This window comes from Pimephales promelas, chromosome 6, assembly GCF_988280905.1.
Source record: "Pimephales promelas chromosome 6, fPimPro1.hap1.1, whole genome shotgun sequence".
In the NCBI taxonomy this organism is placed as follows: domain Eukaryota; kingdom Metazoa; phylum Chordata; class Actinopteri; order Cypriniformes; family Leuciscidae; genus Pimephales; species Pimephales promelas.
Genome location: NC_142774.1, coordinates 23,932,584 through 24,074,409, shown reverse-complemented (window position 1 = coordinate 24,074,409; position 141,826 = coordinate 23,932,584). Strand labels below are relative to the sequence as shown.

Below are 141,826 nucleotides of genomic sequence, written 5' to 3'. Positions count from 1 at the left end.
TTATTTTAAATTAACTAGCTCTAGCCACGAGAACAGCCTTAGCTGCTGATATGCCAATTAATCTTTAACTATATTTTCCTACAATCCTATTTTCCAGAATTAACTGATAGGCATAACTTAAGTTATTCTGCCTCTAAGTTTTGGCAATGCGGAAAAGCTCATAACGGATCCATTGATCCAGATCATTTAATCTGTAACTTCGTTGTGAATTTAGAAAGCTTTTTAGAATTTCTCTATTAGCAAATACTCTATTTCCAAAATGTCTAAACTTATTAGAATAATTTTTAATTTAAATGTAATATGTTTGGGTCATATTGTCCTTGGTCTAGGTTTTAACTCTGTGGTCTACATAATTTGTTTTAATACGTTGAAGACCTCTCTCAACAAAACAAAATCCATATTTCATTTCTGGAAGCCGGGCTAAATAAGCAAGCACTGTTACTGTATTCCTAGAATAGACTAGACCCGCAGTCACCTCTCAGATATCAAATACAGACATTAGACAATACATGAACGGAACATTTCAGTAATCACACTTAATCACACAACTTCTTTAACTAATAATAATTCATACTTAAATATTTTTCCCAAAATCAATTCCCTTTTAAAAGTTTGTCTTTCTCTGTTTAAACAATTGGAAACACCTAAAATTAATGTAGTCATTAATTCATCACTATAAACTGTAAACCAGTATCACTATAAAGTTAACCAATTATCTACTCAGTCCTTGTCTAGCAAAGTAACTTATCACCTATTCTCTCTCATTAGAGATCGACTATTACAATTTTATTTTTATTTTTTTTAGCATCTATGATATCTGTCTTAGACTTGTTAAAACTTTTTTTTTTGAAAGTTTCTTCAATAATAGTCCCTAAATTATTTATTATTTTTACAGTAATGAATAGTTAGAGTCCCTATACTCTACGGAAATAAGAAATTTTCTTCTTCTCAATTTACGTGTACCTGAAATTAGGGATGCAAAATATATTGACCACATCAATATCGGGCGATAAATGGTCTTTTTTTTAATTTATTTATTCTTTCTTTATTTTTTTTTATGTTATCGTTATCGATTCAATAGGAAATTTGGGCCGATATATCAGAGCTGATAGACATATAGATTATTTACTTCAGTTGAGAGATGCGCGTGGTTTGCCATGATGGTTCTGAATAATAAAAAACACGCCCGCAAAAGAATGATGTGAATTCTTGTTCGCCAGTGTTTAAGTGCGACAAGCACGTTGTGGAAAAAACACATCTATGGACTTAAGCCTTCATGACATGCACAGTTAAGTTCTCTTAAGCATTAGCATCATTCTTTGCCATTCTGGCGATCATATTTTTCTTTAGCATGCGCAGCTCAAACTGCAATGCACATTTATAACTATAATTGAGACTGTAATATACATGCCATTATAATTAGAACACTATTGTAGCCATTTGTTTATGCATACATGTTGTCAAAGTTTATCAAACTTTTAATTTAGATTTATCAGCCAATATATCAGTTATCGGTTTTCAAATGTAAAGAATTTTCGGTTATCGGTATCGGCCAAAATGTTCATATCGGTGCATTCCTACCTGAAATTATTTCAAATTAATCCGTAATTAATCAAATCATGAGATCTATCTCAAAACTCAGTCATACAGTTTGATTGAACCAAAATAAAAAATCAATAAACATCACACAAATAAACTTAAACCATTAGTTGGTCCACGTCTTTCTCCAGGTGTGTTAATCATCCCGTTGCACCATTGACATTCCATCTTCACCAGAATGGTTCTTTGCGAACCGTAGTAAGGTCTTTCCCTCGACGGCAAGGGAGGTACGTTACTAGCACGTCCTTTTTATCCCCCACTTGAGGCTGTGTTGTCGGCGTTTTGGTGTGGGGTTGCTCAGGGCTGGTTGGTGTAGGCTAGTTTAAGGTGAGATGCTTGGATGGAGGTGTCACGCTCTCCAACCTTACTGATTGTTGCAAGATTCCTCTTCAGATCACAACCGCACCCACTGGACCCTATTTGTGGAGTGAACCATTTACTTTCTGCTTTCACCTGTGAATGGAGACCTTAACTATTTTTGTTAGTGACAACATATATTAACTCATCTGCTTGTCTGGCCGGTCTTCCTTTTCTGATGAGACCTGTCAAATTTCATGTTAAACAGTAACAAGACAATATTTATACATTTGGAACAGAATCAGTTCTGCTCGATGAGATCCATCATGACATCCTGTAAAAGGAAAAAATAAGTATGGGGAGGACAGGGTAAGATTGCTCTCTGCCTTCCCAAAGTTATACTTTGCATGTGTGACACTGTTTCTTTCTGCCACTTCAATAACTCAAACACTCAGTTAGCCAAAAACATCCATGGCCGTTAATTTATTGGCCATATTTTATTTTCACCCTGTGAGGTCATATTTTAACCTGTAGTCATATTTTAAACCTGTGGGCCCACTTAATAAATTTAAACACAGGTGTTTTGATTGATATTTAATTGTCTTGGTGTCTCTCAGAATACCTTATCTCACACATTCACATTCATACACTTTCACACACACCCCACTCTGGCCAGAGAATCATACCTTTTTGTCTGCCTTAGCAGTTTATGAACTGAATGGGGAATATATGGGCTATCATGCGGTGGAATACCACCAAATCCGAACGGTAACAACTTTTACGACGGAAGCTACTGAACGTAGACACACTGTGGCATTCCCCTTGCGACAGTGTCTAAACGTTAGGCTATCAATTGTCCGATGAGGTCGCCATGAGGCCAAGTTTACACCTTAAAAACTAGCGGTATCAAATTTAATCATTTCAATGATGCATTGCTATGCAAATGAGGACAATTCAGTATCTGTTCAGTAATAGATCATAACCAATTATAATGTACTGACGCTTTTCTGACGTCATTTGTTGCATATGTGCTTTGTACCAGATAGGCAAACACACACATCACTTTTTGAAACCTGAAAAATTGAAAATTAAAGAAGCAGTGCATCATAATACATTGTGATATCGAATTGAACTAAAATCGATTACATGATAACCGTAATCAAACCGAACCCTGAGAACAATGTAGGTTCACACCCCTACTGAAAACCTAACTTTTCAAAATCAAATAGATTAAACACTTAAAAATAATAACCATACAGAGTTGCAGTTAAGAGAACCAGTTCTAATTTCTCAAATGCAATTTGTCATTGATTCAGGGCTGCACGATTAATCGAATTTTAATCACGATTTTGGCTTCCCACGATCAAATTCACGTGATCGAGCGATATTTAAAATGTGTCATCCATTCCGCTCCATATCCACAAGTTTCCGAGGGCCGCTCCTGTAAAAAATAAAGTGGGTGAAACTTCCGGTACGGCGGCGGAAGTAGCATTCCAATGGTATTTTGTGTGTTAGTTAGCGAAGAGGCTAGCTGTTTTTCGGATAATTATTTTACTATTTAAAGACGCAGATCTTTATGAGAGATGTCGTTACGGAGCTCAGGGACAACATGTGCTGTTCGCTACTGATGTTACACCTAAACTCAGGATCAAAGAGTGAGTTGACAGAATACCAAATGTGCCAGTTAATGTATTCAAGTAGCACATTCATTTATAGTTTTGAATAAACTCCAAAGCACAATGACTAAGTGTGTATTTTTTATTTTAATTGTTTGTCAGCTCACATAACTGTCTGTCACCATGCCTTGATGAGTATTGATTATTAATAATGTTATTATAATACTCCCAATCAACTACTGCGGAGGGTAAAGGTACTGTTATTTCACCCTTTTTAATTTCGTTGAGGTTGTGTTCCCACATCGTTAGCTAGTTTGGATCGCTATAACTTGAATGACTGTCAACTGTTGAATGAACGAGTGTTAAGAATGTCAAGTCGCGCTTTGTTTGCTTCGAACCGGAAGACGCGCCCACTTTTGACGCAAGGCCTCATGGGGCGTAGGAAACTTGTGGATATCAAAGGTTTTTTTCTTTTTTTTCCACGTCCTCCAGTGCGCAAGAGAGAAGTGTGTCTGCGCGCGAGCTACAGTGAACAAGGGAGACCGAGTGTGTGAGCATTAGTAAATCGGTCTATACATACTAGTAATATATAATTACTATATGAGAGGCATGTAAGTTCGATTAATGGACTCCAATAATCAGTAGGCTAATACAAACATGTTGTTTTGAACTATTGTTTATTAAACAGAAATAATTCGATTAAATAGATTAAATGTATGCAGTAAGACTTCACAACTAATCACTAACACTGTACCACAACATTTTCCATTTTTAAGTGTCAATAACAATGACTCATCCATTAAACGAACTTTCATGCATAGTTCTGCCTTGACATGTTCTCATTTGGTTACAGTCTGTTATGGAATATATATATTTTTTTTTTTTACTGATTGTATATTTTTCTCGTTTTATTTTTATTTTTATTTTTTTTTTAAATATAAAATAGTGCCCTGTTGAAGTTCTGCTACATTTTATTTATTGTTTTCTTTATTTGAATTTATTCTTTAAAGAGATGCACTGAATCTTGGTGAATGAGAGCACCTGTTTTATTTTAATGCACATAGTTGTACATTAGCATGTAGCACAATATGGATGTGAAAGCAGTTATAATTAGCCTATGTTGACAATAACATTTCTTTTGGTTAAAATTAACAAATAATCGTGATAAATAATCGTGATCAAAATAATCGTGATTATCATTGTGGCCCAAATCGTGCAGCCCTACATTGATTGCAATATTTCAATTTTCAAGAACTTTCTTGTTGTTGCTCATAACCTATTTAAAAAAAAAAAAATCTGGAGATCTTCTCACAATCTCGGATCCATGGACAAATATAAAACATTTATATCTCGTACCCTTTTGGTGATGACAGCATGTGGTTTCAAAAGGTTAAAATTAGATTCATTGTTTTTATTGAATCCAGAAAATTACCTTTAAATGAACTGGAGTGACCAATTATTTTTGCTTTTCTAACCATTATGTTTCTTTGGGACACTTTGTGCCCTATATTTCCTTTTCCAGAGAATTCTGAATAATCTAAAATCTATTCTCAACAAAATACATGCTTTTATCTCTATTAAATCCAGCCCCAGTGTTTTAACCTGATTGGTGAGTCAAACTCTCACTATTGCTATTCAGTTTTTGAACTTCCTGTATTAGGGCAGCTGGACTGGTCCCTATTGGAAGCAGATTCAAAGTGTTAGTTTAAGAAATATGAAGAATTGCTGAAACCAGTGGATAATTAAAGACAATAATCAAGTTAATATGATAATTAACTAAATTTGAAACCGTTCTCTGTAGTGATCAAAAATACAGCACCTGGCAGTGAGTGGATGGAAGTCTTTATTTTCTGTGTGGATTGTCGTTCAGTTGACTTGTTGATGTTGATACGTTTGATCATCAGGCTGCAATGAGACTCTCTGTCTGGCTTTTTGATCCACCCTGGCACACAATTCCATAATGCATGACACAAAATTGTCTTTAGGAAAAGTCACTGTCACCTCAAGTGAACTGTCCACTTCCTCTTTCTGGAGCTGGGGAGCTGAGGGCACCACTTCCTCTTTCTCTATCTCCAGTCATCCAACCTTTCGAGGTGTCTGAAACTCTGAACACTCAGAGAACTGCAAAACTCAAATTAAACTCATAGTTTAATAACTAAAAAATCTCATCTGGTTATCAACAGCATTTCCTCATTTTATTAAAAAGCATTCTTCATTGCGGGGAAAAAGCAAGCATTTCTTCTTTGCAAAGACGCAGGAAAAAAAACAAACAAACTCTAATAATAAAACAGTTTAACATCCCTTCTTCGTCTTTTTTTTTTAAATAAAATGATTGTAAGATAAATGTTATGTGCTTGTTCAAATCACAATTTATATTTTAACTGGTCACCCCACCTCATTCTCATACTATGCATAATGCACTTAGAATCTCTGAAATGGATACATTTAATTTCCACACACTGTCTTCCAGGGATAACAGGATACAAATTCTAGACACCAGATAGAAAGTATAATATTTAAACGCATGCAGTTAATATATATTTATATAGTACTATTTATTCATCACTTTAAGAACACCTAGGTTTTACATCTCATATACATAAATAAATCAAAGTTTAAAATATAAAAGTTTCTTTATGATTCAAAATGTCCCAATTCCTTCAGAATGCATATTTATATTTTTTATGTGTTATAATTTTAACAATTTTTGCCTTTTTTAATTTATCTATTGATCTTGTTTCAACATTTCTAATTTCTAATTTTCTCTCTTATTATCCAATCATAATTAAATTATTTCGAACAAAAAACAAGTTGCAGTATCATTTATCTCTTTATCTTTCTTTATATACAATCAGAATTAAAGTCTCTTTCAAACAAAAAGCAAGTTTAATTTGGCTACTCCAGCATCTCGGGGTATTTTCCCTCCCAAATCTGATTTCTAGCATGACAAGTTGCTATTTGCGGGAAGCATTGACATTGACAGCTTTCTGGAAGCACTCTCAAACACAACAAATAAAATACTCAACAAATATCAATTTGAATTGAATTTAACCAAAATCATTGCTCTTAATAGCTAAGTTAAAAACACAATTTATATCCTAAATCTTTTAAAATGTGATCACCAGTTTTCAAAATTTCACTTAACAGAAAAGCCAAATTTCAGTTAAATCTTTTAATTAATTTAATTAATTTAGAAGCATTTTTAAAACGAAAAGTGCTGAGGTCCGTCATCCTACCTTAATTTAGTTCTTTTAGCCCGACTGGAATATGTCCCTCTGTCGAACAGGGTTCTGCAGTCCGGCAGAGTGAAGACAACCTCATGCATGGACATGACAGTTACATGGTTCCTCGTCCCTGTCCATCCGACAGAGGGAGATTCCGAGGACTCCTGGCTGGCTCGCCAAAATTGTAATGGATTTTTTCCCTGAACCTGACTACTCTACAATAATACTCACTCTAGTTGGCCAAGTCTTATACTTTTACCTCAGCGCGTCTACAGTCGACGTCCTGCTGAGCTATAAACCTACCCTATACCCTAGCGCGTCTACAGTCGACGACCTGCTAGGTACTAATCCTATAACCCAGCGCGTCTACAGTCGACGTCCTGCTGGGTACTAATCCTATAACCCTGCCGCGTCTACAGTCGACGTCCTGACAGGTACTAATAATTCTAACTTACTTGTTCTTGCTGCGCAGCTTAAATAACAGACAGACTCCAGCAAATGTCCTTTCAATGCTTTTAATTACGGCCAGGAGAGTTCTCGAGCAATACTCAGAGAACTTCCCAAATAAAAACAAGGCCGGTGGATCTCAGACAAATTCCATTGAGAATCCCCCTGAAAACACTGATACAACAGTTTTTATACCAGATGGAGGTATGCCATAATGACATTAATTTCATTGGTTCTTCATAGGTACACTGTTTTGTTACTGGGTAGAGGAGACTTTGTTTTAATGTTTCTAACTTAGTCATCTGTCTAGTTGCATTTCCCATATTTGTTATTTATACTCAGTCAGGTGTTTGACACGCATACATTCATCTGAAGTGCAGAATGCCTTAGTACATTGTCTCAGATACTCAGCTGGTTATATGAGGTCAAATGTCAAAACATGGTTAGCTTAATATTCAGTTTAAAATTTTCCACCACATAACACAGCATCAAAATGGCGATCACGGTTTACATACAACGTGCTAACAATCGTTCACAAATGTGGTTGTAAAGAAAAATACATTAATAAAATAACTAAAGCAGATTTCTGATTTATATTTCACTTATATCAACTTTTCATGAACATTTCACCCAGATGAAATAAAAGTGTAACTCACCAAGACCAGATGAACTTGAACATATAATCTGTTTTAGGTCTGAAGAACTGTTACAATGCCATCCTTTTCTCACCCCTCTCGCAAAAATGAATTCTTATTACCGATCTGTGTTTCTTCAGTAAACATCCTTGATATGTGAACGCGCTATGCGTTAACAGGTTGCTTCTCCGCAACTGCGTCACACATTATAAAATCAATTTAACAGTCTTTCACATCAAATTCTCCTCTTGCACTACATCGTCTCTGAAACAGTATAACTTCAATACTAATCAATTTTTCTCAGATTAATAAATCAAATACTCAAATTTCTCTGGAGAGATCTGAAACACGTCTGCTCTCGTTTGCTCTGCCGATTCAAAAGAGTGCGAGCTCCTACCGCGTGCGAAATCCGGAACACAAAAATGCGCTACACAACATTCTCAATTCTCATTGGTCGATCCCTCCAAACAAAAATTATTTTAATCGGCTGTTTTAAAACACACAAAAATAGTAAAATGAAAATAAATAAAATGTTCTGCTTATTCATGTGCTTTTTATTTAACTTTTGTAACCTGGGTTACACAAAGCCTCCGTGGAGATGACATATAATGCAGTGACTGAACGTGAGCTAATCTGTAGTAAAGTAAACATTGCATTGACGCTTTTTTCTTCGGAGCCTCACAGTGAACTGCTGTTGCTGAAGTTGGGGAGAGAAAAGGTTTCTTACGAGTCTTTGGGAAGAGAAGAAGGTCCTCTCGGGTGCTGGTGTGACGGCGCAGCAGTAATCATCGTTTCTCCCGGGAAAATCTGGTTGAGTACAGCACACGGGCCTCTCGTGCTTGGGCTTAACGCACGCTGTGGCAGCGTTTGTGGATGAGTCATGTTCTCATTGCGGGAATATGACTCGCAATGCTGCGCTTGAGACTGAGAACCTAAAAGGACCAGTCCCTTCAGAGAATCCCCGATCTAGTTTGTCTGCTGGTTCAGTTCAGCAGGCAGCTACTTCGGTGATTCCTGTTGGTGAGTGGATGAGGGTTAGGAGTGGGAATCTCTAGGCACCTCACGATTCGATTACGATTCAGAGGGCTTGCTATTCGATGCTAAATCAATTATCTGAATCTTTTTTTTGTGTGTGTGTGACTAAATACTTTGCTTTAAAAGTACAAAGTAATGACCCATGAAGAATTAATGTAAAATGTATTTCATTAACATTGCAAAGAACCAACAGGAAAATAAATGTGTGCCTGAACTAGCAGCATATTTATATAACAACGACCAGTACAACCGAGTGTTTTTCCTCCTCTGGCTGGAAACGTGTCATATGGCTTCTCATATTTGTTGTGTTTCCGAAATATTTTAGTTTTATTCTACAAAGCTTACAACTAGTGTTGCTCTTGTCCAGCTCCTTTCCAGCTTTTTTTCTTCTGTTGAAAATAAAAGTTATTTTGAATAATGTGTTAACTGAACAGTTGCTGGTCCCCAGTGTAGGCCTATAGGTTTTTTTTTCTCTCTTTTGGAAGTTGATTGGGACCAACAACTAACCACATTCAAAAAAGAAAATCTTCTTTTGTGTTCAGCAAAAGAAAGAAATTAATACAGGTTTGGAACAACATTAGAATGAGTAAATAATGACAGATTTTTTTTTTTTTGTGAACTATCCCTTTAAGGACGAGCGGCAGTAGTATTTACTCCTGTCGCTTTTAGACCAGCACACGACGTGTTTAATATAGACGCATATTACACCAGATTTTCTCTCAAATGTTTGCTTTCACTTTAGACATAGCCAACTCTGTTAATGTAAATATTGTGTGTATTTAACAGTATTAGCATAATAAGACACGAAAGATAACTTAGTCCAGCATTCAGGCGCTGTGTACAGTTAAGACAGAGGCGACTGAACTGATAGAATGCACTGTAACACGATACTACGGTATTTCTTCAAAAGCAGATCGTGGAGATATTTTAATCGTCCACGGTCAAAAATCATGATATCGCACACCCCTCCACACGTTAGCTTTTAACGAGGAGGGTGTATGGATTCGGCGCTCAGTCATCGCGTCTGCGTCTCTGTTATGTTCACGTCACAGACGGTCCGGCCATTGCACTTCCGCTCTTCAGAGTTCCGTCTTTCGCGTTCCGTCAATATTACGTTATTATAAATATATATATATATAAAAAAAAATTTTTTTTGAAAATCGATTTTTGACATTTGTGAATCGATTCAGAATCGTCCAAGTCCGCATCGCGATGCATCTAAGAATCGATTTTTTCCCCCACCCCTAAGGGTTACCGTGAAGAATGTTTTGACTGGTGAAAGACCCTATCGGGCTTCTCACACCTCTACTAGCTCCTTGCCATTGACGCTTCCGGTGGAGTGGTCGGAGCCCCTTCGGGCGGTTCCGGTTGTTTCCTTCGAAGCACCGCCTGAGGATCAGATGTCAATCGCAGCATCGGAGGGAGAGCAGTCATCATCTGGTGATGAGTCGGCGGGACTACCTCCTTCGGGTGTGGTGGTTCCGGCTGAGCCGGACCAGGAGATGGCTGTTATGCTCGAACGGGTGGCCGCGAATGTCGGGCTTGTGTAGAACCCTCCACCTGGTCCCGAACCTTCGCGGCTGGATGATTGGTCTCTTGGAGCTGGCCGTGTTGCCCCACGGCCTGCTTCAGTACCGTTCTTCCCGGAAGGAGCTGAGGAAGTCTTGGCTGGCCCCTCTGGCAGCCAGTCGTAGGCAATCTTGAGTTCTCCGCTGCCCAGGAACAGTTGGAGGTGATACGGTACGTCATGCACAGTTAATAGGCTGCTGCGGGCCTGTCTGCTATTTCCGTTGAGCCTCCGGCTGCCCCCTGTCACCGAGGCCATCTTCCGACACCAGCTCCCCCTCCAGCATAGCAATCCAACCCTGGAGGGTGGAAGTCTGGTTGTAGGTTGACGGCCCAGTCCGCTCAGATGCCCTGGCCCATTCCCTTAAGAGGAAGGGAGGGAAGCGCTCCTGCACACCTCCTTCCCCCGGGGGAGGGCCGGGCGTAAATTTTTTTGGCTGTTCCGCTGCTGACCACTGGTCAGTGGTACCCAAAATATCTACAGGGGAGCAGTTTCCTCCTTCTTCAGGTCATCCTTGGTCGAGACTGATGAGCACACATTCTCCTCCACTCAAGAGAGTCAGAACGGCAGTGGATGCTGTCTCCGAGCAGCTCTCGTTCCCCTTTTCCCAGTCTCCAGATAGCAGCGACGCTTCCTTGGTTGCGTTGCTCCTGCCGGCGGCTGGGTCCAGAGGGGCAGAGACCAGCTCACGAGGAGGCAGGGCCTTGTGCCTCGTCTCTCCCCCTCCCCTCGCCATGGGACAGCCCGCAGCAGAAAGCAGGACTTGGTTCACAGAATTCATGCTCCTTGCGACAGCCCCTCCTTGGCCGATTTCTCTGAGGAAGGACCTCCTTTCTCAGAGATGGGGCACTCTATGGCACCCACTTCACAACCTCTGGAAACTCCATGTCTGGTCCCTGGACAGGACTCGGAGGTTCTAGGTGATCTACCAAAGGCAGTGGTAAACACCATCACTTCTGGGGAAGCATGACCTGGTCATCAGATTCCTTAAGGGTGCTAGGAGGTTAAATCTACCTCGGGTTCTGCACTCTTTACCTTCTTGGGACCTAGCTCTGGTACTGAGAGCTCTCCAAAGCCTTCCCTTTGAGCCTTTGCTGACAGTGGAGCTGAATATCCTGTCCATTAAGACAGTATTCCTGTTGGCATTGGCCTCTTTTAAGAGGGTCGGGGATCTGCAGGCTTTTTCGGTCGACGAATCGTGCCTAGAGTTCAGGCCAGGCCTTTCTCGGGTGATATTGAGACCTCGGCCCGGATATGTGCCCAAGGTTCCTACCACTCCCTTCATGGATCAAGCGCTGCCCCAGGAGGAGGCAGACCCAACCCTAGATTTTCTCTGTCCTGTCCGCGCCCTGCGGGTTTACATTGACAGAACGCAAAGCTTCAGGACCTCAGACCAGCTCTTTGTCTGTTACGGAAGCTAGCAAAAGGGGACAGCTGTCTCCAAGCAGAGGTTAGCTCACTGGTTAGTGGATGCTATTACCCGAGTGTATGAAGCTATGGGTGAGCCTTGTCCTCCCAGGTTGCGCGCTCACTCTACTAGAGGTGTTGCCGCCTCCTGGGCTTTGGCTCAAGGCGCCTCGCTGGCAGACATTTGTAGAGCTGCGGGCACACGTTCACTAGATTCTATGAACTATGTGTGGAACCCATTTCCTCCCAAGTATTCGCTATGGCCAGTGGTGCGAGGAAATAGGTTGTGTCGGCTTGCTATGCCACTCCATGCCTCAGCCAGATACGTGTGTCTTTTTGCTCCGTTGGCACCCTACGCTGGTTAGCTTCGTGAGTTCCTCCATCACCCCTCCGGTGCCAGGTGTGGCAACCCGCCTGCGCTAGGTCTATTACCTCTAAAGGAGTGGTTGTGTAGACTGGGTGTTATGTCCAGTGGCCTCTTCGGTGACCCATTATGCCACGTACAGTCCAGCCGTGTCTTCCCCTTGATAGACTCGTTCTGTCTTCCCTGTTGAGTACGCTCCCACTCCCCTTGGATTGGGACTACCTCAGGGACTGCCATATGTTTCACTACCCCCCTGGGCTAATACATATGTGTATTCCAGGCCTTCATCAGGCGTCTGGTTTCCGCAGCATTCCCTTCCCTTTTCACAGGTTAGGGCACGCTTTCTCGGTTTTATCCAATGTCCATTGAATGGGTCTTGCGGAACAGCAGTGTGACTTCCTAGCTAGCTCCCACAATTTGTGAAACTCTGGGCAGTGGAAGGGGCAAGCACCATTGTGTTTTGTTAGGGATTTCAATTCGTCAGGGAACTTCCCGACGACACCTTGGAGTTCCCAGGACGAAAGGGAACATATCGTTAACCTATGTAACCCTCGTTCCCTGAGTACAGGGAACGGTGACGTGTCATCCCTTCGCCATGTTGCTGTACCTAGGCGGAGGTCTGGACTCTACTCGGCTCCTCAGCGAAAAGCGTCAATGTAATGTTTACGTCCGCTTTTTATATCCATGCTAGTAGGCGGCTCGAGGAATGCAAATCTTGCATGCCAATATTTATATTTATATTGTTTTTAATTCTCTCAAAGGCAATAGGATCCCTCAATTCGTCAGGGAACTCCCTAATGACACGTCTCCATTCCCTGTTCTCAGGGAACGTGGGTTACATACGTAACCGAGACGTTAACAGCAGGTGTTCATCACTAATGCTCAATCATCACTTAATTAATAACTTAATTTATTGAATGCAATGTATATCTTTTTTTAGTGAACTCATAACTATTGGTTTTTACAATTAAATGAATTAAGGTAATCTGTGTTTTCAAATTTAATGAGTTATCTTAACTTATTGGATTTGACTTTGTGTGTGATACTGTGAGCTAGCAAGCTCTCTGAGTTAATTTAAAGTTAAGAAATGTCCTTATTTTAGTGGATTTGATTAAAATAAGTTCAGAGAACTCATAACTCTTTTTATCAAATTAATTAAATAGAGGTAATCTGCGTCCTCAAAATAAATGAGCTACTTGAACTTGTTGGGTTTTACAGTACTGGTTAGATCACACTGTAAACCCCAACAAGTTTAAGTAGCTCATTTATTTTAAAGTAAAATCTAAGCAGTCTGTAGCCATATATTTTTTTATTTTTCATATATTATGTTGTATTTTATTTTATTTATTCGTGTTTCATGCATGTATAGGCTATTAGTTTAATTTTGTAAGCACTCTAGTATTTGCTAATAACAAGTGAGTATTAACAAAAAAATTAATAAAAAAAAAAAAAACAATTTGCTGGTTAAAATTAGCACAACGTGTTCTGTCCTATATTCACCCAGCCCATGGGCTAAAAAGAATTTGTGTTTTTCTTAAAGGGCACCTATTATGGAAAATTCACTTTTACATGGTGTTTGAACATAAATGTGTTTTGGCAGTGTGTGAGCAAAACCACCCTAGAATGATAAAAATCCACCCAGTGGTTTTTTTACAATCTCAATAAATTATCTGCACCGTCTCAGAACGAGCTGTTCTAAGATTCAGCTCTTTGTGACGTAGAATTGAGCAAGGGGTTTGATTGACAGTGTGGTTGTGGCATAGACCCCGCCCTCGGTGATCTGTACACATCAGGCGTTTCTCAATGTCAAGGAAGGATCCTCAGAAGCCAGAATTTCGAGGATGCTACGTCATCGACGTCCGTCGAAGGACTGTTCCAATGTCGAGGATCCTCAGAATTTCAACCAAGGACTGAGTCCTTCGTTCTGAAAATATCCCATACACAGGAAAGGATGCATATGTGTAGCCTTCGCGCTCTTGAATCACCCACAATCCTATGCGCAGCTTTGCTATCTTGTTCAAAAACTAAAAAATGTCGACCGTTAGCGGAGTCGGAGTGATAACGGCAATCTGCTTTCAAATGTAAGCAAGTATAATTTCAGTTTAGCCATTTATTTAATGTTTGTTAAACTATTTAACATTTCGGCTCAAATTTGCTGAAGGGTTTTTAAAGCTGTTCCCTTTTACTGGTGATTAACTTTTTAATTTTTACTTCATATAACGTTATAGCCTTTTTTGTTGGTCACATATTTTACAATTGCATATGTTTTAAGAGCTAGATCATGTTGGAGGTAGTTCTGTTCACTCCGGTAATATAATCGTTTTTGAATGAATAAACTCATTTTTAAATCAATATTTTGTGTCAAATTATTGATTTATTTGGTAGGTAGCCATGTTAAGTGGGAAAATGTATAGCGAGGCGGCAGGGCCGTATTAAGAGCTCACTGGGCCCCGGGGCTATGAGTTACTGCAGGGCCCCCTTTAGGTCACCAACTACATGAGCTAAATGTTATATTATTATACGAGTCATATACGATATACAATATTATTATTTATCCATCTATGATATACTTCACAGTTAAGTTATGTTACTTTTAACACGATTTTTTTATCATATCAAAATGTATTGACTGAAATTTCATAATTATTGTGACCAATTTCAATATCACCAAAAAATAATAGTAGCTTAAGAAAATAATCTCAAGCTTACTGATGACAAGAGTCACAAATTAAAATTGAACAAAGGCACAATAAATCGACCTATGAAAAACTTAAAGCACTGAATAATAGCCTATTATATTATATAAAGTAATCATATACAATACATGATTTTCACTATAAATTCAACATTCATTCTTGTTAATTTTGCAAAAGTAATTCAGTCAAATGCAGTAAATTACTTTCTTTCTGATGTTTGATTAACATTATTGACACACATGGCGACAGCAGCTTTATTAGCAGCGTCTGTCACTTTGAGACCTCAGACAGAGTCGGATTCAAGTGCGCTGTGCAAAACCGTCTCAAGTTCACCACAGTCTATGGTTCACCTTGGTCTCAAAACCAGCATTTACAAAATGAATTCTCCCGCTGCTCACTGTGCCTGAGCAGTTTGAAATAATTTGTATCCAAACCACAACGTTTAAAAACGCGTTTAAATGATAAACTTACATCATGAAGGCGCAGCAAAATTTAAATATTTCTACCGGATATATTATCGCCAGTCCTTTAGGCGAATATAGAGTTTAATCAAACACAAAAAGCAAAATTATACATCCATCAAGTTAATATTCAAACTTACCGAAAGTTTGTGGGGTCGATGATGACGCTGTGTTTTAAGAATAGACTAGATTAGAATGAAGAGAAGAGTAAAGGCGATTTATTGGTTGATGTATAGCCTATTCTAATAAGGCGCAGCCGCGCAGGCAGCAATCAGATAGGCCTACGTGCAGCAGTGTCGGTCGTTCACAAATAGAATAAATATATTTGTCATATCAAATTAAAACCTGAGTTTCAATTTACCATGCCCTGCTCAGAGCCGTTGGCCCTGCATGCCTATGGGGGTTTGAATGACAAGTGGCCTGGCCAATCATAACGCCGAATACGCAACTTTGTCCGACAACAAAGCTGTCAGTCGGTGGACATGAACTTGAAAACGGTAATGTTTAAATTACTTAAATGACAATATTTGAAAGTTGAGACTTTGTTTCATATCAACAGTAAGCTGCTCTGAACTCTCTCTCGTAATCACTCGGTGTAACGTTAGTCTTTGTCCCGCGAAGTATTTTTCACTGCGTGAGTGCATGAGAACATGATGTGCGTGACTCGCGAGAGCCGCCTGGCTCGTGGCCCGTCCGTCACATAGTACCTAAAAAAGGCGGGTCTTTGCGAACGTCTCTATTAATGATAATGATTCCATGATAATGCATGGAATATAAGGCAAAGTGCAACTAAATAACAGTAAAGGCTTTGGTAATCAGATGGCTTGCAGTATCTGCTCCACAGCCAATCACGGGCCCCCTCCTTGCTTGGGCCCCGGGGCTTAAGCCCCGCCTAGCCCTATGGTTAATGCGGCCGTGCGAGGCGGTTGTTACAGCGAATACAACCCCTTCAGGCTGATCAAGACCCCTCTGCTTTAGAGTTTGCGGGGTTGTATTCACTATAACAACCGCCTGGTTATACATTATCCCTTTATTTATTTATTTCTATGAGGACTGACAAGACAAAATAAGGACTGTCAAGTGTATTTAAACAGTGCAGTACACCAGCACTGTGATTTTTGCAGCGCCGAAGCGGACCTTTCACTGATGTAATGACGCAATTACGTGCACTTGCTAGCCTGTTCCATTTACATTTTCTCCGAATGCTAAAGAGGACCCTTGCCTAGCCTCTGAAGGAAATGACTTGGAAGGACCCGTCCTGCCAAGGAATTATCCTTGACATTGAGAAACACCTACCATCCTCCACTGTTTCAACGACAGCCGGTAATGTCTCTTGGAAACATAACTAAGTGTTCTGTCGTGGACTCGTGGGTATCCTGTTGTTGTGGCTTAAAAGTTAATCCTCAAGTGTGGATCGTCGTCTACTGTTTGCGATCCAACGTCACTTCTAGTAACAGTAAGCGTATTTTACGATTTTTGAGCAAATAGCTGATAAGTTAGTCATTTCAGTCTGTCAGCCAATTCAACAACAAATGCATCTAAAGTTGTTGTCGTCGTATGATGTCTGTGTATATAATTTAAACCTTGTTTACGTATAGTGTGTAACCACACGTTTATAAATATATATATATCTTTTAAATATATTGTATTAAAAACTGCATATATGTTCTTGTTCTGTAAGTTAGCTATCTTCTCACATTTGCCACAGAAGCACCTGTATGACAAGTAAACATGACGCCACAGGTCCCTCGCATAAATGTAATTTCGCTTTTACGTAGCAAACTTTATCTCAGAATGTGTATGTAGTTTCAAAAAAATGCGCCTGCGTGAGTGTTTGTGTGTGTCTGTGTGTGTGTGTTCCACATCCATAATTGCAAATGGTACGCGATTACAACTCTATAAGTACATGTATCAAATAACCATACCGAGACGTACTGGTCCATTCTCATTTGTGTTTATTCTGCCGGAGTCTCTTCGTACTATTTATATATTCAGATTCAAACGTACGCTGAATGACATTCAAAACAGCGGGTCTCTCAGCCCATCTGCTTAGAGTGACTGTCGATAGGTATCAAGTTACGTCCTCATCCAAAGGCAGGGCGGGGATATGCAGCTCATTTGCATTTAAGGTGGTATAGCCTACCTCCAAAACAGCTAATTTTTAAACAGGCCCCAAAATTACATTTTTTTCAAATGGTTATAATAAATTAACTATGGGGTATTTTGAGCTGAAACTTCATTCATGAAAATACATTCTGGGGACACCCGAGACCAATATTACATCTTGTAAAAAGGGGCATAATAGGTGCCCTTTAAACAAGTGTTTTTAGAGTGTTAAAATATTTATTTTCACATTGTCACGATTCCTGTCTTGTGTTTTCCTTGTGGACTTTAGTTATTTCCTGTTTCTGTGCCATGTTTTGTAGTCCTTTGTAGTTTTTCTTGTTTATAAGTTTCCCCAGGTGTTCTGATTTACCACGCCCCCTTGTTCCCTCGTTTAGCTTGTTTGTCTGTGTATTTAAACCCCTGTGTTTCAGTTGTTGGGTGTCGGTCGATGTTTCACTGTAGTTCTGAGTCTAGTTCTGAGTCTAGTTCTGAGTCTAGTTCTGAGTCTAGTTCTGAGTCTAGTTCTGAGTCTAGTTCTGAGTTCTTGTTTCTAAGTTTCTTTGGTTTCCGTTAGTGATGGCAAAATGAGGCTTCCTGAACCACTGAGACCTCGCAGCCCATTGCTTCACTCAAAGGTTCATTACTCGAAGCTTCATTCAGTATTGCTCACTAGTGACACCTAGCTACTGTGCAAAGAAATAGCAAACAAATTATTTAATTCTGAAGCGATGACCTGAGCAGACTTATGATGTCCATATACCCCCCCTGTCCCGTTTTATTTTATTTTTTCTTCTCACTGTTAATGTCTGTAACCTTTCATTTGCAATAATACAAATACATGAGCAGACATTTGTCCATTGCCTGGGAATAAAATAAAATATGTATATTCTGTCTGAACTTACTTCTCCAGAGACAACTCTCTCTCTCTCTCTCTCTCTCTCTCTCTCTCTCTCTCTCTCTCTCTCTCTCTCTCTCTCTCTCACACACACACACACACACAGAGTTAATTAATTATTCATAAATTATTTGGATAGTGACAGTATGAACAATAAAAGTTACACTGTTGAGTGCAGTGCTTATGGTGGAGGGAGTGTAATAAAGTAAAGTGCAACAGAAAAGTGTGGTGTGGTAAAGGTTAAGAATTGTTTCTGGTGATTTTGTGTATTGAACTGTTACTATTTTTGTGCTGTGTTGTGCTTATGGGACTGGGGACGTAGAGGACCGAAGGAAGGATTAGAAATTATTTTTATTGAGGAACAGAATTTTTTCAAGTGTGTTCAGGCTTAGACATTAAATATTATACAGCCATATAGTGAGGATTATTAGCTATATCAAGACAGTAAAATAATAATAAGCTCTTTCTTGCTGGCTCCATTATAAGAAAAAAGGATTAGGTCACAAAAAGCAAACAATTCCAAAAGGGCAATCCAAATCAAAAACCAGTCCAAATCCAAAGCAATCAAAATAATCTTATCTAATTAATATAACAATACTATAATATAGCTATAATTAATACTAACAATAAACTATAACTAATCTAACCTAATAATGTAATAATATAAAGCCCTAACACATATATTGCACAATAACGACGATGAAACATCTCTCTAACTCTGACTCCCTGGCGCTACTTCAACTGATTCAATTACTCCTGACAACACCCACAAGGTGGCGCGAGATTCGAACAAACGACACTCAGACCGAACCGATGACATTTTCACACAAACCGAGGCCTCGTTTGTCATCAGTCACGTGATTTTCACGTTAACAACACAAGCCTCGAATCGTGGCTTCATCTGGCACGCCCCTTTTTGCTCGACACAAGCTCCGACGCCTCGCTTCAAATGTCACATCACTAGTTTCCGTGGATTTCCCTTTTGTTTGTCTATTATCTTTATTAAACCATTGTGCTGGCATTTGGATTCCTCCTTGCCTCATCTTTACAGATCGACCGACCTAACATGAATTCAGCAGCACTAAAGGGGAAACTCCAGTCATGTCGTCCTCGCATGATCCTCATTCCAAGGATGGCCACCGCTGAGCCGGTGTGTCTGGACAAGATGGCCGCCGTCGAGACCGATCTGCCGGAACTTATCCCAGCCGAGCCTGCGCTCCACGTCAGCCCTGCCGAGCCTGAGCTCCACGTCAGCCCTGCCGAGCCTGCGCTCACCGTCAGCCCTGCCGAGCCAGAGACCGTCCAGGCCAAGCCCGAGACCGTCCAGCCCAAACCAGAGACCGTCCAGCCCGAGACCGTCCAGCCCGAGACCGTCCAGCGAGAGACGGTCCACGCCCTGTCTGCCCCTAATCTGGGGACTCAACCCAAATATTTTTTTTTTGGGGGGGGGCCCAGTGTCCCAGCCGCCCGAAGGGTCCTCACCGCCGTGGCCGCCGGAAGGGTCCTCACCGCCGTGGCCGCCCGAAGGATCCTCACCGCCGTGGCCGCCCGAGGGGTCTTCACCGCCGTGGCCGCCCGAGGCCGCCCGAGACCGCCCGAGACCGCCGTGGTCGCCCGAGGAGCCTTCTCCGCCTTGGTCGTCTGCTCAGCCGGCTCCGCACATGGACCTGGCCCTCCATCCCGCCCCCAGATCCGCCTCTGCTCCACCTCCCACCTGGACAGTTTTTTTTTTTGTTTTTTTTTTGAGCGTCTAGAATCCGCTCCTTAGGTGGGGGGCTATGTCACGATTCCTGTCTTGTGTTTTCCTTGTCTTGTGTGGACTTTAGTTATTTCCTGTTTCTGTGCCATGTTTTGTAGTCCTTTGTAGTTTTTCTTGTTTATAAGTTTTCCCAGGTGTTCTGATTTACCACGCCCCCTTGTTCCCTCGTTTAGCTTGTTTGTCTGTGTATTTAAACCCCTGTGTTTCAGTTGTTGGGTGTCGGTCGATGTTTCACTGTAGCGTTGTTTCTAGTTCTGAGTCTAGTTCTGAGTCTAGTTCTGAGTCTAGTTCTGAGTTCTTGTTTCTGAGTTCTTGTTTCTGAGTTCTTGTTTCTGAGTTCTTGTTTCTGAGTTACTGTTTCTAAGTTTCTTTGGTTTCCGTGGATTTCCCTTTTGTTTGTCTATTATCTTTATTAAACCATTGTGCTGGCATTTGGATTCCTCCTTGCCTCATCGTTACACACATATGTTAAATGTTTTACACTTAATACACATAATGTTGAAATTGTCATTTTATGTACTTTCTTATCAAGTTGCTATGAAAGTTTTTACACCAGTGCATGGGGCCAATTTTCATGATCTCGCCTAGATCCCCACAACCCCATGGGGCGGCACTGCATGTGTTGTATGTGTGTGTGTGTGCGCGTGTGTACAAACAAATGCAATGTCCTCATAATTATAGGAATACCCCTTGCTTATGTGTGTGTGTGTGTGTTAGTCAACACCCTCGTAATCCTTTTATAATAGTTTCATGCTTGAAAAATCTCCTAATTATCATACCAAAGAACTTGCGCCCTAAGAAAAGCTTCAGACAACAATGCTCATGAGTGCTTGAGAACAAATGTCTTCATGCTGCTGTCATGCCATTCTGGACTCTTTACAAATGCAAATAGAATATGTGAATATGTGATTCTTTTAGATCTGTCGAATCCCACTATTTAAAAACTCATGAGCACGTGAATGGCATGTGAATCACGGGAGAGAATGAATTATATTTCTTAAAGGGATACTCCACCATTTTTGGGGGGAGTATCCCTTTAATACTTCAGAGGTTTAGCGGACTGCTTTGTTTGTCATTGGTCATTCAACTATTAAACTAAACTGTCAACTCAATTTTTTAAATAGAATAGTTGATTTAGGATTTAACATTAACGACACTTTAAAAATATATAAATGTTAATAATGACATCCTTTCTCTTTGAACACTGAAGTGATTACACTGCTGTCAACTGATTGTGGTTCATAGAGACAATCTTTTTCTCCTTAAAGTCCCTGTAAAGGCAATTCTACAAAAAAGTTCTAAACACATTATAAATGTTACATATCGTCGCTGCCCGATGAAACTCACGTATGTCCAAAACGGTTACTTTTCAGGAAGTGAAAAAAACATGTAATTTCAAAAGCAGCTGAACGCAGTGTTGTCATGCTTGGCACAACATCTTTAAATGTAACCATATTCTTGCCAGTGTCATGATATAATCCATATTTGACCCAAAATCGAGTTTAAATGGACATACGTGCATATTGTATAGTAACGGTGGTCGATACGCGTTCTTCCGATCATTAATTAGAATGACCAAATCGCGTTTCATATTGACAGATGAATAGGCTACGCTCAGTTTATTAAATGTCTCTTGCAAACTATGAAGAGACAATGAATCAGACACTGACATGGCGATGTTAGACTGATACATTTACACAATCCTACCGTAATTCTGTCGGATATGAGCTATTACAGATATGAGCTGCATTTTATCATCAGCTAATTTCAAAATCAAAGACATACATCAATAAGAGCTCGGCAACAGCCTGCCCTGGTAAGATCACTTCGTTTCTTTACTTGAAGATGATTGTGTGTGTGTGAGATGATTGTGTGATTGTGAAGATGATTGCGTCTGTGACTTACTTTCAATTTTGACGCTCAGCTGCACATCTGCGGTGATGCGTGTCGCAGTAGCGCCGTCATCTGACTATAACGTGTCATATAGCCTATAACACGCTCTCACTCGTTTATTTTTTTTAGCACTTTTGGGAGGAGTAAAATATAGGCCTACATATGTGGTTTCAACAACCAGATTGCGTTTACACCTAGTAAAGATCCGAACACAATGCGAGCCAGACTACATCCAGATGGTCAGGCAGATCCGATCACAATTCGATCACAACGTATTTATACCTTGCATTAACCTGCCTTTTTTATTATCCGGATAACTTATCTGGATACAGATCGCATTTTAATACCAGGCGTAGGGGTCTCAGAGACGAGAACGGCGAGAAACTTCACGAGACCGGCGAGATGCCTCCACAGGGCGGGGAGATACCGTACTGTCTATGGGAGATACGCTGTGTGATTGACAGCTTTGACAGCAAATGGAAATACGTGGAAATCAGATGACATGATTTCACAACTTTTCATTGGTCATTTAGATAATGTGAAGCATGCTATCTGTCAAAAAATCTCAAAATCGGCAAAATGGACATACGTGGTTTTCATTGGACAGCGACGATATGTAATGCTAAAACATATTACAAAGACTGTGAACTGTGAAGTACTGAAATGTGCAGTTAGACCGTTAAACAGTTTTTCACCATTGCAATTTTATGGATTGTTTGGGCGGGGCTAAAACAGGGCTCGATGACGCACTGGAGCCCATGAGCTCCTGGACACACCTCTATTTGAAGACGCACAGAGTCTGATCTCTCCCCCTAACACACAATAACACTCCCCGACAGCGGCGGTGCCAGGGGGGGTCTTGGGGGGTCTTAAGACCCTCCCAAAAAACGCTGTGACCCCCCATTCGACCCCCCACCCACTTCCTGATTAAAAAATATATTTATGCAGGATAAAGATTTAAAAATGTTTCTCTTCAAACTAGGCAGAACAATAATCATAAATAATTTATTCGACATATAAAAAATATAAACACAAGAATCAATGCCACGCCCCATGAACGTCGCTGCTACACCTTGCGTCATTGTGTTCAAGGCGCTACCGCGAGCCCGCGCGAGCTGCAACGAAGCTAAAAATGGATCGCTTTATATCATACCTAAAAAAATGAGAGCTGACGGAAATTATAGCAATAGGAGTGAAAATATACCTGTTGCCGTGGAGGGCGAGGCCTGCTTGATGGAGACGGGAGGAGAGAAGAAGACACAGGAGGGGAGTGGAGACTTAAAAGGGTTAGTTCGGTATTTAGATCGTTTATTTAGGTATTTAGATCTTGTTTTTTAGATCGTTGCTGATGAAATAGAATACAAAATCATAATAAAATCGCTGTAAAAGATGCTTTCCATGGTTTTATCGTAGTTTTGTCCCAAGTCAAGTCAATGTAGTTGTACAAAAACTATGATAAAACCTTTTGGAAAGCATGTTTTGCAGCGATTTTTGCGTGAGAATTTCAGTGAACACCCCAGACCACTCGGTGAGTTTCATGCCTTTGTAAACGAAAGTTTTATGCGTTTTATGAATGATTGTTCAAGTGCTAACACAAGTTCTCGGGACAACAGTAGCTAATTTGACCAAATTTCAATCTTAACCGTTCTATTTCATCAGAAACTATCTTAAAACAGGGCTTTAAGTGTAAAATACCGAATAACTAACCCTTTAAGAGCAGCAGAGAAGAGGACATGAGGAGACTGGACAAAAGAGCTGTCAATATTGGTTAGTAAAGTAATTGAGGTGAATCTCTTCATATTGTATTGCTGTTTTTATCATAAATACTATCCTATTCATGTGTTGCAGTAAATAACACATGTGGAGACTGAAGAGAGCAGAGAAAATGCCAGGAGGAGACTGGACTATAGATGAGCAGAGAAGATGCCAGGGTCCAATTGGACAGAAGTAGGGCAATCAAAAGGTGGTGAGAGTATGAGAATAGATACTATTTTGTGTTTTGTTCATTGTTGTGCTTGAAATAAACTGCATCTTTTTAATGAACATTTTCTCTGTTGCTTTATTCATCCATGTTCGTATTTATCAACCCCCAGCCACCACTACTGACTCCCTCTGAAATTACAACCAATCATCACATTTTGTAAATATGTTTTCTGTAATGGGTGTGGTGTGGCTATGGCAATTAAAGTTCGAGCATATTGTTTGCAAACTGAAATTAATTAAAAATAAAGTTATAGTTGATATGCTGTGTTGTTTTTGTTGTTAAGTAGCAGTAATATGCAGTTATTAGCCGTGTCAAATGTATTTTTTTGTTGGTTTTCATGAGACCCCCCCTTGAAATGACCAGGACCCCCCATTGCCCCCCCAATCAAAATTGTCTGGAGCCGCCACTGCTCCCCGAGAACATTCATTCACCGCTCAATCGCGACACGAGTGACTAGCAGTACAATTCAAGTTACTACAGCTACAGTTTTCTAGCTAGCTATGCCTTCAACACAGAAATGCATTGGCTACTACCTGGATGCGATCATGCACAAAACAGATCGGTATCTTTATTTAAATTCCCTAAAAACGATTATATCAAGAAGAGGTTTTTAGAGAGCCAACCTTGATGAAGAACCTATGTGAAGAACTGAGGATCGCCGCCAACACCCGCCTCTGTAGTGATCATTTTACACGGGATCGTTTTATAAACTTTCCTCAGAGACAACTGGGATTCACTGATAATCCACTGTTACTGGTGAACGGTGCCGAAACAACTATCTCCCGCCTCAGCGTTCATTCTCCCGTCCCGAAAGCAGTATCAGTTAATATCACCGTCGACAGCTTTCCTGGGAGTGGGCGTGGTTTCCACCCAGCCAGCGGACACACCCCCAGCGTCTGAGAACATAATAAATAATTCATTACATTTATATAGCGCTTTTCTGGAAACTTAAAGCGCTTCACATAGAGAGGGGAATCTCCTCAACCACCACTGTGCAGCATCCACCTGGATGATGCGACGGCAGCCATATTGCGCCAGAACGCTCACCACACACCAGATTACTGGTGGAGAGGAGACAGTGATGAAGCCAATTGGTCTATATGGGGATGATTAGGAGGCCATGATGGACAGAGGCCACTGGGCAAATTTGGCCAGGATGCCGGGGTTACACCCCTACTCTTTCGAAAGACATCCTGGGATTTTTTATGACCACAGAGAGTCATAAAACATAAAACAGAGATAACTGCTCATTTTTTCATGATTTTGGCTGGGTGGCTAATAACACATTTTTCTGTGGTGTGACAAACTCAGAACACATACTTAATTTTGACTTTACAGGGACTTTAAAAAAAAGTTGTTAGCAAAAAGGTGTTAGCAAAAAGTTTAGAAATAGCCTATTGACCTAGCTAGCAAAATACCTTTGTTTGTGGGAAGCAGGGTTTTCATGACCTTTGAGAGTAGGCTACTCAAAAAAAAAAAAAATCTTGGTTGTTTTAACCCATGGTAAAATATGGACTAACCCAACCTTGGTTTAAAATTTTAATTACATTTTTAAACCCAAAGTTTGGGTTTGACCATATTTGACCCAAACATGGGTTCGAACAAACCAGCATTTTTTAGAGTGTGCTGCTTAATATACTGCATGTTAAATCGAATACTTATGATAATAATGCACTTCTTTCATTAGATGCTGAAAAGGTGTTTCACAGGTGTTGAACTTTGTGAACTTTTGTCTGTTGAACATAAAAGGAGATAAGATATTCTGAGAAATGTGTCATTGTTGTTTTCCCATTTCAATGGTAACAATGTGCACAAATGGTTTGGTTACTAACATTTTTCAAAATATCTTCTATGTTCATCAGAAGAAAGAGACACTTGAGGCAGATTAAATGATGATATTTGTTTTATTTTTGCGTGAACTAACCCGTTAACCTTTTCCTGGATTTTTGGAAGGCATTTTACTGGGTCATGTATCGACCTGCAATCTCTATGGGAACTAAAACTATTAAAGTTAATTTATTTGACGAGAAATAATTTATTGTAGTGTGGAAATCAGCAGTGATGACATAACACACTTTTAATATAGGCACTTTTTTGTATCTCTAAACTTGACACCATTAACACAAAATAAATTGATAACAAAACAAAACAAAAAATTCTGCTGCTTAATCTTACAGATGGGCCTAATACAAATCAACTTAGGAAATTTAATGTAGGCTATCTGTATCATACTTGCTCAGTTTATAAAAGCAAAACTAAACCATTCATTTTACATGCTATTTTGTAGTTACTGTATTTTAGTATGTTATGTGTTCTCTGATAGCGGACTCATTGCAAACTTTGCATAGTCATTTAAAAAAAAAAGTAATATATGCAGGACAATTGTAGAATAATTTCATTTATCACTAGTGAACATGACTGAAATTAAATATTTTGCAACATTCAAAGTCATCATCAAGTCAGTAATTTAACCATCTGATCTATCACTGATATGTATGGTAAAGTTTCACAGTCAATATAATCCACGTAATGACCATGAAGGATTGTTGTTAATTCTTTGTGGGCTGCGTTAAGCCCAGACAAAACTTTGCACAAGGTTTTTACAGAAACGGTGATGAGTTGAACACTGTTCTGATGATGCAAGAGTTGCAACTATGGCAGCTGAGAAGGCCATTCTTTGTGTCATTTGTGAAGAATTGTCGGAGCCTCATGAAGTCGGTATAAATGTGTTTAATACTCTCTATGTTACTGACTCTATTTGTAGTTTTAATAAACTGTATTTTCTTTCTCACTTTTAGGAAAAGCACTTAATTTATTTCTATACCAAATGTCATACACTTACAATGAAGCTAAAAATATAAACAACTACATTATTATGTTGATATCCGATATTTTTACAATAAAACTAATGAAAAACATGTCTTCTAATATCCTCAGGTGTTGCGTCTACCGATCTGCATTGAAAACATTTGTAAATTATTTTCCTTAAAGGGTAACTAAACCCTAAACCAACTTTGTATAGTTAATGATCTGTAAGAATGGGTCTTCATGCTGATCATTGACTCAAGTAACTTTTTTGACATTTGGGTATAAAGTGTTTTAATTCTACAATATATGGTGTAAAAACATCTTAGTGATGCCCTCTTCAGTTTGAACAGTGGCTACTGCAGTTGAATTTTCCTATTGGATGTTTACGGTTCTTCGTGACATAGACATGAGAGCTGACATAAGCAGATTCCAGCTCACCACGCCCTTGGTGTGAGGTACAACGCCCTCTGCAGTTTAGAAACCATTTTGTTTAGTCAAACAGCAAGAGTTGTCTCAGTCAAGAGTTGGAATTACGAGTATTGAAAACCATCAGGATATTGTAGCTTCTATTTAGCATAGCATTTATATAGTTATTTAGATTATTTTGTGTAGCCTAGTTAGTTAGTAGCATATTACAGTTAGGATAGCTTCAAGTTAGTACAGTGGTCAGGATGGTAATGGAATAGAGGTGGACATGGGCTTCTCCACGCAGCTCCGCAGTGCCAAACACTGCTCCTCCTGCATGGACTCCACCACCACAGCAGCGTCTTGATGTGATCATGTATATTTTAATCACAATTTATGGTTTATGGCAAATGCGTCGGCGCATTTTGCTGGATTTTTTCACATAGTGGCAAAATATCAATATGAATATATGCCTGCCTACAGAGAGTGCATGCTATTGACATAAACTTGACAAAATTCATCAGATGCCGGTCGTGATGCGGGAGTCAAGACCGCTTGAATTGATTTGGCCCTGTGTCCACAGACAATTCACCCTTCTCCACTTCAGGTGAAGGTGGGGGAGAAAAGTCCTCGACTTCAAATGATCACTCTGTTGCAAAGCTACTTGCATGCATTTTGGAGTGTGACAGCAGCTGTCACTGCGGGTCTCAGGTGCACGCCCGCTCAGCCCCGCCCTCGGTTCGTCTCCTCTATCTCCGCCGGTGTTACGATGCAGGAGGAGGCAGACAAGGGGTTGGATCCAAATGCAGTGATTTATTAATAACAGTGAAAACTAAAAGAACAAAATACAAACAAAGGAAATACCCGCGATGGGGAAACAAACCGCAAACACGGAAAACATCAAAGGCAGCACAGGCAGGATAAACATGAGGAAGAGCACGGAGACAGGCGTCCACAAACATCAACGATCGACAAGCGAATGGAGAACAAACGGTTTAAATACACTGGAGACATGATGATGACAAACTACAATCAGGTGAGCACAATGACACAGGGCTGGCAGTGATGAGTGCTGGGGATCATGGGAAATGTAGTTCTAACACGAAGACAGTGAAACACGGGGCGGACAACAAGGGATCATTACAGCCGGGGTCTGCCCATTTTTTTAAGCATTTTTCAAAAATTGCCAGTGGGTGGAGTCAGACTCTGACCAGGGGTTTAGTTACCCTTTAAGGGATTAATTATCAGTATAACCTGACGAAAATGTATTTATTCAAGGTTGGATACATTATTATATTGTATCTGCAAAAGCATTGTAAACTTTTGTAAAGATAAATTTAGCCATTAACGTTTAAATGCATCATTATTTTCAAATTGCAGACACATGAGGAGAGTCTTCGCATGAAAGACCCACGACTGGCAGATGAACGTGCGACAACATTTCTCTCCGAAACGGTAAGAAATTAAATTAGATTGAATGGAGGATTTTAACTGTGACGAGATGATTGACAGGTCAGTTTACGGTGATTGGATGCACGCGACTGGGCTGTCTGTTAAAGATCACGAAGTAGAATGTCCCAAAGCTTGCCTATTCTTTTGCTACACACTTAAAAGTATTTACTTTTTTTCACAAAAGGAGTACATACTTTTAGGGCGTAGTATAAGTAGGCGAATTGGGACGCAGCAATGGTTTTGAACTTGAACGTGCCTCGGGGGATATTTTTCTTGTTTGGTAGGTGTGTCAGAACTGCAGTACAATCCGCAACAACATGAACATAAAGGACGCGGTATTAAAGTGAACTTCAATGGGTTTAAACCCCTTTATCACAACCACCGGACTCATGCGTCCTCCATGTCCGTAGTTGTTTAACACTTTTCACTCGTGATTATAGTTCTAACCGAATCCTCGTCCAACGCGCAATGGGTTGTGGGTAATTATCAGCCGTTAGAGTGTGCATCGATCTGCACTTCGGATTCTGACCGGATTCTGATAGTAGACCATCCGGGTCTCTTTGGAACACTCATACTACGACAACATACTACGATTTGGGACGTATTAATTCTATTTTCTAATACTATTTAGGACGGATAGTATGCAAATTGGAACGCAGCACATGTTCAAAACGGTGTGCAACGTTTTGCTATGGTTTCCGGGTTGAACGTCATGTTTCCTGGAAATGGCGAGCAACAGGGTTTGAGATCCGTTGGCCATTAAACCACAGATTGGAGATTTAAACAACCACATTCTCACCTGAAACACTCTTAAAATTACATTTCATGACACAATAACAGTATTTTGATATTCCGTGGATTTTCTCCTCTGCTATTGACGCTTACTGGTTGGTGCGAGATGCATTCTGGGATACCTGGCAATCTCAAATCCACACAAGTCACCTCTCGATGCATCCTCGGTAAACGGGGCGGTTCAAGAACACATCCGGGGATTTGAACTTGACTTTGGTAGATGTGAACTTTGAATTGGAACATACTTGGGCAGTGACTAATGGCGTACAGACAAGCGCTGTGTCCCAATGTGAAGGCTGCATCCTCCGAAGTCTGTATGTGAAGGCCGATTGCACCACAGCCGCACGACGAAGGCTGTCCCAATTCAAAGGCTGCACCCTCCGAAGGTTGCATTTGAAGGCCGATTGCGTCACCTCAGCACGATGAAGGCTGTCCCATTTCAGTTATGCAACATCCGAAGGCCGTATTCGAAGGCTGGTTGCGTCATTGCGCCGCGACGAAGGCAATCCTGATTCAAAAGCGACGCCAAATGCACCCTTGATTTCACCATGAAAGAGAGGATACATAAATGAATCCTAACTGATCCTACATGGTCTATTCTACCCCATAAGTCATTGCGCTGGTGACAACGTCTCAGGTTACAACTGTAACCTATGTTCCCTGAGAACAGGGAACGAGACAATACGTCGAATGACGCAATGGGGGGAACGCCTCAGGCGTGACAGGTGTCTGAAATCAAATATCAACTCACAGTAATCAGGTTGACCGGCGACAGCCCGTGCATCATCAGCTTGAATGATGAGCGCGTCAATCTGGATGTATAAGAAGGGCGCCTTGAAACCATGACAACATCCTATCGTCTGAAGGGACTGTTGCAGGCAGGCCCCGAGGCATGGCAACGAGACGTATTGTCTCGTTCCCTGTTCTCAGGGAACATAGGTTACAGTTGTAACCTGAGACGTTCCCTTTCGAAGGGAACTCAACAATACGTCGAATGACGCAATGGGGAACGAAATACCCACACCGCCATGCTGAGGGGAGTGCATGCCGAAAAGGCAGTGACAACTGTCAGAACCAGTAATTCCAAGGAACACTGAAACCACTCACCCTATGTTACATCGGGCTGTCAGTGACAGCACTCCCTACCGGTCATAGCCCAAGCTAATGAACCAAGAAAAACCAGAACGTAATAACGTGGGTAAATCAGGGCCAGCTCAAAGGCTTTAGGACCACAACTTCAAAATAGAAGGGGTCCCTTCTAGGGAGTGTGGCTAGGGGGCCAAAGGGACCCCCAGCCAGTCACTATTCAGGAGAACACTCCTCCTGAAATGCCCCCAGGCTGGCCTGGTGATCTGTACTAAGACACACAGTCTGGCCATAGCCTGTCCGTCCAAGACAGAGCCTCTGGAAATTGCCTAGAAAAGGCATCCAAAAACTGAAGGCCCGCAAAGCTGGCAGAAACCATCGAGTTTCGGATCACAGAGACGGGATCCTCCGGAGAGTGTGACTCAACCTCAAAACAACGGGAATCGTACACTCAATCCACGAGTTTCCACCCAGTGCTCGCTTTTGAGCACTGAGGAAGTAAGAGAGGGATCAAAATCAGGAAGGTCAAAGAGACTTAAGACCTGATGACCCCATGTGTGGGGAGCTCCGATACATGAGGGCTCATGTCAGGAAGGCCGTACATTGTGCGGCCTGAAACCCAACGACCACAGCATGTGGAAGCTCATCCTTCAGGAAAGCCAGAGGCTAGAACCTGACAGACCCACAATGTGGGGCTACCTTCGAAAAAGGTCTAATGAGACCTAAAACCACCAGTTGTGGGAGATAGCTCGAACAAGGGAAGTGCCTGTCGTAATGTATTGCGACAAAGACACATCTAGAGTGGGACCCAAAGTGAAGAACCGGAGTCTGAACCACATAAGAAGGGACCGAAGCATACCGCGCGTGACCCCCACCATAAGAAATGGATTTTAAAAAGTGCACAAGACATCTTGTCGGGTGACTTATCACAATAATAGGTGAAGTATGGGTTTGTGTACTTCACTCTGAATTCAGGAAGGCCTGTTGAGGCCTGTAACCTGGCGACCACAGTGTGGGAGCTCGTGACCAGGAAGGCCTGGTAAGGCCTGCAACCTGGCGACCACATCAGGTGGGAGCTCGTACTCAGGAAGGTCAGTCAGACCCAGCCTGGTGTACCTGAAAAACCACACCAAGTGGGAGCTACTTCCAGAAGTTCGCTATTAAGAACTCTTAAAGTGGGACCCGAGGAAAGACCGGGGTCTGAGCCACATAAGAAGGGACCGAAGCATACCGCGCGTGACCCTCACCATAAGAAATGGATTTTAAAAAGTGCACAAGACAACTCGTCGGGTGACTTACCACAATAATAGGTGAAGTATGGGTTTGTGTACTTCACTCTGAATTCAGGAAGGCCTGGTGAGGCCTGTAACCCAGCAACCACAATATGTGGGAGCTCATAACCAGGAAGGCCTGTTAAGGCCTGTAACCTGCCGACCACAGTGTGTGGGAGCTCATGACCAGGAAGGCCTGTTAAGGCCTGTAACCTGGCGACCACATTGGGTGGGAGCTCGTACTCAGGAAGGTCAGTGAGACCCAGCCTGGTGACCACAACCTGTGGGAGCTTACTCCACCAAGTTGAAGCTACTTCTTCCAGAAGTTAGCCAGAGAAGGGTGTCCCTGTAGCCTACTTAAGTGACAGGACACCTCTTAAAGTGGGACCCAAGGGAACACCAGGGTCTGAGCCACATAAGAAGGGACCGAAGCATACCGCGCGTGACCCTTACCATACGAAATGGATTTTTAGAAAGTACACAAGACATCTCGTCATGTGATTTACCACAATAATGAAATGGATTTTAAAAAGTGCACAAGACATCTCGTCGGGTGACTTACCACAATAATAGGTGAAGTATGGGTTTGTGTACTTCACTCTGAACTCAGGAAGGCCTGTTGAGGCCTGTAACCTGGCGACCACAGTGTGTGGGAGCTCATGGCCAGGAAGGCCTGGTAAGGCCTGTAACCTGGTGACCACAGTATGCGGGAGCTCGTAACCTGGCGACCACAGTATGTGGGAGCTCATAACCAGGAAGGCCTAGTGAGGCCTGTAACCTGGCGACCACAGTGTGTGGGAGCTCGTGACCAGGAAGGCCTGGTAAGGCCTGTAACCTGGCGACCACATCCGGTTGCAGCTCGTACTCAGGAAGGTCAGGGAGACCCAGCCTGGTGTACCTGAAAAACCACACCAAGTGGGAGCTACTTCCAGAAGTTAGCTCTTAAGAACTCTTAAAGTGGGACCCGAGGAAAAACCGGGGTCTGAGCCACATAAGAAGGGACCGAAGCATACCGCGCGTAACCCTCACCATAAGAAATGGATTTTTAAAAAGTGCACAAGACATCTTGTCGGGTGACTTACCACAATAATAGGTGAAGTATGGGTTTGTGTACTTCACTCTGAATTCAGGAAGGCCTGTTGAGGCCTGTAACCCAGCAACCACAATATGTGGGAGCTCATAACCAGGAATGCCTGTTAAGGCCTGTAACCTGCCGACCACAGTGTGTGGGAGCTCATGACCAGGAAGGCCTGTTAAGGCCTGTAACCTGGCGACCACATTGGGTGGGAGCTCATACTCAGGAAGGTCAGTGAGACCCAGCCTGGTGACCACAACCTGTGGGAGCTTACTCCACCAAGTGGAGGCTACTTCTTCCAAAAGTTAGCCAGAGAAGGGCGTCCCTGTAGCCTACTTAAGTGACAGGACGCCTCTTAAAGTGGGACCCAAGGGAAGACCGGGGTCTGACCCACATAAGAAGGGACCGAAGCATGCCGCGCGTGACCCTTACCATACGAAATGGATTTTATAAAGTACACAAGATATCCCGTCATGTGATTTACCACAATAATAGGTGAAGTATGGGTTCGTGTACTTCACTCTGAATTCAGGAAGGCCGAACTTGAGGCCTGTAACCTGGCAGCCACAACAAGTGGGAACCCATAATCAGGAAGGCCTGACAAGGCCTAACACCCGATAGTCCCAATGCATGGGGAGCTCACATTCAGGAAGGCCGCTGAGGCCTGCAGCCTGACATGTGAAGACTCACCGCTACAACTTAGCGACCACGAAAAGTGGGGGTTTCACATTCAGGAAGGCCTGGTGAAGCCTGCAACCTGACATGTGAAAACTCATAACCAGGAAGGCCAATGAAGCCTGAAGCCTGGTGACCACAGAGTGGGAGCAAAGTGCTCAGGAAAGGTGGTGAGGCTGTAGTCTGGCTACCGCAGCATGTGGGAGCCCACATTCAGGAAGGCTGGTGAGGCCTGTAAACTGACTACCACAGTATGTGGGAACTCATAACCAGGAAGGCCCCTTTGAGGCCTGTAACCTAGCGACCACAATGTGTAGGAGCTCATAACCAGGAAGGCCTGGTGAGGCCTGTAACCTGGCGACCACAGAAAGTGAGAGCTCATAACCAGGAAGGCCTGGTGAGGCCTGTAACCTAGCGACCACAATGTGTGGGAGCTCATAACCAGGAAGGCCTGGTGAGGCCTGTAACCTGGCGACCACAGAAAGTGGGAGCTCATAACCAGGAAGGCCTGGTGAGGCCTGCAACCTGGCGACCACAATGTGTGGGAGCTCATAACCAGGAAGGCCTGGTGAAGCCTTTAACCTGGCGACCACAGTATGTGAGAGCTCGTATCCTGGTGACCACAGTATGTGGGAGCTTATAACCAGGAAGGCCTGGTGAAGCCTGTAACCCAGCGACCACAGCATGTGGGAGCTCATAACCAGGAAGGCCTGGTGAGGCCTTCAACCTGGCGACCACAGTATGTGGGAGCTCATAACCAGGAAGGCCTGGTGAGGCCTGTAACCTGGCGACCACAATGTATGGGAGCTCATAACCAGGAAGGCCTGGTGAGGCCTTTAACCTGGCGACCACAGTATGTGGGAGCTCATAACCAGGAAGGCCTGGTGAAGCCTGTAACCCAGCGACCACAGCATGTGGGAGCTCATAACCAGGAAGGCCTGGTGAGGCCTGTAACCTGGCGACCACAATCAGTGGAAGCTCATAACCCGGCAACCACAGTATGTGGGAGCTCCCACAGATGTCTCTCCGTGGCCACCGACGGCTTTTTTCTAGAAAGGAATGGAAGGCTCATCCGGGCTGGTGGCTTATGGGTGGGGAGGAACCAGCCATCCAAAATACCATGAGCGGGTTCCTCCCAGACGCGCCTCCACTGCAACTGCAATCTGTCTGTGGCGCGCCCCATAATGTCAACCAGCTCAGCGTACACTGGGCAGGAGGGCTGAAATGGTTCGGTCTCAAACTGACATCCTTTGCTATATATATATATATATATATATATATATATTACATATTACAGCCAACTCCTGCCCTGCCCGAAGAGAACAGTTACAGATTCACCAAAGAGAGAGAGCGCTCATTTTCTCTCTCTTCTTAGATGTTCAGCGTTAATCTGTAACTCACCCTCGTCAGCTGGTAGATCATCCGCGAGGTTAACGCCCCTCTCCCGATAATCTGCCAGCTCCATCTGAAAGCTCCACAAGCTCAACCGCCACTGAGCCTCAGCCCGAGCGGGAACCGGAACCGCGGGGTTCAGATGCCGCGCCCACTTCCCTCGAGAAGTGGGTCAGACGAGAGCAGAGAGTTCTCAAAGAAAAACTCTCAGTTCGCGGAAAAAACTCCCTCGAGAGCTTCCCGCGAATGCTCTTCTCTCAGGCAGAACACGCACAGATCGTGTGAATCCTCCGGTGTCAAATATCTAGACACAAGTCGGCACACTCGCGCAAAGTGTTTCTCCACGTCTCTGCGCGCTTAATCGTTGATACTATCACACAGACAAACAGTCCCTGAAGACGAAAAGATGTTGTCATGGTTTCAAGGCGCCCTTCTTATACATCCAGATTGACGCGCTCATCATTCAAGCTGATGATGCACGGGCTGTCGCCGGTCAACCTGATTACTGTGAGTTGATATTTGATTTCAGACACCTGTCACGCCTGAGGCGTTCCCCCCATTGCGTCATTCGACGTATTGTTGAGTTCCCTTCGAAAGGGAACAGTGTTTTTTTTTTTTTTTTTAAAAAGGGCGGCTGAGAGTTCAGTGGTGGACGGCAAATTCACATTTAAACATAAAAGTATTGTTTTCATTAATCAAATAGCCAGAGAAACCAGTGTTAAAAGCCAAAAGTTTTTTTTTTTCTTCTTCTTTTTTTATCAACTCATTCGTCAACATTGTGTGGCTTTATTTGTCTTGTGGAAACGTGAAAACAAAAAAAAATACATTTCTTTACATTATCATTCATAATTTATTATTTTATGCAACTTTAAATTATTTTAATTTGATTTTTTTTTTATTTGATTTTTTTAAGATGTGTTCTTCCATTTCAGTTTCCACAAATCCCTTCACTCGATTGGGATGTTCTCTTGTGTTCTGGGTGGCAATTGCAGTAACTGTAACATATAGGGCATATTTTTTAGAATTAAAAATATTTATACCGACTTCATCAGGCTCCGAAAATTCTTCACAAAGAACACAAAGAATGGCCTTATCAGCTGCCTAGTTGCAACTCTTGCATCATCAGAACAGTCAGCGCATCACCGTTTAAAAAAAATCACAAAAAAATCACACTTCAAACCACGACTTTGTAGCATTCCAGGCCAGTCACGCCAAACTACCTGAGCGCAAGGATTTGTGGTAGCCAGATGTAAACAAACCAGCATGGTGGACCTTAGGGGGCTTATGTGCATGTGTAATAATTTCTGTCACCAATGGTGCTTATACTTCTTGTTCATTTGAGGGAAATGCCGCGTTCCAAGCAACCTGTAACCAGTGTTTTTCCAACCTTATACCTGTGAAAGTGCATTGGAATGGGAGCCAAACCTGTGTACTCGTACTAGATCGATGTACTAGATCGATCCAGTTACGAGTTCTGACATCACATAGCCCACAAAACCATAAACAACAATGGCAGACCCTACGGATGCAGTGTTTCTGCAGGCGGTACATGGTGTGAATACACTTTAGGACAATATAACGTTAATTCATTTTCAGTCCATTGAGTGCAAGGATAAAATAATACCAAATACATTTCCAAATATACAAATTAATTTAAATAAAAGGTATAACAGCTTATCTTGCCTTATGCGCTGTTTTTCCTCCTCTGTTTCCCTCAAATAAACAAGGAGTAAGCACTTTTGGCGAAAGAAATTATTATAAGCCCTAAGGTCCCCCATGCTGGTTTGTTTACATCTAGCTACCACAATTCCTTGCGCTCAGGTAGTTTGGCGTGACTTAAAAACTTGCCTGGAATGCAGCATAAGTTCCTGTGTTTTCAATGTTCGTTGTTCTGTCTCCTTATTGTGTTGTGCTGTTTTTATGTGAGTTTCATCATCTGTGAGCTATATTAAAATAACATTTACCCTTCATCGTAGTGTTTGTGATCCCTACAACCCGTGACAGTTGGGGGCTAATCATGTAAATGCCTGTTCTTGGAAAAATGAGAAAGTCCTTGGGGGTCTCATTACAATGACCACATGTCTTGCCTTATAAGATTCATTATTTAACGAAAAACAAACTTCATATATTTTGGTCCATCTGGAAAGTGTTTTAGGAATTTTTAGAAAACCTTAATATTATTTTATAGATCTAATATTTGGTATAAGATAGATGTATTTTATACATGGAGATGTTTTTTTTTTTTATATATATATGTGGGAAGTCATGGCCTAATGATGTGTGTTCAAACTTACAGTTCCTAATGTGTGTGACTGTGCACTGACTTGGATGGGTTTAATGCAAAGGGCAAATTTCAATTGTATAGTAAAATTTCAACAAATTGAATAACAATTCTTACATATTATTTATATTATGAAATTTTAATGTGTAAAAAAAAACAAGAGCTTGGATAAAACATTTTGTATAAGTATAGGAGCAAAGAAATGGATCATTTGGTTTATGTGATTCATATTATACATAGATGTATATTAATTTGAGCTGAATAAAGACAAAATGATCTCGCTGCTGCTTTACAGCAGATCTGAACTTGTCTCAAGTTTGAAGTTTGCATGAAGTTATTTGTATTTATTTCCTATTTATTATTGTGAAGCTTATTTGAAACTATTACTATTGTAGCCTATTATAAGAGCTATAAAATTCGACTTGAATTCACTTAGGCCATTTCAGTTAGCAGCTATGTAATTCACCTTGTAATTAATACTTTATTATTATTATAAATATGATAAATTATAAAATAAATTAATAAAAAATTAACCTACACTTACTTAGATTCAATCTTAACGTTATCTTATAAGCAAACAAGTGCAAGAGAAAAGTATTGCCACAATTATTTAGCATATTGCATTTCGAGCACAATGGTGACAGATGGATTCCAATTGTTTCTTTGTGGCTCTGTTATAAGTGTTGTCCAGTGAAGGGGAAACCTCCATAAAATATCTTAACTTGCCGTGGCGATCTCAGAGGCTCCCTAAACGCATTTTAATAGGGGCTTCAAGTCAGCAGGGGCAATTCAATGGCCAGCTTTATTTAGTCAAAAGAGTTACGACCGTAATTGTGTCCCGTGGAGGCGACACGCATATGGCGCTGTCTTATTGTGTGCAATCTAAACGCAGACAGGAGAACTCCTGGGACTTCATCTCCCTCCGGCTGCCATTGCAAAATCAAGCCATTGATGTTGCATTGGGATACCCTGCTATCACAATAAGCTATCACATGTGCTGATGAGGGGTTCACAACTATTTGACATTGGCTAATCCTATAGAAAGCCCTTTAAATATCCTGAATCTTTACATAAATCCTATTTGAAAAGAACAGTTTTACACCTGGCACAGTAGGCTAGACTCCAGAAGAGAAAAGGGCACAACAGAAATGTTGTGCTGTTGACACGTCTCGTAAATTTAACAGTTGACAAATCACCATTAATGCTTGGTATAGTTTTTTTTAAAGGGGTTGGGGGGTCGGGAGGGAATGTCATTGTCTAGTGGGAATTGCTATTGCCACAGTTGTCTTTGGGAGAGTTCTGGTTGCAAATAAACTGAGGCACAGGTGGATCATGAAATACAGGAAAACGGTCAATTTCTTCTGGAATAGTGAGCACTAGGTCTGGGAATTTTTTGTCAGTTTGCAAAGGAGGACATGGCTTGGTGGATGTCAGGAGTTGTATATGTGTTTTCAGATTACAAGCAGCAGCAGCAGCAGCAAAAAAAAAATGTAAACCAAAGTGGCAGAGACCAGGGTTTGAAGAGACGATGATTGGTTTTGCACCGCTAATGTGTGATGAGAATGTAGGTGAAGTTGCTGACTCAATCCAGAATTTGTGGACTCTTCAATTAGATTATCTGGAATGTGCTTCAAAAAAAGGCACTTTATCACACCACAGAAATCACTAAAGAGGCAAAAAGCCTTCGGATGGTCAGTGGCCAACCTGTAGAGAAGTGAACTGTTGATGTACAATGAGGATTATTAATGCAGCGTTAGCTATGAACAGACATGTGGCACACCTGAATCCAGCAGTGGGTGAGCATTGTAGGTTTTTGCAGTCTTACGTATAATGTATACTTTTTGTGAGATATGGTGTATTAATACAGTTCTGTTGTACCTGATGATAAATTGGTTGGCTTTTTTACCTTAATGAATTTTATTTATTTTGTATTTAATTGCTTTTCAATGATTTTTGTAATATGTTTGAATGAAATAATACAATATCTGTAAAAAAAAAAAAAAAAGTTTTCTACCCCTAAGGGGCCCCCTCAGGAAATAGTTGGCACTAAAATACTTGCTTTGTGGCATTTCTTAAAGGATCATGAAACACAAAACCAAATTTTCTGAGATTTTAACAGAGGTATGTGTGTTGAACACCATTGAAGACAATGTTAGCATCTTTTAGATTTAATATAACAGGGTTAAAATGGTTAAATTTGACCTTTTTTTCAACTTTTTTCCTCTTCCGGGTTTAAAATCTTCATCGTGTCCACGTCACCGGCTGTGACGCAGAGCTATCTTTATTATGAGGGTTCAGGGGGCGCGTAGACAATGATTTTTTAAGCGGAAAATTTATATTTTTTTCTGAAATGCATTTATAGTGTCTATATAAACCACTATATATTTTATAATGACATTATACTTATACATGTAGCCTACATTAATATTTTTTAAATAGAATTACGATAACTGTAGGCTAATATATGTAGCAGGGCATTCAGTTACTTTTGAAAGGACAATAATAAAGTGTCAGTGTATTTCATAAGACTTTAACTTTGCCAGATATATATAAAAATCTAGCATTTCCTCACGTTTTACCATTGTTTTTTAGTGACAGTCGATATGCATGGGACATTGACAGTGATGGCCACACCACACCCACTCCTTTCTTCTCACAGCTAGCCACACCCACTTAAGTTTTATTTTTCAAAAAGATTGTGTGCTAGACTTGAGCTGAAAGAGGGGGGTTTCATGATCCTTTTAAGAGCTTTTAAATGACCTTTTTTTTCAAAGCAGGGATTAGTCACACTTAATCTCATTTGCATTAAGATGTCTATAAACCACCCATCCAACGCAGTTTTCTCGAGCTGCGCATAGAGCTGACAGTGTGTGCACCGAGAGACAGCTTTTTTCCTCCTGGCTTCAGAGAAACAAAATATGTGTTAATTTGACAACTTTTGGCTTTAAAATTTTTTCCTCAATTGAAATTACATACACAGCGGTAACTACTTGACAAACCATGATGGGAGGGACTCCTAGCAGTCGGGTTTTGTGCCATTGGTGGACAGTGGTTGCCTTTGTAGTGCCTTTTCTGTCTACTTTATCTGTGGGAATGGTCATGAAATATCAGACTTATGAAGAGGATGCTTTATTCACTGTCATTGGAAACTTGGCCAAGGACATGAGCTTAAATCCCTCAGATGACGCTAAGACCAATTTCAAAATGATGAAGCAGTTCAACGCATCTTTTATTAGGCTCCGAGAAAAAGACGGACAGCTAACAGTTGGAGAACGGATAGACAGAGAAAAAATATGTAAGAATGTGGTCCAGTGTCTTGTTGCATTTGACGTTGTCAGTCTCTTGAATGAGCAATTTAAATTAATTCACATTGAAGTGGAAGTAAAGGACATCAACGATCACGCTCCTGAGTTCTCTAGAAAGGAATCAACTTTGGAAATTTCAGAAAACACAGCAGTTGGCACTAGAATATCTTTAGATGTTGCATTGGACGAGGACGTGGGTTCAAACTACATTCAAAGCTACCAAATATCTGTCAACAGTCACTTTACTATTGACGTGTTAAGCAGAGCTGATGGGGTTAAATATGCGGAGTTGGTTCTAATGAAAGAACTAGACAGGGAGACACATGCCTCCTATGTTTTGGAGCTCGTCGCAACAGACGGAGGAAATCCATCAAGGTCCGGCACCACAAATATCAATGTCAAAGTAAAAGACTTTAATGACAATAGCCCTGTGTTCGACCGGAACAATTTTTCAGTTGATATACTGGAGGACTTGCCGGTGGGGTTTCTGCTTTTGGACTTAAATGCGGTTGATCCAGACGATGGATTGAATGGGGAAGTTGTGTATGGGTTCGGAAATCAGGTGCCCTTGGAGATCCGACAACATTTCAACATTGACCGAAAATCCGGGCAGTTGACGCTCCAGAGCCCGATTGATTTTGAGAGCAAGAAAACATATGAGTTCGATATACAGGCATCTGACTTGGGTCCTAATCCGAGCCCATCCATCTGTAAAGTTGTTGTTCATGTGCAGGATGTCAATGACAATGCACCAGAAATCACAATTACACCACTACATTACATCACCATTACCTCTGTCACAGCTGAAATAGCATACATCACAGAGGATGTTGCTGAAGAAAGCTTTGTGGCTCTGATCAGCACCGCGGACAGGGACTCGGACGCAAATGGACAGATTCACTGTGCCCTCTATGGGCACAACAACTTCAAACTCCAGCGAGCCTACGAGGACAGTTTTATGATTGTAACGACATCTCCACTTGATAGAGAAAAAATTGCGGAGTATAACTTAACGGTTGTTGCCGAAGATCTGGGATCACCTCCCTTAAGAACAATTAAGCAATATACTATAAGGTTGAGTGATGAGAATGACAATGCCCCTGTCTTCAGTAAACCTGTCTATGAAGTGTCCTTAGTGGAGAACAATGCACCAGGTGCATATATCACAACTGTAGTGGCTAGAGACCCTGACTTAGGGGAAAACAGCGAAATCAGCTATAAGCTCCTGGACACCTATGTCATAGGCTCTCCAGTGTCAACTTTTGTCTCTCTAGATCCCACAACGGGCTCGCTCTATGCGCTCAAAAGTTTCAACTACGAGGTCCTCAAACGGCTACAGCTTCGTATTCAAGCAAGTGATGGAGGCTCGCCACCACTCCAAGGCAGCGCAATCATCAATCTAAAAATAGTTGACCAGAATGATAACGCTCCCTCTATAACACAGCCTGTGCTAACTAATAGTTCTGCTGAGGTTCTACTACCCAAAAACGCGCCTTCAGGTTACGTTATTACCCAGATACATGCTAAGGATGCTGACGAAGGTGTCAACGCAGAATTGTCATTCAGAATCTCAGAGGGTGTCTCCTCTGTGTTCTCCATTAACAGTGCCACCGGAGAAATTTATCTGAATCGTGAACTCAACTACAAAGTTTACGAGAACTTGAGAATAACAGTAAGTGTCAGTGACAACGGGAGACCTTCACTTACTACAGTGGTCTCTATCGATATCAAGATCATTGCAGGATCTCTTCCCAGTGACCGCAATATATTCAGGCAGATAACTGACGAAAAAATTATTGAAGGGGATCATTCACTCGTTATAATTGTGGTACTGGCAGGGAGCTGTACACTACTACTTTTAGCCATTATTCTCATTGCAACTTCTTGTAATAAACGAAAGGGGAATAATCGAGGAGACAGCCATTCTGGAAACGAGGACAGAGTTAAAGCGGACCACAATGACCCACTAATTCCAATTCACAGTGGCATTGGGTTTGATATTCAACCGTACTCAAAAATGCCAACTTTTTCTGGCTTTATCCAGACAGGCATTGATATTTCCTGCAGCTCTGAAGATGGTAGGCCTACGTGTGTCTTTGATCTAAAGGACAAAAGCCACAGAGTCAAGTCAGAAGTAAGTTATAGGCAAATGTCTTGCACTTTGAGATTCCATCTGATATCGTTATCTGGTTAATATTCTAAAGTTTTTTGTTGTTTTTTCTTTATAGGATTATTCCACTCTACCTGGTTATGGTAAAGATGCTCTGAGACTTACTAAAATTTGGAAAAGCACCTCAACTATATCAGCACAAGACCCTCAATTCAGTAGAAAGGACAGCTACAATGGAGAGAGCGACTTCAATGACAGTGATTCAGAAACAAGCGGCGATGGACCGAGAAAATACAATCATCAAAACAACGTTCAAAATGGTAACCCTAAGCCTCAGTGGCGTCTAAATATGTGTGTGTCCATGTAGTGTAAAGTGAGAGCGAATTACAGATGGTTCAAGCTTTTTCGTGAGAGCTTTTTCACTGAGAGCAATAAGCCAGTTTTATGTTTGCTCAGATATTTTTTAATTACCTTTAATATATTGGAAAATATTCTGGAGTCTATGTAAAAGAGCTGAGACTAAAATGTCAACAAATTGAAATTAAGATTAAAAATAGTGTAAACCAAATAAACAATTAAAAAACTATTATATTGGTGTATAATAGCATATCGAATTGTTATCATTCTAGATAAATGTCTCCTAAAGTGTAATTTGTGTGACAATTTACAAGCTTAAATGAATAAACTTTTGCTTCCGTATATTAGCTGCAGAGAGAATCAGCACTGCATGTTTTATGATTTCCTCACTTATTTAACTGTTACTTTTTGGATAAGCATGTTGTGATTTTTTTTTTTTTTTTGCAGGTATATATATATATATATATATAGATAGATAGATAGATAGATAGATAGATAGATAGATAGATAGATAGATAGATAGATAGATAGATAGATAGATAGATAGATAGATAGTATAATATCAAGTCTTAAAGACATAGCAAATAACCTATATGAGAAATATGGTTTTATTGAGAGAGAAGAGATGTACTGCCTGTTTTAACATCAGATGACACACTGTATATGGTCTAGTAAGCATTTAATACCTCTCCGTTGTCGGTTTTCATGGACATGGCTTATACCTACTGATAATGGTCTTCTTTTTGTTCATCAAGGTCTGTGGGCATGCACAAGCAAGTGCAAGGTTTTGGGCCATTCAGATGACTGCTGGTGTCCAACTGCTGCCATGACAAACAGCAATTTAGCACATTCCTTTGCTAGGATGGGTATACTTCAACGAGACACTCAAAGGATGGAAAACTACCAAGCCCACATTCCAAAAACAAAGGGATTGCAGAATGTCTGTGAGAAAGTAATGCTAAGAGAATATGACTATATAACTATAGTTAATTCACCTCAACAAGTCAGGGTACATGAAATGAACAATATTACAATTCCAGTGTATTCACCAACAGAAACACACTGTTCCATACATGAAGTGTAATCTGTTGGCTAAAAAACTTGTTTATTGTGTGGGCATGTGTGAAAAGTGTGATGCTCTTGTTGAGGTTTTTTTTTTTTTTTTACACAGTCAGTTGACCTTGTAGATAATATTTTGTTTAAATCTTTTTTAAAAAAGCTGAGTATATGTTTTTTATAATGCCACTGACAAATAAAAACAAAAGATGACTAAAATGATATTGATATTGCTTGATTTGAAAAGCATGTTGATATATTTTTCATGTTAATATATTTATTTGTATATTATGTCTGTAATGTTAAGAAAATAAATGGTGCATTTGAGTTGCATTTGGTCAAATGTCTCATTTTACTTATTATTATTTTGACTTATTATTCTTTTTCTTGAATCTTAAGGAATATTTTTGTTTTCTTTTATTTGTATTTGTAATAATAATTTTATTAGATATCTGATACTATTTATATTCATAACTGATCATAATGCACATGGTGAATTTCCAGACCCCTGGGCATGGTGTCTGATATGACAGTGTATCACAGTCAAATAATCCATATTTTGAATCTCTATTGTATTAATTAATTTTCCTAGAACACACACACACTCACACAATGTGGTTTGGATGGTGCTGATCCTCCTACTAATATGGCACTTAGTCTTAGAGATCAAACATAACAATCTGGGGCTCAGGTCAGGAAGTAGACAGACTGGCTAAACCGACCATCTTCTCGCTGTCTCATGTCACTGAGGTTAGATAAATTCCATCACATAGAGACTCTTTCACTCTTACTCCCAAACCCATTTAAGGGTAAAAATTTGATTGACATTAATTAAAAACAAATATAATGCAGATGAACAATTGATAAAGCTTGGGTTTCTGAATATTTGATCCCTTTCTTCAAAAACACTTTTTGATCATTTTTAATGATATGATTACAGACCATAACCTAGATGTGCTGTGTTTGACAGAAACTTGAGCAAAACCTGACAATTACATTACATTACAGTCCGAGTCCACCCTCGATGATTACTGATATAAACACAAGGCTTTATTGCTGTAATTTATAGCAATATCTTCAGTATTACTCGTAAGTCTAGTTTCAAATATAAATATAGCTGCAAACAGTGATGACGGGCCCAAGCCGGTGGCACCACAACCCCGGTTCCTTTAGTTACCTAAAGGCACCGGAGTGGCGGTGCCGCCGGCTTTGGCCCTTTCATTGCTGCTCGCATCTATATATATATATATATATATATACACACATTTTTTAAGGGACAAGACAGGATATTACTTGCCTAATCTGATTAAAACAATAATGTCTGTGTGTGTGAGGCGTGATCGAACAATGGAGACATAAAAACATACTGTACTCTGTCCTTTTGTTCATGCTGGAAATTATTCAAACTGGAATATACAGTATATATTTGTGTACACTCGCAATATAACTCAACATTGTGCTTGTGTCAAACTAAACTCTTGTCAAACTGTAACCTACAACTGTCAAGCAACCAAAATCTCTCTATCTCTCTCTCTCTGCCATATTTTGGACATTCATCATGTCACATTGGCTTTAATTTCTTGTCTTCAAACAGAGCCCTAATCTGTTTATTTTTCAGTTACACATTCTACGTTGATTAAAACTGAAAAATCAAATGTGTTTTTATTTTATACAGAAATAAATTATTTATAATTCAGCTGAGAATAAAGTTAAGGTTAGTTCAAATTTTAAGAAAAACAAATATATGATCTGAAATATTGCACATTAATTTTAAATTCATTCAGTTTCAATTACCAAAAATGCTATCTTAATTTAATTTAAAGCAAAAAATACATCTAAAATATTTGGGTTGTATGCATATTTTGCTAAAAAAAGAAAATATATATCCAGAATGACAAGGCATTAAGCTTTAACAAGGGTGCAACTCTTATCACTGCAGCAAACGTAGTGACACATACAAGACATGTCACTTACATATTAGATGCAATATTGACTTTTTTTCTGTTTCAGCAGAGAAAATAGTTAGACAAACATCACAGCGAACCATTGCGCATCTCAAAGCAATGTGTTTTTTCATTACTGAATGATTCATCATTTTGAACGAATGAATCCATGACTCGTTCAGTAAGACGGTCGCCTGGCGACACCTTACGGTCGCCTGGCGACACCTGACACCTGATCGGGCCAATCAAATTGCCAGGGTGGGCTTTTATAAGATGATGGACAGGTGATCTTTAGGGACGTGAACATCACGTTATCAAAGAGCGCTTAACTGGTTTCCCTCAGAGATGACTCCAGCTGGAGAATTGAGATGTATAGATATCGTATCTGTTGTAAAATAAATCAACAGAATGAACAGAACAGACGAACAGAAAACTGCAATCATGACATTTGTCTATCGGAAATATTTTTTGCTGTCCTTCCTACATGATTTGGCAAAAGTGTATCTTATCAGCTGGCTCTGATGGTAGCTAAGAAGATGGGACGTAATGAAAAGCCTTGGTCGTTGTGGTTTCTCCTTTGGTCGCACTCATGGAGGACCAAGTAAAAGAAGCCACACTCGTTATTTTACTTCTAAAATAAAAAAGTTCTGTAGTTGACAACTGTGACATGCAAAGTAGTTCAATTACTGCGTTGCTCTGATTGGTTGTATGTCTACTGACTATCAAATTGAGTGCAGAGGTTTTTTTTTCCTGGTTCGGTTAAGACACGCCTCATAATCAAAGCCCTATGGAGCAGTTTCAGACTCACATTCTGACTAGAATATGAGTATGACGAAGTCAGGCTAATGAAAATAGAAACAAGTAGGTTAAAATTATTAAACGGCTTGCCATACTCTATCTGTCATTTCGATTAGTTACATTACAGATATCTTAAATGATAATGCAAACTATCCAAAATGTAATTATGACTAGTCAGAAAGACGTTGTTGATATCTACAATGCTAAATCCGGATAGTCAAACTTAGCTTTTAAATGTTAAAAGGGCTTGCCATACAGAGATGTAGGCTCAGAGAGTGACTCATCATATTCAAACCAAAATATCTGACTTTTTGTTGGTCGGAGCTAATAATTGTCAATTAGAAAGTTGTCTGGCTTGAGGAGAACAATATACATACCGTTTTTTGTAACTGTAGATAAAACTTATCCCCCCACTGTTGACAAAAGGTGGCGCTACTGAGCCCTGACCACGCCCTTTTCTGAAACTTTGCACATGTCTACTGGCTAAGAAATGTAATATGTCTGTCGAGTTTTATGCAATTTCAAGCATGCTAAGAGTCTCAAAAGCATCAAACAAGAATATTAAAGTTTGATCTATATCAATAATCTTTTCACAGGTCTATATCTGCCGTGTGTTTACATTATACACATAAAGTTTGATGCAAATCGGGTAAAAATACGAGGGTTATTTCAAAGAATTTTAAAAGTGACACACTTCTTGCTGCCAGTTGGTGGCGCTATAGCTTTGACTTACTATAGCCACATCTGTGTGACCCGCCTCTCACCACGAACGCACTGCAGAAGTTTCACCAAGATCAGTTAATGTATAAAGAAGTTATAACATACTTCCTGTTTCACGTTTTGCGGCATAATTTCGTTTGGTTGCCACGGCCAAACCGTTCGAGATATCAAAAATCCCCTTGCAAACTTTCATCCTCAATGTCTTGACTTCATGCTGACCGAGTTTCGTGTCGTGTGTTTGAATTCTCTTGGAGAAGTCTTTTAAATTCAATTGCATGCGTTTTCCAAACAACCCTGAATAGCTGACTTCCTGTTGGGCTGGGGTAAAAAAGTAAGAGTGTGAAGTATATATGAACCGATGAGATCTAGTATATGTGTACCTAGTTTCATATTATTACATGCAAGGGTGTTTGATTTATGGACCAAGTTTTCGGAGCCCATTGCAGCCCCCCTGCCACGCCTGGGTGCCAGATTCAGCCCGGCCCTGATGACCGCGGATTCTGACCCATGTGCAAAGTTTAAAGAGTTTTTGAGCACGTTAAGGGCCCCAAAAGTGCCCAAATAGTCGATATAACATTTAAAAAATATAGCTGGGAGCAACGATTGCGGGCCCAAGCCGGAGGAGGCACCGCCTCATATATATATGTATGTATGTATAAAGCCGGTGGCACCACCACCTTGGTGCCTTTAGGGTTATTCTGCACGACGTGCAAAAATGTAACCCCCGCTTTGACTGAGAATGAGGTTAGTGTTTTAAAATTTTGAGGAAAACAAACATATTGAAATATAGCACATGAATTTTAAACTCATTCAGCTTCAATTACAAATACAATCTTACTTTTATTTAAAGTAAACTATACATTTAAAAGATGGGGGTTATATGCATATTTTGTCATTTAAAAAAATACAAAATCAGGTAACACTTTATTTGAAGGGGTGTGCATAAGACTGACATGAAACTGTCATAAACATGACATAACACCTGTCATGAACATGAAGGAGTCTTTATGAATGTTTATGACTGTTGTCATTAAGTGTCATTCGGTAAATTATGACACTTTTAATGCAAAGTTGACATTGTTTAAAATGTCTTTGTTATGACAACTTGACATTAACCGAGACAAAAATGTCTTGATTATGACAACTTGACATTAACATAGACAGAAATTTCTTTGTTATGACAACGTGACATTAACCAAGAAACCCCTTCAAATAAAGTGTTACCCAAAATTGTTATGTTAAAAGACAAGGATTTAGAGACAAGGACTTGCAGGAAAACTTGCAGCCAGCCATAAACACACACACACACACACACACACACACATAAACACAGACAACAGCCCCTAGTATACAGTGTACCTACAGGTCTACATCTTCCGTGTGTTTCCATTTTAGTAGTTAGTGATACGCCGATCCGATACTGCCATTTTTGCCGGATCAGGTATCGATCAGACGAGGCTGATTCAAATCCTGTATTGTGCGTATACTATTCTGTTATTGTTAAGCCCCGCAAAAGGCACAAAAACTTTCTAAAGTTTTCCTGTACTGTATTATAAGTGTTCTGACGCCATTATTTGATATCGCAATTAATATTTAAGTCAGTAAATTCAAGATCACGCAAACTTTTCCCTCCGCTGCAGTGTTCAAACAGCGTGTCGCGTTCGGTTACAGTCAATGATGAAACTATCTTCAAGATGATTTTAATGTTAATACTATTATACTTGATCTGTAGATAAAGGTCTATGGTTTTGAATAAAGAAACTTTATCTTGCTGGACTTTATTGCTTAAACTTAATCGTTACTCTCTACCGGGAGTCAGAGCACTATAATTGTTCTTGAAATATAATATAACTTTGAAATATTGGGTTGTCCCTTCCTGACTTAAATTCCTCATCATGAATAATCCACCTAAGTATTCCGATTTCTTTCTCCAATTTGAATTGTTTAACAATAGAATGCCATACCTCCAATGAGAATGTTGTTATTGGGTCCAGTTTGTCTTTAATATATCCATGGATTTTACTCTCCCCTATAAGTGACTGAACTTGAAGATCTTATATGTGTTTATGTCTTTCCACTTGGCTATGTAGCTAGAGGTGCACCAATTTAAGATGGGACGCAACCGTGCTTCACAGTAATAATTTTTAAGACTCGAAAGAGCCATGCCACCTTTCTCTCTAGCGCACTCTGGGTCCCCCCCCCCCCCCCATATATACCTGGATATTATTTTGTCCCATTCAAAAAATTGCTTTGGTGGGATTTCTACTGGGAGGGATTGAAACAAATACAGCAGGTGCGGTAAGACATTCATTTTTATTCCTTTTATCCTATCACTAAAGCTCATGGGATACGTTGACCACCTCTCAATGTCACTCTTTATATTATTAGTAATTAGATCGTAATTGACCCTATACAATTTTGATAAGTCTTTAGTTGTATATTTATACCTAGGTATTTTATATATATTGTGTTCCAATTAATATCATAGTTTTGTTTGAGTTGCTTTATTGAGGTTTATGTTTGTGTTTTAACTCCATTTTTTAATTCTGAAATAAGTTTCTCTATCCTTTCTTTTTTAAGAGTGCTTGTAATAGCTATTAATTTTCTTCGAATCACTGCTTTTAGTGCATCCCATAATATAGAGGGGTCTACCTCTCCATTGTTATTTTCCTCTAAGTATCTTTTTTATTTCTATTCGGATTTGCTCAACTACTGATTTATTATTTAATATTCCTAGATTTAATATCCACAATGTGTTCCTTTTTTCCTCTCCCAGAGAGATCTTCATATAAATAGCATTACGGTCCGATACGTCAGCTACCCCAATACCACAATTCTGTATCCGGTGTCTGTTTTCTTCTTGTAAGAGAAAGTAATCTATTCTAGAATACACAGAATGCGTGGCAGTCCTTCTCTAATGGGTGTAATTCCCTCCAAGACATCAATTAGGCCCATTTGTGTACATATGTGATTTATGAATTTTGTTATATGTTTTTTATTTCTTTTATGGCTTGTAGTATCCAGGTCATGGTTAAGTACTATGTTTAGGTCCCCTCCACATATACCAACCCCCTCCATCTCCTCCGCCACAATATCAAATAGTACTTTGAAATATTGTTTATTGCTTTCCGGTGGGGCATAGACATTTATCAAAGTTACCATGCTATTATTAATTGTTCCTTTAACAATAACATGTCTCCCTTCTTTATCCTTTACTTCTTTATGACAATCAAAGTTAACACCTTTTGGAATTAAAGGGTTAGTTCACCCAAAAATGAAAATTAAAGGGGTGATGAACTGAGAAATCAAATTTTCCTTGAGCTTTTGACATCTAAGAGGTCATCATATGTGAGCCAACAATGTAGCCCGACTACGCCACCCAATTGAAGAGCTGGGACTCTATTAATTTAAACACCCTGGCTTTCAAGTTCTTTTAGTTTGGTGGGAGCAACACAACAGGATTACCCGGACAGCAGTTTGAATAGAAATGTTTTTATTACAACCTTGTTTCAATAATAAAAGGAAAGGGCACACCGTGCACTCTCAATTGATTTTAAAAAGCTGGACAACGCAACAGGAAGATACAGTTCGCTGGAAGTCCATAAGCACCCACAGTCCGCAAGCGTCCCTCTAACCAAGTCCGTCTGGCACCATACAGCAGCGTCTACACAGCAGCCCACCTGTCACTCACTCACGCGCATCAGCACATCACTCACACAACAGAAAAAAAAGAGCCGCCAGTATCTCCACAGTAAGGAAACACAGCATAAACACCACACCACGATAGGAATAATATTAATCGTGCACACTCAATTAAGTCACTACAATTCGTGAATACGCATTAAACAATAGTGGTAAAACTACAGAATACTGGAACACTTTAGTTTAGTTGCGGCGTGGGTCTTAATTCCGGACGAGCAAGGCATATAATTTAACAGGACGTCACTCACCAATAAACTGGGAGTAGACGCATCTAGCTCCCAGTCTTGTTGGACAATGCTCAATTCAGCGCGACCAACAGCGACCCCAGCAGAGAGAGACAACAGTCCAGAACGGCCGAGAGCAGAGGAAATCCAGCACAGCAGAGGCAGACGAACTCCAGCACGGCAGGGAACAGCCAAATCCAGCAAGCGAAGACAGAGGAAATCCAGTCCAGCAAAGAACGGACGAATCCAGCGCAGCAGAGAATAGAGGAGATCCAGCACAGTAGAGACAGACGAATTCCAGTCCAACAACGAACAGACGAATCCAGCACAGCAGAAAAAGCAATCGCGACTACGTCTGGCCATAAAAGAATGTGGAGAACAGGGCTGCACAACAGAGTTCACGGGTCACAGGCTCACTGTTTGTCAGTTTCTTCGCCTTTTTAAAGCGTCTGTAATTCGACATGGCAATTACCAACAGCTGTCCATCTAATCAGCTGTGATCTAGGCTTCCAAAACTACGGGGGCGTTACCCCACACCCTAAATAATGATCAAGTATCACAAAAAGAAAACATGCATAATAAAACAACGATCACAAAAGAAAACCAAATCAAAAAGAAAACAAACATGCCAAATACACAAACAAAATAAAATAGACCATAGTCTCTCCATATGACATCATTATAAGAATATCCTGTAAGTTTCAGAACTGAAAACGTCCTTGTTAGTCCAATAAAAGCTTTTTTTGAGACAGCCTCTAAAAACGACTCGTTTTTAAAAGTGGGGAACTATGACGACAAAGAGGATAAAACACCACCCCCGCAGAAGATGATCAACGCCTGCTTCACCACGGCAGGTTTAGCCCCGCCCACCGATTCGCGCATTACACACATAAGTATCATACATGTACATGCTTACCTCGTGATGACAAACTGGATCGCTACCGAGCAATACAGAATATTGTGCAGTGCCTGGTTGTGCAAGACAGTCGCTGTATAAGCTTCCTCTGGGTTCCAACAGGACTTCATGGATAAACTTTATTTTTAATGACGTTCCAGCTGATGAGGTAAAACATCGTCGTCTGTTCGCTTCATTTCACTGAGGATTGTTTTGTCAACAAGACTGGATTTGCAGACCGATTAAGAGTAAAGAACGGTGCTGTGCCGTCTATATTGGATCTGACAGGAATATTGTGCAACACACAGACTCTGGGTTGAACATGTATGGGTGAATCCGTTTGCCATTTTACAACATTGGACGTTTTCCCCCATGTGCACCGACGGGTGAGTTAAACTCATTATAATATGCAAAACTGTTCTCCACTCGCAGCAGTGGGTGTTTACTTCCAAGTCTTCAGTGCGACACGCCCATAAAAACCGACTGTTTTTTAGGTAGGCTCACAACCAGGGTACAAAATAGCCTATTACTTGTTCATTTTGATGTTTTTGAATGCAAAAACCAAGCGAACGTTATAAGTTGACCTCAGACAACAATATAATAACATTTAAAAAGCCAGTTCATGACCCCTTTAAGTCATTACTTACTCACCCCCATGCTGTTCCAACCCCGTAAGACCTTCGTTCATCTTCGGAACACAAATAAAGATATTTTTGATTTAATCTGAGAGCTGCCACATTAGCGGCCTAAGGGACTGGCTCTTGACGGCCCATAATGTCATTAAAGAAAAGGTTTAAATATTCCATGTGCCTACAGCGGCTCAATTATAAGTTTATCAAGCTACGAGACTACTTTTTGTGTGAAAAAAACATACATAACGACTTTATTCGACTATTACATTACTTCCTTATTGGCGCATGCGCGAGAACTGAGACGAGGACGTTCTCCTTCTTGTTAACGGCTGCTCACAGCTTAGGAGTATTATCGCCCCCTACCGTATAAGATGATGATATAGCTGGAAGCGCCAAACTTTCTGTTTACAAGCAGAGGAAGATGCGCGCTGTCCATAAGGTTTTCAATTAGCATATTTTCAGCACTATAAGGTGCACTTAAAAGCCTTTAATCTTCTCAAAAAATGATATATATGGATCATCATCTCATACGGTAGGTGGCAATAATACTCCTAAGCAGTTAGCAGCCGGTAACAAAACGTAGCCGAAGGAGAACGTCCTCGTCTCAGTTCTCGCGCATGCGCCCATAACGAAGTAATGGAATAGTTGAATAAAGTCGTTATTTATCTTTTTTTCGCACAAAAAGTAGTCTCGTCGCTTGATAAACTTATAATTGAGCCACTGTAGGCACATGGAATATTTAAACCTTTTCTTTAATGACTTTATGGGCCGGCAAGAGCCAGTCCCTTAGGCAGTCTATCTAGGACTGATCCAGCTCTCAGATTCAATCAAAAATATCTTTATTTGTGTTCCGAAGATGAACGAAGGTCTTACGGGGTTGGAACAGCATGGGGGTGAGTAATTAATGACTTAATTTTCATTTTTGGGTGAACTAACCCTTTAAATGACCCGAGCTCCGCTTTCAGCTCACTGCGAAATTCCTATCTGCTTACTTATATCTTTTAAAGGAGAACTCCGGCGAACAATGAACCTTTGGTCTAATAAAACATCGGTGCCTAGTCAATCGTTCTCTGAGATTTGTTTTCATGATAATCGAATGTAAAGAGTTTTATCTCTAAAAACTGTTTAGCGTATAATGGTAGTAATGGGGGCATTGACTAAGTAAAAAGAAATCGCTAGTTTATACCACTAACAAGGCTCAAAATAGCCCCACACTCACACAGTAACATAATGAGGCTCCATGCATGCAAAACGAAGCATTGAGAACTTTGTAAGAGTACGGACTGTTTAATAAGAAGATACTTTATGAAGACAGTTCACTTCGCGTATACAGACAGGAGCCATCTTAAAAAATAGTCTCGATAAGTCCATCCCCGAACGCCGCTCATACAGTTCAGAAGTTTGTTGAACTTCATAGAGTTCAGATCACTCAGCACGACGTTCGTGGTTTGATTATCGAGATTTTTTAAGATGGCTCCTGTCTGCGTACGCGAAGTGAACTGTGGACCAAAAAGTGAAGTGAACCAAAATTGTTATGCAAAAAGACAAGGACTTGCAGGAAAAATCTACAGTCAGCCACACACACACACACACACACACACACACACACACACACATCAACACAGACACCAGCAAGTCCGGAATTTGGCATCCTCAATGTCTTGACTTCATGCACACCAAGTTTGGTGGTGATTGGTAACAGCATGGGTTGTAATTTGATGTTTTTCTCCTAGGACATTTATTCAAACAACTCATAATTCCCGACTTCCATTTGAACTTTTCACAGTGCTCTAGGAGGAGTACTTTAATTTGCATTGCGTGTGTTTTACAAAGAACCCTCAATAGCTGACTTCCTGTTGGGCTGGGCTCTGATGACCTGTGTGCAAAGTTTTAAGAGTTTTCGAGCACGTTAAGGGCCCCAAAAGTGCCCGAATAGTCGTAAGAAAAAGAATAATAGAAAAGAATAATCCCAAGGAAAACAATAGGGCCTTCGCCCTTTTAGGGCTTGGGCCCTAAAAAAAGAAAAATTATCCCAAGGAAAACAATAGGGCTCTGCGCCCTTTCAGGGCTTGGGTCCTAATAATAAGAATCCTAAAGAAAACAACAGGGCCTTCGCCCTTTCAGGGCTTGGGCCCTAATAATCCGAAGGAAAACAATAGGGCCTTCGCCCTTTCAGGCAGTAGCGTAGCCAGAAAAGAGACTTTGGGTGTGCACCTGAAATACTGGGTGTGCCACATTTATTGTCAGATTACTGTGCAAAATTATTAACCATAACCATGCCCCACATAACCATAAAACTATATTAAAATATAACTATTTCATTGCGCTCTGTGTTATAAACAGTGAGATTACTAGTCTTGCATTAGTATTGAAAATGCAAGACTTTAGAATATAAAATATAATGAATACAATAGAACATATAGAATCACTAGTATTTTTTTCATATCAGGGTAGTATTATCAGGTATATATTATAGTATTTCATTGCTGGGGGGTTAGGGGGGCATTACTCCCTGAGAACATTTAGATTTTCCTGATCTCATTTTAAGGTGTTCTCTTTCATAGGTTCACTCAACGCTGCGGATAGCGCAGTGGGATATTCTCTGAATATGCCGATTGTCTGAAGCCCAATAGAATCACGCCAATTCATTGGCTGATGGCGCTCGCGCAATCTGGCCCCGCCCCGACGCAATTACGTCGTATAATCATATACGCGCGTGCGCCATCTTCCCCTCAGATTTCTCTGCCTTCACGAAGCGATCACATCGTCCTTCGTCTCGGTTTTTCTAAAGCCTTAACGGATTATTCGGATTCTTGCACTTCAGCGACTGCACAAGTGGAACTCTGTTCTCCTTCCAGTGAAGCTGCAATGGAGTATCGACGTTGCTCTCCGCCATGTGCTCGCTTCATCGCAAGCGACGACCCTCACAGTAAGTGCATCAGGTGTTTGGGTTTCTCACATGCGCGCGAGGCCGTTTTGGGTTTTTCTAAATGTAAATTTTGCGATAATTTACTTCTAAAAACTCTCCGCTCTCGGCTTGCGGTTTTTGAGAAGGATTCTAAATTCGTTTCCTCCCGTCGCGCTCCCGAGGCTTCTCGAGGATCCGCGGCCTGGGGTTCGGATGTTGAGCTCGAGGATGTGGAGTTTCAGCAGACGGGCCCGCTCTTTCTCTCCCTCCATCTCCCGAGCTCGCTCACTCACCGGTCGAGTTCGCTCATGATTATTTGTGCCCCAGCCCGGGAGCACGCGATTCTGTTTCTTTCGGGCTGGAGGACGTCATCTTTACCGCGGCTTCCGACTCCGAGGATTTCGGGCCTGCTCTCGTCGATGACGTTATCCCGCCTAGCGGCCAGGAAACGCGGCCTACCGCGGCCTACTCTGAGCTCGTGGATGTGCTTTCGCGCGCCTGGGAGAAACTCGCAATCGACTGGCCTGACGAGCCCCGCGAATCGCAGTCCTCCAAACTCGACGAGAGGTTTTTCAGTGGCCCTAATTCTAGGCCCCAACGGAGAAAATTGCCGTTTTTCAACGATCTGCATCGGGAGATTTCCAGATCCTGGAAGCAGCCTTTCTCTTCGCGTCTCACTAATGCGTCAGCTGCTGATTTCACCAACCTCGTGGGTTCTGTGGAACAGGGCTACTCTGTCATTCCGGCGATCGAGGATACTTTGGCCAGCCATCTTGCTCCATCGTCGGCGCCATCTTGGAGGGCACGTCCTCTCCTTCCATCGAAGGCATGTAGAACCTCTTCCTCTCTCATCGGGAAATCCTACATAGCGGCTGGTCAGGCAGGCATGACCCTTCACACTATGGCCATCCTTCAGGCCTACCAGGCCGATATCCTTAAAGAGATGGATGAGGGTAGTGGTGTCACTCCTGAGGCTGTGAAGGAGCTGCGTAAGGCCACGGATTTGGCCTTGAGGGCCACCAAACATACCGCACGTGCGGTGGGCCGCTCTATGGCTGGTGCGGTTGCTGCGGAACGCCACTTATGGCTCAACCTCACTGAAATTCGCGATAGAGATAAGGTTTTCCTCCTCGACGCCCCTATCTCTCAGTCAGGTCTGTTTGGGGAGGCGGTCAATACAGTGGTCGAGAAATTCCGTTCCTCCAAGTCTCAATCCGCCGCTTTTAAGCAGTTCATGCCCAGGAGAATTAGGGAATCCCCCGCTCCCTCCCCTGCCCGAAGACCTAGAGAACGTTTTTCTCAGGGAGCGGAGTCCTCTTTCAGGAGGAGTGACCCAGCGCGTCCCCCACCTCCCACGGTTTGGGGAGCCAGCGGTCGCCCGTTCCCCCGTCAGCGACCTCACAAGCGTGTGCAGCTGAAGCGATCCGACAAGCCGCCCGCTCCAGCTGCCTCGTCCCGCTCCTGACCCTTTGGTCGGAAAAAGAAGAGCTCCTCCACAGGCACGAGGTTGGGACAGACCGCGCAAGCGTTTCTGTCCACCTCCAAACAGCTCTCCTTTTCTTACCCTGTCTCCTTCGCCACCCTGGGTGTTTCGAAGAGCAGGCCATATTTCACCGCTTCTACGCAGCCCGTTGCGAGAGGAAGGAGACACCCTGGGTTTTCTCCCCTCTCCCCCGACACTCTCTTTGACTGCCGGTCACGTCCTCAGAAACGCTCTTCCTTTTTCTCTGGAGCAGGCAGGCCCGGTCACCCAGACCTCAGCATTAGCACCTCTCATTGCGTGTCAGGACGCCAAGGGCTCTCCTGCACGACCAACCTTGCAACTCCACGACCTTCAGCACGACACCCTCACTCAGGTATGTCATATGCATTGCAACACCCCTCTTCCTCTTTCACATTTCTTTCCAGAATGGGAGCGGTTACAAGGGGTATCGCCGTGGATTCTTCGCACAGTTCGGTTCGGCTACACTCTCCAGTTTTGCCGCAACCCCCCTCGGTTCAACAGGATTTTTCCTACTGTAGTCAACAGCGCCACTCAGGCTTCTGTGCTACAGCGGGAAATTTCTTTCCTCCTTCTCAAAGGGGCTATAGAGGAGGTTCCTGCGGAGGAAACTGAACAAGGCTTCTACAGCCGTTATTTCCTGGTTCCAAAGAAAGGCGGCGGCTTGCGTCCCATTCTAGACCTCCGCAGACTAAATTTCGCCCTCTTCAGGGGGAAATTCAAAATGTTGACGTTGAAAGCCATCATCTCTCAGATTCGACCAGGAGATTGTTTCGTGACAATAGACCTCAAGGATGCCTATTTTCACATCCAGGTCGTGCGGCGTCACAGAAAGTTCCTCAGGTTCGCCTTTGGAGGGAGGGCATTCCAGTACAAGGTCCTCCCCTTTGGCCTTGCCCTGGCACCGAAAACTTTCACGAAATGCGTGGATGCAGCACTGGCCCCCTTGCGGCTCCAGGGCATCCGCATTCTCAATTATCTGGACGACTGGCTCATTCTAGCCCAGTCCAGGGAGTTGGTTACCCACCACAGGGACACTGTTCTCCGCCATATTCAGTCTCTCGGCCTGAGGTTGAACGTGGAGAAGAGTGTTCTTACTCCAGCTCAGCACACAGTCTTCCTGGGTGTGCACATGGATTCCGTTCGTATGCAGGCCCGTTTGGCTCCTGCACGGATTTGCAGTTTGATGACATGTTTTGGCCCGTTTTTCGCTTGGCCATCATGTCTCTGTGGGCACTTGCCGCAGGCTTCTGGGCTTAATGGCCGCAGCCTCCCCTGTGCTACCCCTGGGTCTGCTCCACATGAGACCCTTCCTGTGGTGGATGAAGCTCTCAGGCATCCGGGCCACTGGGTCAGCCTTTCGCCTGTTGAGGGTGTCGGGCAGTTGCTCTCGCGCCCTGTCGATTTGGCGGGACCATCTCTTTCTTCAGAAAGGGGTCAGCATGGGAACGGTATTCCGTCGCCAGATGCTTACGACGGATGCCTCTCTAACCGGTTGGGGAGCAGTTTTCGAGGGCAGGCCAGCATGTGGGGTCTGGACGGGCGAGACCCTCGCTTGGCACATAAAGTGCTTAGAACTGAGAGCCGTCTTCCTGGCTTTGCGTCATTTCCTCCCTTTTCTAAAGGGTCACCATGTCATTGTCAGGACGGACAACATGGCGGTAGTTTCCCATGTAAACCGGCAAGGAGGTTCTCGATCTCGCACCCTGGACAGGCATGCGCGTCATCTTCTATTATGGTCTCAGAGCAGGTTCCTTTCTCTGAGAGCGGTCCATGTCCCAGGGGTTCTGAACCTCGTAGCGGATTTTCTATCGAGGCAGAAACTCCAGTCGGGGGATTGGATGTTGAACCGTCAGACAGTTTCCCTGATCTGGGAGGTGTTCGGGAAAGCGGAGGTGGACCTTTTTGCCTCGCAGGAGTCATCCCAATGCCCGCTCTGGTTCTCCCTGAATCCTCCAGCTCCGTTGGGGATAGATGCATTCGCCCACCCTTGGCCAATGCAGAAACTCTACGCCTTCCCGCCCATCAAACTGATCCAGGCGGTCCTGGCCAGAGTGAAGGAGAGCGGAGTCCGCCTCCTTCTAGTAGCCCCATTCTGGCCGTCTCAGCCATGGTTTTCGTTAATTCCTCTGCTGGAATCGCCTCCCTGGAAGATTCCAATCAGAGAGGATCTGCTTTTCCAACTTCAGGGCAGGATTTGGCATCCTCGCCCGGACATGTGGAAGCTGTACGTTTGGCCGATCAGGGGTCGTCGACATTAGGCTTGGATCTCCCGACTGACGTTCAGGAGACCATCGCTAGTGCTAGAGCTCTTTCTACAAGGAGACTGTATTCTTCCAAATGGAAGGTTTTCGCGTCTTGGTGCTTGGCACGTGATAGGAACCCAGTTAACTGCCCTGTCGCTTCAGTGTTGGAGTTCCTGCAAGAGAGGTTTTCCTCCGGGGCGGCGGCTACCACCCTCAGGGTCTATGTTGCAGCCATTGCGGCACATAGAGAGTCAGACGAGATTCCTTTGGGTAAACTGAGGTTAGTTTCGGCCTTCATGCGTGGGGTTAGGCGCCTGAAACCAGTTCGCTCCCCTAGAGTTCCCTCTTGGGATCTTTCTGTCATCTTGGAGGGTTTAAAGGAGGCCCCCTTTGAACCCTTAGAGTCAGCTCCAGATCGGATTCTGATTCTTAAGGTGTCACTTTTGTTGGCTTTGTCTTCTTTAAAGCGGGTAGGGAACTTGCAGGCTCTTTCTGTTAGCGAGTCATGCTTAGACTTTGCTCCCGGGTTAGTCAAAGTTTCCTTGAGACCTAGGCCAGGCTATGTTCCTAAGGTTCTCTCCACAGCGTTCCGCTCTCAGGTTGTTAGCCTTAACGCTTTCCACCCTCCGCCTTTTTCCTCTGAGGAGGATAGGAAGCTTAATCTGCTCTGCCCAGTTCGGTCTTTGAAGTTTTATGTAGACCGCTCCAGCTGTTGGAGGAAATCTAACCAGCTTCTGGTTTGTTTTGGTGCTGGCCGCCGTGGGCTTGCTGCATCGAAACAGAGGATTTCTCATTGGGTCACAGAGGCGATATCGATTGCCTACCAGGCGGGTGGTTTGCCTTCGCCTCTTGGCATTAGAGCGCATTCCACCAGGAGTGTGGCATCCTCTCAAGCTCTTTTCAGGGGAGCTCTCTTAGAGGACATTTGTGTTGCGGACGGATGGTCCTCTCCGCACACTTTTGTACGTTTCTACAATTTGGATCTTGACATGACCCCGGGTTCCCAGATTCTTTCTGTTTGAACCGTTGGTAGTCATTATCTTTCGATACCAGTCATTACAGCGCTCTTTGCTTGGTGAGTTTGGTATCCCGTTCCCACTGCGCTATCTGCAGCGTTGAGTGAACCTATGAAAGAGAACGTCTCTGGTTACTTACGTAACCTATGTTCTCTGAATTGGGAACGAGACGCTGCGTTAGCGGCCAAGCTCCTCGCGCTGCTGACAGTCTTCTTTTCGGCAGAGAAATCTGAGGGGAAGATGGCGCACGCGCGTATATGATTATGCGTAATTGCGTTGGGGCGGGGCCAGATTGCGCGAGCGCCATCAGCCAATGAATTGGCGTGATTCTATTGGGCTTCAGACAATCGGCATATTCAGAGAATATCCCACTGCGCTATCCGCAGCGTCTCATTCCCTATTCAGAGAACATAGGTTACGTAAGTAACCAGAGACCATGGTTCTTCATTTTGATGGCCAAAAAAATGGACAACAGTAGCTTTAAAAGCATGAAGTATTTAATCAGATACTACTTTTTCTTTCGTAAATTAATCAATGTTTTTGGACTAATCTGTTTATTTAATTAATGTTTCAATTGCTCACTCATAAAGACAGTCACTTGTCGCCGCCTTCTGGCTTAATGATGCAAGTTGCGCAAACACAGACAAGCAGAGTGATACAAACAGTGAAAAGTCGAACACATTAGAGGAAACGTTATACAAATATATTTACACAATAATAATGACAATATATTTAATAGGGTGCTTGTGTTGTTAAATTGAGGTTATATTTTCAACTATATTTGATCAAATTGATTATTTCTGTCGGTCATTTAAAACTTCAATAGAAAAACAGCCGTATATTTCAGCTGCATTTCATCTTACACTGTATGACAGCCCATTCTCACCCCCAAGGCGTCACTAAACTGACGCCTTGGGAAGCATTTGGACATGCTTCAATATCTGACGCTTTAGGCGCCCTTTAGCGTCAGTTAGATGATGCCCTAGGATCGCGTGTACCCTACCCCCACCCCACACCTAAACCGCGTCCTCTAACTGACGCTTTCCTTTTGCGTCAGTTAGATGACGCCGTAGGATCGCGTCATGTAAGTGACGCTAAAGGGCGCCTAAAACGTCAAATATTGAAGCATGGTCAAAGGTGACGCCTTGGGGTGAGAATGCGTTGTGTATGATCGTTAATTTGAGATTAGCGCTCGGCTCGCGATTCTGTCAACAAAAATCCTGCATTCTTTGATTGGTCTCACAAATATTTGGACACTGACGAGCGGGTGTTTGAGTGCTGAAGCAGATCAGATGAGAAGGTCAGTTATCGTTGCGATGAGAGAATATTGCAGCAAAAAAATTGGAGTAGGCTATAATGTATATATTAGGGGTACGACGACTGGGTGTTTTTTATTCACGAGACTAAATGATACGCATCAGAGGGGATTTAGTATAGCCTACGCAATGTCGACTGAAAAAGAAGTGGGTAAACCTGCGTACACCCTGCACTACACCACTGATCACAAATAATAGCCTATGCATTGTTTTCAACCACATAAAGTTTATTTTAGGTGTATTAGTAAGAGATTAGGTGTAATAGTAGAGATACTATTTTCTCAATCTCACCTGACGTTCCCGGCCAATAAATGATATCTCTTGCTCTTTCTTTGGATTTCACCATGCCGAGATGTGACTCATGAATTTTATCCAAAATCTGCTTTCTCATTTTGTTTGGTATTAGCTACAAGTTTGGACGATTTGAACACAAGTCCTGATGTATAACTTATTTCCTCCTTGTGTGTCCAATACTTCTGTACGTCTTTGTGTACAGTCCTTTTTTCTGTAGGCCATCCTTTTATGCTGTATTCTTTCAGTTTCTGCATTTCAGGATCTTCAGCTGTTGCTTTTCTGAACTCTTGCAGTTGATGGATCGAAGAAGGTGAGAAGAACACAACATATTTCTATGTCTTAGAAAAGTCTAGACAGTTTAAAAAAAGAATCTGCAAATTAACAAAAAATGATAGTCAAGATACTAGCCAAATACAAGAGGAAGTTCAACTCTTTTACTCTGATTTGTATAGCTCAAATTTCCACAAAGAGGACTGTGAATCCTTTTTTACTATGATTAAGAGCAATATTAAAAGGATTGGGGAGAAATAGCAAAATAAATCTGCAAGAAATGGAAAATGCCCTGAAAAAATTGAATCATGGGAAGTCACCTGGAATTGATGGGTAGACCTCGGAATTTTTTACTTTTTTTGGGAAGATATCAAAGAATTGCTATTGAATGCATTTATCGAATGTATACAAGAAGGATGTCTTACTCCAACAATGAAAACTGGTATAATAACTCTACTACCCAAATCAAAAAAAGATATAACAAATTTAGACAATTGGAGGCCTATTACGTTGCTCTGTAATGATTATAAGTTATTAGCGCTAATATATGCAGAGAGGTTGAAAACAGTAATCGATAGAATAGTAAACTCAGTCTGGGTTTATAAAAGGTAGAAGTATACATAATAATGTGAGATTAATATTGGACATGATGGACTAGCGGTCTTTTCTGGAATCCGAAAGCCTGATTTTATTTATAGACTATTTCAAAGCTTTCGATTCTATAGATCACGATTTTTTTTATTTTATACTTTAGAATATTTTGGATTCGACAAAAAATTTCGTTCAGTGATCAAAATGTTCTATACTGATATTTACAGTTATGTCTCCTTAAACCCAGGACTAACACCTAGAATAAATATAACTTGCGGTATAAGACAAGGATGTCCAATTAGTCCCAATAATAATAATATCTGACACAGACTACTCACAAGCAGGCAGCTCCTGTTCCAATCCAACAAATATCTGGGAAATCCTTTTGGAAATATCAGCAGCGTCTCATTTGCAGAAGCAACTACCACTTATGCTTCAGTTTTTTGTGTCTAGTGGAGTATAATGCAGTATCTAGCCCACTTTCTCCATCCTTCACAATTTCCCCTCCATTCTTTGTTATGCAGTCCCTATTAAGTTCTCCTAAGTGTTTCCAGGTAAAATAGAATAGGAAAATATGTATGTTATTTTGTACACGATTATATTGATAAATTAAATGTTGATGGTTGAAGTCTAGGTTGACAAATTCTGATATAAATATAATTTAAAAATAAATAAACATCAATTTTTAAATAATTGCAATACAGATATATTACTTTCAGTATCTGTCTATACAGAACGAAATATTCTGTGGTCTATTTTGCTGTCAATACTGCTGACAGTGTCTTTATCAGTATATTTGCTTAAAGGTGCTGTATGCAACGTTTAGCGACCTCTAGCGGTGATGTTTCAGAATGCAACAAGAGCGCTCGTGCTCGTGCTCAATCTCAAGAGCGAGCAATCATTCACTACCAGCCACACGGAGACTTTCAACGCAACGCGAAATTATCACACATGCTGGAAACTAATGTAAACTCCCACTGCAGGTACAATAATAGCCTACTTTTATCAGCTTGACGTTGAAGTAATGCTCTGTGCTCGTACCATGATCATAATGTTACAATAAACTGCATTTAGCCGACATGTGATGTTATATAACATGTTTTAATCAAAAATAATCTGTGAGGCGCCATTTTAATGTATGGAAACTGAAAATAAATGAGAGGATTTCTTATTCTGTGGCTGCCTGGGAATCCCTATGGGAAATTGGCAGCAGTGGACTACGTGTGTGCTCTTCTAAATACTGCAGAGGTTTAAAATATATCATAAAGATGAAACTGACACAGATATCACTCACAAAAAGCATTTTGGGTATAAGTATGCTTTGTATATCATAATGTGACTGTTTTTATGAATTGATTCACTGAAGACTCACTTTATGTCTTTATGAATGGGCCATTCTCATTCAGGAATGAAACATAGCTCTGATATATTATTTGCACTTTGTCTAAACTTTGTACACAACTAATCTCAAAATGTCTGCCTTGCACAAAAAACATTACACCGTTTTAAGTATGGGCAGCAGGATGTGCACCACTTGATCATGTCTAGTGTAAAAAGAAAAGAAAAAGGTGAAATAAGAAAAAATATGCATGTGTAAAGTCACACATTACATGACTTCCACCAATCACACCCTCTTAAATCTTAGTTCTTCGTTAAGCGATTAAGCTAAAGTCAGGTCAGATTGATGGTATTTAGGAGATGAGCGCTTCAACTGCACCAAAAATTCATTAATTCACCCAAACATGCAATTTAAAGTGCTTAAGTGCTTATTACGGGCGCGAGCGATCGGTTGTTTGTGTTTGTAGCTCCGGAGAATTTCTTCACAAATCCTTGATTTTCTTCTTTACCACTTATTTATAAACAAGCACTTTCTATTTTTATATTATGTGAACTTATCCTCGATAGTATTCCTTATAAAAAACAATTGGATTGCTTTGATATCGCTACTTATATCCAACCTCCCTAAATCCTGGCTACTAGCCTTTAGCCCGCTAGCATTCCACGCGTGCCCTCTCGCCTATTGATCGTCTCATTTTACACCCGTTTCACTGAATCCTGGTTATTTCCGACATTTCAATCCTAAATTAGTAGTGATAGTTGTAGTATCACTACTAATTTACTGATCATCCGTTATAATGGCGAACATATCAGATGCGTGTCTAACATTACCTTTGAGTGCAGATGAAGACACATTCGAGCTTTTCACGGTGAAGCAGGAGCTGGAATACGTCGAGAAACAGATCCGCGGTCTGCTGGTGAAGCAAGCCGAGCTGCTGGATCGGCGCTCAACGCTTGAAGCATCACGCGCCGACGCTAACAAATCAAATCACTCTTTGACTCCGAGTTCATCTACGCCGTACGTTACTCTGCCGAGGAAGATGCGATCATCTAAGGCTTCATTCACTCCGGCACCGAAACAACATGGACCATGGATCACACAGCGGAAGACACGAGCCAGGACCAGAGCTGCCTCTCCGCCCCTCCCGGTCTTCGAGATCTCCACCCGGAACCGCTTCTCCCCTCTTCGCGAGCCGGAACGCGATGACGCCGTGATCATCGGCACATCCATAGTCCGCCATGTCCGCGCTAATTCGGATAAAGGTAAAGTGCGCACTCACTGCTTTCCTGGTGCTCGTGTTCTTGATGTTGCTGCACAGGTTCCCGAGATCCTGAACGGGGACGAGCGCGTCGGAGCTGTTGTGCTGCACGCGGGAGCGAACGACATTAGGCTGCGGCAGACGGAGGTTCTGAAGAAGGACTACAGGAGCCTGATCGAGACGGTACGCAGCACAGCGCCTAAAGCAGCGATCATCGTGTCTGGACCGCTTCCCACGTACAGACAAGGACAGGAAAGGTTCAGTAGACTTTTTGCATTAAATGAATGGTTAATGTCATTGTGTAATGAACAGGGGCTGCACTTTGTAAATAACTGGCATCTGTTTTGGGAAAGACCGAGGCTGTACAGCACAGATGGTCTCCATCCTAGCCGAATCGGAGCGGCTGTGCTGTCGGACAACATTTCCAAGACATTACGCACCAGATGACTAATGAATCAAAGTCCAAATTGCAGCCTTTGCGGTCCAAACTTAACTAATATGCATAGTGTGGAACATTATATAGAAACTGTGTCTATTCCTCGTTTAGTGAAGCCAAACAATAAATCTAGTGTAGGATCTAGCAAAAATCTTATTGTAATTAAACCAGAAAATCTAAATATCAGTCAACAAAAACAATTTCTAAAGCTAGGTCTCCTAAACATTAGATCGCTCACACCTAAGGCGGTTATCGTAAATGAAATGGTCACAGACAATAACTTCGATGTTCTATGCCTTACTGAAACCTGGCTTAAACCAAATGAGTATTTCGGTCTAAACGAATCTACTCCGCCAGGATACTGTTATAAACATGAGCCTCGTCTGATCGGTCGTGGCGGCGGTGTTGCAACAATCTATAAAGATATTTTTAATATTACTCAGAAAACAGGTCACAGGTTTAATTCATTTGAAGTACTTGTGCTAAATGTTACGCTCTTAGATGTAAGAAGGAAATCTATATTATCTCTAGCCCTGGCTACTGTATATAGACCTCCAGGGCCATATGCTGAATTCCTAAAAGAGTTCGCAGACTTTCTCTCGGATCTATTGGTAAATGTCGATAAAGCAATAATTGCTGGAGATTTTAACATACACGTAGATAATACAAATGATGCTTTAGGGGCTGCGTTTACAGATTTATTAAACTCCTTTGGGGTCAAACAAAACGTCAGTGGTCCCACTCATCGTCTAAATCATACACTAGATTTAATTATATCATATGGAACCGATCCAACTGATATAGATATTATACCGCAAAGCGATGATGTCACTGATCATTACATGGTGACTTGTATAATACGTACTGCTGAAATATGTCATGTTGCGCCACGTTATAGACCAGGCAGAACAATCCTTCCAACCACTATAGATGGATTCTCAAATAGCTTACCTGATCTATCTAAGCTGCTCAGTGAACCCAAACAAACAGATGAATTAGAGGAAATGACTAGCAGTTTAAGCACCATTCTTACTAGTACATTAGATATTGTTGCGCCAATTAGATTAAAAAAGGTTCGAGAGAAAATTAAAGCACCATGGTACAACAGTGCTACACATGCTATCAAGAGAGAAACTCGCAACTTAGAGCGTAAATGGAAACAAACTAATTTAGAGGTCTTTAGAATCGCGTGGAAAGACAGTATGTCACGTTATAAAAAGACACTAAAAACAGCCAGGGCTGAGCATCTCCGCAAACTAATCGAAAATAACCAAAATAATCCAAGGTTTTTATTTAACACCGTGGCTAGACTAACAAATAAACAGACATCACCAGAGCAAAATATACCTTTACAGTTTAGTAGTAATGATTTTATGAATTACTTCAACGCGAAAATAGAAAGCATCCGAAACAAAATTATAAATGTACAATCCGCTATGGTGTCTTATGATTCAGCTTCAATTATGGACCCTCTAGAACAACTAAACCGCTTTACAACGATAGGACAGGAGGAGCTAAATAAACTTATCATTGCATCTAAACCAACAACTTGTTTATTAGATCCAATACCCACTAAACTACTGAAAGAACTATTACCTGTAGTGGAAGAGCCTCTCCTCAATATTATTAACTCGTCTTTATCTTTAGGTCATGTCCCAAAAATATACAAGCTGGCTGTAATAAAACCGCTCATTAAGAAACCGCAATTAGATCCAAATAACTTGGCAAATTACAGACCCATTTCAAATCTTCCATTTATGTCCAAAATACTTGAAAAAGTAGTGTCCGCTCAATTGTGCTCTTTTTTGCAAGAAAATGATATCTATGAAAAATTCCAGTCAGGATTCAGACCGCATCATAGTACAGAAACTGCGCTAGTTAAAATTACAAATGATTTACTTTTAGCTTCTGACCAAGGCTGTATCTCAATACTAGTCCTACTTGATCTTAGCGCTGCGTTCGACACTATAGATCATATAATACTCTTGGATCGACTACAAAACTTCACCGGTGTCCAGGGACAGGCATTAAGCTGGTTTAGATCGTACTTATCGGACCGTTCTCATTTTGTCTGTTTAAATGGGAAAAAATCAAAGATAACGTCAGTAGACTATGGAGTACCGCAAGGATCGGTTTTAGGCCCTCTGCTATTCTCAATATATATGCTGCCACTTGGTAATATTATAAGAAAACATGGAATTAATTTCCACTGTTACGCTGACGACACTCAATTATATATTTCATCACGACCAGATGAAAACACTAACTCATCTAAAATGACAGAGTGTCTCAAAGATATAAAATGCTGGATGACGCGTAATTTCCTGCTATTAAATTCAGATAAAACGGAGGTATTACTTATTGGTCCAAAAAACTACTCACAAAACCTCTCACAATACAACTTTAATATAGACGGATGTCCTGTTACTTTATCCACAACAGTAAAAGACCTGGGTGTTATACTAGACCGCAACTTGTCTTTCGAAGATCATATTTCATATGTTACAAGAACAGCCTTTTTCCACCTTAGAAACATTGCTAAGCTGCGTAACATGCTATCTATTTCTGATGCAGAAAAATTAGTTCACGCATTCATGACCTCGAGACTAGATTACTGTAATGCTTTATTAGCTGGTTGTCCTGCATCCTCAATAAACAAGCTACAGTTAGTACAAAATGCAGCTGCTAGAGTTCTTACTAGGTCAAGAAAATATGATCATATAACACCGATTTTATCATCTCTACACTGGTTACCTATTAAGTTCCGCATCAACTACAAAGTACTGCTACTGACCTATAAAGCCCTAAATGGTTTAGCACCTATGTACTTAACGGACCTTCTTTCGCCCTACAATCCACCGCGTTCCTTAAGATCACTAAATTCAAGGCTTCTGGTCATTCCTAGGATATCGAAGTCCAGTAAAGGAGGGAGGGCGTTCTCGCATTTAGCTCCAAAACTCTGGAATGGCCTTCCTGATACGGTCCGAGCCTCTGACTCGCTGACACAGTTCAAAACTAGATTAAAGACGCATCTCTTTAGTCAAGCATTCACATAATGCTTACCTTCTAGTCCTCTGTTATGCCATACGGAACCGTTTGCCACTGAAACTGCTTAACGCACCAGTGGGGCTCGACAGCCTTTTAGACAAACGGGTCGGCGCGTATGGTTGGGTTGCGGAGAGTTCGGGTTACGGAGAGTTTGTGAGTTATAACGGAAATCATTATGAACATCAGCTATGCTAATTATTTCCCATCTGCCTTTCTGCTGTTATCTCGGGACGCTTGTCCCGAGAAAAATGGCGTTCGTCAGGTCCAGTTTTGTGTCCAGCCTCTCACGGGGATTTCGGATGCCCCAACGCCTGTGATGAGACGACTCAACGCCTGTGATGAGACGACTCAACGCCTGCGATATGTTATGGCGCCGTTTGATTCATAAACAATATTTATATTTAATATTTATATTTAAACAATATGAATGTAAGCCAGAGGAGAACTGGCCCCCGACTGAGCCTGGGTTCTCCCAAGGTTTTTTCTCCATCCAATCTGATGGAGTTTGGTTCCTTGCCACTGTCGCCTTGCTTTTGGCTTGCTTTGAGCTTGCTCAGTTGGGGTTATTTATTTAGTGTTTAGCAATGTTGTTGATCTGTGTTGTGCTACTTACATGTTATCACTGTGAAGCTGCTTTGATACAATCTGTATTGTGAAAAGCGCTATATAAATAAATGTGACTTGACTTGACTTGACTTAAAGTGTCAAAGCTTGATTTTGAAGCTGTGTAAGTTACATCTGTGTGCATGATCAACATGTTCTTAGACCACAGGCCTCAGATAATTATAAAATCCACCTCCAGTCAATTTTAAAAAAGGTTCATAAAGGAACGTTGACAACCCTTTTGACCACAAAACAATTTTTTTGACCTTTTATTGATATGCAAAGTTCATTAAAGTGCACTTTAAAATATTTTTTTTTCTTGTAAGATCTCTAGATCCCAAATCATAATGAATTGAACATAGAATATTCCTCTAATACCACTATATGCAAATATTGAGCACAAAATTCTCCACATGCAACAGTGCATTCTTATGGATCTTCATTGTAGATCCATGACAATGCACTGTTGCTCTACATATATACGGGGATAAATATTTGCCCACCAAAAATTACTTTTATCATGGCGTTGAGCTATTCTGCTAATCATAATCTGATTTAAAGGTAGCTTTGTAAAATAGAAAAATATTTGAAAAGTATATTTTAAAGTTTATAGTGTATATAAGGTTAGTTTCTAGATAAAGGCTGATCTAGGCCAAAATGAAACTGAACATTAAGATCAAATTAAGATTTTATGTACTACCATACTTTAAGAATAAAATGTTTTGAACATTCTTGATATTATTATTAATGAATATTCTTATTAATGGAGAGGTGATAGAGAGGACACTTTATTTTGGTAAATGGGTACAAAGGTAAACTGGTATTAAAAAAGAAAAACACAATGAGTCAAAAATATTGTCAATATTTGAACTTAACTTTTTTAAATACTATTTTATAATATAGTATATACTTTGTCTGAAAATCAGTTAATGGGATCCATTAAAACTTCTGATTAGCCTACTATGGCACTTAATTTATATGGCAAATACAGAAATTACCATCAAAGTTAGACTCTAAAACCAGTGAAAAGTATTAAAAACAAATTAAAGACAAAACATAATGATAAACTTTACTGTTGCACTGTTGGATCCTAGTAATTTAAGGTTGAAGTTACCTCTAGTGCAGATCTCTGACCAAGCCAAATCCAAACATCATATAAATACACACACACACACACACACACACACACACACACACACACACACACACACACACACACACACGCGCACACACACACACACACACACACACATATATATATATATATCTGTGTGTGTGTAAAGTAACCAATTATGTCTCAGATAAGTGCAAAAGAACAATATTTGCACGATCATGTAGGGCAGGCAGTTGAGTTCTATTTTTGAGGCAACCACATTTTTATCAGTAAGCTAAAAGGTCCAAGAGATCCATAAAAAATAGGCTAAAAATAGCAGGACATCTCTACATCAGTCCAATAAGAAGGCAGGTCTCTGGTAATCAAACAGGCTGAAATCTCCCTGGTAGTAAGCATAGAGGCGACGAACATCTCGTTGGCTGATTCCAGTAAAATAGCGTTCCACCTTGGTGTGATTGTAGTGAGTTATCCCTGGTGGGATATTGGGGTATGACACCAGGTCAGCAATACCAGCAGCTTTTAAAATATAAGGAGCATCAAATTCCAGAGTCTCATGGTGTCCAACGACATTGTAGGAAATATCACAAGGAGCACACAGCTCAGCATATGTCAGCCAGTGAATAATGTGGTCACCAAACTGCCTGTCCAAGTGTTGTCTTCCTGACTTGTCACCTAAGTACCGAACAAAGTCTTCAAACTGAAGACCCACACTTTCACCATCATCATCATGACTTTTGCGATATTTGCGAATGATGGCTGGGGCAATGTCATGTTTGTACCAGGGTTCAAATCTTGGGTTCTTCACAAACTTGTCCTTGAACGCAGATATGAGGCGCTCAAATGGGTCTCGGACAATAAAAAACTTGAAATAGGTATTCAATCTGTGAACCAAAAAATAAAGCAAGTTCAGTATAACAGTATCTTATCAGAAATGTAACAAAACATGGCACAATATTACTTGCCATTAATTGTGAAAACAGCAATCTGTACAATTCTTAAATTATAAATAAGAGAGAATGTACTCACACCCCATTACTCAATATTTTTGTTTTTTATAATAATAAACTATGCATTAAAATGATGAAAACAGAATATATTAATATACAAATTTTACAATTGTGTCCTGAGGGATGGACAAGTTCAATTAAAACATTGTTCAAACAAGTTCAAGTTTCATTAATTAAAACATTGTATGTAATATTTCAGAGCAATGCCCCTTCTTCATGCAACATAAAAGTCAACCTTGATCATAAAGCTCCTCCTTCCATATTTCACCTGCTGAGTTCAAGAAGGTTACAGAGGTGAGGTTTACAGATGTTTGTCATTTTATACTTTTTCTGTTTAACAACAATAATACGCAAACTTTGTCACCGAAACCATTAACGTTTTTTTGTAATTATCCATTTGCTATGATTTTAAAGGTCCACTGAAGTGCACAGCTTTGTATGATACATGGACATCATTTCCACTGAAAAAGGCAGCTAAGGTGGGACGTATTGAATGGATCTTCCCCTTTTTCAAATGAATAACCAATAGCGTTTATTATACCTCACAGACTGCAATCGTACTGACAGCACCATGGAGGCGAATCTGAGCATTGATGATACATTGGATTCAATAGTAGAAGTGTGAATAAATTCTAGCCATTTCATTCCTAGTCAATGTACAGTTGGGAATTAAAAAAAGAAAGAATAAAACTTGAGCAAACCAACTCACATCTCTAACCAGTGGTGTAATTTTGTTTTTAAAGTAGGTGGGACAAATGTGTGGGAAGGAGGAGGTTGCTATAGAATGCTAAGATAAACTGTATATGTGTACAATAACAATCTTCGGAAAAAAAATAACATTACGATGTCCAGATTCCAGAAATCTATTTCAATAGTACATTGGGTTTAATTTGCCATTTAATAAAATCTTCCATGGGCTAGTGGGTGGCAGAACTTTTCTAATCCGTACTCATATAGGTTTTTTTTTTTTTTTTCTCATCAGAACCCCTCATTTCTCACAGAAATGTTAATCAGTGGTTGTATATCAAGCAGGGACACGTTTCTGTGCATTTTGTTTTGGGATTTCACCGGAACGAATAGAGAGTCTTCACAATGGCGATTGGAACGCATTTCCAAGTGAAGAAAATGTAGCATAAAAATATTTCTAGAAAAAAAATTGTAAAAATTAAAACTGAATTTTGCCAATCCCACTGAAAATGATGGAATCTAAACCTGACTGGCTAGCTAATCAAGCTATCAATACTAATGTTGATTGTTGATCCCTTTTTAGTAAAAAAAAAAATCCCAAGAAACAGTAATTTTTTGTAAGGTGAACTTATGTAAACCTTTGATGGATTTCTGTGTCAGTCATAGAGGATAGGCGAGGTAAGCCATTTCTTTCATGATCATGAACCATGTTCTCTGGAATAGCTTCAACCTTCGAGAACTTTCCTGAAACACAAAAAATGTTGAAGTTCAAGAAAGATATACGTATGGGAATTTCGTATGGGAACTCCTACGTCTCGTCGGAGGAGTTTGCAACAAATTGGGATCATGCTAGGGAGACCAACTGCCTACGAGTGAATTAAAACGAGCCAATAAGTATTGGCATGCGGGATTTGCATTCCGCGTCCCGCCTACCAATGTGGGTATAAAAGCGGAAGCGAACGCACAAACATTTTTCTATTAGCTTCAGAGCCGAACTAAGTATCCTCTGAGTGATGAGCTTCAAGATTATCTTTATCTTCATACTCAATAAGTCTGCTGTTTCTCTAAAGACCTCTCTGTGTAGGTGTGATTGATCGCTTTAGCGATCTTCGCGATCTCCCGGTTGCCAGCAGTTTCTACATGCGATCTGCCTTTTTTAAAAGAGCTGTTGTCACAGCAGGTAATCCGTTGAGTGCACGCAGTGGGCTTGCAGTTTCCCCGCTGTGTTGCCACGTTTGGTCCCTGTGTGCCTCGACACAATAAAGAGAGCGTTTTGCTCTGAAAGAGCAACAAGAGTGAAGTTCGCATCCTTTTCAGGATGACGTTTCACTCGTGTGTTTCTGGATGCGGTCAACTTCTGCCTCCGGCTGATGGTCACGATCGCTGTCTCATTTGCTTGTAGGTTCTCTTCCAGTCTGACTGGAAAGGCCTACACTGCGTGTGGAGAGGCTGCCTCTGCCCTGCATGCCATGGAGCTCCTGCAGGTCCACCAGGTCCAGGTGCTCTGTGACATACAGGAGGGTAGTGCTGACCCAGGGGTGCTCCAAGAGTTGCGCACGGTGACGGAGACGAAAGTCACCGCACTCCTCCCATATCCCAGGGTGGCCTCTTCGCCGATGTGGTGGAGAACTTGCCCAACAGTTCTCCACCGCTCAGAAGCAGTTGGAGGTGATAAAACACATCATGCCTTGGAAGTGGGCAATGGCTGCCCCGCCTCCGGCTGCTTGTCCTCAAGGGCGCCTTCCTGCCGCCGCCTCCGCCCCTGGCCAGCCTAAGTAAGTGACCCTGAGACGGGCCACCCCTCGTGGTGACTGCTCTTCAGGAGGGTGCCTCTGCACCTCTCCTTCCCCTGGAAGAGGGCAGGGTAAAGCCAAACTTGTCAATAAAAGAACAGTTTCCATTTCCTCTGGGTCACCTATGGTCGAGACTGGCAGTCTAGGACAACACTCAATTGCCTCGTCAATCTCACACCGTGTCCTAACTACACGCGACGCGATAAAATTCCAGCGACAGCAAGTGTGTCTGTCCACACTAGAAGCGACGCGACTGTACGACGCCACACATTCAGAACAGTGTGTGAGCATGCACTGCTGGCCAGCACTCGCATTGGAAATGGGTAAGGACATAATCAAATCAAGAAGTAACATTATAAAAAATCAAAACATTAACAAAATATACACATTGACTAATTTTGTTATGAAGTTCAGTTGTATGTTTGCATAGAATTCATTTTGAACGCTATATTATATGCTTTCAAAATCTGAGGTAAATTATCCGTTATTGCTTGTGGCACAGTGACCTATTTTTAAGTAAAAATAAATAATGTGTACTCATAACCAGTGTAATTTCTTCATTCTGTCAGCCGCGACGTCGCAGAAATAGGAACCGTTTCTAAATTAGAAACTTTGTGTGTCGCCGTCGCGTCTGGTTAGGACAAAAACTCTGATTAACATGGAAAAGATACCTTTTATCACGTTTCGCAGCGTCTCGTCGCGTGTATTCAGAACACAGTGTCAGTTTTCCTCCTTCCAAGAGTGCCCGAATGACAGTGTGTGCCGCCACGTTGCCTCGCCGCTCTCATTCCCCTTACCCCAGCGTTCAGATGCCAGTGCCATCTCTCGAAGCCTGGCTAGCACTTCCAAGACCGTCCAGGTGGCTCATTCGCACCATCCGGTTCAGCAATGCAATTCAGTTTTCCCGCCAGCCTCCCAGGTACAGGGGTGTCCTTCACCCAAGTGCGGAGTGGTGACGCCCCTGTCCTGAGGACAGAGATTGTTGCCCTGCTGGTGAAGGACACAATTGAGCTGGTCCCTCCAGCCGAGATGAAGTCTGGGTTTTACAGCCCTTAGTTCATTGTACCCAAGAAAGGCGGTGGGTTACGACCAAACCTGGATCTGCATGTTTTGAGCAGTTGCAAGCCGTACGTTTAGCCTTGTGCCGCCTCAAGGGGTTGCTTCGTCACAAGCAAGTACTGGTCCATTCGGACAGCACTGCGGCCGTAGCATACATCAATAATCAAGGTGGTCTACGCTCCCGTCTTATGTCGCGACTTGCCGCCATCTCCTCCTATGCAGTCAGAAGTTTCTGAGGTCGCTTCGTGCCGTTCACATCTCAACTGTGCTCACAGCAACTGCCCCATCCGGGAGAATGGCGACTCCATCCCCAGGTGGTCCAACTGATATGGCGAGTCTTCGGAGCCGCTCAGATTCGGAGCCTCTCCGGACACGATCCATTGCCAGTTGTTTTACTCCCTGACCGGAGGATCTCTCGACATGCATGCACTGGCACACAGCTGGCCCCGGAGCCTACGCAAATATGAGTATCCCCCATTGAGCCTTCTCGCACAGACACTGTGCAAAGTCAGGGAGGACGAGGAACAGATCTTTCTAGTTGTGCCGTACTGGCCCAACTGGACCTGGTTCCCAGAATTCATGATCCTCATGACAGCACCTCCCTGGCCCATTCCTCTGAGGGAGGACCTGCTTTCTCAGAGACGGGGCACTCTATGGCACCCGCGTCCAGACCTGTGGAAACTCCATGTCTGGTCCCTGGATGGGACGCAGAGGTTCTAGATGGCCTACCACAGATGAGGCGCCTCTATGCGTTGAAGTGGAACCTGTTTGTCTTTTGGTCCTCTTCCCGCCAGGAAGACCCCCGAACTTGCCCAATCAGTGTCGTGCTTTCCATCCGACAAGACGGGTTGGAGTGAAGGCCGTCTCCCTCCACACTCAAAGTGTATGTTGCCGCAATAGCTGCCCATCATGATATGATTGACGGGAAGTCGTTAGGGAAGCACAACCTGATCATCAGTTTCCTTAAGGGTGCTAGAAGGTTAAATCTTGGGACTTAGCCCAAATGCTGAGAGTGCTTCAGAGGCCCCCCTTTAAACCCTAAATGATATAGAGTAGAGGTTAGCCCACTGGCTAGTGCAGGCGTTCTCAAAGTTTTGATAGGTGAGGGCCAATTTAGGAACTCAACATTGAACTGAGGGCCGCCAATGGGGCGGGGGAGAAAAAGAAAAAAAACTGAATAGAAAATCCCATTTGAAAAATTTTTATGACCAAGTTGTATCTCTACAGTTTACATTAGTTGCAATAAACGCATTTTAATTCAACTGAGGCTAAACCTGGCAAAACTTGTGAAAATCTTGAGAGAGATTATTCATATATATCATTGCTTGTCAGTCGCGTTCCCATTATTGCAGATTTGCATATTATTATTTATCTTTTTTAACCCGTAACTGAAAAACGAAAAATTAACGGTTGTTGTTTTTTTAAAACGCAAAGTTGAGCACAATTTTAATTTGAACTGCCTACACCAACTGCTGCGCAAAAACAGTAAATATCGACAGACTTTTCAGATTTTTGTTTAAATGACTTTTTATTAAACATTTTAAATACTCACAAATTAATATGGAAAACACGTCGATTTTACTGGTTTTATAAGGCCAAATTAGAACCTGGAATTTATATTTTTTCCCCAGTGATGAATGAGAAGAGCCATAGCCTGTGTCTGATCTAGCCTGATTTATAGATGAGTTAGGCTAATGATAGGCTAATGATAATAGGCTGATAATAAATAATGATAATAAATGCGTCTGAAAAAACATCGAGGCATTTTAATTGTTTATTAATAAACTATTGTTTTCTAAGTGTCAGCTAAAAACATATCTCCATCTTCACTGTTAAGAAGATGTGCTTTTAGAGAGAAATGCACCTTTCATACGGATTACATAATCAGGTATTTGCTTTCGATTCGAGTTTGTTCGTTTTAAAGTGGACGTTTCAAGCTTTAACTTACATAGGCTATATTTTGTTTCAGTTCTCACGCTCCAGTTCACGGAGATCATGAAAGCGTTTAGCTTACTGATTGTTTTATTTTATTTTACAAAAACACAACATTTTCTTGTTATTATGAGTTAAATAATGCATTATTATTTTTTGTATGACCAGAAATGATAGACTATATAAAGGGGTGATGAACTGAGAAATCAAATTTTCCTTGAGCTTTTGATATCTAAGAGGTTATCATATTATAAGAATATCCTGTAAGTTTCAGAACTGAAAACGACCTGTTAGTCCAATAAAAGCTTTTATTTACACCAGCCTCTGAAAACGTCTCGTTTTGAAAAGGGGGAAACTATGACGTCAAAGGGGTTAAAACACCACCCCCGCAGAAGAAGATCAACACCTACTTCAACAGCCGGTTTAGCCCCGCCCACCGATTCGCGCATTACACGCATAGCTAAGTAGCCTAACATACATGCCTACCTCGTGATGACAAACCGGATCGATCTAACGAGCAATACAGAATATTGTGTGCAGTGCCTGGTTGTGGAAGAAAACAGTTGCTGCATAAGCTTCCTCTGGATTCCAATAGGACTTCATGGATAAACTTTATTTTTAATGACGTTCCAACTGATGAGGTAAAACATCGTCGTCTGTTCGCTTCATTTCACTGAGGATTGTTTTGTAAACAAGATTGGATTTGCAGACCGATTAAGAGTAAAGAACGTGCTGTGCCGTCTATATTGGATCTGACAGGATTTGTGCAACACACGGACTCTTGGTTGAACATGTATGGGCAAATCCGGTTGCCATTTGACAACATTGGACGTTTTCCCCCACATACACCGACGGGTGAGTTAAACTCATTATAATATGCAAAACTTTTATCCACTCACAGCAGTGGGCGTTTATTTCCAAGTCTTCAGTGCGACACGCCCATAAAAACCGACCGTTTTTCAGGAAGGCTCACAACTTGGGTACAAAATAGCCTATTACTTATTCATTTTGATGTTTTTGAATGCAAAAACCAAGCGAACGTCTTAAGTTGACCTCAGACAACAATATAATAACATTTTAAAAGCCAGTTCATGACCCCTTTAAGTTGTTTCCACTGTTGATAGGAAAATGCAAGTGTTCGTGCCCATCAAAATTTTTAAAGGTAATGAAAATGCGGCTATTAATAAGCTTGACATTAAGACTTAAGACATTAAGACTGAATATTGATTACTTGGTCAACATACCCTTTTAAATTGCAATGGGATTTGTGATGCTGGTTTCGGTTGGCCACGATTCCTATTCCTGTTTAGACAACCACTGTTCCGTTTATGGCCTTGGGAGTGAGGTCAAATGAAATCGGTCTGTCGGACCATGTAATTACCGCGTATGCCTATAGATGCCGCTAAACACCACTAAACGGAGATATTCATTTTTTCAAACAACGTTCAGTTTTAACAGTTTTACAGATGTTATCAGACGTTATCACGGGCCGCCAGAAATGTTTTGGCGGGCCGCCATTGGCCCGCGGGTCACACTTTGAGAACCTATGGGTTAGTGGATGCTATCGTCCAGGCTTATGAATCCCAGGACGTGCCTTGCCCATCCAGGTTGATGGCTCACTCCACTAGGAGTGTCGCTTCCTCCTGGGCGCTGGCACAAGTCGCCTCTGGGTGACACCTAATCTCTGGGTGACACCTAACACGTTTGCCCGGTTTTATAGCTTATGTGTTGAACCGGTTTCTTCCCGCTTACTCGCTATGGCCAGTAGCGCAAGGCAATAGGTTCTGTCGGCTTGCTGTGCCACTCCCGCCTTATGACCCGGATCCATGTGCTTTTTTGCTCTGTTGGTTCCCCAAGAAACGGCTAACCTCTTGAGTTCCTCCATCACACTCCGGCACCAGGCAAGGCGGATCGCCCAGTGCCAGGTCTATTACCTCTCATAAGAAGTTGTTTATAAACTGGGTTACCTTCACGGTGGTTTCCACATGACCACTCTCCATGTTCCAGCTACCCTACAGGCTAACTCCGTGTCTTCCCCTCGACAGATTCATTCTGTCGTCCTTGCTGAGTACGCTCCCAACCTACGGGATGGGACTACTTCTAGGACTCCTGTATGTTTCACTACCCTACGGGCTTGTACATATGTGTATTCCAGTGCCTAGCTTCGGACGGTCCAGGGGCTCCACAACGTTCCCTCCTACAGATTGGGCACGTTTCCCCAGTGTTATCCAAATCCACTGAGCTGGTCTTGCAGAACAGCAGTGTGATTTCTTCCTAGCTAGCTCCCACCCGAAAGAAACTAAGAAACTGCTTGGCAGGTAGCTCAGCTGGGTGCTGGAAGGGGCAAGCACCATGGCGTTTTATTTGGGATCCCAATTTGTTGGAAACTCCTCTGACGAGACGTAGGAGTTCCCATACGAAAGGGAACGTCTCGGTTACGTATGGAAACCCTCGTTCCCCGAGTAGGGAATGGAGACGTCTCGTCCCGTCGCCATGTTTGCTGTACCTTCGCGGAGGACTGGACACTTTCCGGCTCCTCAGCGTAAAGCAAAATGTGTGTGTGTTGGCTTCCGCTTTTATACCCGCATTGGTAGGCGGGACGCGGAATGCAAATCCAGCATGCCAATATTTATTGGTTCGTTTTAATTCCCTAGAAAGCAGTTGGTCTCCCTAGCGTGATCCCAATTCGTTGGAAACTCCTCTGACGAGAGGTCTCCTTTCTCTACTCAGGGAACGAGGGTTACCATACGTAACCGAGATGTTTGAATTATTATTTTTACAATTAATTAACAGGTCTAATTTGGTTATTTATGGTAAGGGTAATTTTACAGGTCTAATTTGGTTTATTATGGTTTATTTTTGGTTCATTTTTGATTTATCAAAAGTTACTTAACCTAAAGACATTTCTCACCATTCAGGACAATTAGAACCTTCTTCCACTGTGTGTTTCCAACTTTGGGTGTCTGACAGAAGAGAATCTTGTGCTTGTCACACACAAAAATGCGGTCCAAGACAAACTTGCGCACAGTTGTGTGGGTGAGGTTCCAAAGAGATGAATTTCTGCAAACAGTTGTTAACAGCTCCAAACGCTTCTCATTCACTGACTGCCAGTCTATGGGCTCCACCACAGAGGGACTAACTGAGGACTAATAGTCACAACACACATGCACATATACATGACACCCAAAAACAGATAATATATAACTCTTAAAAATTCAAGTAGTTTTTGAATTAAGCAAATAAGTGAACCCAATGTACACAGGGAAACTGACTCACCAATATATATGGCTGTGATGCTCCCTTGTCTGGCCACTGGACAGAAGGATGTTTCGTTGTAACAGATGGCATGGCCCAAACAAACATGTCTGTCCTTCCTACAAAGTCTGGAAATATATTGAGGGGAAACTTTCAGAGTGCCTTATGGGCAGTGAATATAAAATGTATGTTGTGGGACTTTTTAAATGACAAATGCAATATAGGTAGACACTTTTAACCAATTTCACTACATGGAAATGCTGACATAATGTGATACACATACCACCTGGTATTCTGAAGCTGAAGTTGATGAACTTGGTGACGAACATAAGGATGAGTAGCACCCAGCCACAAGCACCAACCAGCAACCAATGACGACGCATTATTAGCACATCGACAGGCAAAAAAAAAAAAAAAAGTCCTACAATAAAAACATATTTGGGTTGAGAATATAAAGAGTAACTATGTCATCTTTTTGATGTAAAAAACAAAACAAAAAAAAAACTTATTTTGGGGATGGATTCTGGGAAATCTCCCTTATTTTCAATGTTCAATGTTGACAGCTAATGGACTGGATACGGTAAAAGTTTAATATATCAACTTGCTCCACTGACTACGTCACCTTCTTCGTTGCTCTGATAGGTTGTAGCGCTATCCAATTGTGTGCAGAGAGAATTTGAAAGACCACCGTTTATCCCGCCCCTCGGATTGAGCCCTGTCAATGAAGAGTTCGCAGACCAAACAGCTTGATGTAGCCAGGCTACTGTACATTTTATATATATATATATATATATATATAAATTCTTAAAGCTACAATCCAGCATTTTTCCTCTTTGTCGCCATCTGTGTTCAAAATCTGCAATTGCAGTCATTCGCGAATTATCAGCTTTTTATGTGAGTTGTACTGCAACACCGCACACAACACCGAACACAGCGCATAAGAACACATTGTTTGAGGAGACTGTGAGGATGTAAGTCACCGTGCCAGTGTGGATACTGGCATTCACAATCACAGATTATTATTTTTGGAAGTATGACCAACATAAGAATTTTCACCAGAAAATGTCATCTGAACTGTAAGAAACATCCACCTTTGTTGTGGTTCTGACATTGCAGTAAATCGCACTAATTAAATCTAACAGTCGCTTATAAGTTATCATATCACGCAAAACTGTGCAAATTATACTTCTCAAATTGTTAATGTTAACAACGTCAGAATTAAGTGACTACATGTAATGTCCTTCCAATATATAGCTATCCTTGTTTTCGCATGGGCCGGTTGCAGTCTCTTTTGTCTGTAGCCACTCCGAAGTCCGAACAAAGTCTTTTGCATTTTAAAGCGGGTGAATCTGTTGTCACTAGTGATTGTCGTTTGAACCATTCCGGATCCGCCATCAAATTGCTAAGTTTAATTATATCAAGTGCTGTGAGAAAAGGCTATAAATCTCCACCTCCAGCATCCTCACACACTGAATGTGATTAATTGTTGCCCAGCACTAATTTTAAGTTATTCAAATGTATTTTCTTTGATTTAGCATTACAGTATATCACACTGGGTGCTTCTCACCAGCTCTGTGAAGCAACAGAGGTCAACCAGGAAGATCTGCATGTATCCAGCCGTGCCCAAAGCCTCATCCTCCTCTTTGGCACACTTATTTCAGACGCATCAGTTGCATTCTTGTCTCTGTGATTAAGACAAGCAAGTGTAAGTTTTTAACTATAGTTATTTTTTATTACTTATAAAAACTGTAGCCTCTGGCTTGGTGACACTTAATTTTCTTTTCTTTTTTTTATTGCAAGTTAACAAAACATAATTTATTCAAAAATAAGAGATCAGTGAATTATGTATACATACAAAAGAGAGAAAGACGTACATGGAGTATATACAAGGTAGGCAGAACAACAGTAAGCAAAAGAAAAGAAAAAAAGGAAAAGAAAAACAGAGACAAAAACATGTATGCAAGAACATTGCAGTGTTTCCGCTACATTCATTCTCCCGTGGCGGGCCGCAACACTTAAAATCCTCCCGCCACGGCTGCAGCTTCTCAGTGACGTCCGATATTCTGCATAGTAGCCTATTGTGTTATTTTGTTAAGCCCCACTAAAGGCATAAAACTTGTAAAGCACAATCAAGTTTTTATACTATATTCCAAGACTTCTAAAGTCATTCAATAGCATAATGTGTGGTAAAATTAACATTTTAGTCACGTTTTAGTCACGTAAGTTTGTTACAGGACAACTCCGGCGAACAATGAACCTTTGGTCTAATAAAACATCGGTACATAGTCAACCGTTCTCTGAGATTTGTTTTCATGATAATCGAATGTAAAGAGTTTTATCTCTAAAAACTGTTTAGCGTATAATGCTAGTAATGGGGGCATATGACTAAGTAAAAAGAAATCGCTAGTTTATACCACTAACAAGGCTCAAAATAGCCCCACACTAACGCAGTAACATAATGAGGCTCCATACATGCAAAACGAAGCATTGAGAACTTTGTAAGTGTACAGACCGTTTAATAAGAAGATACTTTATGAAGACAGTTCACTTCGTGTATACAGACAGGAGCCATCTTAAAAAATAGTGAATTTTTAGTAAAATAGAGAATTTTTAATAAAAGTTTATTACAAAGTATTTATTTCGACCCTAAACATTAATATTAACTTACAAGTACAAAAATGGCATTATATGACCCCTTTAATGAACGAGTCATGGATTCATTCGTTCAAAATGGTGAATCATTCAGTAATGAGAAAAAACATTGCTTTGAGATGCTATAACGTACAGACAGAGACAGTCAGATCCATGTGCAGAACTTTATTATAGCTTGAAACACAAGCAGACACTCAGGCAAACAGTTAAAAAAGGGGCAATAAAGTAAATCGTGGTGAAAAACAGGCTATGGTTGAGGCAGGCAGCACAGGTTCGCAAACAATCCAGGATACAGGCAAAGGTCCAGAGTCCGGAGAAACAGAACGCTCAGACATGTACGCATACAGTGTAAAAAGACTTCACAAAGGACACAGGGAAAATTCAGGTTTAAATAAGGAACTCAATCACAGGTAATGACAAACAGCTGAATATAATAAAACATTAAGGGGCCGTTTACACCTGGCCACTTCATGCGTTTATTTTGATCGTATAGCTATCCGATCGTGAAAAGACCAGGTGTAAATGCCCCCGAAACGCATCTGAGACGGATTTAAATCCGATCGCTCAAACCACTTCAGGAGGTGGTCTGGGCCGCATTCCAGACGAAACTGGACAAGTGTAAATGCATCTAGTTGTTGAAACCACATATGTAAATTTTTCATATATGACGACGCTACTGCAACACGCATCACCTCAGATGAGCAGCTGAACGCCTATCAAGCCAACGCGCCGCAATCATTTGCAAATCGAAGTGAAAGTAATTAAAGGTGCAGTATGCAACGTTTAGCGACCTCTAGCGGTGATGTTTCAGAATGCAACAAGAGCGCTCGTGCTCGTGCTCAATCTCAAGAGCGAGCAATCATTCACTACCAGCCACACGGAGACTTTCAACGCAACGCGAAATTATCACACATGCTGGAAACTAATGTAAACTCCCACTGCAGGTACAATAATAGCCTACTTTTACCTACATTGAAGTAATGCTCTGTGCTCATACCATGGTCATAATGTTACAATAAACTGCATTTAACTATTCGTGTATCTTTCACAATCAGCAATGTCAACATAGGTGAATGTATAATATGATAATGAAAACGGTTAGTGAACTAAACTGAACAGTTTCAGTGTATCAGTAAGATCGTTGGAAGTAACAATACTGTACTGAACGTGTCTGGAAATGTGTATAAACAATATGGTAGTGGGATGACGACATTAGTCAGTACGTTAGATCTAGTAAATAAAATAAGTTACATACTAAATGTTATACTAATGTTATCCTGGAACATTATTTTGTATTCATGTAATGTTGTAGTTTACCTTGTTATTTCACTTGAGTTTACTATGTTGATCCGCGTTTTCGTCCGGAGTCGATCAGATTCACGTTTTGCCTGACGAGCTTGAGCAGATAAAACTTTTTTTGTTTTTTATATTTATGTGGAGTTTGTGTTGGAGTCTGTGTTGTGCTGGAGGCAGGACGTTTTGGGGGGTTATCAGACTCCATGTCGTCAGCTGAAGTGCCGTTGTTCGCATGATAGACTGTAGGATAGAGAGGCTCGGGACTCGGGAGCGCGCATGCACGTCACTTCTGATGGATTTCGCAGGAAATCCGACCCGGAGACCTCGCATATAAATAAGAATATTGGCCTTCAGAGGTAATGGCAAAACCCGAAAAGTGGTTCGTTGCAATGTGTGATTACAACCCCTTCAAACACAGGCAATAAAAAAAGGATTCATTTTATAAAAATAGTTACATATAGAACCTTTAAGTCGCAGACGCTTAACACATCTTCATTAAAAGTAGCCTAAATAAACTAAATAATCTTACCAGGACTGTTGCCGCTCTCTTATTGCTGTCTTTGCTGATTTTGAAATTAGCCGATGATCAATAAAATTCAGCTCATATCTATTGCTTTCGGTGACGTGCACTTCTTTAAATCTGTATAGCGCGGGAATTGAAGATCGGACTTATATCCATTTTGCAAAAACACATTTATGTGGCCAGGTGTAAATAGAATCGTTTTGAGAAATCCGATATCTATCCGATCTGAGAAAACGCATGAAGTGGCCAGGTGTAAACAGCCCCAAAGAGTCCATGGGGAAACATAACATGGGAAGATAGTGCCCTCCAGTGGCTCTCGAGGGCACTACAGCTGCAGATCATCACAGTTGCGCGATGGTTCGCTGTGATCTTTGTTTAACTATTTTCTCTGCTGAAACAGAAAAAAAGTCAATATTGCATCTAAAATGTAAGTGGCTTGACTTGTCTGTGTGACTATGTTTTGTTGCAGTGATAAGAGTTGCACCCCTGTTAAAGTTTAAGGCCTTGTCTTTCTGGATATATATCTTTTTTTTTTTTTTTTACAAAATATGCATACAACCCATATATTTTAGATTTATTATTTACTTTAAATTAAATTAAGATTGTATTTTTGGTAATTGAACCTGAATGAATTTAAAATGAATGTGCTATATTTCAGATCATATATATTTGTTTTTCTTAAATTTTGAACATTAACTTTATTCTCAGCTGAATTATAAATTTATTAATAATAATTAATTTAATAATTTATTTCTAATAATTTAATAATTTATTTCTGTATAAAATAAAAACACATTTGATTTTTTCTTTTTTAATCAATGTAGAATGTGTGACTGAAATATAAACAGATTAGGGCTCTGTTCGAGGACAAGAAATTAAAACCAATGCAACATGATGAATGTCCAAAAGATGGCAGCGAGAGAGAGAGAGATTTTGTTTGCGTGACAGTTGTAGGTTACAGTTTGACAAAAGCACAATGTTGTGTTATATTGCAAATGTACACAAATATATATATTCCAGTTTGAATAATTTCCTGTATAAGGACAGAGTATGTTTTTATGTCTCCATTGTTCAATCACGCCTCACACACACACACATTATTGTTTTAATCAGATCAGGCAAGTAATATCCTATCTTGTCCCTTAAAGGTGCAAAACGCAAGTATCTGAGTTTTTGCAGAACTACGCCCCCTCTGGCGGCAAGCGAAACTCTTGGAACACACCATAGACTGTAAAAAAAGATGGACGACGCCCCTTCGCTCTTTTCCATCAGAGAGAACTGAAGCCGCCAGTGTCTCGATATGATGCTGACATCTTGGAACTTGAGTCTGCGCACTTGCGTGTTTCGGGACCAGTCATGCGCAGTCGTGAGCAGGAAGTAAAGCCGGCGAAATCTGTCTGCTTCGTTCTTCTACAATGATGTCTGCTGATTGCAGAACCTCGTTAAAATAAGGTAAATACAACTACTAACCACATAATCAACGTTATTAAAAAAAAGTCCGCTGGTGCTTCAGTGACTACCTCGCACAGAGAACCTGTCAATCACAGCTGTCAATCATGATGTCAGAGCGCCGTTATTTTATCATCACATAACTAACTAAAAACATGGGCGAGGCTAGCCCCTTTTTAGGGGTGCTTCAGCACCCCTAAAAAGGAGCTCAGCACCCCTAAAACTTGGAGCAAGAAATGTTGTTATTCTAAAAATTTTGTTCGTCTTTGACACGGTTAAATAATGTCCAAAACATACTCAGTAGTTTGTGGTTTAAAATGAAATGAAAATGAAAACATTTCTCTTCTTCTAACGTTACTTCTTAAAAACAAACTTATTTTAAAAACGAACACTTGAAATTACATCAACGTGATAGAAACTACAGTAAATGACAGAAACTATCTTTGGAAAAGGAATATGTGAAGTGTAATTTAATTGTTTAGTTGGTCTCGCGTCCCATTGAATAACATGGGGAGGCCATTTCACAAGATGTAAACAACACTGGTCCAGAAGCACTTCCTGTTTCAGTTTTTTAACACTACATAAAAGCTGGGATAAAATACAACCAACAGAACATTTAAAACTGAATCATCTTTAAGATGTTTTCTTTACATGTGAAATAAAGAAAACCGTTACAAACTGAAACAGGAAGTGCTTCTGGACCAGTGTTGTTTACATCTTGTGAAATGGTCTATAGGTCCGGTCACAGGGGGGGCGATCGAGACGTTTTGGCTTCACTTTTGAGGGCTTGTGCGGCACGCTTGGAACACACACATACACGCATGTTTGCACGAGCTGTTCATAACCAAAGGAGCATCTTTTTGCAGCCCATTCTCACTCCCAAGGCGTCACCTAACTGACGCCTTGGGAAGAATTTGGACATGCTTCAATATCTGACGCTTTAGGCGCCCTTTAGCGTCAGTTAGATGACGCCCTAGGATCGCGTGTACCCTACCCCCACCCCACACCTAAACCTAACCGCGTCCTCTAAATGACGCTTTCCTTTAGCGTCAGTTAGATGACGCCGTAGGATCGCGTCATGTAAGTGACGCTAAAGGGCGCCTAAAACGTCAAATATTGAAGCATGGTCAAAGGTGACGCCTTGGGGTGAGAATGCGTTGCTTTTTGTCAACACATCTTTTGTTACTACAGGGGGTTTAACTGTTAATACAGTTATAAATCTGCAAGTCATTTAAAATATATGAAAGGAAAGGCATTTGAGTAAATTACACACTTATGTCTGTGTGTGAGGGGAAAACAGGGGTAGTAGAAAACTTTGTTTTTTGTTTCCATCGATCTCCATGTTGAACTGTTTTATGTGCTTACTGTCTCCACTCATGATTGTATTATATGGAAACACGTTCATGAACAATATAAGTTATTACTTTGTATAGGACCCGTTTGAGCCCTAGAGCAGACCGCCCGGAGATCTCTCCGTTTGTTGAAAGCCTTCCTGATGTTGACTCTCGTCTTGTTCCGATGCCTGGCATTACCATTTTATTATCATTTTATTAATTAATTAACTAATAATGCTAAGTCAACTTTAATGTAAAGAGCTGGACATTAATTAAATAATGTCAAATATTAAATGTAGGATATTAATTAGAGTTGCCAGACTAAAGATTTTACTAGATTAGTAGTCATTAATTTAAGCAATTATCAATCATGGGTTCAGGCTAAATATTCCGCGCTCAAGCGCATGGATAAAACTTGTCGCAAAAGTAGGCTAAAATAAATGTCTTGAAAAAAAATAACGAAGCATTTTAATTGTTAATAAACTAGTCTTTTCTAAATCATTCAGTGTAGGCTGCCTGCAAACATCTCCATATCCGCTGTAATTGCGCCTTATACGACAGGGTTATTGTTTTTTCGTGGACACATTTTTTATAATCTTTGTATGAAGACTATTTCGCATGATTGTGAGGATTATACACTGTTTTCCCGTTCATTGTTTAGATTCGCTCCAATTCACAGAGACCATGAAATACTTGTAAAATATTTTATTTTACAAAAGCTCGTTATTTTACAAGTTTTCTTGTTGTTGTGAGTTTACACAAATAAGTTGCGACTGATGTATTATTATTTTTAATAAATGATGGAGATTTTAGGTTGTTTCCACTGTTGATAGGGAAATGTGAGTGATGGCACCGGCGCCTCAAGTGCGCGCTCCATACTCCCTACAAACACTTAGAAATAGCTAGCAGCGGGATGGGGATCGACGTCTCGTTCAAGCCTTAAAAAATAAAATAGGCCTAGTAAAAATGCACAGAGCATGTGTTTCCCAAAAGCATCGTAACTTAAGTAGCACTTGAAAATCTTCGTAGAACTACAAGTGCTCTGGAGTAATCGTAAATCCCCAAGTGCATCGTAAGAAGACAACCGCAGGTGACACTTTTATCTAGATTTAATAGACGAATCCGACGAGCGTTCTGTGTAGGCTGCCATCTTGTGGCGACGCCATTAGTGAGCTGTTTCCCCGGTGCATATAGACATATGCACCGGTATGTAAACAAACCTCGGTGATAACGCGAACTCACCCTCGATGACAGCTACAGCCAGGCAGAATGACTTGTTGGTTTGATCTGTGACTGCAGTGGCCTCCAGTCACAGATGAAGGTACAAACGATCTTACAGATTAACGTTATTTATGAAAATAGCTTAGTAAGCTAGCTAGGCTAACGTTTGCTAACGAGGAAACTATAAAAAGATCTGTCCATTTGGCAACAATAAATAAATAAATGAATGAAATCAAATAAACAAATTCATGTTTTTCATTTGTGTCCATTATTTATCTCATTTTCACATTGCAACAGGCAAGGGTAAGGTAACGTTACAGCTAGAAAGTATACATAATATCGACCAATTAGTGTTTTTAAACCATGGAAAGAGGTCAATATAACAGCAGTAAAACAATTATGTCACATAACATTACATTTAGCTCAGGAAAGCCATTTAATGACCATAGCATGTTAATTGAATAGAAAAAACAGCAAGAGAGGAGATTTTGCTGATCACTATATCACATATTTATTATATTTTTTTTACTCATGTCATTAAATAATTGTTATTATACGCGAATGTCCACGTCTTGTACTCGCCCAGGAAATCTGTAAACCGTACGGCACCAGACAGGGGCAGTCGACCCGGGGTATTCACAATGTTTTCTCTTCAAAATTTAAATTTTACTGCCACCATTGAAACAATAACGGAAACTGTTTACCCACTCGACATTATACAAGGGGTAACGTTGTAACGTTAGTGACAGTCGTAAATCGCGGGCTGTTTATTCCAGTGGACGCAAGTTGCAACTAAAACAATAGGAGGCAATGGCGCAACGCTACCCAGCAACAGCTCAGTAATGGCGCCCCGCTTCCGGTAGTTTCGCCGGATTCGTCTATAGATTACACTAGCCTGGCTGCGCCCTCCTACGCACTTCCGCTCAATTTCATTTTACTTCTGTACTACATCTGGGATCGCTCCATATCCTCCTTAGGTTTCCAGAAATCAATTTTTTGTAGGACCAATCAGCGAATAGAGGGAGTGGCTGGCTGAGAACGATGACGTTGATGTAAGCGCGTCAGTTTGAGTTCAGTAATGGCAGCGGAGAATAACGTGAGAAAAGCTATTCGGTCCGTTGTTAGAAAAGAAACTGCCGAATATACAGAATTTAAAGCCGGATTGTTATCGTCTCACCTCTTGTTGCACAACTGAGGACCAAGTGAAGGAGGCAGAAAGTTTAGAAGTTTGTGCTGGGCAGCTCGTGCACGATGACCGTGACATTTTGGACGGACGGTTTAGCCTGGTGTTCGCGGTGTTCGGAAGCCCCGAGTCCTGGCTGCTAAACTATTGTTGAAGATCCGCTCAGGAGTCATGTCAGTCGCTCATATTCCCAACTGTATATTTACTGATTCTTGTGAGGAATAGAACATTTTGAGCCCCTTTGTGCACTTGTGCAGGAGGTTGGTGTGTCAGTTTTACATGTTGTAAATCATACAAATTGGTTGTGATTTAAAAAAAAAATAATTGTCATAAATAAAAATGTGAAAAACCATGCTTTGAAGATATTTGATTTTCAGTTTTAGATGGCAATGGTTGATTTGTTTTACTAAAAAAACTAAATGCCATATAAAAATGTACAAACACGTACTTTGAAGACCATAATTAAGGTAATTAAGAAACAATAAGATGTAATATGAAAAATTGTTGTTTATTACACATCTGCAGATAGAGACAGACTGATCATTCACTGTAGCAGCTAACGTTACAGCATTTGCGGCAGATCAGAAACGACCACAGCAGCGTATTTGTAATGATTAGACACAGCTTCCACCGTTGGATGTATATATCACTGTCCTTCGTGTAAAATATACATTTCTAATTAATAATTGTTCCTAGATTAACAAAACCTGCGGCGCTCGTTGACTGAAATCCTATTGTAAACATAATCCTCTTCGGCGCGTGACATACGTCACTCACGACACCCCGTTAGCGATTAGCGATTGGCAGATCGTGAGTGACTTTGGGCAGATCCAATAGATTTGAACTTTAATAGTGAACCCGCCTACAAGGAAGGAAACGTTTCTCAATGGAGCGGTTCCAGACTCTATGTGGAAATGAAATGAACTAGAGTCTGGTTGAACCAGGCAAAGATTACACTGCATGTACATAAGTATAATATAGCCTATAGGTTTTGATTGTACTTTATTGTAGACTTTGTTGTACTCGTGTTTTGTTTAAATGAATAAATTAAGTAATTAAAAAAGAAGAAAAAATAGAAATAGCCTACACATTTAAATTAAACGAATTAATGAACAAACAAAAAAAATCATAAAATAAGTAATCTGGGAAATATTGAAGACCGGGCAAAATAGGGATGAAAAAAAATCTGTCAATAACTTCTGACATGCACGAAAACCAGCCATGTATTGGGCATTTCTTGCGGACCTCCTTCCCTGATCTTTGAACACGGTTGCAGTTAGTTTGCAATGTGATAATGTCCTTCCAGATGTTTTGTTTTTCCTTATTTGTATGTCCTTTAATTCTGTTAAAAATAAAATCTTTGTTTCCCTCTATCTCCTCTAGAAGAACATTAATTTTATCTTTTTGAAACGTATATCTTCTCTTGTTTTTGTTCAGCCATTTTGCCAGTAGGCTATAGGTGTTTAATATCCATATAGACTTGTCTTGATTTCTAATCCACAACAAATGACGATTATTAGGTTAAACGTTCATAAAACGATTCCATATAAGGTTATCTTTCAGCACTTTGCAAATAGATAGCGACTCTGTCGCGCTTTCATGTTAAGTGCATTTTTGGGAAACGCGCGTGGAATTGCGGAGAGCGTTCGTGCACGTACACTCTTAGAAGAAATGGTTCTATTTAGAACCAGAAATGGCTCCATCCCCCGCTTCATATATGGAACTCCAAAATGGTTCTATAGAACCATTTTTTTTGGAAAAAGGTTCTATTGGAACCCTTTTAGGGGTTCCAAATAGTACATAGCGCTGATAGAACCTTTTAAGGTTCTATATAGAACCGTTTCTTCTAAGAGTGTAGAGAGCGCTCTTAGAAAAGATACATTGTTATTGGGAAAGCCGGCCCTGGGCTGGGTTTCCCAAAAGCATCAAAAAGCCCAAGTTGATCGTAAAAACGATCGTAAGACTGATGTTAATATTATAGTCTGTTTCCCAAAAAGCATCATAACTTAAGTAGCACTTGAACATCTTCTTAGAACTACGAGTGCTCTGCAGTAATCGTACATCCCCAAGTGCATCGTAAGAAGCACTATAACACCGTTTGTACCACAATACGCCGTAATTTGCGGCGTCTTTTCATCTTAAACGCCGTAAACACCGGCGTTTTGAGAATGAAACGCGTTTGGATAGTGGCGAAATTTGACCCTTTTGGCTTTCCATAGAATAACGTACGCGTGGGTAAACGTGTGGATAAACGTCCGAATAACGTACGTGTGGATCAACGTCTGGATAACGTGTGTGGATAAACGTGTGAATCAACGTCTGGATATAATTAATAGTTAGGCTGAATTCTATCAGCTCATTATTGTAGGTTACCTTTTTAATTTGGGATTTGATCATAACACACACTGTTTTCATGTTTTGGGGGGGTTTACAACACTATTATATACACTCACCGGCCACTTTATTAGGTACCCCATGCTAGTAACGGGTTGGACCCCCTTTTGCCTTCAGAACTGCCTCAATTCTTCGTGGCATAGATTCAACAAGGTGCTGGAAGCATTCCTCAGGGAGTTTGGTCCATATTGACATGATGGCATCACACAGTTGCCGCAGATTTGTCGGCTGCACATCCATGATGCGAATCTCCCGTTCCACCACATCCCAAAGATGCTCTATTGGGTTGAGATCTGGTGACTGTGGAGGCCATTTGAGTACAGCGAACTCATTGTCATGTTCAAGAAACCAGTCTGAGATGATTCCAGCTTTATGACATGGCGCATTATCCTGCTGAAAGTTGCCATCAGAAGTTGGGAACATTGTGGTCATAAAGGGATGGACATGGTCAGCAACAATACTCAGGTAGGCTGTGGCGTTGCAACGATGCTCAATTGGTACCAAGGGGCCCAAAGAGTGGCAAGAAAATATTCCCCACACCATGACACCACCACCACCAGCCTGAACCGTTGATACAAGGCAGGATGGATCCATGCTTTCATGTTGTAGACGCCAAATTCTGACCCTACCATCCGAATGTCGCAGCAGAAATCGAGACTCATCAGACCAGGCAACGTTTTTCCAATCTTCTATTGTCCAATTTCGATGAGCTTGTGCAAATTGTAGCCTCAGTTTCCTGTTCTTAGCTGAAAGGAGTGGCACCCGGTGTGGTCTTCTGCTGCTGCAGCCCATCTGCCTCAAAGTTCGACGTACTGTGCGTTCAGAGATGCTCTTCTGCCCACCTTGGTTGTAACGGGTGGTTATTTGAGTCACTGTTGCCCTTCTATCAGCTCGAACCAGTCTGGCCATTCTCCTCTGACCTCTGGCATCAACAAGGCATTTCCGCCCACAGAACTGCCGCTCACTGGATGTTTTTTTCTTTTTCGGACCATTCTCTGTAAACCCTAGAGATGGTTGTGCGTGAAAATCCCAGTAGATTAGCAGTTTCTGAAATACTCAGACCAGCCCTTCTGGCACCAACAATCATGCCACGTTCAAAGTCACTCAAATCACCTTTCTTCCCCATACTGATGCTCGGTTTGAACTGCAGGAGATTGTCTTGACCATGTCTACATGCCTAAATGCACTGAGTTGCCGCCATGTGATTGGCTGCTTAGAAATTAAGTGTTAACGAGCAGTTGGACAGGTGTACCTAATAAAGTGGCCGGTGAGTGTATATATATATATATATATATATAATATATATATATATATATATATATATATATATATATATATGTGTGTGTGTGTATATATATATATATATATATATATATATGTGTGTGTGTGTGTGTGTGTGTGTGTGTGTGTTTAATATTGGTAATCATGGACGGCGCTAGAGCGGGCAAGAAAGCACCGCCAAATATTATTTCTGGAATCAATTATTATTCAGGCTGTGTTCTATGCAGGCAGCCTTGAAATAAATGGTGCAGGGAAAAAAGTAAACTTTCTATTTCGGGATATTGATTCATTATTTAAACATAATTATCTGTTATTTCGACGTAATAACGGGACAGTCCCGGCTATTCCCAAAACTGTGGTCCGGGACCACCAGTGCTCCGTAGTCCAAGGTGGTTCGGGAAAGACAAAATATTTTTTTTACCTTCATTTTACTAGGAAATTCCGATAAAAAAAAGTAAAAAGAATATTTAGGGCTGTATTGATACATTTTTTTATTAAGCTTTATCCAAGTGTTTTTATTACTGTATTTCCTACTCCATTGCTAAATAAACCTGTTGTTCAAGTGAACCTGATTATGCTCTCAGGTGCTTGTAAATAAATAAATGAAATATGTAACAGCCTTTGTGTGCAGTAAACTTTCTAAGCCTGTTGTACTGATGTGATGACCAGTTATAGTTTTAGTGCTAGTGAGCCTAGAGGTGCGTATTATTTCCGGAAGGACTGTAGACCGATTTTATTATGTGTATTATGAGGTGGTCCGCAAAAATTCTTGATTACATATTGGTCCACACACAAAAAAGTTTGAAAAACCCTGGTCTAATCTGCATTAAACCACTTTAAGCGTTTTTTTAATGATTTTCTATGGGAGTAAAATGCTTAATAACGAGTAATTAAACGAGTTGCGTTCATATTTATTTATTACTTACCATAATGATTAATAAATGCATGCAAAATTATCCGTACGTACTTGATAAATGTTGCAGATATGATTTACAAACGAATGCCTTTTAACTTGTTTGCAAACTTCAGAATTAAATGAATGTGCAGCCATTTCTACAAATAATGAGTCTGCAAGCCTGAGTTGTATAGCCATTAAATAAGCGCATTTAGTTTCATATTTGTTATAATGTTATTTTTTTGTTCCATCTGTGATTATGAAAATAGATAAGCAATAGAGAGATGTGGCCTGGGTCGACAGATATGATTTTGACCACTTCATTAAGTTTTGTTTAGAAGAAAGCCTTTATTTAAAGTACTTTTCATTTTGTATAGCCTAAATTGTATTCATTTTAATCAATTTTTCATCAACCAATTGCCTAGATTTAATAAATAAAGCAAATAACAGACAGCCATAAGCATGGAGTTGCGCTCGGCCGCGGTCACTCGTGGCTAATTCGTAACAATTCATACGACCTCAGTCGTACAAATTAGTACGATTTTTGCTAAATCGTACATATTTTACGAATTGGCCAATTCGTATGAATTCGTACGAATGACCTACCCCTGACCCCGCCCCTAAACATAACCGTCACGTGGGTTTAGACAAATCGTATGAATTCGTACGAGTGAGGTCGTACGAATTCGTATACGAATTAGCCACTTTTTAATCACTCGTACGAATTCGTACGAATTGGTCGTGAGATAGGGTAGGCACATCTCGTCATAAATGAAACGAACCTATGAGAAATAGCCTAGAGTAGGCTAGTCTATTTATTTTAGTTTTGAACTGTTTCGTTTAACTATCTGATCACACTCGTGGTCTTCGGGGTCTATTGGACCCCAGACAATAAGATTTAATTTTGTAACAGAACAATATTTTTTTAACAAATATAATTTCTCTGTTTATTAATGTTTTTACTCAACATTTGTGCAGTTTTTGGAGGATTTGATTTTTTGTTTATTTCTATAAATAAATAAATATTTATTTAAATAGGATTTTTACAAAAAAAAAAATGCATTTTATGTTAAATAAACTTTAAAAAAGACCCAGATTTCTAACTTTCATTCCTGGGGATACCATGGATAATTTTACAAGGTTTAATGTAAGATTTTTTCCCATTTTTTTGGAAAAACAGGTTAAAATTTGTAATAAGTCACTTTAACCACTAGATGGCTGTAGAGCTCCACTCGGTCTATGCACTATTTGAATTACTGAAAGATATAGTTTCTAAAGTTGGATTCATATCTAAGTATTATAAAATCACAATTATAACAAAAATAAAATACTTTTTGTCAAAGTTTAGCATTTGTTTTTGTACTAAAAAAAACAATAGTTTTTTAATAATGTTAAATTATTATTAGAATCAAACCTGAACAACATGTTACAGAGAAATGTTGGAGTCCTATAATATTTGATCATTTATTTCAACTGAACAGCAATAACAAATTAGCAAATAAAGCAGTAAAAATAAATTATTTGTAAAAAAACAAAACAAAAAAAACTATTGTTCTGTTACAAAAATAAATGTTATTAGACCACGAGTGTGACTATTTTTGTCACGATAAAAACAGATAACATTCCATTTTAAGTTTTTTTTTTCTTTTGTAGATCTAGAAAGTGTTGAGAGTCGTAGGAAGCTTAATACCATTTGGAAAAAGAGAACTTTTTTTTTTTTAAATTCAATCAAGTCATTTGGGGTCCAGTGGACCTCGAAGACCATCAGACACTCTTAGAAGAAAAGGTTCTATATAGAACCTTTAAAGGTTCTAAAGCGCTATGTATTTGGAACCCCTAAAATGCAATGCATGGGAATGATCACAAAATTCAAGATATGGGGGTTAAAAATGTAATTAATCAATATTACACGAGGGGTGCCATTTCAGTTATCCTTCTAAAATCTGCATGATTAAAATGCGATATTAAGTTACTACAACAGTTTAATAAACAATAATTTAATTACAACTAAAATAAAAGCTTATAAATAACCTTTGTGCCAAAGGGGTTCTTTCTTGTCATTATCATCCTTTTTTTTTTTTTTTTTTTGGCATAAAAGGTCCTTTGCAGTTGAGTAAAGAACCCTATGCTACATATATACAACCCTTTTTTCTAAGAGTGGAGGGTTAAAGACATTTCAAGCTTTCTGTTAAGGCTATCCTATAGGCCTCGGCATAGATGGCATGGTGTTCTCAACGCGTAGCAGAAATTGCAGAGTCCAAACATTTGCTCTCTTTGGGTGGTGTTCCCATTTATTATAAAAGTATGAAAGGGAATAATTTACATTAAAATGGTACTTCACCCAGTGCTAAATAATAAAGTGCTGTCGTGCTGTTGGTATTAAGTGCTCACGGCTACGGTAAGAACCGCGTGTTCCTCACCATCCACACCATTTTCCTAACTAATTGCCACACCTGTAAATATACCCAATTCCCAGTGACGTGTCACACCCAGTGCAACACTCCCACCAAGTGGCTAGTATAAGTAATAGCAATATTAAACTATCCAAAAAAGGTGAATTTATAAATGGCTCCTACACTCCGGCCACATAATTGTGAACATTTACTTTAACCACACTTACATATTTTAACTTAAGGAGTCATTTATTTGCAATGCTAATCTAAGTGAAATCATCTTCTCTTGAGTTTAGGACATCTGTGGTCAGATCATCTAGTCAGGACCTCATCTGTGACACTTCGACTTCCATCAAAAGACAGATCTTCGTTTCAGGCCGTTCCAGCTGACCGTTTTTATTTTCAACAGCACGGAGCGGACAAAGCCTTTCTTGTCAGGGTACGTCTGTGTAATTTTTTCCATCAGCCAGGACCCTTGTGGAGCGACAGGATCCATTATAACCACAATGTCTCCAACAGAAAAGCCTTTTTTTGGTCTCATCCACTTCTGCAGCATTATTTGATTCTAGAAGACCCTCTTGCTCCATTATATGATTCTCTCCCTCTTCAGTTTGTCCTTCTCCAGTAGGGTTCAGCTTTTCTGACTGAGCCTCGAGATCCCTGTCGCACTTCAGCACCCGAGTGGACTGTGCGCTCTTCTCATTCTCCACTCTACTTACTTCCTGTAGCTCCTGCTTGACCAATGAAAGTTCTGCTCTCTGTTCCTGAGCCTCTGCTTTGGCTGATACCAGCTGGACCTGAGTTTCTGACAACGATGCCTTCAGCTGAGACATTTCTTCTGCATACGTCTGACTGATGTTTATGGATTCCAGTTGTTTAATCCAGCTGGCCACTCAGCTCGTTGGTGTCCTGTATTTCCACATTTATCGTCTCCTCCGGGACCTTCACCAGATCCAGAGCCGTCTGTTTTTGCTTCTCAGCGTCTGAAACCTTCCACATGAGCTCGCCATCCTCCACACTACTCTGCAAGACTTTCAGCATGCTCTCCATTTCACTATGAGTTGATCTGTACTGCTCACACTCAGCCTGAAGTGACCTCCGTCTCTCTTCCGATAGAATGAGTTTCTGCTGCAGATCAGTCACATCTGAGCTGGACATTATGTGCTGCTGTTCTGCTGGACTCTGCTGATTTTCTGTCAGGTTCTTCTGTGCTTCATGTGTGAATGCTTCCAGCCAGTTTGTCTGATGCATTTCTATGTTGATGTGAGGGAACAGTGTCTGGAAAGCGTTTCTGGTGTCTGTCTGGAAAAAGCTCAGCTGCTGCTCAACTTCACTCTGTGCGGCCTTGGCCTGGCTCAGTCTTTCTTCACTCAGCCTCTCAGTAGCACATAGGGCTTCCACTGTGGCATAGTTTTTACCTTGCAGTTCGTTACTCTTGGCCTTCACTTGCTTCAACTCTTCTTTAAGCTGTTGAAGTTCCTCCCCCAGCGAGATCATGCATGCGTCCTTCTCCAGATTCTCAAATGGCGATTCAGCTTCAATAGTATCAGCACTTTCCATCTTCTCCAGCTAAGCCTGTAGGGATGCCACAGAATCTTCAGTTTCTTCCCTGACACTCTTAAGTTCATAAATTTGCTCTTTTAGCCTTGCGACTGAGATCCTATTGGCAGTGACAGCTGGATGGCCCATCTTGCCTTTACGCGGTTCACCACCTCTCAGTGGACCATTCACGACCCACCCCAGTTGAGTCCTGACAGCATATGGTCCTTCACCTTGGCTATTTATTATCTCCCATGGGTCCATGAGCTTCGGCGCATTGGTGCCTATCAGCAATTCTACCTCTGCCTCAAAACTGGGAACTGTAATGCCTTTCTTAATGTATTTCCATCCCTCTAGGTCCTGTTGAGTGAGAATGTTATTTCTACTCACAGGTATGGTACTCTGAGTGTAGACTTCAGGTAAGTCCAGGAAGTTTTCTTCATTCAAGCCAGAAACCTCGAGACCACTAAGCAAGAATGTGTCTACAGACCTCTCTTGGCCAAGAGTATGGAGGAAGAATGCTAGTCTTGACTCTTGAAAGTTTTCTTCTCATGAGATGCTGGGTACAGAAAGAAGCTGAACGCCCCGCGTCTAGAAAGGCAGGTGTTAATAATTGTGCTCCCGGACTTGGCCTTCACCTGTACAGGCACAATAGCGAGAACCCATTCATCACTTCCGGCCCCAGTATGGCCACACGTCTCCAATGACACAGGTGCATTATTGACTGACACTTCCTGTGCTTTAGATTCAATTTGCAGGACAGTTGGATGTTTGTGTTTACATGTATCACATGTCAAAGGCTTGTCACATTCCCTGCTCATATGACCTCTCCTCAGACAGCTGAAACACACTCTGCCTACTTTCAAAGCCTCCAATTTCTCCCTGTGTGTCATCTCATCAAGCTGTGAACACTTCTCCACTGAATGCTGGCTCTTACACACACAGCATTAGGGATGCACCGAAATGAAAATTCTTGGCCGAAACCGAAAACCGAAAAAGAGGAATCCAAGGCCGAAAACCGAAAACCGAAACACCGAAAGAAATTATGCCAATTATTAGTATCATTGCATTTATGGCTATGACTGTGTACAAACTTTACTAAAATCAAGGCATTGCAATTGCATAAATTAATATAACATTTTCAAAGAATAAATCAATTACAAATTATGCAAATATATATTTAGCACAATGCACAGTATAAAATAAAATTCAAACTAAAATGTTTAACTTGACCCCACTTATTACACTAAATAATAATCTACTGGCCTGCAGAAAGGTTTTAAAATGAAATGTTCTCTCAAAAACAAAGCCAACCGCAAACTTCTCATCACATTAGCACCCAGTTTGCAGGTCTAAATTAGTTACATTTTTAAAAATGTAGCATACAATAGCATAAAAAGCCTTTTTAAATGAACAATGGTCCATGTTTAATACAAATGATGAAACTTAATGAAACATGTAGCCTAGTGAATGTAGAAAATATTTAAGACAGCATTAATTTAGTTCTATACATGTTCCCATATACATTTTTTTTTTTTTTTTGTAATGTCACAAGTAATAATCTCAGGGTTTACTGGGTTTTACATGATTATTTTTGTATTGGTGGTGGAATACTAAAAAATAAACATCGTCATGTATTTATCGGTCTTCTTCTCGCCGATTCCTGATGGTTAGAGGACAGTTACTTTACTTGAGTCGTCCCCTCAGTCGTTTCAAGGAATACAACGGAGAGCGCGTCAAGTATAAACGCCTCGACCGTTTGGAGCGGTGCACGCGCTGTTTGTGGAGACTCGCGCTGCCTTGTTTACTTTCGCCTTCCTGCTCTAAACAATGCGTGCCGCCATGACGACGACTCCGGTTCCGAGCGGGTCAAAAGCGGTGCGCGCGCTGTCTGTGGAGACTCGCGCTGCCTTATTTATACTTTCGCCTGCCTCCGCAGCGCGTGTCTCCACAGACAGCGCGCGCACCGCTCTTGACTCGCTCGGAACCGGAGTGGTCGTCATGGCGGCACGCATTGTTTATAGGTGGATAAACAAGGTTTCCGTCTCATCGCGGGTTCAGATACACTGAAATACGTCCACACCACAGACATGTTGCTTCAGACAAGCACATGCAGGTCGCGGTTTCTGTTTGCGTCATCACAACATTTCGGCCGTATTGTTTCAGTGATAAAAGTCTTTCGGCCGAAAACCGAAAATGCACTTTTGGGCCATTTTCGGCCGAAAATTTTCGGCGGCCGAATATTCGGTGCATCCCTACACAGCATGACTCTTCGTCATTCTTTTGTGAAGCTGGCCCTCTGCGCTGTTGATGCCATGCTGCTGATGTAGTTGATCCTGAAGCAATATTGATGGCAGCAACAGTAGCTTGGCCTCGTCCAGTGTGTCTACTCTTGGGGTTAGAGGGAGGATCTGGTGGCGTACCCGGTAGGTCACCAAAAAGAGGATCAGACAGAATCTTTACCTGACGCTCAATGAAGACCACAAAGTCTGGGAACATAGCTCTATAACCACGGTGCTTCTGTAGCTCCCAAGCGACAGACCTCCATTTCTCCCTCAGTTTATATGGCAACTTCATCATTATCAGGCGAAGATTGGATGGCACGTTCAATTCCTCCATATGTTGTAAATCTTCCATGACATTGCAACAGTCCCTTAAAAAGTTTGAAAAAGACTGCAGAGCATTAATGTCATCAACCCTCATCATAGGCCACGTCATAGCCTTCTCCATATAAGCTACAGCAATTTTTATTTCATTTCCGAAGTATTCTTTCAATAAATTCTTTGCTCTCTCGTAACCCTGCCCAGGAGCCATGTTATAGCAACTTCGAACCAGTTCCCTTGGCTGCCCTCTGGTATGTTGCTCAAGGTAATAAAGACATTCTTGTTTATCTGTAGTTTTCTTTTCAATAGCTTGCTCGAACGCTCTAATGAAGGCAGCATACTTAAGTGGGTCACCATCAAACTCTGGGATAGCTCGTGGCGGAAGAGAGGCTAAGGCTTGGTTCTGAACCAGCTGAGCAATGATGTTAGTTTGCTGTTGCATAAGGTCATACAAAGGAGAATATATAATATATAAAAATATATAAATGGCTCCTACACTTTCTATATATAAAGCTTGAAATGTCTTTAAACGAAACAATTCAATATTAAATACTCTCTGTAATCCATTATCCACACGTAAGTTATCCACGCGCTTATCCACACGTAGGTTATCACACGTCATTGGTCATGGTATTGTACGTGACGATCGACACAATGATTGCTTAGTTTGCAAAGTAAATGCACAAATCACACCTCATACTGAGCAGCCGCGTCAAAGAGTATAGAAGAACAAGAGGCGAAACTCTGATGCTTTTTTGGTAACAGCCACTAGATGGCACTTTGGTAGCGCAGCCGCCATATCGGGGTGAAAATTCAAACTGAGTTACTGGACAACAGCACAGAAAACAGTTTTTTGAGGTAGTTTTTTTCTTGCATTAGTGAGTATTTCCATTGAATGCAACTTTACACTTTTACTACTATTATTAGTTACCAACTCCACTAGGCCTGAAATATATTTTGGACGTTTTAATCTCCTGGATCATGCTACAAACATGATGATCATTGATGCGCTGTGTCCGTTTATCCTATAACTAATTTCCACTTTGGACATTGGCTGTGTTTTTTTGTTTGTTTACATGGTCTTGCTTTAACGGTCATTAATATAAGATAGGCTAGTACTGCAAAAAAAAAAACTGTTTACTGTAAAGCTATTCTATTGCTGTTATAGGCTATATTTATTGTCAAACATTTACATTTTAGTACAACATTTATTTGTTGAATTAATTTATTTCATTGATAACATATTTTTGTAAGTAACGTTATGTGTACCTCCCGGGAAACGGTCTAATGTTATTATAACTTTATGAACTGATATCACTTGATTCTTACCTATCACACTAAAGGCTGGTTCACATGGCAGGATTATTAGCCCAATTTTAGCCCCGATCACCCCTTCCGACAATCTTAAGGATGCTCCGATTATCGTAAAATAATCTTCTCAGATATTCCTGCCGTGTGTGGTGTGTTAAGACTGCTCTCGTCTGCTCGGAAGGATGCTGGGACCGCTCCGATCTCAAATCGGGGATATTCAACATGTTGGATTGTTTTGGCCCGATTTCTCCTCGTGTGTGGTGTCCCCCGGGGACGAACGAGCACGCAGCCTGTGAACTGTGGCATGTACATTAGCCAATCAGAAAGCAAGGTGACGAGGCGTAGATGAAGCACCAGCGGGAAACAAAATCAAAACAGCCGGCACACCAAAATGTCCGGTGGACGTTTTTTTTTCGTTAAAAACAAACTACACACCATCGCCACTGCATTCTCTTCGTCCACCATGATTGTTTACTCTGAAGTCACGTTTGATCTCGAGGGACTTTGTGAGATTTTCCGTCTGACCTAGGAATGCTCGGGAGTCAAATCGGTTCGTGTGTGATGTGTTGATTTTGCCGTGTGGCTGCGCACCACACACGGTACGACCAAAACCGTTTGACCCGTGATTTTTTATCGCTGTGTGTGGGGTCTCTCAGGTTTGGAAAAATCGGCCGACAATTTTAAAATCGTCCCGTGTGAACCAGCCTTTAACCACTTATGCCGAGTTCAGACTGCATGATTTTAGCTACGATTTTGGCTCGCCGACAGGTTTTGAGAAATCGCCGACAAATGCCTGAAATCACAGGCAAATCGGTGCTCGTTCACGCGAGTGACAATCACGCAGTGTGAATGAGCAAAGACGTGATTTGAGAGAATCACCGATGAGTCGCCGACACCCGTGAGATATTTGGCATGCTAAATATCTCGACCTGTCTGCGTTTTAAAAATCCTGCTGTGTGAAAAGTGTTTTGACTGAAAACTACATCGGTGATTACCGGCAGCCAGTGAGAGAGCAAGATACAGGGGAGTTCGGGGAGGAGTTATTGATCACATATCAACATCCATGGCATTGTTTCAGAAAAAAGATTTCTTCTCGGTCTATTTGAACCCAAGAAATGGAAGCAAAATGAGTAGAAATTTGGCAGGAGCACCAGTGTTTATTTGACGTTTCATTTGAGCTGCATCACAACCAGGTCGAAAAATAAAAAAGTCTCACGTGAGAACTCCGGACTAGCACGTGTGATGTTGGGTTGTTTCCTTGTACATCTCACGTGTGTTTGTAGTGAAACGTAGTTTGCGCGCAGCGTGCTAGACGGAGTTGTCGGCGATTTTTCCCATTGTAAAGTCATGCAGTGTGAAACCTTCTGTCGCCGATCTATCATGCAGTGTGAACACAGCAGTGACTGAATGCTGGCCAAGATAGTCATGCAGTGTGAAAAGAGCAGCGACCTGACTACTTTTAAAATCGCGCAGTCTGAACGTGGCATTAGGTACTGAAATTGGCTTTATGCCCAGCTGCACTACTTCCTGAACTTCAGCCAGCTTCTTGTTTCCTGTCTGCCATTATTGGCCAAATTGATTAATTCAGGTGTGTCTGATTATTGTTGCCATGACTACTAAGGTCAAGCACACCTGAATTAATCAATGGGCTTTATGCACAGCTGCACTACTTCCTGAACTTCAGCCAGCTCCTTGTTTCCTGTCTGTCATTATTGGGCAAAATTGATTAATTCAGGTGTGTCTGATTATTGTTGCCATGACTACTGAGGTCAAGCACACCTGAATTAATCAATGTGTCCAATAATGGCAGACAGGAAACAAGGAGCTGGCTGAAATTCAGGAAGTAGTGAAGCTGTGCATAAAGCCAATTTGGCCAATAATGGCAGACAGGAAACAAGGAGCTGGCTGAAGTTCAGGAATTAGTGCAGCTGGGCATAAAGCCCATTTGGTATCGAAAAACAAAACATGTTTCGATACTCGGTAGTACCGAGGCAATTCGGTCGGTACCTAAAAAGTACCAAACTCGGTACCCAGCCCTAGATATTGATGTATTTATCAAGTGTAAGATTTGGCCAGGCTTTTCAATACAGATGAGAAACATTATATTTGGATATTTTGACTCAGACCCCAAAAATGCAAATATCTGTTTTGTTATTAATTTAATTCTTTTCTTAAGCAAATTTTACATTCACAAATGCAAATTTTCAAACTGTAAACCTTTTTTCTCTGTCTTCTTAAAAGAGATAGAAAATTATTTAAGTGTGATTTCAACATCTACTAATATGAAAGCCATAAGGACTATTAGAATCTGCACTGCCTTTAATCTCTTCTTGTGAAACCTTTTTAAGTGATTTAATTGCCCTACTTCTTTTTTATTTTATTTATGTTTGTTATTGTCTCCTTTATTGATTTGATTGTTATTATGTGATGTATGCTTTCTCTTTTGTATTGTGTTGTATTGTGTATCCTGTTCTCAGCATTAATAAAAAAAAAAATAATAATAATATTAAAAAAAATGTCGAGACTAAAAAAAAAACGTTGGAACACGTGAGACGATTGACAGCTGTACAGCGAATGAGAGCGCGCTGACATCATACTGAGGCAAATTAGGAAGAGGAGACACAGACCTAATAAAATAAAAGAAATGGCGAGCAAGATGGCGAGCTAGGCGCACGTGTTTTGCTGAGCTCTGGCAGAACTATTTCAATTTATACTTTTTATTGCCACCTTCTCATAAATCAGTCTCAGAAACTTAAGCGACAAATTAAACGTAGTACTATTGCTTTTACTATTGTTTTTGATACGCTCTTAATTGAAAAAATAAACTTTGACGAGAACATGGCCCATTCAGCAAACAGAGCCCAAAGTGTACCCATGGAAATGGATCATAACTACGGACGAGAGAACCCAAAGGAAAAACGACGGGATGCTTCTCACATCACCCCAACCAAAACGCCTCAAAAAAAGGTAAAACCAGACGAATGTGAAATCTCCAATGCAGCTTTGCTGCAGGCGATTAATTCCTTAAAGACAAGATTCGACTCTCAAGATAGAACGCTGGAAGAAATCGCAGACAAAATAGAACAACAAACAAAACAGCATCATGATTGTGAACATCTCCAAAGCAGTAGATTTTAATGCAGCGGAGATTAAAGAATACAAGCAAAAATATGCCGTCTTGGAAAAGAAAACCGCAGTTCTCGAGAAGTCTAATGAGGATTTAAGGTTGAAAACGTCCGAGCTTGAGCGTTATAAGCGGAGATGGAATCTTCGTATTAAAGGGATGAAAGAGCATGTTGACGAGGATGCACGGAAAGAGGTGACTGATCTCTTGGGTACCATAGCCCCACATCTGGCACAGAAGTTGGAAGATGTCGTTGACTCAGTTCACTGGATTGGAAAAAGAGAGAGTGGAAGACACCGTCAAATGATTGTTCAGTTCACTATGCGTAAATACAGAGACGAATTCTGGAAGATTACAAAGAACTCGCAGCTGTGCACTGAACGTGGAATCAGGTTCGCGGAGGATCTGTCAGCCGAGGACCGGAGTGCTCAGCTCTTTGGCCGCTCATCCAAGAAGCCAGAAGTGCCGGAAAGAAGGCGTACTATCGCGGTCCTTTGGGATACATCGACGGCCGTTTAATCTCAACTACTAATCAAAGCGCGGGCTGATAACTGCTATGAAACAATAAAGAGGCTGTAAGTTATAAGAGCTGAATATGAAACTTATCTGCCAGAGCATCAGTCCATATTATTAGGGCCCAAGCCCTGAAAGGGCGAAGGCCCTATTGTTTTCCTAAGGATTATTAGGGCCCAAGCCCTGAAAGGGCGAAGGCCCTATTGTTTTCCTTGGGATTATTTTTCTTTACTATTATTATTATAATTATTATTATTTTACTACCTTTTGGGCACTTTTGGGGCCCTTAACGTGCTCGAAAACTCTTGAAACTTTGCACACGGGTCAGAACCCGCGGCCATCAGAGCCGGGCTGAAGCTGGTACCCGGGCGTGGTAGGGCGGCTCGTCAGCGCCCCCTGGAACGGGGTCCGAACACTTGGTCCATAACTCAAACACGCTTGTATGTAATAATATGAAACTCGGTACACATGTTGATCTCATCGTTCATATATACCTCATACTATTACTTTTTACCCCAGCCCAACAGGAAGTCGGTTATTTAGGGTTGTTCATAAAACACTCGCAATGGAATTTGAAGTACTACTCCTAGAGAATTCAAACACACGGCACGAAACTCGGTCAGCATGAAGTCAAGGCATTGACGATGAAAGTTTGCGAGGGGATTTTTGATATCTCGAACGGTTTGGCCATGGCGAGGAAACGAAATTATGGCGAGAAATGTGAAACAGGAAGTGTGTTATAACTTCAGCATACATTAACTGATCTTGATGAAACTTCAGCAGTGTGTTCGCTGTAAGAGGACGATCACATGGATGTGACTATTGTGAGTCAAAGTTATAGCGCCACCAACTGGTAGCAGGAAGTGTGTCACTTTCAAAATGCTTTGAACTCACCCTTTTATTTTTACCCGATGTGCTTCAAACTTAATCTGTATAATGTAAATACATAGCAGATGAAGACCTGTGAATGGATTCTTGATATCTTTGATACTGTTGCCGAGGCAACGCATCAAACTTTAAAATTCTTTTTTTTTATGATTTTGAGACTCTTAGCGGCTTTTGGGGCCCTTAACGGGTTTGAAAACTCTTGAAACTTTGCACACAGGTCAGATCCCACAGCCATCAGAGCCGGGCTGAAGATGGTACCTGGGTGTGGCAGGGGGGCTAGACAGCGCCCCCTGGAACGGGGTCCGAACACTTGGTCCATAAATCAAACACGCTTGCATGTAATAATATGAAACTCGGTACACATGTTGATCTCATCGTTTCATCTATACCTCACGCTCTTACTTTTTACCCCAGCCAAACAGGAAGTCGGCTATTGAGGTTTGTTTGTAAAACGCTCGCAATGGAATGTGCAATACTCCTCCTAGAGAATTCAAACACACGGCACGAAACTCGGTCAGCATGAAGTCAAGGCATTGAGGATGAAAGTTTGCGAGGGGATTTTTAATATCTCGAACGGTTTGGCCGTGGCAAGGAAACAAAATTATGGCGAGAAACGTGAAACAGGTAGTGTGTTATAACTTCAGCATACATTAACTGATCTTGATGAAACTTCAGCAGTGTGTTCACTGTAAGAGGCTGATTACATGGATGTGACTATTGTGAGTCAAATTTATAGCGCCACCAACTGGCAGCAGGAAGTGTGTTACTTTCAAAATGCTTTGATATCACCCTCTTATTTTTAACCGATTTGCTTCAAACTTCATCTGTATAATGTAAAAATACAGCAGATGTAGACCTGTGAATGGATTCTTGATATCTTTGATACTGTTGCTGTGGCAACAAATCAAACTTTAACATTCCTTTTTGATACTTTTGGGACTCCTAGCATGCTTGAAATTGCTTGAAACAGATAGATACAGATAGCTCGACAGATACATCACATTTATTAGCCAGTAGGCATGTGCAACTTTGGCAAAAGATTAAAGTAATGTCAAAAAAGTAAACAGTAAACACTAAAAGCCTCATATCTTCTAAAAATGTAATTATACATCATTTGTTTCTAAATTAAATTATACAAATATTATAATTAAACCAGTTTTTCCCTTTTTTCATTTAAGAATTATGTTTACGTTCAAAAACAGCCATAATGGTTGTAAACTTCAGAAGAAGAAAAAATAATCTGAGTCATACGTAGTGCTATACTGCCCTCTTGTGTTCAATATCAGTTAGGCCTATTGTGTATATTCCCACCGGTTAATCAACGTGTGACTCCGCTGGGACTCGGGAACTTTTAAATCGCTTACTTAAAACCGAAAGTCAAAATACAGATATCCGCACAAGACATTAATGTTGTGGAGTAGAGCAAGCATTTTAAATAAATTCCTATTAAGTAGGATTGAACTAAACAGAATGAACGTTCACTCTGTTCTGCTGGTTCCTCGCTGTTGGCGCGCACAGTTATGAATGCTTGTGCAGCCATGAGTTTTAGTTTAATTTTAAAATTAGCGCAATTTCGGGATTTGTATTATTTGAATTTATTTTTAAAAAAACACAATGTTGAGTTTTATTGTAACACTGTTTAATCGCGCCCACGGTTATATTTTGTATATTATATATAATTATAATGTATTTCTGTATAAAATTAATACTACAATAAAAACACATTTGTGACCGACCTGATCCAGCAAAATTAGTCACAGTGACCCAAATTTAAAAATTGAGATTTTGATATTAATGGAAAGAGGACACTGTAAGCTTTCAAATGATACCTTGGTCATACCTTGAATGGTTGTAAAGATATACAGATTTGAATTCTGGTCGTCTGCCCTTTTTTTCCAATTGAAAACCTAAGAAAATCGCTTTTAAAGTTTTTATGCCCGTTTTTTTTTTTTTTTTTTTTTTGATATCTTTCAAAATCCATAGCATTTTAAGGGATAAACTATTTATTTTATATAGCTTAATTTGACCAAATGGATTAACATATATAAATGCAATTTAACGAGGCTGAAACTCAACTTATTTTTAATTTTTTTGAAATAAATAATTAAAAAGTCACTTTTACAAAAATGTTCTAAAATCAGAAAGATTGAGGAGGAGTCAGAGAGAAATTCAGTTTTCATACGGATTAGCCCACATAAGCAGAGAGCAGTCTGTTTTCTTTCATTTTGAATGGTTGTGTTTAAAAGTAGGCTAGACATTTCAATATATATGTCTGTGAGGATACCTTATACGCTGACTTTCGGTTCATGAGACAAGCTTCAGTTCACGTGCCGCGCGTCTCCGCGTGATTAGGCCTAGCCTATTGTCTGCAATTTATTTCTTATTATTAAATCCTAGTAATTGGTTGATGAAACATTGATTTAAATTAAGATAATTATTTTAAAACGAAATTTACTTTAAAGAAAGGCTTTGTGCTTGCATGTTTAAGCTATGTGAAAGTTTTAGTGCTGCTTCCAGAGAACGGTCACGTTCGGATTGTTTTTCCTCATAAATGCGAACACGGAAAATAAAATAAAGATTTTATGTTCTGGAGAGAGTCAACCCTTCTTCATCCGGTGAGTATTACTTTTGGTTTGTGCAGGTGGTTCACATAGGCCAATTTATTAAAATATTTAATTATTTGGGAATTGGATCTCCTCCATAATGCTGAAATTGCCCAATTTAAAAAAAAATAGTAATAATTTAAGTTTTGTGGTGTAAGTCTACGTATTTTATAATGTTAACTTCAAATAATACTAATAGTAATTTAAAGATGTTGTAGCTAGCATTGGGTCTGGACGTGAAGGATAACTTCGGGAGTTGAAGTGTCGGTGTCGTGATTCTGTCTTCTCACACCGCGACACAGGTTCGTGGATCTGAGTGTCGCGATCGTTGCAGCCTTACATACGCTATATTCTTCTTGCAGATAAATATACTCACGCAGTTTAGGTTAGAAGCATCCAGTAAGTTCAACGTTTCAGGGGATACCCGGGAAATGCTCAGAGGTGACGAGGGGAGTTGAGAAGAGCAATGTTTATTTCAGCGAATTTAAAGCTTTGACAACTTTAATCGTTATTTAAATACCTTTACTCAATTATCTCGACTATGAAACCCTGTGAGATTATTTTTGAATGTCTGTTCTTTGAAATTAGCAAAAAATATATATATATATTTTTTTTTTATTTCATGGTTTTTCCACATAATCGGCCCATATCTTAAAATGGAAGGTTGCAACTTCCGACTCATTTCGCCAGAGCGGGTCACATTTGATTTTTATTTTTTAAACAATGTAATGTGTAACCTAAAAATAAACAGATTATTTGATAAATAGTATATTTAAATCTGCATATTGTAGCCTAATATCTGCAGGGCAGCCTAGTCTTAATAAATGTATGCTTCATTTTTCATTAGTAAATTTGATCAATAAATTCAATAATTTAGAATAATAAGACACTATAGGGCTGTTACCCTAGGTAAGGCTGATCAAATTAAATCGGTTACACAATAATGTTACGAGATTGGTTTAACAGGAGTCAATTAAAAATCGCTGTAAAGAACGATACTTTTAAACATAACCCTAAATCACCATAAGGTGTCGCCAGATGACCGTCTTAATGAACGAGTCATGGATTCAAAATGCTGAATCATTCAGTAATGAGAAAACACATTGCTTTGAGATGCGCGATGGGTCGCTGTGATCTTTGTTTAACTATTTTCTCTGCTGAAACAGAAAAAAGTCAATATTGCATCTAAAAAGTCAATATTGCATCTAAAATGTAAGTGACTTGACTTGTGTGTGTGACTATGTTTGTTGTAGTGATAAGAGTTGCACCCTTGTTAAAGTTTAAGGCCTTGTGTTTTTGGATATATATCTTTCTTTCTTTTTTTTCTTCTTTTTTTACAAAATATGCATATAACCCATATATTTTAGATTTATTATTTGCTTTAAATTAAATTAAGATTGTATTTTTGGTAATTGAACCTGAATGAATTTAAAAATGAATGTGCTATATTTCAGATCATATATTTTTAGGGCCCAAGCCCTGAAAGGGCGAAGGCCCTATTGTTTTCCTTAGGATTATTAGGGCCCAAGCCCTGAAAGGGCGAAGGCCCTATTGTTTTCCTAAGGATTATTTTTCTTTACTATTATTATTATAATTATTATTATTTTACTACCTTTTGGGCACTTTTGGGGCCCTTAACGTGCTCGAAAACTCTTGAAACTTTGCACACGGGTCAGAACCCGCGGCCATCAGAGCCGGGCTGAAGCTGGTACCCGGGCGTGGCAGGGCGGCTCGTCAGCGCCCCCTGGAACGGGGTCCGAACACTTGGTCCATAACTCAAACACGCTTGTATGTAATAATATGAAACTCGGTACACATGTTGATCTCATCGTTTCATCTATACCTCGCGCTCTTACTTTTTACCCCAGCCCAACAGGAAGTCGGCTATTGAGGTTTGTTTGTAAAACGATCGCAATGGAATGTCAAATACTCCTCCTAGAGCTTTGATCCAAATTCGACGAAACTCGGTCAGCATGAAGTCAAGACATTGAGGATGAAAGTTTGCGAGGGGATTTTTTATATCTCGAACGGTTTGTCCGTGGCGGGGAAACGAAATCATGGCGAGAAACGTGAAACAGGAAGTGTGTTATAACTTCAGCATACATTAACTGATCTTGATGAAACTTCAGCAGTGTGTTCGCTGTAAGAGGACGATCACATGGATGTGACTATTGTGAGTCAAAGTTATAGCGCCACCAACTGGCAGCAGGAAGTGTGTCACTTTCAAAATGCTTAGATATCACCCTTTTATTTTTACCCGATTTGCTTCAAACTTCATATGTATAATGGAAACATACGGCAGATGAAGACCTGTGAATGGATTCTTGATATCTTTGAAACTGTTGCCGTGGCGACGCATCAAACTTCACCCTTCTTTTAGGATGCTTTTAGGATGCTTTTGAGACCCTTAGCATGCTTCAAATTGCATGAAACTCGACAGACACATCACATTTATTAGCCAGTAGACATGTGCAAAGTTGCAGAAACGGGCGTGGTGAGGGCTCAGTAGCGCCACCTTTTGACAAAAGTGGGGTGGTTAGTTTTAACTAGAGTTACAAAAATTGGTATGTATATTGTACTCCTCGAGCCGGACAACTTTCTAATTGACACTTATTAGCTAGGACCCACGGAAAGTCAGATATTTTTGTTTGAATATGGCCACTCTGAGCCTACATGTGTCTTTGGCTGGCTGGCTGGCTGGCTGTCTGTGTGTGTGTGCAGGGGGAGGGGGCTTAACCATTTCACTGCTGTGTGTATGACCTGCATAAAGAAAATACATTTCTCAAGCCTGGTATTTTTTAAATAAGTTTTTATTTTTATTTTTTATAAGTAAAGGCATATAACTAGTTTTATTGTAGTGAATTGACAATAGTTTTATATAATTAGTTTATTAATCAGATTAACTTGGTCAATAAACTTGGTCTGAAAATTTGGTCCATAAATCAAACACACTTGCATGTAATAATATGAAACTTGGTACACATATAGATCTCATCGTTTCATATATACTTCACACTCTTAATTTTACCCCAGCCCAACAGGAAGTTGGCTATTTAGGGTTGTGTTTAAAACACATGCAATGGAATTTAAATTATTGCTCCTAGAGCACTGAACCAAATTCGACGAAACTCGATCAGCGTGAAGTCAAGACATTAAGGATGAAAAAGTGCCACGGGATTTTTGATATCTCGAACGGTTTGGCCGTGGCGAGGAAACGAAATTATGGCGAGAAACATGAAACAGGATGTCTGTTATAACTTCAGCATACATTAACTGATCTTGATGAAACTTCAGCAGTGTTTTCGCTGTAAGAGACCGATCACATGGATGTGACTATTGTGAGTCAAAGTTATAGCGCCACCAACTGGCAGCAGGAAGTGTGTCACTTTCAAAATGCTTTGAAATCACTCTCTTATTTTTAACCGATTTGCTTCAAACTTCATCTGTATAATGTAAATACACGGCAGATGTAGACCTGTGAATGAATTTTTGATATCTTTGATACTGTTGCCGTGGCAACGAAACAAACTTTAACATTCTTTTTTGATGCTTTTGGGACTCTTAGCATGCTTGAAATTGCTTGAAACTCAACAGATACATCACATTTATTAGCCAGTAGACATGTGCAACTATGGCAAAAGATTAAAGTAATGTCAAAAAAGTAAACACTAAAAGCCTCATATCTTCTAAAAATGTAATTATACATCATTTGTTTCTAAATTAAATTATACAAATATTATAACTTCCCCAATTTTTCCTTTTTTTCATTTAAGAATTATGTTTACGTTCAAAAACAGCCAGAATTGTTGTAAAATTCATAAAAAAATAATAATCTGAGTCATATGTAGTGCTATACTGCCCTCTTGTGTTCAATATCAGGTAGGCCTATTGTGTATATTCCCACCGGTTAATCAACGTGTGACTCCGCTGGGACTTGGGAGCTTTTAAATCGCTTACTTAAAACCGAAAGTCGAAATACGGATGTCCGCACAAGACATTAATGGTGTGGAGTAGAGCGAGCATTTTAAATAAATTCCTATTAAGTAGGATTGAACTAAACAGAATGAATGTTCACTCTGTTCTGCTAGTTCCTCGCTGGTGGATCATATGATTACTTTGTCATAATCTATGACAAAAATGCTATTATAAACCATATTAATAATAGATAATACACATTGCTCTTATTTTTGAAAAATACATTAATGAAAAACAAGATAACAAAAATCATAAAAAAATATAGCCATGGCTGCTATAAATGTTTGAAATGCATAGGACAGATGTTTAATGACGCAGCAACATATAATTGAAAGGCAATTAATAATCTGTCATTACGTCACTGCATTATGATATTACGGCTCCAATACGGTGCAGCACAAAGCACTTATGTGCATCCCGAGCGGAGAATGATGTGCTTGAAGCCACATGAAGTTACAGCGCAGTGAGTCCGTATTGAAAAGTTCAAAGCACAAAGGAAATACATATTTATGAACAGTGTATTATACATTATCTATCTATGCAATAGTTTATTGAGCCTTTTCTTTTAAAGGTTTTAAATTTCAGTTACTGTGTGCGTGAAGAACAATTATAGTGCTCTGACTCTAGTGTTGTGATCTAACCGACAGCGTCCGACACCCGGTAGAAAGTAACACGGTTAAGTTACAGCAATAAAGTCCAGCAAGAAAAAGTTTCTTCATTCGAAAATATAGACCTTTAGACCTTTATCTTAAAGATCCAGTATAATAGGATTAACATTGAATCATCTTGAAGATCGTTTCATCATTGACTGTAACCGAATATGACGTGCTGTTTGAATGCTGAATGGAGAATGACTGACAGGCGCAGAGAGGGAAAAGTTTGTGTTCTTGAATTGAATGACTTAAATATTAATTTCTATATCACATAATAGCTTCAGAACACTAATAATACAGTACACAAAAACTTTATGGTACTTTAGAAAGTTTTTGTGCCTTTGTGCCTAACATAGACTAGTATATATGCACAATATAGAATTTGAATCAGCCTCGTCAAAGATGGCAGTGTCAGAGCCGATACCGATCCTGAGTATCTAATCGGCGCACTTCTTTTCAACAGTCAAATTGAAATTGAAATTGAAATTGCTTGAAACTCAACAGATACATCACATTTATTAGCCAGTAGACATGTGCAAAGTTTCAGAAACGGGCATAGTGCAAGGACTAAATAGCGCCACCTTTTGACAAAAGTGGGGTTGTTAGTTTTATCTACAGTTACAAAAATCGCTATATACATTGTACTCCTCAAGCCGGACAACTTTCTAATACATAGTCATTAGCTCGGACCAAGAGGAAGTCAGATATTTTGGTTTGAATATGGTGAGCCTCTCTCTGAGCCTACGTCCCTGTATGGCAAGCCCTTTTAACATTTAAAAGCTAAGTTTGCCTGTCCGGAATTAACATTGTAGATATCAACAACGTCTTTCTGTCTATTCGTAATTACATTTTGGATAGTTTGTATTATCATTTAAGATATCTGTAACATAATTGTAACTAGTCGAAATGACAGAGTATGGCAAGCAGTTTTAACATTTAATCATAAATGGGCCAAAGCCTTTGCCACCGCCAACTAAAGGAACCGGGGTTGCGGTGCCACCGGCTTGGGCCCGCCATCGCTGCTCGCAGCTATATTTATTATTAGGGCCCAAGCCCTGAAGGGGCGAAGGCCCTATTGTTAGGGCCCAAGCCCTGAAAGGGCGAAGGCCCTATTGTTTTCCTTGGGATTATTTTTCTTTACTATTATTATTATAATTATTATTATTTTACTACCTTTTGGGCACTTTTGGGGCCCTTAACGTGCTCGAAAACTCTTGAAACTTTGCACACGGGTCAGAACCCGCGGCCATCAGAGCCGGGCTGAAGCTGGTACCCGGGCGTGGCAGGGGGGCTCGTCAGCGCCCCCTGGAACGGGGTCCAAACACTCGGTCCATAACTCAAACACGCTTGCATGTAATAATATGAAACTCGGTACAAATGTTGATCTCATCGTTTCATCTATACCTCGCGCTCTTACTTTTTACCCCAGCCCAACAGGAAGTCGGCTATTGAGGTTTGTTTGTAAAACGCTCGCAATGGTATTTGAAATACTCCTCCTAGAGCTTTGATCCACATTCGACGAAACTCGGTCAGCATGAAGTCAAGACATTGAGGATGAAAGTTTGCGAGGGGATTTTTGATATCTCGAACGGTTTGTCCGTGGCGAGGAAACGAAATCATGGCGAGAAACGTGAAACAGGAAGTGTGTTATAACTTCAGCATACATTAACTGATCTTGATGAAACTTCAGCAGTGCGTTCACTGTAAGAGGACGATCACATGGATGTGACGATTGTGAGTCAAAGTTATAGCGCCACCAACTGGCAGCAGGAAGTGTGTCACTTTCAAAATGCTTTGATATCACCCTTTTATTTTTACCCGATTTGCTTCAAACTTCATTTGTATAATGTAAACATACGGCAGATGTAGACCTGTGAATGGATTCTTGATATCTTTGAAACTGTTGCCGTGGCGACGCATCAAACTTTACCCTTCTTTTAGGATGCTTTTAGGATGCTTTTGAGACCCTTAGCATGCTTCAAAATGCATGAAACTCGACAGACACATCACATTTATTAGCCAGTAGACACGTGCAAAGTTTCAGAAACGGGCGTGGTGAGGGCTCAGTAGCGCCACCTTTTGACAAAAGTGGGGTTGTTAGTTTTAACTAGAGTTACAAAAATTGGTATGTATATTGTTCTCCTCGAGCCGGACAACTTTCTAATTTACACTTATTAGCTAGGACCCACAGAAACTCAGATATTTTTGTTTGAATATGGTCACTCTGAGCCTACATGTCTCTGTGTCTCTGTGTCTTTGGCTGTCTGTGTGTGTGTGTGAGTGTGCAGGGGGAGGGGGCTTAACCATTTCACTGCTGTGTGTATGACCTGCATAAAGAAAATACATTTCTCAAGCCCGGTATTTTTTAAATAAGTTTTTATTTTTATTTTTTATAAGTAAAGGCATATAACTAGTTTAATTGTAGTGCATTGACAATAGTTTCATATAATTAGTTTATTAATCAGATTAACTTGGTCAATAAACTTGGTCTGAAAATTTGGTCCATAAATCAAACACACTTGCATGTAATAATATGAAACTTGGTACACATATAGATCTCATCGTTTCATATATAGCCTACTTCACACTCTTACTTTTTACCCCAGCCCAACTGGAAGACGCTATTTAGGGTTGTGTTTAAAACACATGCAATGGAATTTAAAGTATTGCTCCTAGAGCACTGAACCAAATTCGACAAAACTCGATCAGCGTGAAGTCAAGACATTAAGGATGAAAAGGTGCCAAGGGATTTTTTATATCTCGAACGGTTTGGCCGTGGCGAGGAAACGAAATTATGGCGAGAAACATGAAACAGGATGTGTGTTATAACTTCAGCATACATTAACTGATCTTGATGAAACTTCAGCAGTGTTTTCGCTGTAAGAGACCGATCACATGGATGTGACTATTGTGAGTCAAAGTTATAGCGCCACCAACTGGCAGCAGGAAGTGTGTCACTTTCAAAATGCTTTGAAACCACTCTCTGATTTTTAACCGATTTGCTTCAAACTTCATCTGTATAATGTAAATACACGGCAGATGTAGACCTGTGAAAGAATTTTTGATATCTTTGATACTGTTGCCGTAGCAACGAATCAAACTTTAACATTCTTTTTTGATGCTTTTGGGACTCTTAGCATGCTTGAAATTGCTTGAAACTCAACAGATACATCACATTTATTAGCCAGTAGACATGTGCAACTATGGCAAAAGATTAAAGTAATGTCAAAAAAGTAAAAACTAAAAGCCTCATATCTTCTAAAAATGTAATTATACATCATTTGTTTCTAAATTAAATTATACAAATATTATAACTTCCCCAATTTTTCCTTTTTTTCATTTAAGAATTATGTTTACGTTCAAAAACAGCCAGAATTGTTGTAAAATTCATAAAAAAAATAATAATCTGAGTCATACGTAGTGCTATACTGCCCTCTTGTGTTCAATATCAGGTAATGTTAGGCCTATTGTGTATATTCCCACCGGTTAATCAACGTGTGACTCCGCTGGGACTTGGGAGCTTTTAAATCGCTTACTTACAACCGAAAGTCGAAATACGGATGTCCGCACAAGACATTAATGGTGTGGAGTAGAGCGAGCATTTTAAATAAATTCCTATTAAGTAGGATTGAACTAAACAGAAAGAATGTTCACTCTGTTCTGCTGGTTCCTCGCTGGTGGATCATATGATTACTTTGTCATAATCTATGACAAAAATGCTATTATAAACCATATTAATAATAGATAATACACATTGCTCTTATTTTTGAAAAATACATTCATGAAAAACAAGATAACAAAAATCATAAAAACATATAGCCATGGCTGCTATAAATGTTTGAAATGCATAGGACAGATGTTTAATGACGCAGCAACATATAATTGAAAGGCAATTAATAATCTGTCATTACGTCACTGCATTATGATATTACGGCTCCAATACGGTGCAGCACAAAGCACTTATGTGCATCCCGAGCGGAGAATGATGTGCTTGAAGCCACATGAAGTTACAGCGCAGTGAGTCCGTATTGAAAAGTTCAAAGCACAAAGGAAATACATATTTATGAACAGTGTATTATACATTATCTATCTATGCAATAGTTTATTGAGCCTTTTCTTTTAAAGGTTTTAAATTTCAGTTACTGTGTGCGTGAAGAACAATTATAGTGCTCTGACTCTAGTGTTGTGATCTAACCGACAGCGTCCGACACCCGGTAGAAAGTAACACGATTAAGTTACAGCAATAAAGTCCAGCAAGAAAAAGTTTCTTCATTCGAAAATATAGACCTTTAGACCTTTATCTTAAAGATCCAGTATAATAGGATTAACATTCAATCATCTTGAAGATCGTTTCATCATTGACTGTAACCGAATGTGACGTGCTGTTTGAATGCTGAATGGAGAATGACTGACAGGCGCAGAGAGGGAAAAGTTTGTGTTCTTGAATTTAATGACTTAAATATTAATTTCTATATCACATAATAGCTTCAGAACACTAATAATACAGTACACAAAAACTTTATGGTACTTTAGAAAGTTTTTGTGCCTTTGTGCCTAACATAGAATAGTACATGCACAATATAGAATTTGAATCAGCCTCGTCAAAGATGGCAGTGTCAGAGCCGATACCGATCCTGAGTATCTAATCGGCGCACTTCTTTTCAACAGTCAAATTGAAATTGAAATTGAAATTGCTTGAAACTCAACAGATACATCACATTTATTAGCCAGTAGACATGTGCAAAGTTTCAGAAACGGGCAGAGTGCAAGGACTAAATAGCGCCACCTTTTGACAAAAGTGGGGTTGTTAGTTTTATCTACAGTTACAAAAATCGGTATATACATTGTACTCCTCAAGCCGGACAACTTTCTAATACATAGTCATTAGCTCGGACCAAGAGGAAGTCAGATATTTTGGTTTGAATATGGTGAGCCTCTCTCTGAGCCTACGTCCCTGTATGGCAAGCCCTTTTAACATTTAAAAGCTAAGTTTGCCTGTCCGGAATTAACATTGTAGATATCATCAACGTCTTTCTGTCTATTCGTAATTACATCTTGGATAGTTTGTATTATCATTTAAGATATCTGTAACATAATTGTGACTAGTCGAAATGACAGAGTATGGCAAGCCGTTTTAACATTTAATCATAAAAGGGCCAAAGCCTTCGGCACCGCCACCCGGGTGCATTTAGGTAACTAAAGGAACCGGGGTTGCGGTGCCACCGGCTTGGGCCCGCCATCGCTGCTCGCAGCTATATTTTTCCTTGGGATTATTAGGGCCCAAGCCCTGAAAGGGCGAAGGCCCTATTGTTTTCCTTGGGATTATTTTTCTTTACTATTATTAGGGCCCAAGCCCTGAAAGGGCGAAGGCCCTATTGTTTTCCTAAGGATTATTAGGGCCCAAGCCCTGAAAGGGCGAAGGCCCTATTGTTTTCCTAAGGATTATTATTAGGGCCCAAGCCCTGAAAGGGCGAAGGCCCTATTGTTTTCCTTAGGATTATTAGGGCCCAAGCCCTGAAAGGGCGAAGGCCCTATTGTTTTCCTAAGGATTATTTTTCTTTACTATTATTATTATAATTAGGGCCCAAGCCCTGAAAGGGCGAAGGCCCTATTGTTTTCCTTGCGATTATTTTTCTTCTCTATTATTATTATAATAATTATTATTTTACTACCTTTTGGGCACTTTTGGGGCCCTTAACGTGCTCGAAAACTCTTGAAACTTTGCACACGGGTCAGAACCCGCGGCCATCAGAGCCGGGCTGAAGCTGGTACCTGGGCGTGGCAGGGGGGCTCGTCAGCGCCCCCTGGAACGGGGTCCGAACACTCGGTCCATAACTCAAACACGCTTGCATGTAATAATATGAAACTCGGTACACATGTTGATCTCATCGTTTCATCTATACCTCGCGCTCTTACTTTTTACCCCAGCCCAACAGGAAGTCGGCTATTGAGGTTTGTTTGTAAAACGCTCGCAATGGTATTTGAAATACTCCTCCTAGAGCTTTGATCCACATTCGACGAAACTCGGTCAGCGTGAAGTCAAGACATTGAGGATGAAAGTTTGCGAGGGGATTTTTGATATCTCGAACGGTTTGTCCGTGGCGAGGAAACGAAATCATGGCGAGAAACGTGAAACAGGAAGTGTGTTATAACCTCAGCATACATTAACTGATCTTGATGAAACTTCAGCAGTCTGTTTGCTGTAAGAGGACGATCACATGGATTTGACTATTGTGAGTCAAAGTTATAGCGCCACCAACTGGCAGCAGGAAGTGTGTCACTTTCAAAATGCTTTGATATCACCCTTTTATTTTTACCCGATTTGCTTCAAACTTAATCTGTATAATGTAAATACATAGCAGATGAAGACCTGTGAATGGATTCTTGATATCTTTGATACTGTTGCCGTGGCAGAGCATTAAACTTTAAAATTCTTTTTTTTTGATGATTTTGAGACTCTTAGCGGCTTTTGGGGCCCTTAACGGGTTTGAAAACTCTTGAAACTTTGCACACAGGTCAGATTCCACAGCCGTCAGAGCCGGGCTGAAGATGGTACCTGGGTGTGGCAGGGGGGCTAGACAGCGCCCCCTGGAACGGGGTCCGAACACTTGGTCCATAACTCAAACACGCTTGCATGTAATAATATGAAACTCGGTACACATGTTGATCTCATCGTTCATATATACCTCAAACTATTACTTTTTACCCCAGCCCAATAGGAAGTTGGCTATTGAGGTTTGTTTGTAAAACGCTCGCAATGGAATGTGCAATACTCCTCCTAGAGAATTCAAACACACGGCACGAAACTCGGTCAGCATGAAGTCAAGGCATTGAGGATGAAAGTTTGCGAGGGGATTTTTGATATCTCGAACGGTTTGGCCGTGGCGAGGAAACGAAATTATGGCGAGAAACGTGAAACAGGAAGTGTGTTATAACTTCAGCATACATTAACTGATCTTTATGAAACTTCAGCAGTGTGTTCGCTGTAAGAGGACGATCACATGGATGTGACTATTGTGAGTCAAAGTTATAGCGCCACCAACTGGCAGCAGGAAGTGTGTCACTTTCAAAATGCTTTGAAATCACCCTTTTATTTTTACCCGATTTGCTTCAAACTTAATCCGTATAATGTAAATATACGACAGATGTAGACCTGTGAATGGATTCTTGATATCTTTTAAACTGTTGCCGTGGCAACGCATCAAACTTTACCATTCTTTTAGGATGCTTTTGAGACCCTTAGCATGCTTCAAATCGCATGAAACTCGACAGACACATCACATTTATTAGCCAGTAGACATGTGCAAAGTTTCAGAAACGGGCGTGGTGAGGGCTCAGTAGCACCACCTTTTGACAAAAGTGGGGTTGTTAGTTTTAACTAGAGTTACAAAAATCGGTATGTATATTGTACTCCTCGAGCCGGACAACTTTCTAATTGACACTCATTAGCTAGGACCCACAGAAAGTCAGATATCTTTGTTTGAATGTAGAGAAAATCTTAGAATTTTGCCAGTCTCTCAGTGTCTCTCTGTGTGAGTGAGAGGAGGGGCGCCTGTCAGGTTAATTTTAACCCTTTATTTGCTGTGTGCGACTTCTCTGGCATTTTCGGGGGCCTTAACATCCTCTAAAACTCTTGAAACTTTGCACACGGGTCAGAACCCATGGCCATCAGGGCCGGGCTGAAGCTGGTCATCGGGCGTGGCAGGGCGGCTCGACAGCGCCCCCTGGACTGGGATTCGAACATTTGTTCATAAATCAAACACACTTGCGTGAATTAATATGAAACTCGGTACAATTATAGATCACATCAGGCCAAACAACTTTCGTGCTCTAAGTTTTACGACAATTAAAATGGAAGTTGAGAATTATGGGTTGTTTGAATAGTTGTCCTAGGAGAAATACATCAAATTACAACGCATGTGTTTACCAATCACAACCAAACTCGGTGTGCAAGAAGTCAAGACATTGAGGATGAAAGTTTGTGAGGGGATTTTTGATATCTCAAACGGTTTGGCCGTGACGAGGAAACGAAATTATGGCGAGAAACGTGAAACAGGAAGTGTGTTATAACTTCAGCATACATTAACATATCTTGATGAAACTTCATCAGTGTGTTCGCTGTAAGAGGACGATCACATGGATGTGACTATTTCGAGTCAAAGTTATAGCGCCACCAACTGGCAGCAGGAAGTGTGTCACTTTCAAAATGCTTTGAAATCAACCTCTTATTTTTACCCGATTTGCTTCAAACTTCATCTGTATAATGTAAATACATGGCAGATGAAGACCTGTGAATGGATTCTTGATATCTTTGATACTGTTGCCGTGGCAACGCATCAAACTTTAAAATTCTTTTTTTTTTTGATGATTTTGAGACTCTTAATGGCTTTTGAGGCCCTTAACGGGTTTGAAAACTCTTGAAACTTTGCACACAGGTCATATCCCACAGCCATCAGGCCCGGGCTGAAGATGGTACCTAGGCGTGGCAGGGGGGCTAGACAGCGCCCCCTGGAACGGGGTCCGAAAACTTGGTCCATAAATCAAACACGCTTGCATGTAATAATATGAATGAAAAACTTCATCTGTATAATGTAAACAGATGAAAAACTTCATCTGTATAATGATGAAAAACAGATGAAAAACTTCATCTGTATAATGTAAACATACGGTAGATGTAGACCTGTGAATGGATTCTTGATATCTTTTAAACTGTTGCCGTGGCAAAGCTTCAAACTTTGAAATTATTTTAGGATGCTTTTGAGACTCTTAGCATGCTTGAAATTGCATGAAACTCAACAGACACATCACATTTATTAGCCAGTAGACATGTGCAAAGTTTCAGAAACGGGCATGGTGCAGGGACTAAATAGCGCCACCTTTTGACAAAAGTGGGGTTGTTATTTTTATCTACAGTTACAAAAATCGTTATATACATTGTACTCCTCAAGCCAGACAACTTTCTAATTCATAGTCATTAGCTCAGACCAAGAGGAAGTCAGATATTTTGGTTTGAATATGGTGAGACTCTCTCTGAGCCTACGTCCGTGTATGGCAAGCCCTTTTAACATTTAAAAGCTAAGTTTGCCTATCCGGAAATTAACATTGTAGATATCAACAATGTCTTTCTGTCTAGTCGTAATTACATTTTGGATAGTTTGTATTATCATTTAAGATATCTGTAACATAATTGTGACTAGTCAAAATGACAGACTATGGCAAGCCGTTTTAACATTTAATCATGAAAGGGCCAAAGCCTTCGGCACCGCCACCCCGGTGCCTTTAGGTAACTAAAGGAGCCAGGGGTTGCGGTGCCACTGGCTTGGGCCCGCCATCGCTGCTCGCAGCTATATTTATTATTATTTTACTACCTTTTTGGCACTTTTGGGGCCCTTAACGTGCTCGAAAACTCTTGAAACTTTGCACACGGGTCAGAACCCGCGGCCATCAGAGCCGGGCTGAAGCTGGTACACGGGCGTGGCAGGGCGGCTCGTCAGCGCCCCCTGGAACGGGGTCCGAACACTTGGTCCATAACTCAAACACGCTTGTATGTAATAATATGAAACTCGGTACACATGTTGATCTCATCGTTTCATCTATACCTCGCGCTCTTACTTTTTACCCCAGCCCAACAGGAAGTCGGCTATTGAGGTTTGTTTGTAAAACGATCGCAATGGAATGTCAAATACTCCTCCTAGAGCTTTGATCCAAATTCGACGAAACTCGGTCAGCATGAAGTCAAGACATTGAGGATGAAAGTTTGCGAGGGGATTTTTTATATCTCGAACGGTTTGTCCGTGGCGGGGAAACGAAATCATGGCGAGAAACGTGAAACAGGAAGTGTGTTATAACTTCAGCATACATTAACTGATCTTGATGAAACTTCAGCAGTGTGTTCGCTGTAAGAGGACGATCACATGGATGTGACTATTGTGAGTCAAAGTTATAGCGCCACCAACTGGCAGCAGGAAGTGTGTCACTTTCAAAATGCTTAGATATCACCCTTTTATTTTTACCCGATTTGCTTCAAACTTCATATGTATAATGGAAACATACGGAAGATGAAGACCTGTGAATGGATTCTTGATATCTTTGAAACTGTTGCCGTGGCGACGCATCAAACTTTACCCTTCTTTTAGGATGCTTTTAGGATGCTTTTGAGACCCTTAGCATGCTTCAAATTGCATGAAACTCGACAGACACATCACATTTATTAGCCAGTAGACATGTGCAAAGTTGCAGAAACGGGCGTGGTGAGGGCTCAGTAGCGCCACCTTTTGACAAAAGTGGGGTGGTTAGTTTTAACTAGAGTTACAAAAATTGGTATGTATATTGTACTCCTCGAGCCGGACAACTTTCTAATTGACACTTATTAGCTAGGACCCACGGAAAGTCAGATATTTTTGTTTGAATATGGCCACTCTGAGCCTACATGTGTCTTTGGCTGGCTGGCTGGCTGGCTGTCTGTGTGTGTGTGCAGGGGGAGGGGGCTTAACCATTTCACTGCTGTGTGTATGACCTGCATAAAGAAAATACATTTCTCAAGCCTGGTATTTTTTAAATAAGTTTTTATTTTTATTTTTTATAAGTAAAGGCATATAACTAGTTTAATTGTAGTGAATTGACAATAGTTTTATATAATTAGTTTATTAATCAGATTAACTTGGTCAATAAACTTGGTCTGAAAATTTGGTCCATAAATCAAACACACTTGCATGTAATAATATGAAACTTGGTACACATATAGATCTCATCGTTTCATATATAGCCTACTTCACACTCTTACTTTTTACCCCAGCCCAACAGGAAGACGGCTATTTAGGGTTGTGTTTAAAACACATGCAATGGAATTTAAATTATTGCTCCTAGAGCACTGAACCAAATTCGACGAAACTCGATCAGCGTGAAGTCAAGACATTAAGGATGAAAAAGTGCCACGGGATTTTTGATATCTCGAACGGTTTGGCCGTGGCGAGGAAACGAAATTATGGCGAGAAACATGAAACAGGATGTCTGTTATAACTTCAGCATACATTAACTGATCTTGATGAAACTTCAGCAGTGTTTTCGCTGTAAGAGACCGATCACATGGATGTGACTATTGTGAGTCAAAGTTATAGCGCCACCAACTGGCAGCAGGAAGTGTGTCACTTTCAAAATGCTTTGAAATCACTCTCTTATTTTTAACCGATTTGCTTCAAACTTCATCTGTATAATGTAAATACACGGCAGATGTAGACCTGTGAATGAATTTTTGATATCTTTGATACTGTTGCCGTGGCAACGAAACAAACTTTAACATTCTTTTTTGATGCTTTTGGGACTCTTAGCATGCTTGAAATTGCTTGAAACTCAACAGATACATCACATTTATTAGCCAGTAGACATGTGCAACTATGGCAAAAGATTAAAGTAATGTCAAAAAAGTAAACACTAAAAACCTCATATCTTCTAAAAATGTAATTATACATCATTTGTTTCTAAATTAAATTATACAAATATTATAACGTCCCCAATTTTTCCTTTTTTTCATTTAAGAATTATGTTTACGTTCAAAAACAGCCAGAATTGTTGTAAAATTCATAAAAAAATAATAATCTGAGTCATACGTAGTGCTATACTGCCCTCTTGTGTTCAATATCAGGTAGGCCTATTGTGTATATTCCCACCGGTTAATCAACGTGTGACTCTGCTGGGACTTGGGAGCTTTTAAATCGCTTACTTAAAACCGAAAGTCAAAATACGGATGTCCGCACAAGACATTAATGGTGTGGAGTAGAGCGAGCATTTTAAATAAATTCCTATTAAGTAGGATTGAACTAAACAGAAAGAATGTTCACTCTGTTCTGCTGGTTCCTCGCTGGTGGATCATATGATTACTTTGTCATAATCTATGACAAAAATGCTATTATAAACTATATTAATAATAGATAATACACATTGCTCTTATTTTTAAAAAATACATTCATGAAAAACAAGATAACAAAAATCATAAAAAGATAAAGCCATGGCTGCTATAAATGTTTGAAATGCATAGGACAGATGTTTAATGACGCAGCAACATATAATTGAAAGGCAATTAATAATCTGTCATTACGTCACTGCATTATGATATTACGGCTCTAATACGGTGCAGCACAAAGCACTTATGTGCATCCCGAGCGGAGAATGATGTGCTTGAAGCCACATGAAGTTACAGCGCATTGAGTCCGTATTGAAAAGTTCAAAGCACAAAGGAAATACATATTTATGAACAGTGTATTATACATTATCTATCTATGCAATAGTTTATTGAGCCTTTTCTTTTAAAGGTTTTAAATTTCAGTTACTGTGTGCGTGAAGAACAATTATAGTGCTCTGACTCTAGTGTTGTGATCTAACCGACAGCGTCTGACACCCGGTAGAAAGTAACACGATTAAGTTACAGCAATAAAGTCCAGCAAGAAAAAGTTTCTTCATTCGAAAATATAGACCTTTAGACCTTTATCTTAAAGACCCAGTATAATAGGATTAACATTGAATCATCTTGAAGATCGTTTCATCATTGACTGTAACCGAATGCGACGTGCTGTTTGAATGCTGAATGGAGAATGACTGACAGGCGCAGAGAGGGAAAAGTTTACGTGTTCTTGAATTTAATGACTTAAATATTAATTTCTATATCACATAATAGCTTCAGAACACTTATAATACAGTACACAAAAACTTTATGGTACTTTAGAAAGTTTTTGTGCCTTTGTGCCTTACATAGAATAGTATATGCACAATATGAATCAGCCTCGTCAAAGATGGCAGTGTCAGAGCCGATACCGATCCTGAGTATCTAATCGGCGCACTTCTTTTCAACAGTCAAATTGAAATTGAAATTGCTTGAAACTCAACAGATACATCACATTTATTAGCCAGTAGACGTGCAAAGTTTCAGAAACGGGCATGGTGCAAGGACTAAATAGCGCCACCTTTTGACAAAAGTGGGGTTGTTAGTTTTATCTACAGTTACAAAAATCGGTATATACATTGTACTCCTCAAGCCGGACAACTTTCTATTACATAGTCATTAGCTCGGACCAAGAGGAAGTCAGATATTTTGGTTTGAATATGGTGAGCCTCTCTCTGAGCCTACGTCCCTGTATGGCAAGCCCTTTTAACATTTAAAAGCTAAGTTTGCCTATCCGGAATTAACATTGTAGATATCAACAACGTCTTTCTGTCTAGTCGTAATTACATTTTGGATAGTTTGTATTATCATTTAAGATATCTGTAACATAATTTTGACTAGTCGAAATGACAGAGTATGGCAAGCCGTTTTAACATTTAATCATGAAAGGGCCAAAGCCTTCGGCACCGCCACCCGGGTGCCTTTAGGTAACTAAAGGAACCGGGGTTGCGGTGCCACCGGCTTGGGCCCGCCATCGCTGCTCGCAGCTATATTTTATTATTATTATTTTGTAACCTTTTGGGCATTTTTGGGGCCCTTAACGTGCTCGAAAACTCTTGAAACTTTGCACATGGGTCAGAACCCGCGGCCATCAGAGCCGGGCTGAAGCTGGTACACGGGCGTGGCAGGGCGGCTCGTCAGCGCCCCCTGGAACGGGGTCCGAACACTTGGTCCATAACTCAAACACGTTTGTATGTAATAATATGAAACTCTGTGCACATGTTGATCTCATAGTTTCATCTATACCTCGCGCTTTTACTTTTTACCCCAGCCCAACAGGAAGTCGGCTATTGAGGTTTGTTTGTAAAACGCTCGCAATGGAATGTTAAATACTCCTCCTAGAGCTTTGATCCAAATTCGACAAAAACTCGGTCAGCATGAAGTCAAGACATTGAGGATGAAAGTTTGCGAGGGGATTTTTGATATCTCGAACGGTTTGGCCGTGGCGAGGAAACGAAATCATGACGAGAAACGTGAACCAGGAAGTGTGTTATAACTTCAGCATACATTAACTGATCTTGATGAAACTTCAGCAGTGTGTTCGCTGTAAGAGGACGATCACATGGATGTGACTATTGTGAGTCAAAGTTATAGCGCCACCAACTGGCAGCAGGAAGTGTGTCACTTTCAAAATTCTTTGATATCACCCTTTTATTTTTACCCGATTTGCTTCAAACGTCATCTGTATAATGTAAACATACGGCAGATGTAGACCTGTGAATGGATTCTTGATATCTTTGAAACTGTTGCCGTGGCGACGCATCAAACGTTACCATTCTTTTAGGATGCTTTTGAGACCCTTAGCATGCTTGAAATTGCATGAAACTCGACAGACACATCACATTTATTAGCCAGTAGACACGTGCAAAGTTTCAGAAACGGGCGTGGTGAGGGCTCAGTAGCGCCACCTTTTGACAAAAGTGGGGTTGTTAGTTTTATCTACAGTTACAAAAATCGGTATGTATATTGTACTCCTCGAGCCGGACAACTTTCTAATTGACACTCATTAGCTAGGACCCACAGAAAGTCAGATATGTTTGTTTGAATGTGGTCTTGCTCAATCTGAGCATGCTGTCTTTGCCTGTCTGTGTATGTGTGTGTGTTTGTAGGGGGAGGGGTCTTAACCATTTCACTCCTGTGTGTATGGCCTGCATAAAAAATAAATGCCTTAAGCCTGGTATTTTTTTAAATAAGTTTTTTATTTTTTATAAGTAAAGGCATATAACCAGTTTAATTGTAGTGCATTAATAGTTTTATATAATTAGTTTATTAATTAAATTAACTTGGTCCATAAACTTGATCTGAAAATTTGGTCCATAAATCAAACACACTTGCATGTAATAATATGACTTGAGTGTTAATCACATCATGTTTTCAGTTTGAATATAAAATATATAAATTATGTAAAAAAAAATAAAGTTGATCCAGCTGGAGCGCAGGCTGAGAATAGCGCTGTCATGACTGGATCAGAGATCATCAGTCATGCCCTCTCATACCTTACGCGCACACCACGCCCACTTACATCAGATCACATCAACATGTCAGCCGGAGGGATAACGAGGGTCGTCGTCGCTTTTGGATTCAAGAATTTCTTACAACAAGATGGCAAAAGAACAGCGCTTTGCAAGACATGCAACGTTAAGATCGCGGACAGTCAGATGACAACCTCCAATTTCGTCCGTCATTTGAAGAGCCATTCTGCCCGTAAGTGCTTGTCAATTTGTTAATGTTATCTGGTTAGCTCGTTCGTAGTTAGCTAGCTAATGTAAGTTAAAGGAGAACTCCGGCGCAAAATTACACATTTGTTACCTAGTCAACCGTTATCTGAGATTTGTTTTCATGACTGCCGAATGTAAATAGTTTTATCTATAAAAACAGTTTAGCCTATAAGTGACGTCCGACATTCTGCATATTGTGTTATTTTGTTAAGCCCCACTAAAGGCATACAAAACTGTAAAGCACAATCAAGTTTTCACACTATATTCCAAGACTTCTAAAGTCATTCAATAGCTTAATGTGTGGTAAAATTAATATTTTAGTCTCTAAGTTAAAGTTAACGGAAGTCATCTCGCCTCAGTCATTCTCCATGCATCAGCATTAGCGCGTCGCGTTCGGTTGCGACAGTAACACGACGACACTCTCTTCAAGATCAATGTTCCCAATATTATACTTTATTTGTAGATAACCATAAAGGTCTATGATTTGCATAAAATGACTATCTTGCTGGAGTGGAGTTTATTGCCCTTTAGAATACACTTAGCATTAGTGCTGCACGATTAATTATATCGCAGTCGTAATAGCGATCTCAAACCTATACAATTATATAACGCAAAATGCCGCGATTTTATATGAAATAAACAAAGTAGGGCTATTAGCGCAGCATCTCTTCTTTTTTGTCATCCTTTGACTAGTGTTACAAGATCCCCCTCTTATTGGTTCAAATGCATTTTCGCATTTTGCACGACAAGAAGTGAAAAGCTGCCTGTGAGTGCCCTAGATTAGAATAGATGATACTCGCATAATGCGCATGCACTGACCGTGTGCCAGCCCAGAATAAACAGTTCTCTTTCGAGCTTGAACGAACAATAGCACACACAATTATGCCAAAATGTGGTTTTGTCTAGTATCTTCATAACATAAGAAAAGTCTGGATGAAAAGAGTTGTGCTATGAGGCGCGTGTGAGATCCGCATCTCGGCAACGGGTGCTCTTAAAGGGCCAGCAGCGAATAAAGCGTTCTTTCAGGAAAGTTAAAAGAACAAAGGGAAATTAGAAAATTACTCACTGATCTTGAGTAAAGAACTTTTGTAGCTTTAATAAGGATTATTATATATATAATTTATGATTCAGGCAGCGCAGACTGTTTGATAACTTTATTCAATTTCTGTACCTGTTAAGACAGGAAGGGCACAGGTAAATATGTTTTTTATTATGGGTTTATGTGGGGATTGTTTGAAGTTCACTTAATTTAAAAGCTGTTATATATTTTTTAAGCCTAATAATTTTTTAAAAAGTTGATGGCTTTCAATTGATGGAATCACTGTAATGTTGGTTTGGTTGATGGTTTATTGATCATTATAGGTGTTATCAATCATTTATTGTTGTTGTTGTTTTTAGTTTGAGTTGAGAAATAAACATTAATCTGTGTGTGCATTTTACTTTAGAACCAAGCAAGTTGGACTCATGAAACCATTTTATTATATCGGAGTCGCAAATCGCAATTGCAATATTGGCTCAATAATGGCAATATGACATTTTCCCAAATAGTGCAGCCCTACTAAGCATAGATTATAGATACCATCCCTTCGCTATGTTCTTTTCAATGTGAAGCGTTGCGTGCTGTGACTTGGTGTTGCTTCAAGTGCATCATTCTGCACACGGGATGCGCATGATTGCTTATAATACTTTGGGGAGACAAGGGGGCGTGGCCTAAGGGAATATCACTCGTGATGTTAATTGATGTTACCCCGCCATCGCTGATACAACCTTTAGCAGTCATGTTTTTGCTTCTTGAGAGAGAGAAAGTGTGTGTGTGCGTGTGTGTGTGAGCAGTGGCGGTTCTAGGCGGGGGCCTGGGGGGGCCAGTGCCCCTGCGACAACAAGCTTGGACCCCCTTGTGGCCCCCCTAAATATGGAGTCAGTGTGAAATATTTTTTTTATAGTGTGTCACGCATTGAGCATGACAGTCACTCGTTTCAGTCTTTTGTCTCACACTCCCGTCACACATTGTATTTCTCATGCGGAAAAACTATTAATAATATATTTAATATACGCAATTTCTCTGGCCGCGCCGCTCTCACGTGAGAATCAAGCGCGTCTCGCCTGGAGTTCAGCAGTCGACCCTGCTACGCATCAGCCAATCAAAAAAAGAGAAGTGCTACTTGATAGCCAATCAGAAAAGGGCACTATTGTATCTGGGTAAAATTTAACGCAACAACCAATAAAAAAAAGCATATCCTGGAATTGTTCATATGATTCTGTTACAACATCTTCCGAAAGTTTCTTCACCCGTCCCACAGATGAAACTAATCACTGGAGCTCCGAACATCACTTGGAGCACGGAGTAAGTCATGATCTCCTGTTTTAATGTTACAACAAATTCACAACTTGTTTGACAAAAACTATGACAACTTGACTGATGTAAGATGAATCTTTCCCGTAGCGTAAGCTAGCTTACGCAATGCTCGTTCCCTCATCTAGAGAGAACCGAGGTTACGTTAGGTAATCGATTCGTTTCCCATTTAATTAGTTTCAGTCTGTAACTTAGACAACAGTTTTACAGCCTGTTCACTGACAACACCTGCTCAGAACAAGTAGTCTAGGCCTAGTCATCTTATTACACGAATCACGATGACTGACATATTGTCACATTATAAACATCTCTCTCTCCAAATAGGCTTAATAATTTTATTAGCACTAGATAAATTAAAGTGTAATGCATAGTCGATTTTAAAACATCTCTCTCTCCAAATAGGCTTAATAATTTTATTAGCACTAGATAAATTAAAGTGCATTGCATAGTCGATTTTATAGGTCACTTTTAAAATCATGTCATATTTTATAATTATATCCTGGCCAAGGATGCATTAATTATTGCTTCTGTCTTTCAAAGATGTCAGGAAAAAAACAATTATAAAAAAGCTCACTCACCCTGAGAGGAAAGCCCCCTAAAAAGGCCAGTTTAGAGGATAATTTGCTGATCTTTTTGCAAAAAAAAAAAAAAACCCACAAAAATCGTAGATTAATTTGTAAAAATTATATATATATATATATATATATATATATATATATACATACTGTATATTCAATGTAAAAAAATAAAATGGAAATTCAAATACAGACTGATATATGTAATGCAAATGTAAAAATATAATGGAAATGCAAATTGTTGGATAATTATAAACATGGTATTTTGCTTATTTATGCCTTCAGTGCAGTGCAGAAAATGATAAGGTTTAAATGTAACTGGCCCCTCTAACAGTACAACTGGCCCCAGCTTGGCCCCCCCAGTTGAAATGGTCTAGAACCGCCACTGTGTGAGAGAGAGAGAGAGAGAGAGAGAGAGAGAGAGAGGAGAAATGTAACAAAGTTTAATATTGTTTGTAAACTGTGTTTGAGAGAGAGGAAGGTGTTCAGAGAGTCTGTAGGATGTTAAGCTGTTATTTGTTTTATGGACTCAATGTTGACAGAAGTGAAAAATAAATAATTTTATGAAGTTACAATTTTGTTTGATTCCATGGTGTATTTTACTGAACATGAGTATTTACAATGCAAATTATTGTAATTTACTGGCAAATACTTATCTTGTCTTTTCATTTTATTAAGATCAGATTCTGCATGTAAAATTAAAATAATAAGGTGACTTGACTTGCACTTGACTTAACCTACTACAAGACTTGACTTGACTTGACATAGCCTGTGACTTGACTTGACTTGCCCCCCCCCCCCCCCCCAAAAAAAAATACTTGGGACTTACTTGAGACTTGACGGTTAAGACTTGAGACTTACTTGAGACTTGCGTGACCTGCGCCCATCTCTGCTCTAAGTTTTAAGACAGTTCAAATGGAAGTTGGGAATTATGTGTCGTTTGAATAAATCTCCTAGAAGAAATACATCAAATTACAACGCATGTGTTTACCAATCACCACCATACTCGGTGTGCATGAAGTCAAGACATTGAGGATGCTCAATTCCGGACGGATTTTTGATATCTCGAACGGTTTGGCCGTGGCGAGGAAAATAATTTTATGACTAAAAAAGGACACATAAAATGTGTTAACTTTGCTCGTTTTACCTACAGTTACAAAACATGCCACGTATATTGTTCTTGTCAAGCCGATCAACTTTCTAATTAACAGTAAGAAGCTCAGACCAAAAGAAAGTCAGATATTGCAGTTTGGATGTGTATCTTGTCTCTATCAGTGTCTGTGTGGGGAAGAGGGAGGGGGGGGGTGGCTGGTGTCTGCGTTTATGTGTGTGTGTGTGTGTGTGTGTGTGTTGCTGACTGTAGATTTTTTCTGCAAGTCCTTATCTTTTTGCATAACAATTTTGTATTTTTTTAAATGACAAAATATGCATATAACCCTAATCTTTTAAATGTATAGTTTGCTTTAAATAAAAGTAAGATAAATTGGTAAACTACAAATTGGTAATTGAAGCTGAATGAATTTAAAATGAATGTGCTATATTTCAATACATTTGCTTTCCTTAATATTTATATATGTGTGTGTGTGTGTTTGTATGTATATACACTCACCGGCCACTTTATTAGGTACACCTGTCCAACTGCTCGTTAACACTTAATTTCTAAGCAGCCAATCACGTGGCGGCAACTCAGTGCATTTAGGCATGTAGACATGGTCAAGACAATCTCCTGCAGTTCAAACCGAGCATCAGTATGGGGAAGAAAGGTGATTTGAGTGACTTTGAACGTGGCATGATTGTTGGTGCCAGAAGGGCTGGTCTGAGTATTTCAGAAACTGCTAATCTACTGGGATTTTCACGCACAACCATCTCTAGGGTTTACAGAGAATGGTCCGAAAAAGAAAAAAACATCGAGTGAGCGGCAGTTCTGTGGGCGGAAATGCCTTGTTGATGCTAGAGGTCAGAGGAGAATGGCCAGACTGGTTCGAGCTGATAGAAGGGCAACAGTGACTCAAATAACCACCCGTTACAACCAAGGTGGGCAGAAGAGCATCTCTGAACGCACAGTACGTCGAACTTTGAGGCAGATGGGCTACAGCAGCAGAAGACCACACCGGGTGCCACTCCTTTCAGCTAAGAACAGGAAACTGAGGCTACAATTTGCACAAGCTCATCGAAATTGGACAATAGAAGATTGGAAAAACGTTGCCTGGTCTGATGAGTCTCGATTTCTGCTGCGACATTCGGATGGTAGGGTCAGAATTTGGCGTCTACAACATAAAAACATGGATCCATCCTGCCTTGTATCAACGGTTCAGGCTGGTGGTGGTGGTGTCATGGTGTGGGGAATATTTTCTTGGCACTCTTTGGGCCCCTTGGTACCAATTGAGCATCGTTGCAACGCCACAGCCTACCTGAGTATTGTTGCTGACCATGTCCATCCCTTTATGACCACAATGTACCCAACTTCTGATGGCTACTTTCAGCAGGATAATGCGTTATGTCATAAAGCTGGAATCATCTCAGACTGGTTTCTTGAACATGACAATGAGTTCGCTGTACTCAAATGGCCTCCACAGTCACCAGATCTCAATCCAATAGAGCATCTTTGGGATGTGGTGGAACGGGAGATTCGCATCATGGATGTGCAGCCGACAAATCTGCGGCAACTGTGTGATGCCATCATGTCAATATGGACCAAACTCCCTGAGGAATGCTTCCAGCACCTTGTTGAATCTATGCCACGAAGAATTGAGGCAGTTCTGAAGGCAAAAGGGGGTCCAACCCGTTACTAGCATGGGGTACCTAATAAAGTGGCCGGTGAGTGTATATTTTGCAAAGCCCTCACTGATGCAAGCTCTTCTGCACACTTCTCTTCGACAGTCAATGCGGAGGTTAAGTTTTTGCACGTCGTGCAGAATAACCCTCTTTATATATATATATATATATATATATATATATACTTAAAAAAGCGGGGGTTAAGTTTTTGCACGTCGTGCAGAATAACACTAAAGGCACCATATATATACTTAAAAGTGGGGTTGTTAGTTTTATCTACAGTTACAAAAATCGGTATATACATTGTACTCCTCAAGCCGGACAACTTTCTAATACATAGTCATTAGCTCGGACCAAGAGGAAGTCCGATATTTTGGTTTGAATATGGTGAGCCTCTCTCTGAGCCTACGTCCCTGTATGGCAAGCCCTTTTAACATTTAAAAGCTAAGTTTGCCTGTCCGGAATTAACATTGTAGATATCAACAACGTCTTTCTGTCTATTCGTAATTACATTTTGGATAGTTTGTATTATCATTTAAGATATCTGTAACATAATTGTGACTATAGTCGAAATGACAGAGTATGGCAAGCCGTTTTAACCTTTAATCATAAAAGGGCCAAAGCCTTCGGCACCGCCACCCGGGTGCCTTTAGGTAACTAAAGGAACCGGGGTTGCGGTGCCACCGGCTTGGGCCCGCCATCGCTGCTCGCAGCTATATTTTTGTTTGATTTTGTGTTAAATCCTAATTAACCAGAGTTTTTCTGTCCCCAGTAGGGTAAAGGTGTTTTGTTAACACAGTTATTTATTTATTTTTTCTTTTTCTTGTTCTATGTTTAAACTTAATAGCTGCATTTCTTTTCTTTCACTAAATGTTAGGAGTCTAAGAGACAATACAAAAAGAAAAGCTACATTTTTGTTTTGTAAAGAAAGAAAAGCTCAATGAGTTCTTTTGCAGGAAACTCATTCATGTGGCAGTGATCGTACTTTTTGGTCTAATCTGTGGGGTGAACCAGTTTTATTTGCTCATGGCACAACTCGCTCAGGAGGTGTTGCTTTTCTGTTTAACAACTTTCCAGGGAAACTAGTTGAGTCAAGATCTAGCTTGGATGGACATTGGTTATTTTGTGTTCAAAAAAATCGAAAATTGTTACATTGTCTTAGGAAATGTGTATGGTTATAATAATTTATCCCAAAACAAATCTTTAATTTCAGAAATGTCACTGATATTAGAGGAAATGAAAACAAAGTATGCGACTGATCTTATTATATTGGGTGGTGACTTTAATATGGTGTATGATGAGTGGTTAGATAGATCGCCAACTAAGTATAATGTAAATCATTACAATTCATTGTTATCAAACTTTTGTAATAATCAAGGTTTAATAGATCCCATGGCGTGAGTCAAACCCCTCAAGACAGTTTACTTGGTTTAAACCTGATGCTTCTTGCAAGTCCCGAATTGATTTTTGGTTAATTTCTCATAGTTTTTTACCTTATCAAACTATATCTAGTATATCGGCAGCTCCCCTAACAGATCACTGTTCAATTGAATTGATGATATATCATACAAATAAACCTTTCCGTAACAAGGGTTATTGGAAGTTTAACTCTAACCTTCTCGGAAATGAAGATTATACAAAACTGGTGAAAGATACTGTTTTAAATATTTTGAATGATAACAGCCTGGTTTCCTGGACAAGTAAATGGGAATTCTTTAAATACAAAGTTCGACAGTTATCTATCTCTTATAGTAAACAGTTAAAAAAAATCATATAATTTAAAAGAGACCTCTGTTATTAAAGAAATAAATGAATATTCTAACAAATTAATTTTAACGGAGGATGATAGATCAAGATTGTTACTTTTGCAAGCAGAGTTGGATGAAATCTATATGAGGAAAGCTAAGAGAGCGTACATTAGATCAAGAGCCAAGTGGATGGAAAAAGGGGAGAAAAACTCTGCTTATTTCTGTAGGTTGGAATAAAAGCGGCAAGAAAAAAATTCTGTTAAAACCTTAATTATTAATGGGACAGAGTGTTCTAATTCGCAAATGATAGCTAAAGAAATCGCCAACTTTTATCAGAATTTGTATTCTTCATCCTCTTCAATATTAGACCCTAATTCCCTCTTTGAAAAAATTGGAGATTTTGTCCCTCATATAGATAATCAATTCAAAATGATATGTGATGCAGATTTAACAATTGAAGATCTTGATTCTGCTGTTATGTGTCTGTCATTGGATAAATCACCTGGCCCAGATGGTATGACAGCTAATTTTTATCGCCATTTTTTAGATTTATTAAGGGAATTTCTTTTTGCAGTTTTTCAGGAAATTACTAAATCTGCGGTTTTGCCTACTAATTCAATGAGACAAGGCCTAATCACACTTATTCCCAAGCCAGGGAAAGACTCTAGATTGTTGGATAATTTACGACCTATAACTTTGCTAAACACTGATTATAAATTACTAACCCACATATAATAACCGTTTAAAACTTGGTTTATCTAAAATTATCGGGGAGACACAAACTGGATTCATTAGAGGCCGATCTATACATAACAACATTCGTTTGGTTTTGGACTTGCTGGAATATAATCAGGAAATAGAGGATGATGGGGTTATTTTATTTTTAGACTTTTACAAAGCCTTCGATATGTTAGAACATTAGTTTATTTTTAAATGTTTGAAAATGTATGGGTTTGGTGAAGTTTTTTGTAACATTATTCTGTTATTTTACACAAATACCAATAGTTCAGTGGCCCTACCAACAGGTACTTCACCCAGATTTGATATCAAGAGAGGAGTTAAACAAGGCTGCCCCATCTCACCCTCATTGTTTATTCTGGCTACAGAGATGTTGGCTCTCTTAATTAAGAACTCAAGTATTGAAAAATTAAATGTATTTGGACAGGAAATCATACTTAGTCAATTGGCTGACGATACAACTCTTTTTTTAAAAGGTCTTGACCAGGTTCCTAAAGTAATTGAGATAGTTAACTATTTTTCTAAATTCTCAGGTTTAAAGCTTAATATTGCTAAATGTGAAATTATTACCATACATGAATGCCCTCTTAAAATTGCATATAATATTCCGATCAAGTCGACTGTCAAATATTTAGGCATAAGCATTTCTAAGGATGAAGTCATGATGGAAAAGCAAAATGTCTAGAATAGATGGGATAAGTGCAAACTAAGGCAGGCTTGATGCATGGATGCAGAGGGATTTGTCTATCTTTGGAAGGATTTATCTAACTAAAATGGAGAGTCTCTCTAGATGTATCTACCCTGCATCTTGTCTCTCTATTTCTAATAGAGCTATTAAGACCATTAATCAAATTAATTTCAATTATATTTGGAGAAAACGTGTGCACTATATAAAGAGAGCTCAACTTGTACTTGTACAAAATTATGAAAATGGTGGATTACAAGCCTTTGACTTCTATTGTATGAATGGCATGTTGAAGATCAAATGGCTTAAACATTTTATAACAAATGAGAATAGTTTTTGGTTTTGCATTCCCAGAGGTATATTTAGAAAATTGGGTGGAATTGATTTCCTTTTGAGATGCGATTATACTGTTTCCAGACTGCCAATTAAATTATCGTCTTTTCACCAGCAGATTTTGTTATATTGGAAATTATTATATAACCATAATTTTTCTCCACATAAAATCCCAATTTGGAACAATAGATTTATTGTTTCTAAATATAAGTCTCTATGTGTTCATGAGTGGCTAGAAAATGGTATCTGGTCAGTTCTTCATTTGATAGATGAAGATGGGAGATTGTTAACTTTTAAAGACTTTTGTACTAAATATAATTTACAATGTGAACGCAAACTTTTTGAGCGTGTTTTAAATGCCATTCCAAAAAGTTTTATACATTTTGTACAAAATGCTTCTGCCAACATACCTGATGGACCTTTTGAACTTCCATCCCTTCTCTTCAATGGTAATGACCTCAGAGCAATGATTCCCAACAAGCTTATCCGCTCTTGTTTCAATTCTATATTATATCCGACACTTCTATATAAAAACTGTGTTTTGCAATCTTATGATAAACGAGCTGTTAAAAAATTGAGAACACAGTACATTAGTTTTCCAGTGGCTCCTAAAGCTAAGGAAACTCATTTTAAAATATTCAATGGAGTATACCCATCTAGTGAATTCTTAAGACAACGGTTTAATTTTGAAGAAAATGCCTGTACTTTTTGTCAAGTTGACATAGAGACAACTGATCATCTTTTTTTTTTTCTTGTGTTTCTTCAAATACTTTTTGGGAAAATATGTCTTATTGTTTGGAATCAAAGATTCAATCATTGCCTACTTTTGCCAGAAAACATATTATGTTTGGAATGCTATTAAACGAGAAAAGAAACGAATTTCTTGTTAATGTAATGTTGATGCTGGGAAATTTTTTTATTCATAAATCCAAATGCATGAAAACGAAACCTTATTTTTCTGTGTTTAAAAAATACTTGATTTGTAATTTTTTTCCAGCTTTGGAAAGTATGAAAAGTAAAAAGGCCCAAAAATTGACTGGAATTATAAGAGACCTTGAGCTTTTAAAAGAGGAATAAAGTGACCCCTTTGTAATTTATTATTACTATTATTATATTTTTTAATGTTTTTTTTCTTCATTGTAATTATTTTTATTTATTTATTTTTACCTTAAGTGATATGTGCCTTGCTTAATACTCATTTACCTGTATTTGTCAATGCCACTGTAGATGTATATTCTATTTTTGTTTTGTTCTTATTGTTTAATTAAAAAAATAAGAAAAAAATAAAAATAAAAATAAATAAATAAATAAAAGAAAAGAAATACACTACAAAATTCTACACACTATTTATCCCTCTGAATTAATTATTTATGAGTGATGATTTCTATTCAAAACAACTAACGTTATTATTTCGCAATCCTGATAAATTAAGAAATGAATGTCACTGCAAACCAGTTTAATCATAAACAGTGGTCAATATCGAGGCTGGAGTCTTTAATCTTTCTAATGATGCTGAGTTTAACCACATCAAGTAGGTGTAATGAGTATTAAATTAAATGTGTAATAAAGGTAGAACAGCGATAGGGATCACCGGTGATCTTTGATGAGAAATACCCAAACTATTTTGGCGGAAACTATCAAATAAATCGTTCAGAAGTGCTGTATAAATTAATTTTAGTAACGTTATGTCCACATAGTGCTTTCGTGAGACCCGGACTAATGAAATGGATAACAAATAGCCTCGCTTACTAACGTTAACCAACAGCGAGTTAATGTAAATTAACTAATATCAGTTTTTAAGATTAAATCAAAGAAACTGAACAAGGAACGATAGACGCAGCGTCCCACCTCACAAAGTCATTGCCTGTCTACACATGGTAACGTTAAACAACCAAATCCAAACCTTTTCAATGCACATCTTCTGTCATCTCCTGTTGTCGGGGTTCCCAGTGTAATTCGGAAGCTGTATTCTGCTGAACAGTAGCTGCGTCCGACTCCGTAATCAGTCACTCGTTAGTAGGAATGGCACATAATGTCATTCGTGAATGAGGGAATGAAAACAAAACAGATGAGATCATTCTGGACGCTGACGTAATTACAGTGCGCCAGAGGGCTCTGACCATAGCTGCGTCCGAAATCGCGTACTGTCAAACATAGACATCATATAGGTAGACGCCCTATCGACCGCTACTGCCTATTGGCACGGACGAGAATTGGAGCCGCCATCTTAAACCGGTCATCCGCTCCGCTCAGTGCAATCTGTCAGCGCATTAAATTAATCATATCTCACTGAATACTGAACTGATTTTCACGCGTTTTTTTTACTGCAAAGGTCATTCATGTAGCTATGATAGAGGACACATGGTTCGGCGTATTTAATATCCATTGTAGGTTAACAGTAATATTATATTCTGATATAAGATATAAAGTGACCAGACACTATATGTGATGAAGGATATAATGTATTTTATAATTCACACACTACAAATATAATAAAGAAGCAGATACAGATAGTAGCAGTAAAGTAAGATATTTTAATAAGTTGAAGAAACAGTTTATGATTGACACACACACGAACAGACACACACACACTCTCTCTCACTCTCTCTCTCTCTCTCTCACACACACACACACACACACACACACACATACACTACACGAACAGACACACACACACACACACACACACACACACACACACATACATACACACACACACACACTCTCTCTCTCTCTCTCTCTCTCTCTCTCTCTCTCTCTCTCTCTCTCTCTCTCTCTCTCTCTCTCTCACACACACACACACACACACGCACGCAGCCACCGAATCCACCGAACGCAGCCACCTGTAATAAAAATTGAGAAGAAGCTTTTCAACGTGTTTGCATCAGTAACGTTAATTTCTAAAAATTAAATTCGGACAACATTAAGCCTATACATTTTTATTGTATGTGGATGTAGGAGGGGAAAATGTCGAGACTAAAGCCCTATTCAGATTAACT

The 141,826-nt window shown here is 40.3% G+C and overlaps 1 protein-coding gene and 1 pseudogene across 5 annotated transcripts; both read right to left on the bottom strand.

Annotated features, from left to right (window-relative positions):
* Nucleotides 1–70,565: 70,565 nt before the first annotated feature.
* chst10 (carbohydrate sulfotransferase 10) lies at nucleotides 70,566–140,963 on the bottom strand. 5 transcript variants are annotated; one of them, XM_089132279.1, is made up of 8 exons: nucleotides 140,731–140,963; nucleotides 82,205–82,321; nucleotides 81,260–81,352; nucleotides 80,924–81,058; nucleotides 80,659–80,765; nucleotides 80,294–80,528; nucleotides 73,237–73,342; nucleotides 70,566–71,785 (listed from the first exon to the last, which is right to left on the bottom strand). In XM_089132279.1, exons 4-8 carry the CDS (start codon nucleotides 81,018–81,020, stop codon nucleotides 71,236–71,238), a joined length of 1,095 nt encoding a protein of 364 aa, XP_088988405.1. In that variant the 5' UTR covers nucleotides 81,021–81,058; nucleotides 81,260–81,352; nucleotides 82,205–82,321; nucleotides 140,731–140,963; the 3' UTR covers nucleotides 70,566–71,235. The 5 variants fall into 5 exon arrangements, with proteins under 5 accessions (XP_088988405.1, XP_088988404.1, XP_039550646.2 ...); XM_089132278.1 differs by having other exon boundaries at nucleotides 80,921–81,058; nucleotides 140,731–140,960; XM_039694712.2 differs by lacking the exon at nucleotides 81,260–81,352 and having other exon boundaries at nucleotides 80,921–81,058; nucleotides 140,731–140,960.
* LOC148978578 (ribosome-binding protein 1-like) lies at nucleotides 96,238–100,665 on the bottom strand (annotated as a pseudogene).
* Nucleotides 140,964–141,826: the final 863 nt, after the last annotated feature.

Excerpts from the sequence above, each read along its gene's own strand:
- chst10 (XM_089132278.1), bottom strand. The coding sequence starts at position 81,020 with ATGCGTCGTCATTGGTTGCTGGTTGGTGCTTGTGGCTGGGTGCTACTC. Across the intron at positions 80,529-80,658 it reads CATCACAGCCATATATATTG|TCCTCAGTTAGTCCCTCTGT; the intron begins GTGAGTCAGTTT and ends TGTGACTATTAG. Across the intron at positions 73,343-80,293 it reads GGTTCTAATTGTCCTGAATG|GAAAGTTCTCGAAGGTTGAA; the intron begins GTGAGAAATGTC and ends TTTGTGTTTCAG.